Source organism: Nanorana parkeri, unplaced genomic scaffold, assembly GCF_000935625.1.
Source record: "Nanorana parkeri isolate BGI_ZX_2015 unplaced genomic scaffold, ASM93562v1 scaffold24, whole genome shotgun sequence".
NCBI classification, from domain to species: domain Eukaryota; kingdom Metazoa; phylum Chordata; class Amphibia; order Anura; family Dicroglossidae; genus Nanorana; species Nanorana parkeri.
In genome coordinates this window covers 44,031-188,209 of record NW_017306292.1, presented here as the reverse complement: position 1 = coordinate 188,209, position 144,179 = coordinate 44,031, and the positions used below count along the sequence as shown (strand labels likewise).

The window sequence follows — 144,179 nt, the reverse complement described above, 5'->3', positions numbered from 1 at the left end:
TGTCCTGTAGGTAAGAGGTGATAACTGTCTTCACATATACACTAAGCTGTTAATTTTCTTTCCTGTATCAATATAGTGGCCACACATTGCCTTGTGCATTACAGGATACAGACATCAGCCTTTGCTCCTGAAGGGACTTGCAATCCAATGTATTTAAGGCACTTTTACACATTCCTGCTAATGTGTGACGACAGAAAGGACAGTTGTCACCATACTGGTGTCACTTTAACAAGCATGGCATTATTCGTATTAGTAACTGTTTACAATAAATAGGACTTTTAAAGGAGAACTATGGGGTTAAGGCTTTTCCCAAACTAGCGTCCTCCCGTCACCCTAAGCTCAGTATACTGAGACGCCGCAGCTGAAGCGGATCCCGGCAATTATGTCTGGATCCGCCCAGCTGCGTGACTGACAGCTGGCTCTGCCCATCTAGAGGGAGAGCCAGCTGCACCCTCCCCCGTCCGTTCTGCCAGTCAGCGCAGGCGGATCGGGGAGGGGGGAATCCAGCCCCGCCCCTGTCACAGCAGAGAGCCGTGACAGGATCGAGAGGTGAGCGAACGCCGGTATGTGTTCGCTCACCTCCCGATCTACTGAGCCCACCTGTGACAGTCTCATTGTCACAGGTCGGCTAGAACTATGAGGTGAGTGAAAAGCACTCGCCTCATAGTTCTCCTTTTTAACTCCTGACAGCTGCAGGGGCAGGCCGATGGGCTTGGAGAATTGCCCCTGGAAATATTTGTCACATAGTGACAGTATTAGAAGTGACCAGAAGACAACAACATGGCAACTGTTAGACTTTCAGTAGGACAATAGAGGCGGTTCTTAAAGGAGCTGTAAAGTGCCAACATATACTATCGGCATTGTAATAGGAAATACATGGTATAGTGCAGAGCAGCACAGTCCAGGTCACTATCTGCATGGAGTTTGCATGTTCTCCCTGTGCTTTCCTCCAGATACTCCAGTTTCCCTTTTACACTCCAAAGACATGCTGGAAGGTTAATTGGCTCCGGTCTAAATTGGCCCTCGTATGTGTGCATGTGAGATAGGGACCTTAGATTGTGAGCTCCATTGAGGGCAGGGACTGATGTGAATGTGCATGTAGAGTGCTGTGTAAATTGTTGGCACTATATAAAATACCAATAATAATAATAATAGTTTTTTATGATAATGCAATCAAAGCTAGTTAAAAAAAAAAAATATTCTGCTCTAAGGGCTTGTTCACTCCAAATGCAGACCAGATCTGCATGAGTTTCTGTACATGCAGTGCAGTGTTTTTTGCCGCGTTCGGGGCCATTTTTGCAATGGGCTTTCAGTGCGTTCCAGTGTGTTTGCATGCGTTCCAGAGCAGGTAAAATAGGGCTTGCTGCTGTTTTCTTTACATGCTCTGGAACCGAACGCTGCGTTGTGAACTAGAGCCCAAAATACCATTTGAATACATTGGACGCAGTTTTGAACCGGTCTGTAACTGCTCTGCTCCTGGAACGCGCTTGGTGTTTCTAAAGGAATCTCCAAGAATAGAATTATAAGAGCAGCCATTGCTGAATTTCTTTTGAAAGTTGCCCTTCCTTGCTCATTATTTAGTGAGGCTTTCACCCAAGAACAATCATGAGCATGTTTGGTATCTCAACACGTACATACACATGCTTTTTTCAGGTCCATGACTCACCAGGCAATGAAGGATAGAGATGACAACCATTGCATTTGATCGTCATGACCACCCTAAGCGTGTTTTTACCAAAGGCTTTTTGTTATTCTGAAACTGAATTTGGAAATCCTGCTTAGCAGTGTCTTGTTTAATGGGGAGAGTACAGAAGAGATCTGTATGATGGAACAGATGTTTTTTCCCCTCTTTGGATGATGGTTGTGTCTTGGCAGGATCAGGATCGTCTTCCCTTTTGTGTAATGATGAAGCGGAGCCAAAACCTTTCTTTCCATTATTGTCAAGCAGCTGCTCTTTGGGTAAAGCAAAAATGATTTTATAGATAGTTTGAAGTTGGACCTTTGAAACCGTTGTGTGTGTTATTTTGTGAAGGGTGCATCTGAAATGGACTATCTGAAAAGTGTGTGTGTGTGTGTGTGTGTGTGTGTGTGTGTGTGTGTGTGTGTATATCAATACGCAAGATGACTGTTGGGGGAACTTTGGTGGTCACCTTGCACAGTCTTCTGCCAGTTGGATGGTTTGTCTCAGAAAAGTTCTATATCCAAGATGCCTGGAGCTCTCCAAGCCATCCAAAATATTTTTGCTGGCATGCTACACTGTCCGCAAAATTCCATTGCTTTTGTATTTTGACTTCTTCACCTTCATCTATAATTTACATATTGTAGTGCAAATGTAGCGCCCCCCCCCCTGACCCCCAGAGGCCTGAGGTGGACCCCCAAAGGGCAGGGAGGGCTGACATTTCACTCTCAGAGGCAGATCCTTAGCCAGCGAGGGGACATAAGATCAACAAAGTGGGCGCCAGTCACTTTAAGGACTTTTTAGAATGCTTTATTGAGAACAGGCAAACTGGGAGAGAGGGTATAAGGCTTCAGACATCCATGGCAAAAACAAACAGGCTCACCGATCCTTTCAGGCTTCCACAGTGCAGAAAATACTTCAGTACAACAGGCTGACACTGTGCAGTAGAACAACAGCTGAATAGGGATGTGCATGAGATCTTCCCTGGGAGAGACACCAGACTTGTTCCTGAGGTCCATATCCGCTCCTGGTACCTCCAACAGTCATAGGGCTCCTCTGGTTCTCCTCGCAGACAGTTGCAAGATCCCACCTGAGTCAACATGTGGCCTCCTTCAAGCTTGAGGCCTAGTCAGCTTCTCCAACCTTGTACATGCTACCCCCTCGGTCGTGGACTGAACCAGAGCACATGCCAATCCCTGAGTATTTATGCACTAACCAGCATGCACCCCTAGCCATTAAACTCCTATTGGCTGTGGCACAGACACTCCTGATGTTCCCCTATTAACTGCCCCACTCTGTAGCAGGGTCACACCCCACTCAGGTAGGTGCATTCAGTATCAGAATACCTCGAATAAATCGGATAATGTCAAACTACAAATCAGCCATACTGATTACAGTGCTAGCAACACTAACAGGGCTATGCACTAAACGGTGAAGAGTTAGGAGAAGGGAACAATCTAGGCCAACATAGCTGATTTGGAAACATTCTTCAATTCTGCTCACTTTCCAGTTCAACTATGTTGTCCTAGATTGGTCACTTCTCCTGCCTTCTCCAAACTCTTAGTGAATAACCCTGTACATTTTTGTAGTCACTCCACTTAGTGCTTGTTCACTCCAATTGCGGGGGCGTTCCAGAGCGGTAGTTGCTGGAACGCACCGCGATTGCTCACAAAACCTCCCCCTGCGGGAGGGGGCGTGGCGGTGTGACCATGCACCTAGGACATGTGACCTTGCACATCATCTCAAAGGAGGAAAATGCCTTTCTCTGAGATTTCCTAGCAATGCTCTGCTGATGATGAGACAATCCCAGTGTGCATTGCTTTGCCAAACTGAAATAGTTTTGCCCTTTCAAAGCCGGAAGTGAATGTTCTGCAGGTGTAAGTATTTCACAATCCCAGCATTTTACACCTGACATGTCTGTTATTATTATTCATCATGCATAGAGGGATGCATTGGTAGAATTAGATTTTTGAGCGTGAAGGTCCGTTTTAATGACCGGAAAGACGAGGCTTTCTGTGATTAAAAAGACAACAACTTTACAGAACAACTTTAATATAACCCGATTTATTATTTAAAAGGGCATCAATCTGATCATTAAAAAAGAACTACCTTGCCGCATCCTATATTTGGCTTTAAAAAGTCAAATGGAAGGTTTATTTATCCATCTAACAACGTTTTCAGTTTGACAAGAAAGTAGTTGTGAATGTTGCAGAATCGTTTGAAGTACCTAAAATCTAACCCAAATAAGAATATTCCCTTTTCTGGTGTACGGAAACATCTGGCTGAACTTTCTTTTTGTCTGATTGAAAGTGGTAGTTGAAATATGGTCAGCCGTCATCATCGTCGCCTCTCCATGCAAATAGCCTGCATGGCACATTGACTTATGCAAGAGGAAAGAGGAAATATAATTAATGGTTTACATAACTTTGCCTAACCATAAATCCATAGGGCAAATGTATTTTTGCTTGTGTGGTTGTGAACAAATTTCTTTATACTGTCAGGTGTGTTTGGTAAACTAAAGGAAGCTAGTCAATAACAAAGCTCCATTAAAAACGAATATTACTGCTGAACATATGGACAAAGTTCTGATCTTTTTGCCCAGTGCTCATGCCACCTATGCTTCTCTGGGTATGTTGAACTCCGAGCAACATTTTTTAAATTAACCCTTGCAGTGGAGCAGTTAAAAGAGAACTATGGGGTAAGTGGTTTTACCCCATAGTTCTCTTTAGGGTCACTGGATGACATAAACTAGCGTCCACCCGTGACCCAACGCTCAGTATATTGCGAGCTACAGCTCGCGGTATACTGAGACTGGCACAGTCAAGACAGATCCCAACATTACTGTCGAGATCCACCCAGCTGCGTGAGTGACAGCGGGCTCTGCCTATCTAGACAGTCACGGCTCTCTGCAGGGAGATGATTGAGCGACGGTATGTGTTCGCTCACTTCCCGATCTATTGAGCCGACATGGGAGAATCATTGTCACAGGTCGGCTCGAACTATGAGGATGAGTTATTTTCACTCGCCTCATAGTTCTCCTTTTTAACTGCTTGTGTTCATCTAGGGACTAAAATTCCCGGAGTTGTTCTTTAAACTGACTTTTGTAATTTCTCAAAACACATATTCACAGTGGAAGTCCATTGATAAATAGCACTACTCCTAATCATCACTCGCAGATAATTTATTAGCTTGGTTGGTGTACATCAATCAAAACATCTGTTAGACTGTATTTTTCCAATAATACCAATGATGGCCACACAGGCTCTCACAGTTGACACTGCCAACAGGGGCGACGGGGGATTAAACTTGACTCTGAGAGGTGTAGAGGCTCTGTATAGAGCCTGGGCCATCCCTGTGCACCATCTACAATCTACAAAGACCTTTGATGGAGTCTCATTATGGAAACTTTGGCTGTCAGTCAACTTGTTAGGTGGAGAGGAGGGGCATGGCATGCCCAGGGCAGTGGGTGCATCTAAGGACACACACAGCCACTTACGGGCAGGGCTGGGAATGAGCACGCACGGGTGCCTCCACAGCAGCCGCTTAGCTGATGGTGGCACCCGTGGAGCGGGCAGGAGGATTAACTATGCGGGGACCCGCTAGAAAATGGGGAACTGAACATTTTTAATTAAAACAACAAAGGATTTTTTTTTTTATAAGTACGGGCATCCTATTTGACAAAAAAAAAAAATCATTAAGCTTTAATATCACTTTAACAATTAATGGGCTTCCCATACGATGGAATAGATAATCTTTTATACATCCGTGGATCAGCCTGGAGAGATTAAGCTGTGCATTTATAAACAATTCAGCGCGATTCATCCTGCAAAATTGCATGTGCAACTGGAGGCAAATACAAAAGTTATTAGTATATTTTCCTTTTAGGTTGAAATATCTGATTATGACCACTAGATGGCGCAGAGGAGCATATGAATTCTTTAATTACCAGTGCTCATCAGCTCCATCTAGTGGCCATCATGCACTATTTTGCTGGTGTGACATTTTACCAGGAAAGAAAATGTTTTCTGGATTGTGAGAAGTCTGGATTGTGAAATCCAACGATGCCTAATAGGTTGGATAGGCTGGATAGGCTGGATTGTGAAATCCAACGATGCCTAATAGGTTGGACTTGATGGACTAATGTCTTTATTCAACCTCAAATACTATGAAACTCTGGCGGTTGTGCTCGGAAAGTGGGAACTGCATTTTTAAGGATTATTGTAATAAAAGTACAGTTATCCTTTAAGTAAATTGTTTGATTGTAGCACATCTGTAGTGTGTTAGAATGCATTAGTAGCTCACTGTTTTGTTTTTCTTATGCTTTGCATTGAACTTTAAGATTTTGTGTAGCAAAGCTTGAAAATCCAAAGTATGTCAAATATCCCATGAGAAACATGGATGGAGCGCCATTTCATATACTGTAATTTGCAGTCTTGGTAATGGCGTCTTTCTGAGAAGTATACTTCTGGCAGGGAGAACAGCTGTGAGGTGTGCCTCTCCTCTTCATTGCTGGAAGTTAGTCATATGAGTTGACAATAATCCTTGGCCAGTTGGTTGTTTGTATAATGCAGTGAGCGGTTCATCCACGTATCCATTCCTCATTGGGAGAGCTTGTTCTATCTTCTCAAGCGTTTCCTTGTAAACGTTCTAGTGCAATTGAGGGATCGTCTTAAAGGAAACATGTCATTTAGTTTTATACAATACAAAGTAACAAAGCCATTCTATAGCATGGGGCATTCTCTTCACTGAACTGCCCAACTCACTCATGTGACATTGGAGACTTCTTAAAAACCCGCCCATAATGAGTATGGGGCATCTTATTGTGCCCGCTGTCTACAAGCAATGTTCCTTTTTATCAGTTGGTGACCGACTACTATTTTTGCGATTCGACTGCCCTGGAACACAGGGCATTGTGTACCATGCGTCCGGTGCGGGCGGGAGGTGTATCTCCGTGCTATTGAAATGAATGGCTCAGCCATGCCCCCTTCCCCCCCAGAAAGCAGGGCAATCCAGTGCGTTCATGGCATCGAACCGTGCTGTGAACGCATTGGATGGTTTGAACGGGCCCTAAAAGACATATCACTACTTGCACATAAGCAAGTTTTACACAAGCTGCTTGAAAGATTGTGGTAAAAAGTACCTTGTTGTTGTTAATAATATAATCATTATTAATAATAATATATATATTTTTTTCTCTCACTGATTTTCAGATCTCTCCCTCTGCATCTCTGTGTGCCTCCGTTAACCACTTCTGTACCGGCATGTTACACCCCCTTCATTAGCAGGCCATTTGTTTTCCGTTTTCAGCGCTGTGCGAGTTTGGCTGAGAATTCCTCCGTCACACAACAGTGTAACAAAATTAGTTTTATATCAGTTTGGGACAAATAGAACTTTCTTTTACTGGTATTTCATTTTTATTTTTTTTTGCTATATAAAGTTAAAAAAAAAAAAAGGCCAAAAAAAAAAAAATTGCCGGCTCCTCCTTACTTTTGTTTATAAATCATAGCAAAAATGTCAGGACAATATGAAAATCCCAAAATGACCCTTTTTTGGAATGTAGACACTCCAAGGTAATCTGATATTAATATTTTTTTTTTTGGCCCCAATTTTCATGCTGGTATTCAGTGGGTTAAAACATGGAGCTTGGTATTGGTGCACAAGAAGCAATAAATTGACAGGTCATAGACTGAGGGAGTAGGCGGCGAAGGGTGAATGTACAGAATTGTAGAAATGTCACCAGCACACCAGTCCTATTAAGATAGCAAAAGCTTCATTTATTGAAGTTTTTTGTCATATGACCAAACAAGCGCTTTCGGGACCGCGCAGGGTCCCTTCATCAGGCTTTAGCCGAAAGCGCTTGTTTGGTCATATGACAAAAAACTTCAATAAATGAAGCTTTTGCTATCTTAATAGGACTGGTGTGCTGGTGACATTTCTACAATTTTGCTGACATTCGCGGCGCCATCCGCGGTCACTGCGAGCACCCCCCACTACAAGGAACATATCGGTAAGGAGTGCGACAAGGAGAGTACTCATTGGGTGAATGTACAGGCCACATGCAGTGGGAGGATGGAGATGAAGGGATTAATGTACAGATGTGCAGGATAAGGGAGGTGGAAGGGTTAATAGTAGGAGAGGGAGGTTTAAAGGAGAACGAGGAGGGCTAGGGCTTTTCCCCATAGTTCTCGGAAGGGTAACGGGAGGACGCAAACTAGCGTCCTTCCGTCACCCAAAGCTGAAACGGATCCCACTGGGCCAAGCTTCAGTATCTTGTTAGTCAGCCCACCTGGCTCTCAAAATCCCTGAACAATGCCTGCATCCAATCGGATTGTTCCGGTATTTTGAGAGAAAGTGGGGCCGACCAACAAGATACTGACGCTTGGCCCAGTTGGAGATTCCTCCATCCACACAGTTTAGCGTAGTTGGAGGAATCTGTTGCACTTTTTCTATCTGAGCATAAAAAATCTGCAGGTGACCTATAGGTGCATGGCCAGCCTAACTTTTTGGGAATTTCTCTAGTTGTAATCAATGGAGCTGGCTCCTAAAAAACAAACCAACATCCTGCTGGTTTCTGGATTGGACAGACTGGCTTCTGAATTCCATATGTATGCGCCTCCTGAATAGAACGTTTTGTTGCTGCTGCTTTTGTCCCTGGTAAGGCGATTTCTGCTCACTTCCTGCACTTTCACTTTATGGTTATTGTCCGAAATGCAAGATCCAGACAGCAGTAAGAGCCCAACATTTTTCTTACCTGTTCTCAATCCATCCAAAACTAAGGAAGGTTTTTTTGCTGGAATTAAAACTAAACCTGCATAGATGACCGTTTTTCTTCAATTCTCACAGTTGTGTCACTCATGTGAGTTTTAACACTAATAAAGGTGTCTACCACTAGGGGGTACTCGTACACCAGCATTCGTGCTGTACTCCTACAGAAACCTGCCGAGATCAGCGTTTCTCAACCTTCCTTTTTTTTTTCTGTCACAGCACCCTTTCAAAGTATGCAAAATCGCGTGGCACCCTATAGATTTTAAAGAGGGACTCCATACAAAAACATACACTGTCAACCTGCACACCAGGAGCTCCTCTTTCACATGAGGAGCCCTCCCATTACATCATAAGTCCCTTTTCGCTTCAAAGCTCCCTTTTTTACATCAAAGTACCACTAACACAACATTTTCAGGAGGCACACGAGTGTCACAGCACCTTGGTTGAGATTCGTATAGCAGAGGTGTTTCGATCTCAAGAACGTAACAGTTCTGTCTCTAATTTCAAGCTGGAAAGGTTCCAGTATGCAAACATGAAGAATGCTGTAGTTTGTCTGTGCCTGTCCTGTATGACGATCAGGGACCGATGGAACAGAATGTAAAAACAATGCGTAAATTGTCAGCTCGATATAAATGCCTGGAAGCAAGTAAACGTCCTAACGTTGCCTTTAATTAAATGACAACTACACTAAAAAAGTTGTCCTTTTAAAGCAGGACTCCAGGCAAAAGTGTTATTAACCCTTGCAGTGGAGCTAACCCTGCACGGGTTCAGTGCTGTTTTTTGTCTAGGTGTGATTAATGCACGATACCGCACAACGCACCTCCCGTGCGATCACAGTGCGGAAGGTGTGTTGCATGCCATTCATTTGAATGACACCCCATACGCACCTTCCGCCCAGAGTGCGGCGCGTTCATTCGCAGTGTGGGTGGGAGGTGCATATGGGGTGCCATTCAAATGAATGGCACGCAATGCACCTCCCACACTGTTTCACACGGAAGGTGCATTGTGTGGAATCGTGCGATTAACGCACGTAGGTGGTGTTAACGGGCCCTTTCACATGAGTGCACCCCACCTTTAAAACACTTGCCTCCACCTTGGTCAACCATCATCACTGTGTGGCTCTGGCCAGCACTGCACAGCCTTTGAAAACAAAACATCCCAGCTGGGTCCTTTCCTGCTGGACTCTCCTATAAGAATGAATGGGGCAGCGGCAGATATGCACTGTTGGAATACAACCCAGCCAGAACATATCTATCTATATCTATATCTCGTGTTTCCCCGAAAATGTCTTACCGAGCTGGGGGAGGACGAGGTCCCGAAAGGCGGCGTGCTGTTGCCGTTCCCGGTGTCGAAGTTGGCGGAGGATATGCCGCTTCCATCCGGCTGGCGTGTAGGCGGGGCGGGAGCTGCGGCCGGCTGGCGTGTGAGCGGGAGCTGCGGCCGGTCTTTACATTTTAAAAATAGTGTAGCTACCCCGAAAGTAAGACCTAGCTCTATCTTCAGGGATAAGACCTACCACCGAACTAGGTCTTATTTTCTGGGTAGGTCTAATATTATCCCTGAAGATAGCGCTAGGTCTTACTTTCGGGGAAAGTTTGTTTAAAAAACCCCCCCCCTTTTTTTTTTTTTTTTTAGTTGAGAATGGGCTTTTAGTGCATTCCAGAGCAGGTAAAATAGGGCTTGCTGCATTTTTTTTACATGCTCCGGAACTGGACGCAGCGGTGTGAACTGGAGCCCAAAATACCATTGGAATACATTGGACGCAGTTTTGATCCGGACTGTAACTGCTCTGCTCCTGGAACGCGCTTGGTGTGAACAACGCCTAAGTGTATATAAAGCCAAAATGCAACTTTTAAGCTGAATTTAGATGTAAAATTTTTTTTTTTCAGAACATTCATTTAATTTTTTTCATAATTAATTTGGTCAAATTGAGAATTTTTTTGACCATAGTGATGATAAAAGAGTGGGATGAAAGGTTTTTTTTCTGAATTCTAACATGTGTGGTTTACATTGAAGAAGCTCCGTTCTTTCCAAAATCAAATGTTAAAATGAAATGAAACTTTGAACGACATTCTACAAGTCTCTGATGGTGTTCTCATGAGATTTTTCATATGAACGTTGAGCGTATAATTGTATGGCAAGCTTTAGAGAATGTGGCATGGTTAGAACCCCTGTCAGGTTTGTATTTTGTCTTTGCTCCAAGTTGGGAGAGTCACCCTCTGGTCACCATGACCGCTATGGGAACTCTCTTGTTACAATGACTGTTTGTTTTTATTTCATTCGGTGTGTTTCTCATTCATGACCGGAAACTGTGTTTTTCCTTTCCTTAGATCTCTGTAGATATATGAACAGTGAACATGGCGGAGGGCAATTTTGATCCCTGTGAATGTATCTGCTCCCATAACTATGCAATGCGAAGACTGATTTATCTGGTAAGTGTTTCCTACACTGATGCTATTGGCGGCATGTATTTCCTACAGCTTCATACAGTATATATGTTATAATGTGCGTGTTTCTACTCCTTCAGACTATTTGATTGCTTTAGGCTTCCTGCACTAGCAGGCTACTGGCCCAATGCCTAGGCATTAGTCACATGGCGGCTTAAAGGGGAGCAGCAGTGTTCAAGTATAGCTGCCGACTGGGGAGCTTGGCCTGAACATCAACTTCCAGCAAGGTCATTAGTCACATATCCTGTATGCATGTTGTTGTCTTTTTGTACTTTTCAGAGAACATTCACTTATTCTTTTTTTTGGCCTCCTGCGGGGAGAAGGCACATAGAAGAGCAGCAAGAAGATTCTACCAGAGGGTCTGAAGATTGCTGCATGTTGCAGCAGTCGGATTCAGGGTACTTTTCGGCACAGGAGTGTGGTGGGGGTCATGTTAAGGCCCCGTTCACACCAGGGCGTTTTGCCGCTCGTTTTTTTAACATGCAGAAGCGCATGCAAAAATCCCATGTATTCTTATAGGGGCTGAATCACGCATAAAAATAGGCCTGTTGTTTACAATGGTCCTTGAGCTTCTTTTGTGGTACTTATCAACTCGTTTTGCTCAATAGACTTCAATGGAAAAGCGCCGATCAGCACTTTTAGCAGCTGAGACAGCTTTTCATTGGACAACCGAAAACACGCCTTAAAACGCTCTTGCATATGAACAGAAAACGCCTGTGAAACGTGCTGCAATGCGTGAAAAAAGCCCTGAAACTATGTCACCCTGGTGTGAATGGGGTCTAAGTGTATCTAAAGCCAAAACGTTTTTTGTAGAATGGGTTATAACCCCTCAACCTTCTATTTGTTCTAGTGACCATAGTCACCAGGACTGGAAGTTAGTGAAAATCCTATTTTACAGTTGCCACTGGAACAGAAATAGCGGGGAAACTTCCAATGTGGATAATCACTCACTTTTGGGGAAATTTCCTCTCCGTTCCTGTTGTGTCTACAAAACAGGAAGTAAAGGGAAATCTTCCCAATGGAACACAAATGGCAAAAAATGCCTCCCTGCTAACCTACATCCAAAATTAAGTAAAAATGGTTTGGCTGCACATACGTACACTTTAAGGGGGGGCAGCTAGCCAAAAAGAATGACCCGTACTTTCTCTGAAAGCCCAGTTATCCTTCAAAGTAGAGCTCCAGGTTCCCTGCGTTGTAAAACAGAGTTGCTTATTGAGTATAGCAGACATTCAGAGGTCGGCTAGTATTTTCCTCACTGAATACTAGGTGTTCTCTGATTGAATGGGGGGGGGGGGGGGATGTGCTATGACACGACACGACATTGCTGTGGCTGCTGCAGCCAGGGATTTTATACATTTTGTTTTTTACATTTTGCCAAGTTCTATGTTCTAGTTCTAAGCAATAAGTAAACGTACCTTTTTATTTAGATGACTGCTCTGAACCAGCCACTTTCTTCTGGATTGGGACATGATGTCTATTGGGCACTAGCAAACGCCATTGTCCGAGGCTTCTTCGGGGTGGGGGGATATAGACATAGGACTGATCAGTACACATTGTCCGTTCACTATTTGTTTTCTTCCCTAATAAGCCTGTGCCTGCAATGTGACTGTCCCACCTCTTTTCCATAGGTGGGACAGTAATCATTTGTCAATTAAAAATTGTAAAATTAGAGGCCTAAAGGTCGTCTCTAAGTAAACACTCATTGAAGCAATAAATATGTGAGAGGAAAAAACTCTTTACTTGCGTGTGCTTCTTCTTATTAGACACACAATATGGAGGAGCAATGATCTGTAATGATGGTTTTGTAGCAGGTAACGGGGCCTGTCTTGGGTTATGGTCTTTCTGTGTGAATTCCAGCTGGCAAACTAGTTATTACAAACAATACAGTTCCGTTCAGCAGTGAACCCTCCACATCAGCAGTTACCTTGAGACGCTGGTAGCAGAAGTATGTTTTGTAAAGCTGCCATAGACTGGTAGATTTTCATATGAACGTTCATACAAAAAAAAATCTCATCAGAACATTCAATCATGCCATCAGAGGCTTGACGAATGCTGTTTTACAATTTTGTTTCATTTTAACATTTGATCTTGAAATGAACGGCGTTTCTCAAAGAAAATCCACGTTCACTGTTCATTTTATTTTCTCAAATAAACAAAATTCCACTATCCTGCTCCTTTTTATGTATTTATCGTTATCACTACGGTCAAAAACCATCCTCAATTTGGCCCCATTATGGCCCAGTTCACATCTGAGCGATCCAAGAATGTCTGGTGATCGCGGAACTGCACACAAATGCAAACCACGCTCGTGGCGCCGTTCATTTCTAATGGCACCCCAATCGCGGCTAGCAATCTGTGCAGTTTTGGGCCACGTTTCCACAGGTGGAATTGCGCACAAACACGGCCAAACAAAACCCGGGGTCTCTCCGTGCACAAAAAGGTGCAAGAGCCTTTTGGCCGTAGTTGCCACGTGGAAATGGCCCCATTAATTTTAATGGCCAGTAGAAAGGCATCATGGCACACTCGCAAGTCAGCATGTAAAAAAACTTGTCTCACCACTAAGGTTAATAACAGAGGTTTGGATACACGTCTTCTGCAGAAATGTGATTAATTTTAATGGGGCCCCGAGGCACACAACAGCGTGCGGACGCATGGTTCAGGGACACCTGGTCCCGAGCCGCCCACATGTGGACCAAGCCTAACTATTCTAAAACTGGACAAGCTTTCCAAAAATTGTGTGTGTTTTTTTGTTTGTGTGGTTTTTTTTTGTTTGTTTTTTATGAAAAAAACATGTACTGGTGTATGGGCAGCTTTACGTGACCTTGTACTGTGGGTATGGATGTGATCCTGGTTTTCAGAGTAGCTCCACTCCTATACTAGAGCCTCTAGGAAAGTTATTTTGCCCCATGTTAGAACCTTCTTATGAGCTGGCAATGAAATAAGCATCCAAGTCAAGAGATGATACAAGCGTTAAAGGAGAACTATGGGGTTAAGACTTTTCCCCATAGTTCTCCTTAGGGTAATGGGAGGACACAAACTAGCATCCTCCCGTCACCCTAGGCTCAGTATACCGCCAGCTGTAGCTCGCGGTATACTGAGACGCCGCAGTATACTGCTAGCTGCTGCTCGCGGTATACTGAGACACCGCAGCTGAAGCGGATCCCGACAATTGTGCCGGGATCCGCCCAGCTGCGTGACTGACAGCGGGCTCTGCCTATCCAGAGGCAGAGCCAGCTGTACCCTCCCCCGTCCGTTCCGCCAGTCAGCGCTGGCGGAGCGGGGAATCTAGCCCCGCCCCTGTCACGGCAGAGAGCCGTGACAGGATCGAGAGGTGAGCGAACGCCGGTATGTGTTCACTCACATCCTGATCTACTGAGCCGACCTGTGACAGTCTCATAGTTCTCCTCATAGTTCTCCTTTAACAAATGAAATCACAAAGCTTCTGTAGTAACTTCTTACTATAAATCTTTTCTTTTTACAGCTCAGGCAGTCTCAGTCTTACTGCACAGACACAGAATGCCTTCAAGAATGTGAGTATACGTGTTTTCGAATGTTTGTTTTTTATTACTGTTTCATAGCACTATTGTATTCTGTAGCACTTTCCAGAATACATTCAGCCTATCAAATCATTTCTTACCCCCTGTTCAAGGTAAAGCAGAGCAAAGCAGAAGATTTCGCAAATTCAGTCAGATTTAGTAAATTTTGTTAGTCAGCATTCATCTGAACGTAAATCTTTTTTAAGGTGTGCTCAGGAACGTCAGACTTTTCCTATGAAGTAACCAAACTAGCTATTCCTGTTTTTAAGCAGAAGGTGCACCTTTTTTATTCGTAATACCATTCACATAGCTCTGAGAAGGCAGATTGGTAAATCAATCTTACTTGTGTGTTAACTTCTCACCACTTAAGGTTTTATTGCTGGGTTCTTGTAGCTAGCGGGACCCCAAAACCCGGCAATTTTATACATTTTATTTCAGATTTGCGGCCATAATAATTATTAATATTAGTTTATTGATGCTGTAGTGCATTTTTCATTTTTTTTTTTATAAGCACTCTGCTTTCAAAGCATCTGTAAGGTATTTTGTTGACGTGGATATTTTAATACCATTTTTTACCTATCCGTTTCCCTTGTCAGACATATAGGCATAACCGGACCACCCTTATGGTGAAATGTTTTCACAGTGCTGCAAAGCACTTGTTGAACTTGGCTCAGCCAAGGTAACCATTTTAAAAAGATGATGAAGCGGGAGAGCAAAAGAATAGGCTTCCAGTCCCAGCCTATGGAGTGGTGACATGAGTGAGAATCCTGTGTGATCACCTGTTCCATCGGCCATCCATGTAGACCCCCACCTACAGTTAAGAGAATGTCATGTTCTTGGGCATAAAAGAGAAGAATAGATGAGTAAATCTGTTTACTATGGAAGATAATTTTGCACATCCTTACAACAGCAGCAAAGCATAGCTCGATTTGAATATATTCCAGGACTGTTATGAAAAATCTTGCCTGCTGAATGTAGGTAACAAGGTCCTGATTAGCACATTGCACCCCACTTCTCGTGAATTATATTGCTGGTAGAAGATGGGGATTAGCCATACAGTGCCGTGTATTCTATTTGAAAGAATAGCGCAGTTGATAGAATTCTTATTGCTCATCAATGTGCACCAGAAGGGAATATCGATTTAAAGCCTCCACCTTTGCTTTAAATGATTGACTGCTTGGGTAAACAGATACAATATTTCCATTTATAGTGAATAGTAGACATGGGGTGTTGGCATGGGTAAGGACATTCTGATGTGCTGATTAATGATAAGAAGTGTGTGTGTGAGGTATTTGATGAGTTATGCTGTCTGTTTCTGTGATGTATTCTCCTTGTTGGTCATTGTTCATGACGGTGCTGACGTACACATTGTTCTGGTTACACATTTTGTGTTGGCAGGTGTGTTTTTTTGCAATGTAGGAGTGTACGGATTTATGTGAACTTTGCTGTGTCTGTGTCAATCTGTATTAAATGCCTGTAAAATGCCTAAGGCAAGACGATCCAAGTGCAGCACTTCAGGCATTCAACAGGTTTCTCCACCAAGCTTTAGACTCTTTGGCCTGGTTCACACTTAGGAGTTTTTGATCAGTTGGAAAAGCACTTTTAAATGCTCAATACAATAAATCCCATGATTTTTCAATGGCCCTGGTTCACACCTGAGCAGAAAAACGCAAGCCGGAAAAAGCCAAACGCCGAAAATGTATATGAGCTTCTTTGGGCAGTTAAAAGCGCGTTTTTGTCCTATAGACTTCAATGGAAATGGCCAAAAACACGCGGCAGAAGCATGTTGCACGTTTTCGTTTAAATATGTGTTCTTCCATTGCCTGCAATGTTTCATGAGCTGTCAGTCAAAACGTGCGTCCTCATGTACGCGTGTATAAACGTGTAAATAACCGCATGCTGCTCACGCACGTACAAACGCACAAAAACGGTGCCACCTAGGTGTGAATCAGGCCTTCCTTATGTGTTAAAATAGCTGAAAGCTAGATTTCTATATCTCTGGAGACATAGACAAAACTCTCTTTTTGGTATGACAGTCAATCACAAAATGGTAATGAAATTCATCATGAAAATGGTGGTCAAGGGAAAGGTTGCATCTGTTTCCAAGACACCTTAGATAAAATATAGAGACATTTAGTAGTGGAATTCCTTGAGTTCATTAGAATACATATTGTACATTGAATGATCACTTATTGTTTCCTTGTCAAACAGACAGATCTGTGTAACTGATAACAATGTCCTTCCAGTCTCTGCCATGTTTTCTGTTTAGGATATAAATGATGATAGTGGTGTAGGACTTTTACAATTGGGTATGGCTAGGGCTGCACCTAATGATCATTTTCATAATCGATAAGTTGGCCCATTAATCATAAAAATAATAGGATAAAAAAATTAGCATCCTTAATTTAAAATAAAATACACAAATGCAGTGTTACAAACAAATTTTACTTAAGAATAAAACGGCATGCACAGATTTTTTATTTTTTGTTGCAATCGCACTGCACTGGAGCACACGGCACGTTCCATTGCAGGCAATCATACTGTGGGTGGGAGGCACGTTTGGGGTGCCATTGAAATGAATGGCACTGCAACGCACCTCCCACAGCAGAATTTGTCAGGCCGAAACCAAAAATGACTTATTTTTTTCCCCACTTTTTTTTTTTAATAATTGTATTGTAAGCACATGGCGCTTGAATAGCTTCAGCCCGGGCATGACAGCTGCCAGTGGCAAGATTCTGCAGATGGCAGCTGAATGTAAATACAGCAGGCAGTGGGCTGGTGCAATAGCCAGCCTGCTATTGGCCATTTCAAATTGCAATAGCCAATAGCAGACTAGCCATTGCACCCCCCCACACCTTGTCTACATTTAGTAGTGGAATTCCTTGAGTTCATTAGAATACATATTGTACATTGAATGATCACTTATTGTTTCCTTGTCAAACAGACAGATCTGTGTAACTGATAACAATGTCCTTCCAGTCTCTGCCATGTTTTCTGTTTAGGATATAAATGATGATAGTGGTGTAGGACTTTTACAATTGGGTATGGCTAGGGCTGCACCTAATGATCATTTTCATAATCGATAAGTTGGCCCATTAATCATAAAAATAATAGGATAAAAAAATTAGCATCCTTAATTTAAAATAAAATACACAAATGCAGTGTTACAAACAAATTTTACTTAAGAATAAAACGGCATGCACAGATTTTTTATTTTTTGTTGCAATCGCACTGCACTGGAGCACACGGCACGTTCCATTGCAGGCAATCATACTGTGGGTGGGAGGCACGTTTGGGGTGCCATTGAAATGAATGGCACTGCAACGCACCTCCCACAGCAGAATTTGTCAGGCCGAAACCAAAAATGACTTATTTTTTTCCCCACTTTTTTTTTTTAATAATTGTATTGTAAGCACATGGCGCTTGAATAGCTTCAGCCCGGGCATGACAGCTGCCAGTGGCAAGATTCTGCAGATGGCAGCTGAATGTAAATACAGCAGGCAGTGGGCTGGTGCAATAGCCAGCCTGCTATTGGCCATTTCAAATTGCAATAGCCAATAGCAGACTAGCCATTGCACCCACCCACTGCTTGCTGTGGCCTCCTCCCAGCATGGAGGAGAGCGCTAGGGGATCCAACCAACTAATTGATGAAAAGAATAGTTGACGGCTATTCTCATCATCGATCATTATCACTTAATTGATTAGTTGGTTGCAGCCCTAGGTATTCCCTTAAGTAGAACTAATGAGCTCCATATGACATTTTTCTATGACTTTTAGGACTTTGAGTGTAAAGGATAATTACCCTAAAAAAATTTAAGACAAAGCTCATTTGGATTGAACTCGGTCTGCTTAATTTTGATTTATGTACCGTATTTTGCGGACCATAGGGCGCAGGGAGGTCCGGCGCGCCTTATGGAGCACTCGACAGACTGTAGCTTCTGACACAACTTCTATGACAGAAGCTGTGACAGAAGCTGCAGTTAGTGACCGCTGAGACAGGTGGCGCTGTGATTACAGCGCCACGGTCTCAGTGATCACACAGAGCAGACGAAGAAAGTCCGTTCTTCGTCTGCTCTATGGTGATCTCCATCGTCGCCGCTGCTCGGTTTTAATACGAGTGATCTCATTAGATCACTCGTATTAAACGAGCAGTGGCTCCTACTACTCGCCCGGCGCCCGAAACTGCATGTCTCTGGCGTCGGGATTCGCTCCATAAGACGCAGGCACATTTTCCCCCTCCTTTTGGGGGGAAAAAAGTGCGTCTTATGGAGCGAAAAATACGGTAGTTCTAAACATTTGATAACGTGTTTCACATTTTCAGCTCCTTTTGTTCTCATAGCAGGCTAACTTTTTGGCTTTTGTGTATTTTTCAGCTTTACCTCGGTCACCACCAAGAGATCTCACTTACTGGCAGTGAACAAAAATGTATTATTTAGTTAGAATATGGTCGCATTCACAAAATAATTTTTTGTTCACTACTAGTAAGTGAGATTTCTTGGCTGTGACAGAAGAAGAGCTGATAAATAAGCGGCTATATTTTTACTTGCAGAATAGGAACATACATACAGATCAAGAAAAGTGTTACTGTGCAGTGTCTGTATGCAGAGCACACAGGACAAAAAAGTGGTACTGTATAGAACTCGTACATAAAGAATAAGTACCGTATTTGCAGGCGTATAAGACGGGTTTTGAAACCTTAAAACATACGACGAGTATAGCCCAAAACCTATATTTTAACACAAAAAGTAGGGGGTCGTCTTATACGCCGGCTAATACGGTACACATATTGGGAACTGCACCTAGAACAAGAGAAGTGGTACTGAATAGAACAAGAGCATATACTGAGAACTACACTTAAACCAAAAGAAGTCGCACTATGTAGCGGCAGTGCATACAAAAGAGGACGAGACCCACGCCATGTAGTGAATATTCCTCAAAATTTACAGTTGGTGCCAAACTTTTGAGGTCTTTCTAGTTGTTTAAAAAAAAAAGAAGAAATTCCTGCCACCTCCTGGATTGGACAAATTGGCTCCTGTAGAAAAGTCTGCACATTTCAGTCCTTGAGTAAATAATTTTACAATCCCTTTTTGACATGGGCTGGACCCTCCCTACCCCTGGGACCTCAAAGCAGCAGAAAATAGGACAAACAGAAGCGACTTTGCAAAAGCTGACAGCCTCCCATAATGTCAAGCCATTTCAGCCTGCTATGACACTTTAGTGCCACTCCACCCTTTACATTGTCACATATTGCTTTTGTTGCTTTCTTTGTTTTTTCTTTCAATTTTGTCCATGCTTCTTTATTTGTGACCAGGCTATTGATTTACCCATAGCTCATGTGCAATTCATTTGTTGTTGGATAAACTTTTCCTTACTGGCAAAGTCCAGGTCTCTGTACTTGTACAACATGTGCCTCAATCTGTAGTTTTGCCAGTTCTTTTTTTTTTGGTTTCTTTTTAACTTTACATAACACTGAAAACATAATTCCGCATACACACGATGAACAAGCTTTATTTTTTTTGTTTGTCACCGTGCTATACTTAATACACTGCAGACTCAATCACCAATATTAAAGGCCAAAGACTGACCAGAAAAACTACTATTTTATCATAATTCGTACACTTTTTAGACCCTGTTGCCAGTTGTATGAGCAGTGGCAAGGCACATTGGCTCTGAGGTGGACTGTCAGGATGCAGACTTGTTGCTTGGACTTGTGCGCTCTGATGTTTGCTGGGAGCCACTGTCACTCACCACACCAGGGCTAGGCAATAGGGACATGCCACCTAAACTGACTACTGGACAGGTCTGTATCTAATCACAGCAAGCCCAGGGGTGCAAACTGACCACTCCAGCATGGATCTGTTTCCATGCGATCCATGGCAGAATCATCAGGTATTTATCAGCACCAAACGAAATAAAAACATTAAAGACTACATTTACCAAGGCCCATGTTAAAAAAAAAACAAAACAAAAAAACAACACGTATATCTAAACTTCTTTTTTTGGGTAAAATATTGCTTGCGATGATTTTTTTTTTAACAATAATATTTATTGAAACTTAACAGCATAACAACAAAAATAATATAACAGAACAAATAAGAGTGTAACAAAAAAACATCCATTGTGCATACAACACTTTCCACATCAAAAGAAGCCAACAGTCTAGTAGTGAACATCTCCAAAACGGCTTTGGGGGATGAGGATGATGATGATTTTAGTGAAAAAATATTCTATATCTGTATAGGTCCACTTTTTTAAAAAGTATTTTTGTTTTCTTACTTTTCTCCTATTTACTACAGAAATGAAAAAAGCTTAAATAATAGTTTATACCTTATTTACTTTTACCTGCTTAACAAAGGAAATATACCGGTTACTGAAGTGGGGAGTTCAGATACAACTTTTATGATTGGTTTCCTTTCCTCACCAGTGCCTGGACCCAATCCTTCTTCTAATGATGGTGGCTTTAACATCGCCATGATTGTCATGGCCTGGCTGGTCATTGGCTTTACTCTATACCTGCTTAGACCCAGGAGTCTCCGAGGAGCCAGGGCATCTGGAAAGCCAACTAGCCCACATAACGTGAGTGCTGTACTTCATCTCAATTGCTCTCATTTCTCTTTACTGCACCACTCTTACTACACTAAGCTGTAGTGGACTAAGTAAATATGTAATTGTAAGGAAAATTATGCCGAAACTATTTTTTAAACTTGAGCAATTATTTACATTAAATAGTTGTGGGGTTCATCCGTTTGAATCTGTATTCTTGATTTTATTTTTACACTGTATGAATAAAGACTTCCATCCTACAACATTTGTTCATGGAGTTGCTGTTTTTATATTGCTCTATAATTGGCTATAGCTGTACTACTGTTGCTTCCCTTTAATCTTATGTGTTTACAGAAAATTCGTCTTGGACCTATCTAAGCATGCTTGGATTTCTCTTGTGAGAATTCAGCCAATTCCCCATTCATACTTTCATGCTGCCAGATATTTTATTCATACAGCTGGCACTAATGGCTATCTAAATACCTCAACAGAGACTGCATCTAATTGGATGCAGTCGCTGTTGGGGCAACCATTTTTAAACTGGCTCCTTCCATTATTATTTTAAATCTAAGTTTATCGAGTTGGGTGGTGTTGACAGGGCCACCCATGGCACCAATTTATTTACACAGTGTTGTGCTGTTCTTGTGCCTGGAGGTTGTTCCATAGTGCCCCCTTTGCTATTCTCTGCTGCAAACTTCCATTGACAATCCAATCTAAGAAGACAACTTTTTGATTTGTGGTAAGGGTGATGAGTGCATGTTCTGCTCTGTGGGATCACAACTGCATTCTACTTTACTATTTAGCCTGTAAGCTCTGCTCAATACGGAGTGCTCAGGTATAAGAATTAACTGTGCATTTTGGACACATCAATAACTTCAACTCTGCCCAAGTTGCATAAAAAAATCCAGTAAGTGAAATTGCAATTCCATTCCTACTGGTCTTTATAGCATGAGAGTAGATGCAATTGACTTGCTGCACTAGTGTACTGCTTAGTAGACACTCCTCACCATTCAATTGAAAAAAAGCACTTACACCAATGTGAGGATTGGGTATTCAGAGTGCATGGCGGACCAACTCACAAGAAATAATGTCCATTTTTGCACAGGCCCTTTAACTCCTTCATCAGTTCGGCACATGCACTCACCATTCTGGAGTGGTATAAAGTGATGGAAGTAGTAAATGGTCAGTCTAGTATTAGAAGGGTAATATAGGATGAACCATTCCTGTAACTCTCTCCTTCTCCTCCCTTTTTACTTACATCTTTGAGACTCCTAGTATAATCCTTTACCTGCACTAGGTGTGTAAAAGTCAGGCTTTATGCATAGGAGTGTCTAAAGAAAAAAACAGTAATTGTTGACCATGGCATCCATTGAAATGATTCCTTTCATGTTTTTATTTCAGTATGCGTATATGAAAGGAATAATCAGATTACCCTGTTATACTTTTAGTGAACTTCTCAGTATAATTGTATTTATAGTAATAAGAATAACCCATCAACATTGTATCCTCTTTTATCTGCAGGATCCTAGAAATGAACCTCCAGCCCCTCCAGTAGACTAGCACCTCCAGGGGCTTCCAAACTGCAACAGTTTTGCACGACCAAATGAAACCAGAATGGCCAGACTACTCTATAATGGTTGACTATTCTCTTTCCTTTCACGGATACCGGCAATGGTGTTACCGGTATCAAACAATTGCAATCTTGAGATGCCAAACACATCTGGAATCCTTCCTCCTCTTTCTTTTTTTTTTTTTTTTACTAGAACTGGTTCTTTCCTGTTCTTATGACTTTATTTCTTTGCAAACCGAAGCATATTACCATACTGTATCGCTCTTGTATTGCATATACCTTTTTTACTGGACTTTTCAGCCTTATTATATGCCTTCAGACTCTCTACTCAATACATTTCATCGCTCTTTGCACAATAGCAAATTGTATATTTACATGTGTCTACTGTAATGTGAACATGTCACCTTTTAAAAGTAATTACATATGGAGCTGGGTATTATTCACATTTAAAGAGATCACAACAAACATATATTCCATATTCACCAGTTCAACTGCAATCCTCGTCTGATTTAGGCTGCACCTAGAATGTGTAGGAGATTTAGGTGGTAGAACTGGCCTTTACAGAAAATTATACTTGTATAAAATTTGTTTGTACGTGCCATGCCATTGACTTTATTTTTCCAGCTTTAGAAAGAGGGACCAGTGATTGGGTTTTTTTTTTTTAAATGTAAACTTTTCTGCAAAATATGCTGTAGTTTGTATTATTAGCAGTGGCCAGAAAGTAGAGATTTCACATAACAGCATAATGGAACTGCGCCCCCATTTCTTTGACGGTTCACCTTAAATGGTGATATGTAGTACTCCTTGGCAGCATGCTCCCAAACTACTACACGCAACAACAGTCTGTTTTATCTCTTTAACATTTACCTACGTGTAGTGTAATGACCTTTTTGATTAGATCTGACCTAAAAGAACTGTCTAGGTAGACTAGGCAACCTCGGCACTCCAGCTGTTGTGGAACTACCCAAGGCATTGCAAGACTCCCATGACTCCCAGTGGAGAGGCATGATGGAATTTGCAATTTCAGATGGATGGTCAAGATTTCCTACCCCCTGAGGTAGACTGTCGCACTAAAGGTGGCCATACACTGTGATTTTCGTTTGGAAATCGTACACGAACAATGCAAATCGAACAGTTGATGGTACATCACTGATTTTTTTTATATTGTGATCTAAATTTTTCATTTAGTCAGGTTGGGAAAAACAAATTCTGACCAAAAATCCAATCACTAGGTCTTTCATTCATCACAAGTCTCAGCAAGAACACAGCACATGCACTAAAGTAAATGATTTCCATCCATCAAAAATTGGTTGGTTAGTATGCCTAACAATTTCCAAAATCGACATTTGACTATGCTCGATGGGGAAGTCTAGGTATAATGAAACAAGGTTTCATGCCAGAAACGAAACCTTTTAAATGGAAATCGTACAATGTATGGCCACCTTAAGGAGTTTGTCCGATTTTTAGATTGTAAGGTTTATGTAGCCAGCTTTACATGTAGTGATAGGCTTCTTGCACCACTACACGTTGAAACCACAAGGTCTTGTTTTGCCCCTGGTTTTCACTGCTCAGATGTAAACAAGCCCTAAGCAAATGTACAAACTGAGATGTATACCTTTTTTTTTATTTGACCTTAATAAATTGGAAGTAGATTACAAATAAACAGCAGGCCCATTTTTTCATTCATCTATTCGTAATCTGTCTTTAAGCTGCCATTTCTTCTTTTGTGCTATGACCTGTGAAAGAGCCTCTAGAATATAGACTGACTAAAAATGTAAGCACTTTCTTAAAACATGTAGTAAAAAGAATAAATATGAAAGGATTACATTTGCTGTGGATTTATTTGTATTCCATCTTTACTGCTTTATGTTTTTCTACTGTCAACTGTGTCTAGAAATAGCCATTTCCCAACGATTGTATGATCATCATGAATAGTTATTGTATATGTAACCAAAGTATGAGATATCTGAAATCCTGATTCTAGCTGTCTGATCACAATCGGAAAAGTCCAAATTCAGTTGTGTGAAAAAGTGTTGGCCCCCTTCCTGATTTTTCATTGTTTTGCACGTTTGTCACACTTTAATGTTTCAGATCATCAAACAAATTTAAATATTAGTCAAAGATAACAGAAGTAAACACAACATGCTGTTCTTAAAGGAAGGTTTTTATTATTAGGGAAAACAAAATCCAAACCCACATGGCCCTGCGTGAAAAAGTGTTTGCCCCCTAAACCTAATAACTGGTTGGGCCACCCTTTGCAGCAAGAACTGCAATCAAGCGTTTGCGATAACTTGCAATGAGTCTGTTACAGTGCTGTGCAGGAATTTTGGTCCACTCATCTTTGCAGAATTGTTGTAATTCAACAACATTGGAAGGTTTTCGAGCATGAACCGCCTTTTTAAGGTCATGCCACAGCATCTTAATAGGATTCAGATCAGGACTTTGACTAGGCCACTCCAAAGTCTTCATTTTGTTTTTCTTCAGCCATTCAGAGGTGGACGTGCTGCTCTTTCTAAGAAATACTGATAACCTGAAGGGGAGTGGAGATGGCTATACTATAGTTTCAGATTTTACATCCGCCTTATGGTTTTTGTTTTCTTAGGACAAGTACACATGGGTATTTTGCGATGACCGCAAAGCTGAACGGGCAGCGTGCGCACACCGGCCCATTCGGCATTTGTCTCCCGAGCATGCCACGAGCCAGCCGAAAATCGTAAGATTTTCGGCTGGTTTTCAGACAAGCACCTTAGACAAAAGACGTGCGACTTCGCACGCCTTCCATACACTTTGCGATTATCGTACGATCGCGGGATTTCCCGCGATTATCGTGCGATAATCGCACAGTGTATGGGCACCTTTTAGAGACTGAACTCGGAAGATGTTAAAGAAGTTAACCCTTGCAGTTGGGCTATTGCTGCACTTTAAGAGTTAAGTGCTGATTTTGGTCTAAAATAACAAAGATCTGTCTTCTATGGGGGAAAAAGGAACAACCTCTAGGAGCACCTCTTTTGTAGCAAGTGTTTCCTGGGCAACAAATTCTTACAAATCTTTGCAGAATGCAACTGATCATGACTTGGATGTAGTAAAGCTCTTCAGCCTAAATATCTAGATGTGGCCAATGTGTTGTATTACTAATACAAGTACTATGACAAAGCAATGACAAACAAATCTACATGGACTATACAGAGCGGAATGTACACCGAAGTCAAACCTTGTTGTGGTTTTGCTATATTTTATGCAATAGGCAACATGTCACAAGTGTCCTGGGTGTATTCCAGTCTGGGGCACTGCCAGCTGCTTTAGTCATAAGGTTAATTAAATATTGCTATCTTTTTTAACCTACTAAAGTGCATTCTTGTATTTTGCAGATAACATTTTTTATTTTTTTAATCTTAACTTTGTCCCTACCCTATGCCAGACACATGGACAGTAGAAGTTTATATATAACAATGTGTATATAGCTGTTCGTTGATTAGCCCTGCTAATATCCCCATCCTTGTAAGTAAATGTGGTTGGTTCACATTTAAATGTAGCAACATACACTGCTTTTTCAATGAACTTTTATATGAAAAGTCAAAATGTTAGATGATGCTATACGTGATTTGGAGAATGTTGTTCAAAACTTCAATTTGATTTTAACATTCAAGTTTGGAATGGAGTTTCTCAATCCAAACCACATTCATTGTTTTGTTTCGACGAGACAAATTTTTCTATCGTGCTCCTTTTGAATTGACCGACGATTTAACCCCATCAACTATTTGAAATTCAAACATTGTTTGGAACAAAATTCTACTGGTGTATAGCGACACTAAACTCAGAAGTTAAATCTTAAAACTGCATTCAAGTACCTTTTTAACTACGAATAAAACTGTATCTTTGTGTATTATGCAGCTGTAGATCCTCAATCATCTCTGAATTGGTGCTGACACTGTCCTTCCTTCTGGAAGGTGGCTACTTTTGTTCCCCATGGTCCCTGTGTGTGTTGTAAGGTAGCCACTGCTCCAAGCTCACCCCCGTAATGGACTAGAATCTCAATACAAATTAGTAAACTAAATGTTACATTGTAGTCCATCCTGGGAGCGAGCTTGGAGTGGTGGCTACTTTACAGCACACACAGACCATAGTAGCCACACTCCAGAAGGAAGGACCGTGCCGGTATGAATTCAGAGATGATTTTAGTGTTGCTTTCGGGGCTCTATTTAACATAGTTTCTAACACAAGAATTGTCTTAAACTGGCTGCGTAGCCTATATTTTAACAAATGGTAACCACTATTTTAAATCATTTTTTACTTCCTGCACTCATAATTTAACAAATGATGGGTCAATTGCAGTACTGTTACTTAAGCTTCACTATCAGTGCTTTGTTAGTGTGTTCGGGGAAAAAAAAACTTTTAGAAACATTTAACATCATACATTTAACATTGCTAGCGATCCTTAACTGATTAAAAAAGACAAAAATAAATAAATATACAGGTGCACATTGGGTGAAAGGAAGGTCTATATTTTACAGATATTTTGCACATTGGGTGAAAGGAAGGTCTGCTGCCAATAGGCCCTCCATAGAGGTTGCAGTATAAAACAAGACGTGTGTCTGTAAGCAGTATAGGCTGATCACATGTTAATTAGACAGATAACAAGCAGTTGCTTTTTAATGCCAGTTACATCTAAAGCAGACTAATTGGTCATTGTCAATCCCAAAAAGATTGTGCATGGCATTATGTAAACGTATCTGATTCATTTACCACTGAGCACAAAATGTAAATTTCTTTGAATACAAGCACCTGATAAGACATTGTGTGTATTGTTATTCTAGAGGAGCCGCTGGCTTTCAGACAGCTGATAAAACAAACTTTAGTGTAATGTGGTATTTGCAGTGGATTCAACAAATGAAACCGTCTATGGCTGACAGTAGCCTTGCTCAATCAAAGCAAGTGGTGCTCTGGATTCCAAGCTTTGCTTGTGATTCTTGGGCTTTTCCTTGTGTGCAACAAGTCCCTTTAGACTTTTGTTGTACATGGATATTTCCTTTGAGAACAAAGCCAATCCTCTGGTCATCTAGTAAATGTGTCTGAAGTATTGTGGGTACATTGCTGGGCAAGGATCAAGGCAGGTCCTAGCACTTACACATAGAAAGTCAGCTGTCCAAGTGTGGTAATAGATGAAGTCATTGTAGGCATGTCACCTAGATTCTAAAGCAAACTGAGATGCACTTACATGAGCCACCTCCTCAAATGGATACAAATGTGCATCTCTGGGGTTATATAATAAATCATAGTCCAATAACCCAAATAGGAACCAGTCTTTTTTTTTGGAGCCAGATCAGTAAAATATGAGCTCTGCTTGATTATATGGATTAATCTGGTTTTCACTTTGTTTTTTTTCTTTTATAAGTCTGCTATTACGAGGCTAAGCGCATTTCTGGCCTCCGTCCAGCATTTTTGCAATATAATATATAGTACTTACCTAATATGTGGAGATCTTCACTTTGCAGCCCGCATGAAACCACACAGCAGCTCTTCATAATCTTTCCAATGCTGCACTTTGAGCAGAGGATTACCACACACCCGTGGCACCCCGTGGTGGAATTGGACTTATCGGGGTGCTGTAACAACAATCAACTGCCATTGAGTAAAGCATAGACAAATGCACTGTCAGCACATCTTGGTTCCATTGCAAAAGCTAAGTGTTTATTGAAGCTTTAACAGTGAATCACATCATAAAGGCTTTTTGAAGTTCAGATAATGTAAAGCATAAATAAACTTCAGATTCTTCACTTTTCCTTCAAGCCATAGCCAATAAGGGGCTTATTTGGTAAACAGAACACAGCGCAAAATACATTATACTAACAAAGGGGAAAGTTTTTTATTTTATTATTATTTTGGTACAATACATTAACCAATAGCACCCATTCAGAAATATATTATTGATCTGTCTGGGTTATATTCAAACCCAGCTCTTGTCCCCCAATACTGACAAATCAGGGAACTCTGCCAGGTTCCCTACTGATCATAGATATCATTAATTTCACTACCCCCAGCCAACATTGTTATGACTAAACAAGGTTTATCGAATATTTTCACCTTTCAAAAGATCTTGTAGGGCATCCCTTTAGGCTATAACCTGTGGTGTTAGTTTAGTTAATCATTCAAAGTGGATCTCAGTAAGGAGTCTGACTTAATCCTATTCCACCTGATCATTGTTTTCTGACTTATCTTTAAGTTATCTGTTTGATATTGTCAGCAGAGCAGCCAAATACTGTCTGATGTACAAAGTTGTCAGATGTGTTTACTGTGTTCCTAGATGTAGAGAACAGGTAGATTAGAACAATATCTTCTTTGATATACATTTTTAGTTCAGCGATATGCATGCAAAACTGGCTAAAATACAAGGAAAATCCACATAATGAAAACGTCTGGCCGTTAAGTTATGCACTTTCCATTTGAGTCTAATCATATTAGTTTGGCATTCAATAATGCATATTTTTTGCTTTGCATGTGTTCATACACTTTTCCTCGAGGAAAGAAAGCGCACTTCAAAAATGTGTAGACTCAGCAAATCGTTGAGGAGGGATCATTTACAGAAAGCAGATACATAGGACAGAATAAGTAAAGCAGACAGATGAGTTTGTAGAGATACACACGTTCAATAAAGGGGGCCAGAGACCACAGGAAACATTTGAATGTATAAGTACCAGCTGACCATTGAAAGAAGTCTCTTTTGTTAAATACATTCTAAACATGGATGTCAGGGCACCTTAATGTTCCTAATTATAACTGATGGAGGAAGGCTCATCTGCAGGGAATAGTAGTGATCAGAATAGATTTTCATATCTGCTTGAAGGGTTCAACCAATCAGGTTATGGTGAGGTGGTCTAAAAAAGACACCTACTTAGTTTGAAACACAGTAGAGCCTTATTAAGACAGAAGATATTTGTATGCCTCACTTCCATCACAGATCCAAAAATAAGGGTCTATTCCTCATTTTAGGATAGTGGGCCGAGCCATGAAAATCATTCTTTTATGATGTTTGGCCAACTTTACATCCAGAACCACTGGTTTATAGTACAGATACACCATAATAATTACTATTTATTTTAAACTGCATACAGTTGTTCCAGGCCAGTTGGCTGCCATCGGTTCAGTGTATGACAGCCACGGCTTCTATGGAATAGGGCTTATGGACCTACATAATGATACAACCAGACAGGTTATGGTAAGGTGGCCTCAAAGGAGCCAAACAGCCCCACCACAAAACTAGTTCAAAACATAAAACAGTGTACTGTGTTTCACATTTGTTTGATCCGTCTTCCCAGTTGAGAGAAGTCTCCTTGTGCCATAGCTGTGGCATCAACAATTGAACAACGGAAGATGATTTCCAGATGGACTTTCTACATTCTTGTTGTAAATGTTTGAAGACAGACATGAGCAAGTGAACTGACCACATTAAGTCATATGAAGTTGCATACACCCAATCCAGCCCTTCCTTCTATGTAGTAATTAAGGGAAACATTTACTCAAACCAAGTCTGGTGAGCAACAGACGACAGAGGTGCAGTGGGCGTATGGACCATGCCTGCAGGCAAGTCTGCTTACCCTCCAGTGTTAATGTGCTAGTAATCTGACCACAAATAGAATTTTACTTCAAGAACCATTCATATTTTCATTGGTGAGATTAATGCCTAATGATTTGCTGACATGTACAGCCTCCAGATACAAAAGAAATAGTGCATGGATCTCCGTATGTCGACTTGGTCATCCGCCTGGCCTGGTAAGATAAAACATTGAGGGCAGAGAGGACATTATAGCTAGGGGGGGGTGTGAATGGCATTCATGTATAGGGAACTCACTAAGTGTATTGCCGCATAGAACCCTGCAGTTTATGGACAGACATCTTACCGCTGCTATGATGCTGCATGAGGCATTATTATATTTACATCTATTGTGGGTGGGCATAAGGTTTAAAGGAAATCTCACTGCTCCAATTCCTTAACCACCATCAGAACTCCCCAGGTGCTGGTCTAATAGGTGTAGGGGTGTGGAAATTTATGAAAAAAAATACTTGTCCAAGGACTAAAGCGGGGGCAGAATCTACTTGTCCCTCATGACAATCTACTTGTCCTGATACAAAAAAAATTATTTTAACCAAAACCGTATTTAGCAGTGCTAAGAAGCACTTCTCATTGGTCAGTGCCGTCAGGTAACTGTGTTGACCAACGAGTGCTTGAAATTTGCGAGCAAAATTCAGAATGCATGGAACAGGTACAGATAGTACACCCATACTGGTGGACGGGAAGGACCGTTTGCCGAAAGGTAAGTATAGTGGGAGGGAGATTTGTGCGGGTAATTCCATTTCCCCAAATTACTTGGGAAAGTGAATTTACCCTTTAGGGTTGGTGCAGACTTTGGGATTCCCAGGACGTGCGATCGCGTGCGGTTCGGTTGCATCCGCATTTATGGGGTTACATCTGCGTGGCAATCGCTGAAAAAAAGGTAGATGTACTTATTTTCACGACATGCACCGCGCAGTGTTTTCAACCGTGATCGTGTGGGATCGCCCGGACGGTATTGCAAAAGGAAAACGCGCAATCTGCCAGGCACAACTGGGGTGCCATTAGAAAATAATGGCACTGACAGCACGATCGGCGGTGGTGTGCGATTCCGTGACCACCCAGCCATCCGCTCGGTTTCGTGCACGATGATCGGGCTGCCACGGATCGCACACCACTTCCCATTATTTTTTAATGGCACCCCAGTCATGCCAGGCAGACCCTGTCACCTCCAACACAGGAGTTCTAGCACAGCTCTGTGCTAGAACTCCTGTGACAGGAACGAGCAGCGGCCGCCGGGGACAGAGGCTAAGGGAGGTGACAGAGCCTGTCACAGCTCCACCGTCCAGCTTTGTCACTGCTCCGTCCCCAGTCCCAGCCCCCCACTCTCGGCGCTCCATGCCGCCCCCTCGCAGCGCTACTCTCGGCGCTTATTTAAGAAAAAAAACAAAACAGAAAATAGTGAAAAAACCACTTGCCCGGAACTACATGTCCCGGGCGTTGCGAATTCCACACCTCTGAGGTACGTCTCCACCTTAGAATGCAGCAGTATACGAACAGACCGCACTATCCAGAAAATTCCAATACTGCAGACTTTATTGAAATTCACAGCAAATCCAGTATATCAGTGAATAAAAATGTATAAAGCAACAAATACCAGCACTGCATACCCCCAACCAACTACAACCTCTCACATATTTCACCCGAAACATGTGAGGGGTTGTAGTTGGTTGGGGGTGTGCAGTGCTGGCATTTGTTGGGGGTTTGAAGCTGTTTTCTAGCCAAAAATGTATATTTTATCATGTTTGTGCAAATAGTAAGAAATGGCTCCGGACAGCAAGTGGTTAGAGGAATACACCGGCGCTCTTCATGTGTGAACTGCGTTTATGTTTTTGGACGATCCCCTGTTCTGTGTACATACAAGACACATTATAAAACACATACATGTGAACGGTCCATGTAGTAATCTGCATCACATAGATATCATGCAGATAACACATAGATTTCTATTTGCAATGCATAACGATCGCTGCATGAAAATGAATGGAGATATGTGACCAATAAATGAGGGAAATCAGAGAGACATGTCTGGTGTAGTCTGCTGCTCTCCGGGGTCCGGGGCTCCGTACTGACATGCGCCGTACAATGTACAGGAGGGATCAGACATCGATCTACATCCGGAGCACGCCGACCGATCACACTCCCTTCCCATTCATCGCTGCGATCCCCTTCCTCAGCACCCCTACCTAGTCCAACTCACCCCGCTACTTCCCTGCCAGCGTCATTCAGCCCTACCCTGTCCTTCCTCCACCCTCTGGCCCCAGGCAAACCCCGCCCAGAGGGTGGATCTAACGGGAATATATGGGGTTCCAGTGCAATACAGTGGCCGGCATTGGGTGACTGCGATTCTGCTGTGCACATCTGTCAGAGCTCCAGGTGAGTGCGACCTGTACTACAAAGGATCGGGGGTCTCATCGTCTGTGTCCGCTGGTACTACATAGGCTTGGGGGGTCTGATCGTCTGTGTCACCTGGTACTACATAGGATCGGGGATCTGATCGTCTGTGTCACCTGGTAATACATAGGATAGGCAGATCTGATCGTATGTGTGATCTGGTACTACAAAGGATCGGGGGTCTCATCGTCTGTGTCAGCTGGTACTAGATAGGCTCGGGGGTCTGATTGTCTGTGTCACCTGGTACTACATAGGATCGGGGATTCTGATCTCTGTGTCACCTGGTACTACATAGGATAGGCAGATCTGATGTATGTGTGATCTGGTACTATATAGAATGGGGCAGATCAGATTGCTTGTGTCTGATGATCTGTGAGACCTGGCACTACATGGGATAGGAGATCTCATGTCTGTGACCGGGCACTACATGGGATAGGAGATCTCATGTCTGTGACCGGGCACTACATGGGATGGGAGAGCTCATGTCTGTGACCGGGCACTACATGGGATGGGAGAGCTCATGTCTGTGACCGGGCACTACATGGGATGGGAGAGCTCATGTCTGTGTATTGAGAGCTCATGTCTGTGACCGGGCACTACATGGGATGGGAGAGCTCATGTCTGTGACCGGGCACTACATGGGATGGGAGAGCTCATGTCTGTGACCGGGCACTACATGGGATGGGAGAGCTCATGTCTGTGACCGGGCACTACATGGGATGGGAGAGCTCATGTCTGTGACCGGGCACTACATGGGATGGGAGAGCTCATGTCTGTGACCGGGCACTACATGGGATGGGAGATCTCATGTCTGTGACCGGGCACTACATGGGATGGGAGAGCTCATGTCTGTGACCGGGCACTACATGGTATTGGGCAGATCTGATTGCTGTATGACCTGATACTACATACGATGGAGGATCTGATTTGTCTGTGTGTAGGCACCCCTCATTCCATTGGTCTCCTGTGTTTCAGCAGAGGTCAGTGTGAGCCGTCTGATATACATAACTTGTATACTGTTACAATGCTGCATCTGTATCCATGATTTTGTAGCTTCTGATCTTGCAGTGGAGTTGTCTTGTTTGAACATCTGTTTTGTATTATTAGATCTCCCTGTGTTTATAAGTCCATCCCCACACCTCTTCCGCTTTAATTGAGTCCATACCAGCTCATGATTTGTGCTCCAGGAACTGTTCAGCTCTGTAGTGGTCTTATTCTATAAACACAAGAAGGGGTCTTGTAGCAGAAGTGAAATATGATCAAATACAGGGAAGAGGAAGGGGGGAGGGAGGGGGGACGTCATTCACAATCCAGATGTTTCTTATTGCTGAAAATTACAGGACTGAGGGGAAAAGATTTGCATTGGGCAAGAGGGAGCTATGAGATATATTGTTCTACATTGTAACTTTTTTTTAAAGTAGATCTAAATTGGACCCATCAGGGTGTATTTTTTTGTGGCTTTTGCCCTATTAGAAAGGTGTCCCTTGATTGTCCTCTCCTGTGGACCCTACAATCGTGGGTTGAACAAGAGATAACTGCTGGTTTTCCCTGCTAAGGAATCTCCCCTGCTGGCTGTCCACTATCTATCTATCTATCTATCTATCTATCTATCTATCTATCTATCTATCTATCTATCTATCTATCTATCTATCTATCTAGATATATATATCGATATAGATATATATCTCTCTCTATCTATCTCTTTTATATCGGTAGTTTTAGAGCTGCACTTAGCATATCATCATAGATCATTCAACTGTGAATAGATACTGAATATGTTACCATTACGATACCACTGAAATCCTAAAAACAGGATATTGGTGCAGTGATGGGGTAAATGAGGTGCTTACCATTATTCTTACTAGAGAGGTAATGGCCTAAGCAAGGTTCCAAGTAACCAAAATCAAACCCTACTCAAGCTCCATCTATAATCCTTTTAGTGCAGCTCTGCTTCTTTCCTAATTGCTGCCACAGTCTTTGATCCATTTCTCTACCAGGGTTCTTCCAGGCGTTGCTAGGGGTTCCTTGATCAATTTCTGCCTCTCAGAGAAGGAACCACTGATGCCATTTTCTTTTTTTGTAAGGAGGGCAATCTTCCCCCTGGCCCGCAATATGGGACATTCTTCCCACTGGCCCCCAGTGTAAGGGACATTCTTCCCACTGGCCCCCAGTGTAAGGGACATTCTTCCCACTGGCCCCCAGTGTAAGGGACATTCTTCCCACTGGCCCCCAGTGTGAGGGACATTCTTCCCACTGGCCCCCAGTGTGAGGGACATTCTTCCCACTGGCCCCCAGTGTGAGGGACATTCTTCCCACTGGCCCCCAGTGTGAGGGACATTCTTCCCACTGGCCCCCAGTGCGAGGGACATTCTTCCCACTGACCACCTTGCTAATGTCCATGTGAGCTGTAGATATAGTAATTATTAGGGGTTCCCTGAGAACGGAAGGATATTTGTAGTGTTCCTCCGGTTGAGAAAGGCAGCTATACTAGGCTATAGTGATGGCTTTCCCTTCTGTCCCGCTACTTGTGGGGAGACTGATCTTGACATCACCATGACCCTGGATAGTTGTCCAGTGCAGAGTGACCCATGCAGGGTGACAATTGCTCCATGTCCTTCCGGTGGGTCACCTGGCTATTCCTGGTCGGGAGGTCTTACAGACACTGAAAAGTCTTTTCCCTGAGAACTAATAGAACACTGTAGTTGTAAAACTTGTTCTGTAATCTGCTACCTGATGACCAACACAATGCCGGACTTGACATTCAGCTCTATACTATGTCTCCACCATGAAATATGTCATTGTAAGATTATGTATACCTCATCAGAACTATCCGCTGAATGATTGATATCTGTCACCGAGGTTCAATGGAAGCCCAGCCCAGGGACATTTGCTTTAGAGGTGAGATGGAACTACAAGTTCACGTTTCTTGTTTCCTCAGCATTCATTCATGTTGGCTTTCTCTGGGTTTATGTTGTGTGACTGCCTTTTTATAATGTGCTGGCACTTTTTTCTATATCCAGTAATGTGAGTGACGGGGATAGAAAGCCCAGTGTCTGAATGCTCCTTCTGTGAAGCGTTCACTGAGGGAATGAAAGGCCCCATTTATTTCCTGCAGACGCCATGCTGTGTCAGGAGATCTACTGGGATCCTGGTCGTTCTCCATGCGCTTGTGTCCTGACAGCACGTACTTGTAAAGTAAAGCTGTTCTATGGTCTCATTCACTAGCGAAGCAGGGAGAATGTTGCCCTTATCCAGAAGAACCCGTAATCAGATCTCCGTTCACCTACCGTCATATCAGTGTAAAGCTCATCACACACCGTACAATCTCCTTTTCATCTACCGACAGCTGGTTCAAGGCTCTCCCTGATTGGATTCAAATAGAATAGGTAGGTCCTCATATCGCGTGGTTTTGGTAAATGTAAAGTTGATTGTATGGTGACCCGGAAGCTGTCTACACATTTAACAAATATAATCTGGTTCTTGATGGAACAGGACAGTGGGTGGCCCATCTGTCACCTCTTACCTGTCCATCAATTATAACATGGAAAGAGCCAGGCAATAAATTGGTGGCCAAACAGCACCTTCATCCAATCAGATGCAGGCACAGTTTAGTATTTTGACAGCCAGCGGGGCCGACTGTCTAAATACAGTACCTGCAGCAGGAGATTCCTCCATCCATGCTGTTTAGTGTTGATGGAGGAATTTGTTAGAGGTTTTTTTCTGTTTTTGTTCATACTCTTTAGGTTGACCCTAATTGGTTGCTAAAGTCCAGGGGTCGGCGTCCTTTGCACTCGAGCTGTGGGAAAACTACAAATCCCATCATGCCGCTGCCTCTAGGACTCATGTCTGTGGCCGTCACTCTTGCAATGCCTCATGGGACTTGTAGTTCCGCAACAGCTGGAGTGCCAAGGTTGCCTATGCCTGCTTTAGGCTAATGCATTTTGCACATAGTCATTGCACTTTGTATTACTGAATAGACCCAACATGTGTCCTGTGTATTGGGTCCAGTTTTCACTAAAGCGGGTGGTTTCTATATCAAAGTTCAATATTTACAAGCCATGCCGCAATTCTGAGTGTCTCATGATAATGACCATCCCCTGTCCATTATGGAGTATATGCTGGGTAATCACCCCATTCTATTCCATTTTGCAATACACGCTATTTGTGAAGCACATAGTACTGAATGGGATTCATCATATGTCTAGAGAGATTCTCCACTGATGTATGTCAGGCTTTACTTCTACATCATCATTGCACTTTCTTATCAGCCCAATTATTCCTTGTGACGATCACATGTAATACATCAGACTGTAGTCATGAAATCCCTGTAGAGAACTCTGAGTAGCCATGATTGCACAACCACACCGGAGACTGTAGTGTATTATCCCAGTGCCCCCCTCCTTCCACTGACGTACATCACAGTCATCCTATTAACTGTATGTATGCGTCTAATCCAGAGGAATGGCAAGTTCCACAATTCCAGAGCTATATCATGGTGTGCCGGGCTGTCTGTATCTTATGATTTTGGATCGTCCCTCTGTTCATCTATTGGCAATGTTCTCCTAGAATTAAAGTATATTTTCACCTTTGCAGACAAATTGGGGATAAAGCCTATTTCAGGGGTGGACACATTAATATAGGAGCAAGCACAATTTTTAGGAGGCAGCTCCATTGAGAACTAGAGAGATCGCCAAAAGTTAGCCTCCAGTTGTAACTTTTAAAGAGCATTGGCGACCTGGCTCCTGGGATGTGTCCAGCCCTGACCTACTTTATATTTGTTACATGTTCCCATTTACATAGCATAACGGGATAACATATTTAAAAGTTGCTGCATATCTTTTTTTTTTTTTTTTTGCTTTTGTGTTTTCCCATTCTATGCTATGTTAAAGAGGGGGCTGAGGACTCAATCATTACCATAAATGAAGTTCACATGAAGCCAAAGCTTTTTTACAAATTATTTTTGGATAGAGTGTAGAGGGATTACCATAGTGGTTCTCAAATTTATTTTTCAGTCGTGGCACCCTTAACGTATGCAAAATCTCGAGGCACCCCAGTCTAAAATGTTAATGTAAAAAAATGATATGTGACCCCCTCCAAAATTCATACCAGACCCTTATCCCAGATAAGGATCTGGTATGGGTTTAAGGGGGGAACCATACAAAAAAAATGGGGATCCCACTTCACATCAGAGTCCCCCTTTACATCAGGAGCCCCCCTCTCACGTCAGAATCCTCTTTACATCACAACTCCCCTTTCACATCAGGGTTCCCACTTTACATGAGGAGCCCCCTTTTACATCAGAGGCTTGCCTGCACAATAAAAAGGCATGCCACTGTGAAATTCTCTGAAAGAGCCAGGTGGCACCCCAGTGTGACTTGGCACCCTGGTTGAGAAAGGCTGGATTAGAACACCTGTCTGTGTCCCCATTAGGGAGATTCATTCTCTCTATTCATCATGGTGACCGTAATAACTGAAAGTCCCAAATATTGTCACCAGAACAGGAATAGATGGGAAATCTTCCACAGGGGACATTCATTCTGGTGACCCTGCTGACCATCAGAGATTTCCCTCACTTTAAAGGGATTTCCTCATGCTTCCTGTTGTGACTATTGGACAGGAAGTGAAGGAAAAGCACAGATACAGATGGCAAGAAATAAAGCTGGCACTTCCTTACTCCAAAATGTAAAAAGTTTTGGCTTCAGTTCTACTTGTGCTGGCAGATCTCCATATCAGTTGTAAACTAGATGTTCATACTGTTTTATGTTAATGTACTTTATCCCAGTCTGTCCAAATTTATTCCCCACCACCTGCATTCTGAAATTGTTCAGGTTAGGCCTGAAAGGCCTGTTCCAAAGAAACCATGTGAAACGGAGGAATTATTTAAAAAAAAAGATTTTTTGGTATGCTATGTGAATGTGAACACATCAAACCTATAGTGGGGGGTTTCACAAACGTGACTGCAAAAGTGGAAATACATTAAATGAATCGTCTGGAAACCAGCCCACCATTTAGAAATCTGTGCCGGACTTGTTTATCACTTGTGAGAATATAGAAGAAAGGCAAAGGCCTTGTGCCGTGTGTGTACAATGTAAAACAATGTCCTCTTTGTGTTCTGTTATCCTTTTTTGTTAACATTTCTGTGTTCTATAGACCTGGCCTCTGTCTAGTTCAGTAATTATGGAAACGTATGATGAACCCTCTCTAATCGGAGTCATGAATCCCTTGTCTACATGGTTCTAAATAAACTATCAATCAGCATTTCCATAGTGGACTCTTGTGTTGACTATATGCTATACTATAATTATCACCTGTATATCCTGATGTTCATTATTAGGATTCACTTTCAAATTCTTATTGGTTTCTAATGGTACTTTATCTTAAGGTACCCATTGATGTAAGAGGGTGGTTGGATGTTATGTTTAAGGGTGGCCATAGATGGCTCAGGGTGGTTGGATGTAAAGACATCTCCATCTTCTGGTGGGTTTCAGATTGTGCTACCATTCTTGTTTGCTTTTGGAAAGGTGAGGTGGCAGACCTTTCCAGTGGCAGCTTATTAGGGGGAAACCATAGGAAATGGGCAAGGTTTTCTAACCCATAATATCAACATTACTCCCAGTGAACCATGACTTGCTTTTTCTGAGGGAGCTCCAACCAACAGTCGATTTTTTTTTTTTTTTTTTGGCAAATACACTTTGAGATTGCCTACCCCTGCGTCCTCTAATGCAGTGGTGTGCAACCTCAGCACTCCAGCTGTTGCCCAGCTACCAGTCCCCTGAGGCACTACAAGACTGCCAGCCACATTCATGACCAGAGGCAGAGAAGTGAAGGGAATCATATTTTCACTACATCAGGAGTGTTGAGGTTGCCTTTTACTGCTGTACTGTATATGGCTACCATAGGGGAATGATAACTGGGGCAGGCACTTATCTTTGGGGCACAATGGCAATCTGGTTGAGTTTTCTAACCTGCAAAACCAATTGCCCTCAAAGTAACATATGCCAGTTCTGTAAAATAAGAAGGTAAATATATATTTATTTTTTTCTTGCAGCATAGAAATGTTCCAGATTAAGAAGATCTGCTGTATTGGTGCTGGCTATGTGGGAGGTCCTACTTGCAGCGTCATTGCTCATATGTGCCCCGACATCAAAGTAACAGTGGTGGATATTAACGAGGCACGAATCAATGCGTGGAATTCCGACACGCTCCCCATCTACGAGGTAACAATCTGCGTCACTCCCTCACCTGCAGCCTATAACACTGTCACTTGTCATGACTCTGAAATAGGAAGGAAGATCCTGACCTAGTGATAGCAGCATATGCTATGTAAACTAATCTGTGCTGATTATACCAACCGATTGTATGTGATATACAATGTATGAATCTACTGCATATGAAAGAGATGACACGATCAGAGAATGTCCCCACTGTTTACATGGCATACTATGTACACAGTGTAGTGACGTAATGACCTGCACACTTCCATTCATTGCATTCTATTCTATAGATCTTTGTGGCCTTTTCACAGGCTGAACTTTAGCATTGAAAATGGGTGGAGTGCATGTCTGCTTTTTCCCTTTTTTTTCTCCTCCTATGTTTGTTGAACTTTGCTGTACTAGAATATAGAAGGCAAAGAGAGAGGGAGCATGTATTTGGTTAGCAGAGGAGGAAAGATGATTACAGCCGTATTGCTGCTTCCAGGAGGAGTGAATGGTAGCAATATTCCAGCCCTGCCTAATGGTATTCCCTAAGCATTGAACTCTTCCTGCTTTACCAGCTTCCTCCATTGAGTCCAGAACTTTGGATGAATTAGATCTGTCCTTCAGATTCTAAAGAAGATAGCATTTCTCTAAACCCAAGAACCAAAATGTAATATATTGCAGCTTGCCATTCCTTAGATGTGATGGCTGCGTCAGTCTTTATTTCACCTGGTGATCATGCCAGCAACACCCTTCTTATACTAGGGTGGCAACACTTGCTCACTGTACTGTATCTCTGGAGGAGCGGCATTGTCACCCTAAGACAGGAAATATGTCGGGACCACAGAACACCCCCCTGCCTTCTCATCTCCATAGATGGAGGCATAAAAAATTGCAATCATTTAAAATACGTGCACACGGTGAAAAATAATATATATATATTTCTCACACACACACACACACACACACACACACACTAAAGATGTGTCTTGTGGAGGGAGTATAATCAGCAGTATAGTTAACAGACTGGTCATTTCCTGTAGTTTTTGATCTTTTAAAGCTGTAATCACAATATGACTGCCAATGTAGCACAGTAGGGACATTACTCCAAATCTCCTGAGACCAGCAGCCAGAGGCAGCAGTGCCTTAGATCTCACACTGCAGACCTACAGCTATGAGGCTGTTTGCAGAGCACTGCCTAGGCATCCTCACATAACAGGATATACACTGCTATTGTTCAGGAGGAATTCAAGTCTAAATTTATGTAATTTGCTACAACCTAGCAGATCTTCAGGTTTCTTCTTTGAGTTCAGATCCATCTTTAAAATGACTAGTGTTTTATAATAAAGGTTTAGTTCTATAGAGTTTTGTTTGTCTATGACGTTTATAGATAATTTTGTCCTTGACTGGATATTAAATGTTTGCCTTAAATCAGTAAAATGATTTGGCTTTTGTAACATATAAAATGCCTTTTTGGTGACATAACTAGACAATTACTTTTTATTTCTCACCTTTCTCATGTTTTCTTTGTCTCTTTTTGGTTTTTGGTGCAGCCGGGATTAAAAGAAGTTGTTGAATCTTGTAGAGGAAAAAACTTGTTCTACTCTACTGATATAGATGGAGCCATACAAGAGGCCGATCTTGTCTTTATTTCTGTAAGTAACTTTCTATATAATGCCCTAAAACAAGCCAATGTTAAAGAAGGACTCTGGGCAAAACTTTTATTAACCCTTGCAGTGGGGCTACCCCCGCACTGCAGGGGTTAACTGCTCGTTTTCATCTAGGTGCTAAAATAAAGTAATACTCGCCTGAACCTCGGAGCTGGTCGGGTGTCACAGCATTCCCTCTAGCCTGTCTCCTTCTGTGCTGCAGCCATGTCCCTCGGTGTCTCACATCCTATAGACTATGTATTGGACGTGATGACTCAAGGATCCATAGACCGCTGCAGAGGAGAGGGGGAGCGAGGATGGAAGGACTGGTCTAAGGGCAAGGGCTCCAAGGATCAGGTGAGTATAACTTTTTTTTATTTTAGCACCTAGACAAAAACGAGCAGTTAACCTCTGCAGTGCCAGGGTAGCCCCACTGCAAGGTTTAATAAGTTTTGCCCGCAGATCTTCTTTAAAGTAAGCTTTGTCACTGTTCTGGATGATAAGTTAAATTTCCCCACCCTCCCCCCTCCTTTTCCTTTTTTAGGTAAACACACCAACAAAGACGTATGGCATGGGCAAAGGTCGGGCTGCGGATCTGAAATACATTGAGGCTTGTGCCCGTCGCATTGTTCAGAACTCAAATGGTTACAAAATTGTGACTGAAAAGAGCACAGTGCCCGTAAGAGCAGCAGAGAGCATCAGGAGGATATTTGATGCCAACACAAAACCCAATCTTAATCTCCAGGTAAGAATGATAAAGTGTACCTGGTATATTGGTATGTCTGACATGAACAAGCCCCCACCCCCCCCGGGGTGATAAGTGACATACTGGCCCCAGATGCACATGAATGAACTCCTTTTATGAAAGACTCGCCATATTTGCCACCCACTTTATGCTAATTGTGGTCAAACAATGACTGCAGCCACTGTTTGGGTAATCTGATGACAGCCACTGTTGCCAGCCGGCAGGGGAGAGTCCTCCATCCACGCTGTGTAGCATGGATGGGGGTATCAAGCATTTTTTCAGCCTGCGGGGCTGACCAAGAAAAAAAACTACCAGTGTAAGGCCAGCTCTAGTTCTTGATTTGATCTACCCCTGATAAAAACAACACTAAGACAAGTTGAAAGTCATTGAGGCTTTGCAGTGCTGGCTCTCTGTAAGCTACATGCATATTAGGGCCAGATGGAAGTCACTGCTTTTTTGTTTCTTTCCCGTAAGTTGGGGATTTCCTCCATAAAGAATGGTAAACGGAATACAAATTTGTAGTTGTACAACCAGTTCTGAAAGAATTCTTCTCCTCCACAGGTGCTCTCTAACCCAGAATTCCTGGCTGAGGGAACTGCAATTAAAGATCTAAAGAATCCTGACAGGGTGTTGATTGGAGGAGACGAGACTCCGGAAGGGCAAAGAGCAGTGCGTGCCCTGTGTGCCGTCTATGAGCGCTGGGTGGCCACTGACAGAATCATCACAACCAACACTTGGTCCTCTGAGCTTTCTAAACTGGTAGGTGTTCTGTCCACTTCTGCTGTTTATTATGAGATAAGTAGTGACATGACATGTTTGCCGCTAGAATATTTTCTCTGTAGGAGGCAGACCTCTGGTGTAAATAGGCCTCTAAAGATAGAGTGATGAGGAGAACTCCATAATCGCCTAAAAACATGATTTCAGAATCGGACAACAAATGTTAGAGCAGAGATTAGGATTTGTGACTTCCATAGGACAGTTGGAATACAAGCAGCTATCAGATCTTTTGCCATAACTCCAACAGCCTACCCATACAAGGAATGTTTTTTGTTTGGAGCTCTTCATTTGGTAACATGGAAGCTAACCAACCTCTATGTCTTGTCTTGTAGCTCTTGAGTTTTGAAGGCACTTGAAACTGCATGACAAGATGGTTGGTTGCTCTTGTGCCTTATAGCACTGACATCCTGAGTTTTATTTGCCACAAGATTCACTGTCTGAGCGACGTTTGCCTGTACCTGTGTGTTTTCCAATTTCTGTTGCAACTTAAAGTAGCATCAATTTCTCAAACTTTTTTACAATAATGAATCCAGATGAAAGAAATATACATGTTTTTAAATTTTTTCCCAAGCACTTAGTCATCATGTTTCTCAACTGTTGGCTCCAACTCTCGCATTTGAAAGTGGAAATAAGCGCATTGGCAACCATGACAGTTAGTTTGCCTTACAATGAACTGTTTGGGAGACATTCAATTGGTGGGTCACATGCCACTTTATGCTGACTACACATCTTCAAATATGTAAAGTGGAACTAAACGTTGAAAATAAATGTTGTTGGCAGATAGGCTTTTATTGCAGGAGGGACTCTGCATATATGACTTCTGCAATAAAATCTCCTCTTCTACCTGTCGGCATTGTGTTTTTCTGACTTTACAATGCGCTATGTGAGTCATGCATGCGTTCCAACATTTATTGCTAAAGCCTTCTCACTGCATTGCGCATTTGGTTCCACTGAATGTTTCCCATCTGCTAAATGGTGCTTGCTTCGTTGACACACATTCTAGTCAATGTATTTCCAATCGGGAAGGCCCACACACTACACCATTGTATAAATGTTGCTGTTTGCAGCCAGCTACATTGTCTATGTATTTTGTATGTTTGACTATGATAAGGAAGTTAGATGAAAAGCACGATCTGGGGAAAGGGGCTGATTTTATTGGTCTGTGTACTTTAGATGCCCTTTGAAATTTGGCAGTGATGCCTTTAAATTTACCAACATGACCTACTTGAAGACACTCGCTTTGATTTATTAAAGCAGTAGAGACAGTTTAGTTTGTGTATCTTCACAGTGTTTAGTAATTGTGCAAGCAAAAGCGTGTGTGTGGTGTTTTTTTAAAATTTACCTTCAATATGATTGTATATTCGAACTGAACACCGCTTCACACTATTTAATTTCCTATATGAACATTAAACTAGCTACGTAAACACTATTCAATTCCATTCATTTAGTACATCCACCACATTTTGGCTTTGTAACAAGTCTGTAAATTTCTGTATACTATGTCTGAATAGTTAGAACTCAGTCTGCCAGGCAGTGAAATGTAATTCTTTCCTCTCCTCCCTCTTCTTCTATCTAGGCTGCCAATGCATTTCTTGCTCAAAGGATCAGCAGCATTAACTCCATCAGTGCCTTGTGTGAAGCCACTGGGGCAGATGTTGAAGAAGTAGCCAGGGCTATCGGAATGGATCAGAGAATTGGAAACAAATTTTTGAAAGCAAGTATCGGTAAGTATCACAATTGTGTACGGTTTTGGCTAGGAATATTTCCTTGTTATACAGAACCTTTTATACTTTAGTACTAAGTTACTAAAGTTTTCTATTACTGTTTTTTAACCTATTACTACCCAATACGCAGGCACAGGTATTGACCAAAATACACCGAGGCTTTTATATAAAGATAAGCGCGATGGGAAAACTAAAGTGGCGAACATGTCAGTTAACTGGTCTTTTTTTTTTTTACTTACTTGCTCTTCCCTGCCAAGTGCCCATCAAAAACTTGAAATTGTTGGGTTTATAAGAGAAACGCCTCTGCTTTCTTCTTTTAACGTTTCATACATCAGGTCTACAGAACATTGTAATGGTAGTTGGGGTTTTCCCAGTGTTGGTTTATTTCAGCTTTGATTGTCAGTAGTTCCAGCACACAATGAGGTTAGGCTGGGTTAACACCTAGGCGACAAGTTTTGGCCAACCAAGATAAACCCAGAAATGCTGGTGAGGGAACTCTTGGATGTGACACTGCTGGAGCAATGGGCGTGAGTACAGTTCTGCTTAATGCCAATTTAAACAAATTTTGGTTGGGCTTTGCAAGGTCAGGTGAGCATAGTGTTAAGTGTTAGCATAGTAAGGACTGGTAAGCTAAAACTTACTACATTTTGTTCTTGGGTGTAGCTGCATTCTAAGGTTAGAGGTGGGGACAAATGGGAAAGCATCAACTTGTTTTCTGAGCCAAGAGCTACTGACGCCAAAAACGAATGTACGAAGTGCAGTTTAGGTTTAGATCTCTAAGTGCACCAAAAACAAATGTACCTAAAGTATCTTACACATTTTCAAGGTGTCACTTCAAGTTTTGGTTTGATGGTTGACCTGACTAAACATAATCCATTCACTTGAACTAAAAATGAAATTCTGTAGAGATGCCCGTGTCACAGTAGGGGGAGATTAGATTCTTTACCAGCTACAGTTTTGTTGAACTCCCTGAAAGGGATGAAAGTAAAGGGGGAAGCAATGTTTGCTCTATAAAATGTTTTATCTATATGCAGTACTCCTCCCTAAACTGTCTCTTGCCATTCGGCAGCACTGATCTAATTTACTAAAAACAAATGTTTTAAATGTGTATTTAGTGAAATGTCAAATCTGTAAAACTTGTGTTTCCCTTTGTGCAGGCTTTGGTGGAAGCTGCTTCCAGAAAGACGTGTTGAACCTGGTTTACCTGTGTGAAGTTCTGAACTTGCATGAAGTAGCGCGATACTGGCAACAGGTGCATATTGCCGCGGATTCCTATACACATATTTTAGTCCTTTTGGCAAATGCTTGCTTGCAAACATTTCTATAAAGCATGATCTTAAAGGGAATGTATATAGTCCTGGGTAAATAATTGTGTTCAGAATTCAATATAAAACCTAATGAAATTGTATTTTAATTTGCGTAAAAACACCACTGTGTATAACGATGTTACTTACTACTTTCATTTCGCTCCATGTTACAACATTAGCTTTCTGTTGCTAAACCAGCTGTTGTCCTGACATAGACTTAAGATCAGGGGAGATCAGATTACACACATTGCATGACTCACACTGAAGGTACAGGGTTATGCCACATGGATTGCCTGATTTAGTCAGATACAGACAGTTTAGGGCTTTCTAAATGTAAATCCCTACGCGTTTTGCAAACCAAATGCACTGGATAGGCCCTGTATTAAATATGTGACTTTCTATAAAAAGTTGGTAACCATCACTGTCCGACTGGGCTTATTAGCCCAGAGCTGGTAAAGCCATGCTTTTCATGGCTCGGCCGTCCAGTTCAGCAAAGGTCATGTGATGCTTTAAAAAAATAAAAACAACTAAAGGGAGAGCAAGTGGCTTACAAGTAAGCTATGTGAAATGGCAATTATCCAGAGGTCAGGTCATTTGTTATTTTAAAGGCATACAGTATATCAAATGTATCATCTAACAATACAAGTTTTGTTCCAGTATAACCATGGCAACGTGTTTGTCAATGGACAGTTAGTAGTATATTGAATTACACCAGATCCATAAACTTTGCTATGCACTGAACTTGGGAGAGTTTTGGAAGGGGAAACCTGAATTTGGTGGCAATCACAAAGTGTTAATGCAGATGTTCCCATGAAGTCCTTTTTTTATACCCCGCTTATTTCACCTCTGCTCCTCATTCTAGGTTATTGACATGAATGAATATCAGAGAAGAAGGTTTACCTCCAGGATCATTGATTGTCTCTTCAACACTGTCGCAGACAAAAAAATAGCTGTCCTGGGATTTGCATTCAAGAAAGACACCGGGGACACAAGGTAAGCAACCTGGCTTCTAGAACCACAATTGAACTAATGCATTCTGGGAAGTGAAAGCCCTCTTGTCCATTAGACCTTAGTGCTTCGTGCCACCATGAAATATATTTATTCAATAATGCCTCAAACTTGAGTGTAAAGAACAATTGTAATGGAGCTAATGGAAAAAATTGAAAATGAAATGAATTTCTGACCAATGTGGTCCCTGATGTGAATGCTTACAAACATGTTAAAGTGATACTACACTCAGAAGTTCAATCTTAAAAATGAATTTAGTTCCCTAACTATTAACATAAATGTATCTTATTTGTGTATCACTCAGCTGTAGATCCTCAAATCATCTCTGAATTGGTGCTGACACTGTCCTTCCTTCTGGAGGGTGGCTACTTAACAACCCACACCAGGACCATGGGGACCATGGTCACCATGGTGTTCCCCATGGTCCCTGTGTGTGTTAAGTAGTCATCGCTCCAAGCTCACTCCTGTGATGGACTAAACTTCATTGTACCTGAGATTGTAGTCCATCATAGGAGTGAGCTTGGAGCGGTGGCTACTTAACAACCCACACCAGGACCATGGGGAACAAAAGTAGCCACCCTCCAGAAGAAAGGACAATGTCAGCATCAATTCAGAAGTTCAGAGATGATTTGAGGATCTACAGCTGAGAGATGCACAAATAAGATACATTTTTGTTAAAAAATGCATTCAAGTACCAAAGCCATTTAAGATTTTAATTCCTGAGTTTAGTGTCACTTTAAGAAAAAGCGTTTCAGAGAACCTGACCTGTGAACAATGCGTGATCATTGGGTATCCTCCGTATGTCATGTATAAATGTTTTTGTATCTTGTCTACCTCCTAGAGAGTCCTCCAGTATTTATATTAGTAAATACCTCTTGGATGAAGGAGCAAGACTGCACATCTATGACCCCAAAGTAATTAAAGAACAGATAATCATGGACTTGTCCCTGCCTGGTGTCGCTGAGGATGACCGAGGTAAACTGAATAGAATTGTCTCATTGAGCACTTAAAGAACTGAATTGCAGAAGCCTTTTACCTTTTATAAACCTAATTAACACATCCAGTTTAAAGTGTGTGTGTGTGTGTGTGTGTGTGTGTGTGTGTACGCTGGAAGCTTATTCTATGTACTTCTTTTTATCTTTGTAGTTGCAAAGCTGGTCCACATCTCTACAGACCCATATGAGGCCTGCGAGGGAGCTCATGCCATGGTGATCTGCACTGAGTGGGACATGTTTAAGGTCAGTAAGGAATGATATCCAATCAGCTTTTGTACATGGATAGAAATCAAGTCATTATTCTAAAATTAGAATGTCACTGTCTAAAACGTCTTTTAAAGGACATGTTTCCACTTTCTGAGATGTGGAAGAGAGGAAAACTCTTAAGTATTTATAAGAGAAGATTCAATTATAATTATTCTATAGGTTGTTGAACATGAAATCACTGTCACATAATTGGTAATATTCTTGTATTTTGGCCATTTAAGATGTTTTGTTGTCCTGCTAGGAATTGGATTTCCATCGTATCCATTCTAAGATGTTAAAGCCAGCATTCATTTTCGATGGGAGAAGAGTTCTAGATGATCTCCATGGAGAACTACAGAATATCGGCTTCCAGGTACACAGCGACAATAATAACATTAGTCTGCTGAACAAATCTGTTAATGGTGACCCTGTACCCCACTGTAAACCCCTACATATAAAGGTCCTGCTTTTAGAGCCGATACCGCAAGACATCTGCTATTACATTTATTAGCCAAAAAGGATGATGCTTCTTTCTTTATCGGTGCCTAACGTTTCCCCACTTTATAACTACGACCTGCCAAATGTTGTCGACTTCTTCCTTAGTGGCCTGTAAGGAAACTTTTAATCGATGGGTGGATAGTAGTCGGTGAAGGTGTGTGGGGTATTTTTATTCCCCCTCTATGACCTATGGGAAGGATAGGCTTTAGTAAGAAATAGCAGCGAACTCACTGGTGGATTTGCAGACTGGTTTAAAAAAATGAAAATGTCAGTTTCCTGATGTTGCAATGTCTTCTTAAAAATTCGACAGTCATCTACCATTTAGGTCATCATGTTCCACCCTATTTGCATCAGTAGTCCAGTCATGTACAGAATCCACCCTGATGCATCTGGTTATTTATCGCTTCAGTGAGATCATCATTACGGTATCATTTTTCTGGCATTAGAACATATTTTCTCTTTTTACATTGGTCTGAACTTCAGCCTTGGCTGTGTTTCCAGGAACAGAGTAGCTGCTTTTAGGAAGGAGCTCTATGGGTGGAGACATTATGTTATTTGGACAGATGAGTAACGGAGACTATAAACTTTCTCCAGCATGACTCACATATTGGAGCTGATGGACACTGAGTTTTTATTGCATCCAAAAGTTTGTAACGCTGCCCTATTAAAAGGGCAGAGCTGATCTTTCATACTATTTGTTTAATGTTGTAATTTGTTCCTCCGTGCCTTTTCGGAATATAGCATTCTTTTACAACCAATATCTGCATACCTGGCAGATCATCTCCAGGGTGTATATCCTCGTGTATCCATAACCTGCCAAAGATTTTCTGAATTTCCTGTCTTCGATGCCCTATTATCACAACCTCGTTTCTGGTCACTTGCATTGGTTTGTTTTTACTTCACCGTGTGATAATAGGGTGTCTGACTGATCTCCTCTCTATGAACATGCATGGTCAAATGATCTGTACATACATTTTAATTTCAGCAATCACTTAGAGAGAAAACCTTCTGTGGTTACACTGTACCTGACTGACATCCATCAAAGATGTATGTTTGGCTTAAAGCTACTAAAAGACACAGATATTTGCAAATTGATGTCTATTCCATTTATTTGCAACACACAAACATTGCCAGAAAAATTCATCTGCAGAACAAGAATTTTTCATATGTTTTACACTAGACTATGCAATCTATTTGGACAACTGCTTTTGCGTGTTAAGTGTACACAATACATTTTCCAGTAAGCCTCACCATTGCGTATGTTTTGTTGAATGCAAGTCCCTACTGTTTATGGGCCCCATGTAAGGTGTCAAATTGTACATTTTCGTCACTACTAGTGTCCTCACAGTTTAGACGGAGTCCCCTGAAACCTCAACTTTTTAGGTGTGAGTAGGAATAACCACTTCCACAATGCAGCCCCTTGATGCATATAAATCTCAACAGTTGAAAAGTGAATTTTTGCACGGGTACTTCTGGGAACTGTATATAGAGGCGGGTATACTCCAGGCTTAAAGGAGAACTATGAGGTGAGTGCTTTTCACTCACCTCATAGTTCTAGCCTACCTGTGACAATAAGACTGTCACAGGTCGGCTTAGTAGATCAGGAGGTGAGCGAACACATACCGGTTACACATATACCGCAAGCTGTAGCTCGCGGTATACTGAGCTTAGGGTGACGGGAGGACGCTAGTTTGTGTCCTCCCGTTACCGTAAGGAGAACTATGGGGAAAAGCCTTAAGCCCATAGTTCTCCTTTTTAGAGTGTTGAATACATTTTGAAATGCTGCTGCTTAGTTATGGAGTATTTTGGTGCTGCGCTGCCTTTATATTAATGGAATATAAAGTCTCCAGTGTGGGTTACATTGTCAGAATGTTATGTGTGAGGACCTTGTATTTGCTGCTGGCAGGTTGGTGATCTTTTGCTCGGGACAGTTGATAAGATTGGTGTGTTCTCATTTTTTTTTTTTTACCTAAAACAATGGCTTCATAACAAAAGCCATGCAATGTGGTGTAGGGTAATATGTTAATATTTTGTGTTTTATTTTCTTACAGGTCGAAACCATTGGGAAAAAGGTGGCTACCAAGAGAATCCCTTACACACCGACAGCAGACATGCCTAAGATCAATCTTGCAGATGTCCCTTGCCTCTGCAGTATTCCTCCTTGTCCCTTTTACCTGCAGCTACTACGGTTTTATTGGTACATTGCATTCATAATTCATAGAGTACAAAATAATTTATTTGTAAATAATTCACTTGACCTCCAAGCTTGGAGTGGCATCTGCCAAACACTTGCAGTCATTTTGAAGACCAAACAACCATGCTTTGCTAATTTCTGTGTAGGTGCAGAATAAATCGATCCTACCCTCCTTTACATGACACACACAACTTGACTTTTTCACCATTTTGTATTTTGATATGTATAGGAATACTTTGAAAACAATTCTATTTTTGGAATGTTTTATATTTTTATAAGCCTGTATCATGCTTCTATCATTAACACCTGGGGTAAGGGTGTCGGCTAATAAACTAATAACACAATAAATGATAATCTTCTAGTCCCTGTGAATTGATTAATGATGTGTTTGATAGATGCATTTACACCTGACCTCCCAACACATACAGAAACACCATTTTAAAGCAAAAAAAAAGAAGTTTATATGCAGCTAGAAGTACTGAAATATATGTCTTCATATCAACTCATTGCATTAGCTTGTGAATCCGTACACAAGCTTGAAGAGAGTCAGTAAGCAGCACTCTGTTCCAGTCTGGGCTCTATTGCTTTGCACAGTGCTATCCAAGAGAACCTGCTTACAGGAGGGCAGAACACAGGGGATAACCTCACCAGTTTGCTGCTTCTCCTTCATTGTTCAATCAGTAGACTTGGGTGGGTCCTCAACTAATGCTGCTCATACCTTGCTACAGTTCTCTTGTTTTGCCCACAGGTTGAACATAAATTCACATTCTCCTTATCCATGCCAAACAGCGTGGCTGGAGGAATCTCCACTGCTAGCTATTGTATTCAGGCAGCCCTGACACCTGTGGCTAGCTGAATGCCAGATCAGTGACTGCATAGGGTGTAGTCACTGTTTGGCTGATTTATCTTCCATCCTTTTTTCTTTTTTTAATTCACCTTTTGTCAAGGCAGTGGGAGCTTACAGAGCCACCCATAAAATGAATTTGGTCCCGTTCCACAGGAAATTTGAGTTGCATATGGCTAGTGTTAGTTGAGTGCAATTAATGGCAGACCTGGCAATGCTGTCCAGCAGGGTTGCTTGTATATCACAAGAATAACTGAACAGAAGGTAAAACTGTTTACAGATATGTATTTGGCATTTTGCCTAAAAGTCTTTCACATGAAAACCAACTAAACGTAAAGGAAGCCTGCCAAGAAAATGATGTTGTATGTTGGAATGGCAAGTCTACAGCAATTGGGACCTTTCTCTGACTATATATGCTGCAAGTTTGTTCCAGGTTAGTTACTTAAATTAATACCAGGCAATTAGCATTTTCCGACCTAGCCAGCAATGACAGTCCTCAAGGAAGATGTAGGTGAAGCAGCTGTTGCTAGACAAAATTGTAATAACCATTAATCAATCCACATCCTGCGGTCCATGGCACCATCTGTGCTCTTCCACTGCCAAATGAGTGGTATAAGCAGAAAGACTAATGGCCTCTATACATATACAGACACTGTTGCATGATGCCACATGGTGATTGGTAAATTGATTCTCAGCACATTAGTGCTGGTATCCTGACAACTGCTTCCCTGGCAGCGGTGCAGGCTATGTCAAATCTTTATCTGGGTTTAAAGCTTAACTCTATATAATCTATTTTATTTATATATATATAATATATACTTCGGTCCAGCATAATGTAACGTATGCCTAAATTATTCCTGGAAGAGCGATGGGGACACTAGCAACCACAGCTACTACAATGCTTTACAACAATCTTCTGGATCTTGCTACAGCCGCTGTGCTGAGTGACTTTCCCCTGCTGTTAAAACACAACAGGCCACTCACTTGGCACAGCAGCCATTCAGTAAAAGCATATTATTTTGATGAGTAAATACAAGCGTTCTCTGAGTAAGGGCCAATGAATATTATAGCTGGAGTTCAGCTTTAAAGTAACCTACAATCCCCATTGCTGTTTCATAGAAGAAATGGAAGTTCTCGGGCTAGTGACTGTGTCAGTTAGACAGTCTTGTACGATGAGATCCTTACATGTTTTCCTGCCTTAAATTGCATTGAAATTCAAGAGCAAAAATTATTATTCAGGATTTATATAGCACCAACAGTTTGCGCAGCGCTTTACAATATAAGGAAGACATTACAATCGCAATACAAATCAAGACACGATGGTAAGGAGGGCCTATAATCTAAAAGGGAGGGGCAAGTGATACATGAGGAGAAAAAAAATGTAATATACTGCACCTTACTCAGCAGTGGTGGCTGGTTTAAAGGCTTTCCATCTCTTTTCTCGCCTAGTGAACCTGCCAGTAACATATTTCCAGTCCTAGAGTGACAATGCTCAGTCACTGCCTCTATGGAGAAGTAGCATTGTCACTATAGAACACAACAACTAACACTAAAGGCCCGTTCACACCAGTTGCAGTGCGTTCTGGCCCGATTCTAACCAGAGCGCACTGCCTCACATTGCGGCCGGGCGTTCTGGCCCGATTCTGGCCAGAACCCACTGCCTCACATTGCGGCCGGCTCACTTTTTAGTGGGGCAGGAGGGGGCGTGACGGGCCATTGAAGTGAATGGCAGCAATGCGATCGCCCGCACGGGATCGCAAGGCGCATTGTGCCTGCGGTCCGGTTCGTTCGAAATGCTGCAAGCACTATTTTGATCACACCAGACCGCAGGCTCAATGTGCCTTGCGATCCCGTGCGGGCAGTCGCATTGCGGCCGGAGTGCGTGGCTACGGTGTCATCATCGGCCGCAATGCGAGGCAGTGCGTTCTGGCCAGAATCGGGCTGGAACGCACTGCAACTGGTGTGAACGGGCCCTTACTCCTCCCAATAATAACAGGTGTAAAGTGTTCTATTGTTTGTATTTAAAAAAAATACACCAAGCAGATTCATAAACATATTTTTATTTGTCAATACAATATTTATTATTGTATAAGTCTAATCTGTTGCAAATATATTCAGTCACAGAAAGATAATATTTTTACACCATATACTTTAAGGGCTTGTTCACACCAAATGCAGAGCAGATCTGCATGAGTTTCTGCACACGCAGTGCAGTGGGTTGTGCCGCGTTTTTGATGCGTTCCGGGCCGTTTTTGGTCAAATAAAAAAAAAAGTTAGTTTAAAATGGGCTTTTAGGGCATTTGCATGTGTTTTTGATGCATTCCAGAGCAGGTAAAATAGAGCCTGCTGCAGTTTTTTTAAGCTGCTCTGGAATGGAACGCTGTGATGTGAACTGGAGCTAAAAATACCATAGGAATACATTGGACGCAGTTTTGCTCCGGTCTGTAACTGCTCTGCTCCTGGAACGCGCTTGGTGTGAACAAGGCCTGAAGGAAATTATCCGCAGCTCTCCTGCTGTTGAGAAACTACAAACTGGCATCGGCTGCAACTTGGGCATGTAATTCCTGAACAGAGACTGGCCAGATGGTGACCTGGAGTCAATGCATAGTTAATGATGTTAATATATCATGTTTTATATTTTCTTGAGTTCTGGGTGGATGCTGGCTGTGTGTTTACTAGAGCAACGTACAGCTGTACACAACACTCAGCATTTCAAAGTCAAATGGTCTCTATAGTGATTCTGGGTTTATATTCTTGGGCTTGTACTAACATGACCGCAGAATCTTTACAGAAGCACCCCCCTTTAAGTGGGTGTGCAATGCAAGGGTTAAAGTAGTATTAATCTCTCAAACATTTCTTCCAGAAGGAATCCAGATTATACAAATATACATTGCCCAGCACAGTATTTCTTTACATTTTTGACGGGGCACTTACATTCATTACATTTCTAAAGAGCTCCAACTCATTTGGGTGAAGGAGTTGCAATGAATGAAAACCATGACAAATTCCTTGGGTGGAGGAGTTGCACACCCATTCCGCACGTCCTTCTATTTTCCCCGAGTATCATGGATTCTGCTAGTAGAGTGACAGTCCATACAAGATAAAACTTCATTCTTTAAGCAACTTTTGTCTTCCTTTTTTCCACTAAATTCTTCAAAAAGAATTCACCTAATAAATAAATTAAACGTTAATTAGTGATATATAGCATTTGCCATCCACTATGAAAACAACGTGAGGTCCTCCAGCTTAAAATGGACCTTTACCCAGATCTTAAAAATAACAAAATACACCTTTAGAAATGTTTAGTAGTGACAATCTACAAACGCTTCTAGATAATTGCCGGGTTTGTATTCTTTTCATACCTTATTTCTCTCCCAGTCTGCTGACAGTGGCCATGTTTAATAAGGGCAGATTACTAGATCTCCTTTTACTTCCTGGAACTCAAGGCACATGTTACTAGGACATGTGACCATGCACATCATCTCAGGGGAGGAAAATGCCTTTCCCAGAGATCTCATGAGATTACAGATGAGATCTCCCAGCAATGCTCTGCTGATGACAAGGCAACCCCAGTGTGCATTCTGTTGGCAAACTGAAGTCATTTTGCACTTTCAAAGCCGGAAGTGAATGCTCTGCATGTGTAAGTTTATCACAATCCCAGCATTTTACACCTGACATGTCTGGTATTATTAATCATCATACATCAAGGGATGCATTGGTAGAATTTGATTTGACTGTAAAGGTCCACTTTAAAGATACAAACAGACTAACTACACTCATGGACATGAGATGGAAGAAATAGAGAAAAACAAAGTCTTTTAAAATTCTGGTAAGTGTGTTCATAATTTATTTTTCTTTTAGATTATAAATGTTAGTAAGACAACATTGCAATGGGAAAAATAAAATATGCGCTCACTGAAAATACACTGAAGGGGAATTATCAAAACTGGGGCAGATAGTATTTGGAGCAGTTGCCCATGGGAACTAATCCGCTTCCAGCTTTTATTTTCAAAGCTTAACAGAACAAACTGAAAGGAGAAAGCCGATTTGTTGCTATGAGCAACTGCTCCAGATTATGTCTGCACCGGTTTTGATGAATTCCCCCAACTATGTTTGTCATATATTGTATGTATATCTCTGCATGGATGGGAAAAGCTGAATGCTTCCAACTTGGCCGATGAAATGTTAACCCAGAACAAAACACTGCAATCATTTGTCCTCCACATATTGTACAAGTTTTAACCTCTTACAGTTCCAGGTAGCAGATACCGTGTGTCTGATGTCATAAACACAACAGTATAGATCTACAGACTCCCCGCTTGATTTTTCAAGCTCATTCCAAAAAGGAAAGGTTAAAGTGACATTAAAGTCAAACATCTTTTTCCCTCCCCCCCCTGTTAATGTCAGCACTTACCCTAAATGAGGTTTCTTAATCCGATCTTCCTCTTCTTTCCTGATGTTTTCATCTGTCCCTCCAGCGGTGCGGCGGGTGTCCGATCCAGCGCTGACTCCTCTCTGCTTGCTGGCACTTCCTGTCCCACGGTGTCTGCATGCGGGTGCACGCGTCCATAGACTTAACTTGCGTCTCTGCTCGTCTCCCGGCCGAAAATCCGAACTGGGCATGCGCCCGCCCCAAGATCCTTTGCGGCCGCACGAGTAGTTTCGGATTCTCGGGCGGGAGCTCGCGACGAAAACAAGGTCAGTTTAAACCGCTGTTAAAGCGGGGTTTAATAAAAAAACTAAACTTTTTGCCTATATCTACTGCTTGCCAGCAGTAGATATAGGCAAAAAAAACGCGGAGGGTTTAGAAACCCTTTAAAGTATAAATGGGCCATCAAAAAAAATAAAGATTTGTACTTTTCCTAGCATTTTATAAAACATTTTAGTAGAATGCGTTGCCTGAGAATATCCTGCCGCAGGAAAGACAAATTGCTCATTTAGCCCAACACATTGGAAAGCTGGCCGCACACGTGTAGACTTTCCAAGGAAATTTTGTATGAAAAATCTTGTCAGAACTTTTGATAATGCCATCAGAGACTTTGGTTAAAATCTTGCTTTATTTTAACATTCAATTTTCGAATGAATAGCGTTTCCCAAACTAAAACTACAGTCACTGTTAGAATTTTGTTCAGTCTAGAAAAATGTTCCATCCTGCTCTTTTGATTTTTTTCAGCACTGGAGTTGAAATAGATTGTTGATTTAACCCCATTAACTATTAAAAAAACCAATGTTCCAAAAACCATTTTTTGGGAACGAAATTCTACTGGTGTGTAGCCATTTTAACAAGTCTCCTGCCTTCAAACTGCACCCTCTAGTGGGCGGCCTTGAAGCAGGATCCTGGCAATGTTTCATTAGCTGCGGGGAAGGTAGAAATGTTTACTAAAAGTTAGACTCAACAGTTATTAATGACAAGATGGATTGGGTCATTGCCAACATTCCACACTCTTCTTGATGAGACTTCCACCCTAGGCTGAAAGATGCCATCTCTAATTGCGTGCCTAACATGCTGTGTTCTGTACACATTTAGGTATTCTAGTGTGGCAGCAGTAATGTCATTTGAGCACATTAGTAATGCAGTGTAGACATGGAAAACTGAAACATGATTTCACATGTCTCCCCCAAGCTGTACAAATGGAAATTACAGGCAGAGCAGAGTTAAATACTGTATGTAAGGTGTGCCCACAAGGTCGATCGCGATCTACCAGTCGATCGCGTAGCGATCACTGGTAGATCGCCATGTCCACTCCTCCCGCCGCTTCTCTGGATCCCCGCTGCTCTCCCCGGCGGGGATCCGAGAAGACGTGAAGGAACCGGCGGCGGGGGAGGTATTTTTGCGGCTCGCACTGGACTGGAACACAGGCACTAATGCAGGCGATCGCACTGTGGGCGAGGGGCCTGCCTGCGCAGCCTACGCCCCCTTCCGCCCCTGAATGCAGGTGTTTTTTCGTTGGTAGATCTCAATGAGCTCGTCATTTGAAAAGTAGATCTCCAGACGAAAAATAGTGGGCGCCCCTGCTGTATGTCTAATGGGTTAAAATCATATGTTAGAATAAATTATTTGTCTGAAATGGCCTGAAAGAGCTGGGCTGGTGCTGGGTGAAGTAGATATATGGTTAGCGAGATACTTCATTGGCACTTCTGGACATACCTGCTTTATAGGATGATCGAACCAGAGGTCCACTGGCTGTATAAAGGAATCCTAACTTATTGCCTACTTGCTCCCAGTATTTAAACTTTTCGGGTTTGACATATTCTTCAACCTGCAGAGGATATAAAGAAACAGATATCAAGCAGAGTCAATCTGTTACCTACAAAAACTATCCATGAAGCAAGGCAACTGTGCTAAAATCAGAACATCCACTCTATTTATTTTATCATCAATGACTTGAAATGTGCATTCAGCATGAGAAGCACAGCAGAATGGGTCAGGAAAAGTTTGAATGGGCCCAAGCAGCAGCAAAGGGACACAAAAGCCAGGGGGTGGGACAGAATAAGGGGGCAGCTGATGACATCATCAGTATAACCATGCATCTTCTGAGCCTTCAGGGACTTAAACTGCAAAGTACATTTTTTTTAAGTTTGGATAGAGGAAGAGTTTGAACCCGTCAGTTTATTTTTTACTGTCAATGCCCTGTTATGGAGATTTCTCTCCACGTCTGGTCTTTGTGATGCCACAGGAAAGCTCTACAAAGTTAGGGGAAGACAGTTGTCTTTATTTATCAAAACTAGAGCAGGCAAAATCTGCAGCAGTTGTCCATGGCACCCAATCAGCTGTTAACTTCAGTTTAGATTTGAAAATGAAAGAGAGTTGCTGATTGGTTGCCATGCACAGCTGCTCCAGAAAAATTTCCCCCATTGTATTTTAAGTAAATTATAAAATTAAGATAAAATCGTTAGATCAGGGCCTGGTCTAAGCCAGTGTTATTGTCAGTCTTACTGTTAGGCTTCATTCCCATGATGATTTGGGATATCTGCGCCAGGATCCTATGGTAAGCATCCCAGGTGCCCCGTTTGGCTGTGGGCTCTGTACCCATTTAAGTTAATGGGTAGGAGTCGAATCGGTAAGAGCCAGTTTGTATGTGATACAATTACATGCGGTTTGGAATAGATCACTGTCACAGGGTAGATGTGTCCAGAGCTAGTGTTCTATTCCCAACCACGTGTAATCGTATCACATGCAGACTGCTGCTTACAGATTCGACCCCTGTCACCCAGTCATTAACTTGTTTGGGTGCAGGCGGCTGCATCTAAACGGGACATCTGACATTCATGCTGAAGGAGGAAATCACAGTGTGAATGAAACAGGTTCAACACACACACACACACATGTACACACACACACACACCTTTCTGCTGATACAGCTAACTGCGGAAGAGAAATCCACATTTTTACTGCTCTGACAGTAAAAAAAAAAAAAAACCTTGGGCAGTCTCAGATTATACTGTTTCTCATCCAACTTGTTTTGCTCATGTCTTCCTCAAAGTTCTTAGTTTAAATAGTTTATTTCCTTAACTGCAGTCCCAGCTGATGAGTTTGTAGATTGCAAATCATATCCCCCTCTTAAGTGTCCTTTCTCTAAGAGGAGCAACTTTAACTTTTGCAGACTATCTTCATAACTCCGGCCTTCCATCCCACTTTTTAATTTTGTTGCCCTTCTCAGAACTTTTTCTAGCTCAAGGACGTCCCTCCTGAGGCTTGGTGACCAAAACTAAACCACATACTCAAGATGTGGCTGAACCAGTGTTTTATAAAGTGGTAAAATTATATTTCTATCCCTTCAAAAAATCCTTCTTTTAATACAAAATAGTATTCCGCTCTCTTTGTTACTTGCAGCTTGGCATTACATGCTATTGCTGGGATTATGGGTTATAAGTATTCTATATGGTCTATAAGTATTCAAAAAGGGGTCAAGATGTCAACCTGGGAACTACAGACCAGATGTCAGTCTTACATCCATAGTATGCAAACTGTTAGATGGAATGATTAAGGACTACTTAGTAGAGTATGTGCATGATAATGGTATAGTAAATGACAACCAACATGGATTTAGGAAGGACCGCTCCTGCCAGACTAACCTACTGACATTCTACGAAGAGGTGAGTAGAAATCTGGATGGAGGGATGCCGGTGGATCGGGTGTAAGCTTTTGACACGGTACCACATAAACGCTTACTACACAAGCTGAGGTCTATGGGCATAGATAAGATGTGTACGTGGATAGAAAGCTGGCTACAGGAACGGGTACAGAGAGTATCGATAAATGGCTCCTTTTCAGATTGGTCTAGGGTCATGAGCGGTGTGCCTCAGGGTTCTGTGCTAGGCCCCATCCTATTCAACCTGTTTATCAACAATATCGGGGAGGGTGTGAAAAGTAATTTTTACGTGTTTGCTGATGATACTAAAATCGGGAGGATAATAGACATGGACTTAGACACCATAACATTACAGGAGGACCTAGATAAAATAGGGGAGTGGGCTAATATATGGCAGATGAGGTTTAATGTCCATAAATGTAAAGTAATGCACTTCGGGGGTTAAAAATAGGCAAGTGGGTTACACAATTATGGGAATACCTCTTGGGAAGTCGGAAAGGGAAAAAGATTTGGGTGTCATTGTAGACCACAGACTGAATAATAGCTTGCAGTGCCAGTCTGCTGTAAACAAAGCAAGTAGAGTCCTGTCTTTTATTAATAAGGGGACGTACTGTAGAGACAAGCCTATAATTTTACCACTTTACAGATCTCTAGTTTGGCCTCATCTGGAGTACGCGGTCCAGTTTTGGTCACCAATCCACAGAAAGGATGTCCTTGAGCTGGAAAATGTCCAGAGGAGGGCAACCAAACTAATTCAGGGGATGGAGGACCACAGCTATGAGACACGACTACTACATTTAAATATGTTCACACTGGAAGTAAGGAGATTAAAGGGGGGGGACATTATTTTCATGTACAAGATGTTCAATGGTGATGGCAACATCAGCAACAAACTCTTTACGGTTAACTCCATAACAAAGACTAGAGGACACCACCTAAAATTGGTGGAGAAAAAACTTCAGCACAATGGGCGAAGGGGGTTCTTCTCAGTTAGAGCGGTTAAGGTCTGGAACTCGCTGCCACATGCAGTGATTTCAGCTAAGTGTGTTGAATCGTTGAAAAAGCTACTAGACGATTTCCTTAGAGAACATAAAATACAGGGGTACAGGTACACTTAAGGACAAGATCACACATGGACTTATACACACGCACACACCTGCAGAACAATACACATAAACGCAATAGGTTGGACTTGATGGACTTGTGTCTTTATTCAACCTCAGATACTATGTTACTATGCAAGTACCTCTAGATCTTTTTCCATCTCGAATTTCCCCAGCTGAGCACCTCCCAAAAAGTATTCTATATACATGTTCTTAGCTTCCAAGTGCATAAGTTTGCATTTTTCTATACTGAAACTCATCTGCCATCTTGCTGCCCACTCCTCAATTTTATCAAGGTCTTGCTCAGTGATTCTATGCCTTGTTGCAAACGTATTGCCCTACATAACTTCGTATCGTCAGCAAACAATGACAATGTGCAATTTATTTCAACCTCTATCATTTATGAATAGGATAAACAGAATTGGCCCCAATTCTAGTATTTATAGGGTGTTTTAGGTAGGATAAAAAAAGAAAGAAAAAAAGCTCATTTATTTAGTATCAGCGTTACCGTCAGTATCAGTGTTGGTGTGTTTAAAGTATGATTTAAAAAACATGATGAAAAAAGCGTACTATTGTTTTTGGGCCCTGGTACGATTATACAAAAATAGGGACGGAATAATTTATTTGGGTTTTTTTTCTTGGTGGTTGCGTCATGGTAATAGCATTTAGAATTTCAGTTTTCATTTTTATAATAGAGAAAATCAGGAGTTATTTATTAACATTTACCACCAAAAAAAGGCCCAATTTGTCCAGAACAAAATAAGGTATAATTCACCTGGATACACTAAGTATCTGCAAATATCTCTACAGTATTACTAAAACATGTCAAAGTCAGGCATTTTGTTTCACTCTCTGTCATTAAGGGGTTAAACTACATGCAGGGGTTCTCAGTAACTTTTCCTGCAGGAATACAAGTTGAGTTAGTGAAACATTTAGGGGTTTATTCATAAATGTTTTCACCCAGGATTCACACATTTTCCAACTGAATCCATTTATAAAATTGTGTAAATCTTGGGTGAAACTTGACTGAATCTTGTGTGAAACCATTTATAAATAAACTGCCTGGTATAGCTTTGTTGTTTATGCTGCTCAGGAACGGTTTATTACCTTTAGATGGCGTCTGGTTGGCTGCATGTACTGGCCAAGGGTCAGACAGTCCACATCTGCTTGTCGCAAAGCTAGAACAGATAAAAGGGAGTTTGTATACTGATATACAGTATATGTTTATGACCGAAGCGACAATTGCTTTCTTTCCATGAGAAAAAACAATACTATTTAGTTAAAGTGCATGTAAGCCCAAAAACAAAAATGTAATACTTTGCGGCCTACCAGGCCTTAGACATGGTGGCTGCATTTGTTTATTTTTTCAGCCTTTGTATACTTTATTTTCACCTGGTAATCCTGCCAGTAACCCACTTCTGGTCCTAAGGTGACAATACACACTCCCCATACTGTATCTATAGAGAAGCAGTGTTGTCACCCTAGGGCAGAACTACAGAACACCCTATTCTCCTTTTCCATAATATAGGCAGGGAGGTGTTCTGTAGGCAACAGAGAGTCTTGCAGTGGGCTACAAATCTCTTCTATTACCAAGTCAACATAGTTTCTATTGCTTGTATATACGAATGTGTATCTCATGTCACATACCTGACATTGTTTCATACACTTGTTCATCTGTCTCTCCTAATCCCAGCATTATGGAGGTTTTTGTTACAATGTCTGGACGGATGAGTTTTGCATGCCTCAAGACACTTACAGACTGCTCAAAATTAGCCCGGGGATCACGTACATGCCTGGAAGGTTAATCATGGAGAATTCTGTTAAATTAAAGGGAACTTTTTTTTAATTATTATTATGATGCAAAGAAGTAAAATAATAAAAAATATTTGTATTTCCTTTTCAGTCAGGTAAAAATGAAATACTGAATGTGTGATTAGTTTATGTGCAAATAGTATACAAGAGATATACATATAGAGTGATCCTTATCTGAATATACAGGTTATAAGGTAGAATTGTGTATAATAGGGCCAGCATGGTGGCTAGGTAGTTTGTGATCCTAGAGACTGAGATTAGATCGCTTTTATGCATGACTGTCATGTGATTAATCGAGCAATTTTTCTGTGCGGAGGGGCTTGCTTAAGGACATCCTTTCTTGTTCCCAGTAGTGCTTTTGCAAGACACAAATCGATGCAACACCCTTGATTTAGTGTGGTTTAGGCTATCTTGTCCTTCGAAATATAATGAAGTCTAAAACTCTTGTGTGGGTTCAAAACAGTGCTGGCCTTTTCTCCACTTCAGAAATGAGCTACTCTCATGAAGACTGCAGGGTGTCAGCATCAAAATGGATACGGGATTTGAAAAACCAAGACATCCTGTCATAACAGGCACTTTTGCAGAGGTAAAAAAAAAGCATTTGCTGTTAGAAAATCACTTGGAGACTGTGTATATGTGTGATTAAATTGACTAACCATTCATGTCTATGGAAGCTATTACACATGTACATTATGTGTTCATACGAGATCAGCAGCACAAGCGCACAACTGTAGATCACAAGTGTAACAGTGAATGTGTTACAAGGTAAGCACAAAATCACGTGACTACAAATCGTCTGAGTAGCCCTAACCTTAAGCCACTTACAAACAACCTCAAAAGGCTCATCTGAGCATAACTTGCTACAATCAGGCATGGAAAGGGTTAGTTGCCCATCGCCACTTGCAGAGAGAGAGAGAGGAAAAAATTTCACAGGTTGTTAGTGAACCATAAAATGGAGCCATTTTCAGTAAGAAAGATCTGTTACATACTTCAATAACAGTATGTGAGCTATCCAGTTAAAGGTATACCAACTAGTTCTGTTCTGGGCAGTTGCAGCTAAGCCTAACGTGCGCCGATTAGAAGGACAAACCACTGGTAAGTGTACCCCAGTACCTTTGTAAAGCTGGCACAGTCTCCACATTGTGGGCAAAGACATCTAGACCGGAACGAACAATGGTTTCTACAGCTTTCTTATCTCCTCGGAAGTCTGGTGTTAAACATTCAACCAGCATTTTAGAACTTCTGCAGAAAATATAAAAACAAAAAAACAGTTAAAAGTTTACAGAAATGTACAAAAAAAGTCTGAGTACAAGTAAAAAAAAAAACAAAAATAAATTATAGATATACTATATTTACAGTCATGGCCAAAAATATTGGCACCCCTGCATTTCTGTTAGATAATGCAGCACTTCGTGCAGAAAATTGTGGCAATTACAAATGTTTAGGCATTCTCATGTTTATGTCTTTTGTTTGTATTGGTATGACACAAAAAAGTGGAGAGAAAAAAGCCAAATCTGACACATTCCACGCAAAATTCCAAAAATAGACTGGACAAAATGATTTGGCACCCTCAATTAATATTTGGTAGCACAGCCCTTGGAAAAAATAACTGAAATCAATGGCTTCCTGTAACAATCAATGAGTTTCTTACACCTCCCTACAGGAATTCTGGACCACTCTTCTTTCCCCAACTGCTCCAGGTCTCTCAGATTGGAAGGGTTCCTTTTCCCAACTGCTGTTTTGAGATCTCTCCACGGGTGCTCTATGGGGTTCAGATCTGGACTCATTGCTGGCCAGTCCAGTACTCTCCAGCGCTTTGCCTGAAACCATTTCTGGGTGATTGTCAACGTGTGCTTTGGGTCACTATCCTGCTGTAAGACCCATGACCTCTGACGGAGACCCAACTTTCTGACACTGGGCCCTACATTGCACCTCAGAATTCTTTGGTAGTATTCAGATTTCATAATGCCATGCACACAGCCAAGACATCCAGTGCCTGAAGCAGCAAAGCAACCCCAAAACATCAGTGAACCTCCACCATGTTTGACTGTAGGGACTGTTAAATAAGTGGTTCATTATATCTAATAAAAATGACCACTGTGATAAGAAAGGGGAGGAAAAGAGAAGTAAGGTCTGCAAAGAATAAACAGTCTGCAATGATCTAGAAGTACAGGTGAAACTCGAATAATTAGAATATCGTGCAAAAGTAATTGCAGTAAGTGCTGCAAAAGGGGCCCAAACCAAGTACTGAGTACATATGCATACTTGTACTTTTCAGAGGTCCGATATTGTTCTATGTACAATCCTTGTTTTATTGATTGCATGTAATAATCTACTTTTTTGAGGTTGTGGATTTGGGGTTCTTGGGGTTTTCATGAGCTGTAAGCCATAATCATCACAATTATGACAAATCACGGCTTGAACTATCTTGCTTTGCATGTAATGAGTCTATATCATATATTAGTTTCACCTTTTAAGTTGCATTAGTGAAACAAATGAACTTTGCACCATATTCTAATTATTCGAGTTTCACCTGTATGTGTGTGTAGATTGTCATTACCAAACCTTTCTAAAGGTGCCTTTGTTGTCATTTTTAGGATAAGGGTGAAGTTCCTCTTTAGGGATCATATAAAATGAACACATGAATGAAAAAGCATTTACCTCTCTTTCAAGTGATATACAGTTTTTGCAAAGTGTTCGGCACCTCCATCTGCGAGATCTAATTAGAAATACAAAAAGAGAAAATATGGAAAAATACAAATGTATCTAAAATAATAAACTAGCAAAGTTCAGCGTGTGCAGTAATTACGCTGCAGTAAACTCACAGATAGTGGGAGAAGAATTTGGGAACTTTATGTAGGACATTAAAAAAACTTCAACCCAAAATGTTATCTCATCAACCTGGTAACCCCCGAAAGCAGATTTCCAGTTAAAAAAAAAAAAACTCTTCCCCCACCTCTCTGCACATATTTTAATAATAATATGCCTTATACATACAGTACCTTACAGTGAGCAGACTTCTATCCAGTCACTTGGCAGCCATGAGAACACTGGTGTTATGACATCAGTGCCACTCTCTGCAGTATTGTACTGTAAGCCCAGGTCAATAAGCGGATACACCCTCCAGGGGTGTGTACATGACAACCTGGGCTCACAGGAAACGGGTCAAATGATGCTGGCCATCATTCAACCTGGAAAAGAGGCAAGAGTTTTATATGGGACAGCACTGGAAACTGCTTTTTTCTTTTCCAACATTCCTGGCAGTTTATTTTTTTTATTTAGAGCCAATTCACATGGAAGTGTTGTTACCATGTGTTTAGTGCACGCTATCACACAACACACCTAGCACGCGGTAATGAGCACTAGGTGTGTTGTGTTGACATTTGAACAGCACTCCCGGTGGCTGTGCATTGCAGCGTAGCGAAATTCAACTTTCTTCCTATGTAGACAGATTATCTAAAAAACAGATATTCATACTTGAGGTCCACTATTGAAGACCCGAGATTTCAACTGGACTGGAACACAAGGCGACACACGTGCCTACTGAAGGTGACGGACTAGCATACCAACCATCTCTATCCACAGAGGTGAGAACCACATAGTCCAGTCCCCATTCTACTATGGCTTTAGCTGTGTTGTACGGCTCCTCTGGGTCCAGTGGAGGAGGATGTCTAGAGGTTTTTACTGAACAGAAGCGGCAGCCTCGGGTACATGTATCCCCCATTAGCTGGTAATAGAAAGAAAAAATAATTTTCAAATTTCACCTCTAATGACTAAAAACACATATCCAAGAGCAAAAACCCACACAATCAATTATTTGTTACAGCAGAACTACAACCTCCTATTCCTTCCAGGGCATAGGAACGTGTAATCTTAGCCTCTATTGGGACTGCAGTTGCCATTGCAGTTGCCATTGTGCTGCACATGTGATCAGCTATGACACCAGCCATTTGAGAGCTAGAAAGTTTAGTTCAGCTGAAATAAGCACACTGGCAACCTTGATAGTTGGCATGTCTTAAAAGTAACTGTTTTGAGAGACATTAAATTGGTGAGTAAAGTTCCTCTTTAATTCAGATTTAATATGTTTAGGGCTTAGTAAAATAAAATATATTTAAGCCAGTCAGCAGTCAAATATTTCCAACCTACAGGCTCCTTTAGCAGGGTTATACGTATTATGAGCTTCTGTGTTTATAACCAACAATATATATAAAAAATGTGTGAAAATACTAGTGCTAAATAATCAAAAATAGGGACAATCTCATATATAAATGCAGTATTACAAAAGTAATTCACATCAAATCGTGACCCTTAAATGGTTATTAAAAGAGAACTAAGGGGTAAGTGTTTTTCCCCATAGTTCTATTTAGGGTCACGGGAGGACATATACTAGCGTCCTCCCGTCACCCAAAGATCAGTATATTGCAGGCTATTGCCGGCGATATACTGAGAGTGTCGCAGCCAGGACGGATCCCGACAATACTGTTGAGATCCACCAAGCTGCGTGAGTGACAGCTGGCTCTGCCTATCTAGTCAGCGCTGGAGGATCAGAGGGGGGAGTGGGGGTAATCCCTGCGGGGAACAGTGACTGACAGTCAGGGCTCACTGCAGGGAGATGATCGAGAAGTGAGCAGATCGGCGGCATGTTTCTGCTTACTTCCCGATCGATAGAGCCGACCTGTGACAGCTTCAATGTCACAGCTCGGCTCTAACTATGAGGACGAGTGGAAATCACTCATCTCATAGATCACCTTTAACACAAAAATATATAAATAGTTCAGCCAAGATATTATGTGTCAAAAAACTTAGCAATAATCTTGACACATCAGTAAGTGCTCCTCAACAATAGATACTAAGTGTCAAATATCATGCCAAAAGCAGAACCTCTGTGATAAATAACTAGAACAACGTCCAAGGTTGTGTAAATCTTAATTCTGCATAGCTGTCACCCGTGCAGTCATTAAATCACGAAATAAAAATTGTGTATAGAAGATCCTTAATCATGAATCCATTATGATGTGCTGTTATCCTCTATTTCCTAATGATCCTTCTCAGTGTATGGAAACCTTAAACACTCACCAGATTCTCCCGACCATATACAGTCTATTAGCACTTTATCTGCTCCTTATCACCACCAAGTGTTAGTCTCCCGGTCCAAAAAAGCCATGTAGCTTGATCATGTTACTGGGACTGACTACCAAAGATAAAATCATATTAGCTTTGGTAGTCGGTCCTGGTAACAAAGAAAAATACCTCTTTAGGTTAATTTTACACACAAATTTATTGAGATCTATATACAGATCAAATTTATTTAAATTTCTTACTGGGGCATATTTGAAACCTAAATCTAAAACTTTTTTCTCATCTGATGTTAAAGATACTGGACTGATAATGAAGATACCTTGTACTACCACTCTGTCCTGTTTGGAAGCCTTGTCCCGCCCTACACCCCCTCCTTCGTTTCTTGGTGGTAATTGTGTGGACTTTCCCCATCCTCTGTTCTGTTCCCCTCTTACATTCCACTCCCCATGACCTTTCCCTTTGGTATCTGTAAGAGTTCTGTGGTATCAGTGGTTTCCAATTTCCCCATCCTCCTCCTCTCCCCGGAGGGTGGTTGTGATATCCCCCTCTGGAAAAAATTCCTATTATTGTTAATTGGAATTCATTTAATTTCTTCCATTTTCCTCCCACCTCCTATGCTCTTCCAATAGCAGATAATACCTCTGTGAACTGGGTATATTAAATCCCATCTCTCCTTCACCCCGACTATGTTCCTCACGAGAACCCTGGTCATTTTCTCTGGTTTTCTTTTTATGTATAGGTGTTCAATGCACCAAGGGTTTTCTAACCATCTCTTCCCCTTTATCTTCCCCATCCTTTCCACTTTCACTACTGTTAGAACTCCCCATCTTCTCCTCATATGTTTGCCATAGATTTTCAGATTTTTATAGTCAAATGTAATCTCGCACATATTTCTTTTGTGTCTTCATTCGAATCTCTTGATCTCTTTTTTTAAGAAAAGCTTCCAGTTCTTTTGATCTTTTTACATAATCCTCTGATCCTGTTAGAAGTTTCAACCTATCTTTAAGTCTGCAAATATTGGCTTCCACTATCTCTAATTTCCGTTTCTTTCTATTAATTAATAATTCCAATAATTTTTTTTCACAATGTCTAAAACAAGCCAACCAATCAAGCTGAGATTCCCCATCTTTGAGACTGTCATTTGGGGGAACATCCCATCGCAAACTCCTTGGTGTTATTCTCTCCTTAAGATATCTTTTATGTGAGAACCACCATAGCATAACATTAGTTGTTTCTCTATTGTGTGTTTCAGTTGTTTGAAACTTTTGTGCAACTCATCCCCCATTTTCCCACTTAGTGTTAAAAATATCATGCAAATTAATTTTTCTTTGGTGCAGTCGAGCCGAAGCATATGCCTTTGGCTCGGCTGAGCCGTTCGGCTCCTGTACGAGCTATTGTGAATAGCCCGTACAGCAGCCCTTCGGTTCAACTGAACCGAAGGGCTCCAGCAGCCAAAGAGAGCCAAAGGATCAACGAAGCTGCGGCTGGATCCTTTGGCTCTTTAGTGAATAACCCTACTACCGGTAGTATCTATTGTTGAGGAGCACTTACTGATGTGTCAAGATTATTGCTACTTTTTTTGACACATATATATTTTTGTGTTAAAGGTCACGATTTGATGTGAATTACTTTTGTAATACTGCATTTATATACAGATACTCCTCGCTTAACGACTTACCTGTTTTGCGACCACTCGCACTTACGACCGTCCTCCGAGCGACCTCCGACCTCGCGCGTCAGCGCCAGTGCGACGTGTCGCTGGGGGAAGTGACGTCCTCCGTTCTTCACAGCGCGTCCCCGTGAGTATTTTCATTGCCCGATGTACAGTACACTGTTCAGTACTGTACATCGGCAACGCTATACAGTACTGTACTAATGCAGTACAGTACTGTATAGACTTCCTCACTTAACGACCAATTCGTTTAACGACCTGGTCGTAGGAACGGAACTTGGTCGTTAAGTGAGGAATACCTGTATGCGATTGTCACTATTTTTGATTATTTAGCACTAATAGATATATGCAAAAAGTGTAAAAAAAAAAAACCAAAAAACGCTTTAAAAGCGGTTTAAACTTACCCGTGTCTTTCCCGCGCGCTCCCGTCCGAAAATGTGAAAATTCTCGGGCGGCCGCAAAGCATCTTGGGGCGGGCTCATGCGCAGTTCACATTTTCGGCTGGGAGACGAGGAGAGACACAAGGTAAGTAAATGGGCGCGTGTACCCGCATGTAGACACCGTGGGACAGGAAGTGCCAGTAAGGACAGAGGAGTCAGCGCTGGATTGGAGACCTGCCGCAGCGCTGGGGGGACAGATGAAAACGACAGGAAACAAGAAGATCGGATTAACATTTAATTTAATTAACATTGGGGGAGGGGAAAAAAATCTTTGACTTTAATGTAACTTTAAAGCACGGGAAAATAGTTTTTTACTAATAAAAAGATACCCATCCAAAACCTTGCAATGCGAAAAAATAAATAAAGCTGACACAAAGCATAAAAAAACTTTCTTTAAAAGTGAATCTATAATCTCCTTGGAAACATGTGACTGGTATCCGTATACTCCTTAGTTACAATTTTAATAACCTGTTTCTTTGTATAGTTTGTAATGAAAAATATGCACTGCTGTGGCCACATTTACTCATTATGCACTCACCGGCCGCTTTATTAGGTACACCTCTTCAACTGCTCGTTAACACAAATATCTAATCAGCCAATCACATGGCAGTAACTCAATACACTTAGGCATGTAGACATGTTCAAGATGGTCTGCTGAAGTTCAAACCGAGCATGAGAATGGGGAAGAAAGGTGATTTCAGTGACTTTGAACATGGCATGATTGTTGGTGCCAGATGGGCTGGTCTGAGTATTTCAGAAACTGCTGATCTACTGGGATTTTCATGCACAACCATCTCTCAGGTTTACAGAGAATAGTCGAAAAAGAGAAAATATCTAGTGAGCGGCAACTCTCTGGGCAAGAACACCTTGTTAATGCCAGAGGTCAGAGGAGAATGGCCAGACTGGTTCAAGATGATTAAAAAGCAACTAGGGCTGCAACAACTAATCGACATAATCGATTATAATCGATTATTGAAAAAGTTGTCAACTTTTTCAATAATCGATTAATCGGCTTCCGATCAGTTAGCCCTGTTCACGGCTCCACACGCTGTGCGCCGCACCTCCTCCCCACTTCCTCCCCACCTCACCACCATCCACATCCACGATTGGCACAGGGATGCGGGGAGATGTAGTAAGGAGGAGCAGGTGTGGGGGGATGACAGCTGCTGATAGACAGGTCCGATCTCAGAAGCAAGTTGCTGGAAGACTGCTCAGGTAAGCCTGCACTCCTCCCCCACATGGTGCTCTATAATGTATTGCTGGGATTTGTATTTCTCTATAGCTGATGGTACATTGTGCTGTATATTATACATAGGAATACAAATCCCAGCAATGCATTATACACTGTATGTATAATGTACTATTGCTGGGATTTGTTGTACTCCTCTATAGCTGGTGATATTCTGCATTGCGCTGTATAGAGGACTACAAGTCCACGCAATAATACATTATACAGCGCAATGCAGAATACCACCAGCTGTAGAAGAGTACAACAAATCCCAGCAATAATACATTATAAAGTGGTACAATGCTAAATACCACCAGCTATAGAGGACTGCAAAACCCAGCAATAGTACATTATACAGCGCAATGCAGAATGCCGCCAGCTATTATGTACTATTGCTGGGATTTGTTGTATTCCTCTATAGCTGGCGGTATTCTGCATTGTGCTGTATAATGTGCTTTTGCTGGGTTTTGTAGTCCTCTATAGCCGTTGCCATTCTGCATGCATTGCTGTATAATTTTACACTTTCCATTTCACTATATTGCACACCACACTATCTTTTTTTTTTTTTTACTTCCACCGGTCCAAGCTTGCTCCTGTGATGGACTACAACCTCAATACAAACTAGTAGTCCTATCACTGGAGCCATTTTTTAAACTTTATTTTATAATTTATCCGATTAACCGATTAATCGAACTTAATAATCGGCTAACTAATCAATTTTTAAAATAATCGTTAGCTGCAGCTCTAAAAGCAACAATAACTCAAATAACCACTCGTATATATCCGAGGTATGCAGAAGAACATATCTGAACACACAACACATTGAACCTTGAAGCAGATGGGCTACAGCCATAGAAGACCACACCGGGTGCCACTCCTATCAGCTAAGAACAGGAAGTGGAGGCTACAGTTTGCAAGGGCTCACCAATATTGGACAATAGAAGATTGGAAAATGTTTGCCTGGTCTGATGAGTCTCGATTTGTGTTGCAACATTCAGATGGTACTGTCAGAATTTGATGTAAACAACATGAAAGCATGGATTCATCCGGCCTTGTATCAAAGGTTCAGGCTGCTGGAGCTTTGCATCATGGATGTGCAGCTGACAAATCTGCAGCAACTGTGTGATGCTATCATGTCAATATGGACCAAACTCTCTAAGGAATGTTTCCATCACCTTGTTGAATCAATGCCACAAAGAATTAAAGCAGTTCTGAAGACAAAAGGGGTCCAACCCGGTACTAGCAAGGTGTACCTAATGAAGTGGCCAGTGAGTGTATATAGGCTCTGTCTCCTACTTAGAAGTACTGTGCATCTTTGCTGCTCTCTCTGTCAATAACTGTAACAGCCTCCTAAAACATCAAGTTATGTGTCAGGCTCTATAATCTCAGAAGGTGTTCTAAAGGGGTGCTGACTACACAGCCTGATATACAGATAACCACTTAAGCACAATATACAAAACTCTGCCTAGTACAATTATAAAATGTAAATGTACATCTTTTCCATTTTTAGTGCGCTTGGATGGGGCACCAAGCAGGTTGCATAGTAAAGAGGACTTCTTTCAAATTCACACTAAAAATAATATTATATATGCTATTGTGTGGTACCTGATTCTTTGTTACTTATGTCTGTATTGCTCTGCTTCCATTGTTTTGTAAACTCAATGAAAATGTATTGAATGAAAAAAATAATATTCTAGAATTCTGACAGGAGTTTTCCGTTATTTCACATTACTAGTTAATCTTTCAAAATCAACCTAAAATCAGGCCACCCTGGCTTGCATCAAAATTACTGAGACATGTTATAGAAGCAACAGCTTTAAATGATGTTATCCCTCACCATGATAGTTGCTGTAGCAGTGCCATACTCTCCACCACCCCAGCATTCTCCGATGTTGGGGCACCGAGCCTCTTCACATACCTGAATAACACAATTTGTTACAAGCATGTTCACACCTAGAAGTATACCCAAAAGTACCAACAGCATGACATTGAATGGTATATCTAATCTTTATTTTTACATTTACCATCTACCTGAATACATCATTTTTTTCTAAATCTTTACTAATGAGAATGTAAAGGAGAACTATGGGGTAAGTGTTTTTCCCACGGGAGGAAATATACTGGCATCCTCCCTTGACCCAAAGGTCAGTATATTACGAGTTACACCTCGCGGTATATGGAGACTGCCGCAGCCGGGACGGATCCTGACATTACTGTCGAGATCCATCCAGCTGCGTGATTGACAGCTGGCTCTGCCTATCTAGAGGCAGAGCCAGCTGTACCAGCCCCCTCCCCTGTCCGTTCTGCCAGTCAGCACTGGAGGATCGGGGAGGGGAAGGGGGGATCCCTGCAGGGAGCCGTGAGTGACAGTCACGGCTCTCTGCAGGGAGATGATCGAGAAGTGAGCGAGCGACGGTATAGCCCCGTTCACATTGAGCGATTTATCGCGCGGTAATTCCCGCGATATCGCGGCAAATTACCGTGCGATATCGCACTCCAATGCATTTCAATGGGGCAAAGGGTCCTGCTGTCGCGGGTCGCTACAGCAGGACCCTTTTTGGAGCGGATTTAGCCGCGATTCAAGCTTGCTCAATGCAAGCTTGAACGCGATATCGCGCGGCAAATCTCGCGATGTCGCGCAATATGCAAATCGCGCGACAAACGCGCGATTTGCATATCGCGCAGTGGGAACGGGGCCTTTGTGTTCGCTCACTTCCCGATCTATTGAGCCGACGTGTGACAGTTTCATTGTCACACGTCGGCTCGAACTATGAGGTTGAGTGAAAACTTTAGGCCTCGTTCACATGTAGCGAATTATCGCGCGATTTCCGCTGCGATATCGCGCATTTTTGCCGCGCGATATCGCGAGAAGTCGCCGGCCAATGCTATTCAATGGAGCTGTCTTAACTCCATGTCGCGCGTCGCGGTCGCAAGTCGCTTCTACCGGACCCTTTTTTCGGCGGATTTTGCCTTTTTCCTATGGAGCCCGACGGAGAAGGTCGCGCTACCGTCGCCCCGAAGTCGCGCTATCCCGGCCGTGCGGATCCGCTGCAAAAGGTATGTCGCTACGTGTGAATGGGGTCTTAAGGGCCCTTCTATGATTGCTGGGATTACAAAAGACTTCAAAACTCGCTGCATGGCACAGAATGTATATATTATTTTTTACTTAAAGTGACACTAAACCCAGGAGTTAAATCTTAAAAATGCATTCAATTACCCTAACTATTAACAACAATGTATCGTATTTGTGTATCACTCAGCTGTAGAGCCTCCAATCATCTCTGACTTGGTGCCGACACTGTCCTTGGTGCCGACACTGTGTGTGTTGTAAAGTAACCACCACTCCAAGCTCACTCTTGTGATGCATTACAATCTCGCGTTTAGTTTACTAATTTGTATTGAGAGTGTAGTCCACCAGGGAGTGAGCTTGGAGCGGTGGCTACTTGACAACACACACAGGGACCATGGAGAACAAAAGTAGGCACCCTCCTCCAGAAGGAAGGACAGTGTCAGCACCAAGTGATACACAAATAAGATACATTGAGTGGAATTTATCAAAACTGGAGCAGACAAAATCTGGAGCAGCTGTGCATGGCAACCAATCATTCACCTTTCATTTTCAAACCTTAACTGAACAAACTGAAGAGAGAAGCTTATCGGTTGCCATAGGCAACTGCTCCAGATTCGTCTGCTCCAGTTTTGATAAATTCCCCCCAATGGTGTTAATAGTTAAGGTACTTGAATGCATTTTTAAGATTTAATAATTATTCAAGCTCACACTGCTTGTATTAAAAATAATACTGAATATAGAGCTGCATTATTATGTGTTTTGTTAGAACTGCCTGGAGTTCAGTGTTACCATTTTATTTGGATTGAAGACATTTAGCTATAGAGCGCAAGTAAAAAGTGTTATTAAAATCAAACAGCTGGCAATGCATCTAGGCAGTCAGCCTAAAAAGGATATAGAAATGTATCTGGTCATCGTGCTTAATACTCACAGTGTGAAGATTCAGGTTCCGTAAGGTGTTTTTCAGTTTATTGTAATTTTTACCCATTGGAATTGAAGTCTTTGCCCAAGGTGGTAGTCTTAACCTGTGAAAGAAGGAAATATTTATTACTCTGGTACTATTATTATTATTATACAGGATTTATATAGCGCCAACAGTTTGCGCAGCGCTTTACAACGTAAGGAAGACATTACAATTACAATACAATACAAGACAAGACAAGACGGTAAGGAGGGTCCTGCCTGTGAGGGCTTACAATCTAAAAGGGAGGGGGAAGTGACATGAGGAGGTAGCTGTGTGGGGATGAATTGTTTGAGAAAGTGATATTTCAGTGGTTAGTTGAGGTGGTCTGAAGAGATGAGTCTTAAGGGATCGCCTAAATGTAGTCAGAGTAGGAGATAGACGGACAGGTTGGGGTAAAGAGTTCCACAGAATGGGGGAGACTCTAGTGAAGTCCTGGAGGCGAGCATGGGAGGAGTTGACAAGGGAGCTAGAGAGCAGGAGGTACTAAATAATAATAAGATTTTTGAGGCATAAAGAGCCCAAATTTTGAGGATAAGAAGAGAGAATGAAATATAGTAGAGAGAAAACAAATAATTCTACTTGTCACACAGACATTATAGTATGATGCTGTTGTGTTTATTATGACTATATGAATATTTACTTGTCGGCTTTTGACAAAGTCCTGCACAATGCAAGTGCAAAACATGGTGTGATGGTTCACATACAGGAAGGCTTTAAACATTGGGATATAGTGCCACCTACAGCTACAGGAGGAATGGACACTGGCAAACCAAAAAAATGTAGGTCAGCCCAGGGTAACCCCTCTTGCTACTAGCGTGCCCCACTTTTGTGGCAGTCAGTACCAAGAGCATGATAATAAACACAGGGCGGTGGGACCTGTGTCCCCTAGTGAGCTTCAAGAAAGGATTTTACGGGCAGTACAAAAATCTTAATTTCTTTCTTGCATTTTGTGGGACACAGTTCATGGAAAACACTGCACGCAGATCTGCACTAACGGGTCCAAGTACACAACAGAGACCTGGGGACTGTCTACAGCTCAGAGACCTTCGTGAAAGCCCATTGTCCTGAAGCTGGCATAAGATCTAAAGAAACAGATGGGGGGGAGCTACATGTGGGACCCCCTGTATAAAGATCCTTATCAAAGATTGACAGGCCAAGTCAGTAAAACCGGACAGAAGGGCAGAATCCTGACTCTAGGTAGTGCTGAAAGTAGGGCTGCAACAACTAATCGGTTTTATCCGATTAACCGATTAATCGAACTTAATAATCGGCTAACTAATCGATTTTGAAAATAATCGTTAGCTGCAGCTCTAGCTGAAAGCAGACAGTGGCCCAGACCCAGCAAAAATGCACTGCGCTTGCAGACCTGCTCTAGATCTGGTCCGGACATGGTGTGAACATAGCCTTAATCATAAAAATGTATTTCACGTGCATCAAAAAGGTGTTCAATATCTTGCAGTTTGTTTTCTTTCTGAAGCAGCCACAGCCTGAGCAGAAAAGGTTTGTGTCCTGTCAACAGCTGCAGAGTAGGAGCCTTGCTCACCTTATGGAAGCAGTGGTCTCATTGCAGAGTTTCGGCATGCCCCTATTGGAGCCAGACCTATAGCTCCGCAATCAGCAAAGCTTATGCTCCCCTTTGATTGGAGAGCTCTGGCTCTGAATCTGTAGGGGGCGTGTTGGCTAAAGTAGCCATGGCCTGAGTAGAAAAGTCTGCATCCTGTCAACAGCTGAAGAGTGGGACCCTTGCTCTCTGTATGGAAGAAGTGGTCTGACTACAGAGAGCCAAGACACCCCTTACTGAGTCAGGAAAGCTCAATCATCAAAGCTCATGCTACCCATTGATTGGAGAGCTCTGACTCAGTAGTGGGTGTGTGGCAGAAGCAGCCACCACCTAAGCAGAAAAGTCTGTGTCTGTGCCAGCAGCTGCAGAGTGGGACCCTTGTCCTCTGTATGTAAGCAGTGGTCTAACTGCAGAGGACCAACACACACCCTACTGAAAAAGGCCTATAATCAGTAAAGCTCCCCACTGACTGGAGAGCTCTGGCAGGGGGCGTCAGACCTATTCAAAGAGATCGCTGCTTCCACAAACAAAGCAAGGGACCCACTCTGCAGCTACTTGCAGAGCATAGACTTTTCTACTCAGGCTATGGCTGATTTTTTTATAGAGAAACTGTAAGACTTTGCAACTATTTTGTTGTGATGCACCTGGAGTAAATGTAACCAATATAAACGAATAGTTCAGCTGGACTTTACCAATGCGATGATGGAAAGGATGTGTCAACCCTTACCGCTCTCCTTTCTGCCGCTTCAGACTTCCTTTGTATTCAGCCCATGTGGTTTTATCTGTTAATTCTCCTGATATGAAGTCACGCAAGTCTGGCCCATTTTGGATGAGGTCCTTCTTATCATCTGACAAACCAGCCAATACTCTGTAAGATGTGTGGTATTCTGCCAACTGAAAGAAAAAAAAACATGCATCCAATATGGTATGATTATATAATAATTGATGTACATTACTGTTACACCCAACAATGAGATACACTTACTATAAATAATATCCAGTGTTCAGCAGAATAACTCAACAAATGACAGCTATCGGTTATTTACTGGCCCCAATATGATCCTTGCCACTGTCCATGAGGGGCTCAGTAAAAGGGTCATTAACCCCCTTTCCTCTCCTGCAGTATTTATGCACCTCTCCTCAATCACCTACCACTCTGTTTCGCTGTCGGGGTGGGGGAGCGGGAGTGAAATACATGGAACTTTGGGGTATGTGTGAGCAAGCAACTCTGCAGCTCTTCAATGTGGCAGTGTTCCTGTGTCACAGCAGCCAAACAGAGAAGTGCGAGAGCAAAGAAAGTTGGGTATGCGCTGCTGGGAAGGGGGGTGGGGGCTTGGGGGTGGGTACGCCGTTAGGGCCCCCTTTACTTCATCCAGCATAGGAAAATAAATGTTTCTTAGTTTTGGATAGTGAGGAAGTATTAGAACCCCCATTGGGTTTTTACTGCTAGAGATTTACCTTCACTTCTGACAATGATTTACCAGACAGGAAGTGAGCGAAACTCTTCAGAGAGAAATAAAACTGCTTTGCTTTAGTAGAACAGGAAAAGACTAGAACTCCTGAGAGGTTTTTAATTTCTGCATGAGTCCCTTTTGCAGATTTTCCCTAACTTCCTGTCTGGTGAAACCATAGAAAGAAGGACTGGAAGTGAGGGGCAATCTCTACAAGAGCCCCAGAGAGCAGTACAAACCCAAGTTCTAAGACTTCCCCACCCCCATACACTTTAAAGTGAACCTTTCCACTTGCCAAGCATGTAAGCATAGCAGTACCTGCTCAGTCAGCTGTTTCATTCCCCAAAATGTGCAGCCAAACTCTTCACCTTTTTGTGAATTGCCTTGCGAGTCTCAGCACACAGCCCAGAGAAGAGTTTTTGTATGCTGATTTTGTACTGGTGAGTTGTTTATAGCTGAACTCCAGGATAAGCAAATATTGTCTAAATACAGAAGTCATGTGTTTTCTTACTGGACTCTTGGTGAACTTTGTGTATTTTTTCCAGATCTGTATAGTAATCCAACATGAAATGTTGCCTCTGTGCAGGAGCTTCCTGTAATAAAGACTGGTCACTGCTGCTTTCTCTCCTTGTGCAGGGTGATTGGTCTTGTATCTGCCCCCTAGTAGGTGAAGCCTGTTGGGTCCCTCCCAAAGCTCTGCTCTCTGCACAGGCTACGTGCACTGATGATGTCGCTCACTGCTACATTTATATTGTCATATCCTGCTCTGCAAAGGCATTAGGTGCACAGAAAATGGATTTATATCCTCTGTGACCAATGAGAAATATATTTAAATGAATATTTTTGTGCCCAGAGTTCAGCTTTAATAGTTGTTAATATCTGGCAGCTGTTTCTTAAAATATTGGTAAAGTAAAGGGTTACAGTAATGTTTTATGAAAGTGTATGTCAAGCCAAATGTTTTCTTTAGTTTTGGATTGAGAAGGATTAAAACACCTGCGGATTGTTTTTACTGCTATCTGGAACTCTGTTAGAGAGATTTCTCCTCACTTCCTGTCCTGCCGTTTCCAGTTTCTCAAGACAGGAATTGGGGAAAAATCGGGAACAGGGACACATACAGGAAAAAAAACCTAACATGGGTTCTTTCCCTATTCTACTAAAGAAGATCATTTCCATATATGTGTGCCTCACTTGGAGAGTTTCCATCACTTCCTGTGTGCTAAAACGTTAGGATAATCTCTGTAACGCAACTCCAGATAGCAGTAAAATGTTGAAGGGGTTTCTTCTAAACCTTCTCAACTCTATGTGAAACTAAGAAAAAAAAGCTTTGTCTGGACATAGCCTTCAACAAATGTAGTGCAAGCATAGAATACAACTGAGCTTCTTACTGGAAATACATGATGGAGGGTTTGGAGGTAGGTTTGCCACCTGTCCCGAATTCACCTGGACAGTCCAGGATTTGAACCCTGTATGTGCCGTTTTTCAGGCCAGCTGAAACCCAGACACAGCACATACAGGACTCAAAACCCGGACTGTCCGGGTGAATCCAGGACAGGTGGCAACCCTATTTGGAGGCCATTTATAGACACATATGTGGTATTAACAATACTTTTAGATATGCCAAAGACCCAAGGTGACCCACACCAGAAGGTACTTACTAAACACCTCCATTTCTAAATGACTGCATACTTTATTATTGGTGAGATCCACCTTCTGATCAGCCTCGTCTCTACTTTCCCCTTGCTCTGGTGTTGGTATCAGTCCCTTTAGCCTAAAATCTACCCCCCCCCCATAAAAGTAATGTCTCACCCCGGTGAGCCGCAGCAGCTCCCCGCCTCTCCTCAGCCCGATTAGCCTCATCGTGTCCCAGAACACAAACTGACAGCTTGGGGGGTATCACGGGAGTTTCGGCAGTCTACTAATCAAGTCTTAAGTCCGTCCCTGCAGCAGCACAGCTAGCCACTTCAGCCTTAAAAACTGAGCCTTCTAGGCATCCGTAGCAAACCCCTATTTGCTAATAACCCTCAGGTTTCGTCTGTGGCTCTTATGCATACAAAGCCATTTGTATTTCTCTTATGGCTGGCTACGTACAGAAACCTTTGCTGTCTGCAGCTCAACGACTAAAACATATACACACATTCTGCAATTCAGGTTATTAAACTTGTTATCGGTAATCGACTGATTATGGCTGCGTTGTGCGCGTGCTGCATGACTGTGGCACTGGGATTGTACGCCGCCGGCTGTATAAAAGCGTGATGACGACATTCGCCCTCCCTTTCCCCGTCAGAAGCGAGGTAAGGACATGGCGGCGGCTGGTGAGATAGAGAGGGAAATCCACATCCATCCTGGGGTTTAGATCCTCGGTAGAGCCCAGAGCGGCGTACAGCGTAGACTGTAGAGTGTGCGGATGAGTACGGAGTGGTTTCGGGTCTGAGTACGTGAGTGATCTGGTCCTGTCCCCGGCCTACAGGAGCTGCATCAGACTGCCCTATGTGTGTCGGCCTGTACACAGTATGGCTCCTAGTAGAGGCCTGCAGCGTGTCCTGATGACTCCCAGGATAGTTCAGGATAACTGTCCCTGAGAATGATCCTGATCTCCACCACCAGCCTGAGCTCTTCTCTGTGATCAGGGCAGTAACATGTAGTATGTCTGTATGAGCTGTGCACACACCATGGCATGTGTCCCTGTAGTGTTTGTATGTGTTAGACTTCTCACCATTCATACTCCATTAATGCTGTTGTAACAGGCATATAATAAACAGGATATTGAATGGATCACCCTAAAATACAGAAAGGATGATGTACCCCCAAGGGCTCATGTACACGGCAGTGTATAAAAGCTGAGCTTGTGGTTTCAGGACTCTTAAAGTGAACCTTTCCCCAGATCTTAAAATGTCATTACTACATGTGTGTGTTGTCAATCTACAAACAGACTCTTATAGATAATTGTCGGCTTTGTATGCCTTGCATAGGTTTCTCTTTTCTTCCCCAGTGGCCATGTTTACTAAGGGCTGGTTACTAGCTCTCCCTTTACTTCCTTGAACTTTGGCACATGTGACTAGGACATGTGACAGTGCTCATCTAAGGGGAGGAAAATGCCTTTCCCTGAGATATGCATGCAACTAGAGTGTACAGTAGTTTTGTGTTTTGGTTTCTTTTTCACCGTGTTAAGCATTTCCCAAAATGCCTGGTATGGTGCCACCTATGCAGGCGTTTAATGTCAGCAAGTGTCTTTTCCCCCGCGGTGAGCCGAGTGTTGCCCCTGAGTCAAGTCCCATGAATGAGCGTAGCACCGTGTGAAGCTAGCTTCCCATGAATGACTGCTGAATAATGCAGCGTACATGTTGTCAGTATGCGGGTCTATATGTAGAGAAAGAAATCGTATGACTAATGTAGGTGTTTTTTCTCCCCCCTCCAGAATGAAGACCATTCTCAACAACCAGTCTGTTGACATCCCTGACAAGGGTATGTGTCGTATTCAGCGGTGATCTCGCTCCAATACTTATTTGTGGTACAGTGCTCATCTTATTTCGGTACACTTTGATTTTTGACCACTTGTTTGTGTTCCCTTAACAGTTGTCGTTTCCTTGAAGGGCCGCACAGTAACTGTGAAGGGGCCCAGAGGAACCCTGAAGAAGAACTTCAACCATATAAATGTAGAGCTTTCTCTATTGGGCAGGAAGAAGAAGAAGGTACGTGCTTTATTTCTGGATTGGTTTCAGGTGCTTTAACCCCTTCGTGACTGACGTCGCCAGCATCGGGGCTGTTTAAACAGACTCCCGTTGACTTTTCCCGCCGGGACTCTTGTTTAAACTTGTAGAGCCGACTGTTTATAATGTTGGGGGGTTTTAAGTCATTTTCAGACCTAAAATGTGGAATATAACATGGGTGCAAAAAATGAAAAAAGGGCCTCAGTCATGAAGGGGTTAAAGTGCAAGTTGAGGCAGAAAAAAAAAGAATCAGTAAGTTTCTGCAATACATTTTCCCATGTTCTGTCCCCTATAAGACCCAACAAGTCCAGAGAAATACCTAGTGACCTGCCAGATAAAAACTCGGCTCTTACTGAAATGCGGCATATATTTATAAAAGATAAGTAGAAAGGTTCTTGTCGCACTCCTTACCGGAGATCCCATGTAATGGGAAGGGTGCTCGTAATGACTGCAGATGGCACCGCTGCATGCATGAGATAAATGTGGAAGATTGTCACCAGCACACCGAAGATCCTTTTTGGAATCACCAAATGCTCATTTGATTGAACAAGTTGTCAGAATGGATACTAATGTATACTAAGGCGTGCTGGTGACCTTTCACATTTATCTTATATATTTATAAAAAAGACTAGGGTTCAAAAAGAATTTGGAAATGGGGTACTGTAGTGTGAGCCGCCTTCTGGACAGTCATATAGACTGACTGGACCTACATCTTCACATTCGTAGAATTGTCTTATTGTATGCAGGAAAGTGCTACATTTTGTACAGTGCTGTGTTTGGAACATCGACCCTTTTGCTTTAAGGTTTAATGTTCATTTTTGCAGGTCTGCATCCATTTGGAACAAATGCTTTTATGAACTCCAGGCTCAAATTTTCTTAAACCTTGAGTGGGGTTTCCCCCCACACTGCAAGGTTTAAGTGCTTGTTCTTGTCTAGTAACCATAATACGTTACTCATCTGAACCTCAATCCCGGCTGGCTTAGACGGGTCCCTGCAGCCTCTCTCCCACTTCCTTCCAGATGTCTAAGGTCCTGTGAGTCATCGTGTCCAATACAGTGTATTAGACAAGACACCAAGGAATATTCAATCACTGGAGCAGAGGAGGAGACAGGCTGCAGGGATTGGTCTAGGAAACGGCTGGCTGTGAGGTTCAGTCGAGTATTTTTCTCCCTAGGTGAAAAGGAGCACTTAACCCTTGCAGTATGAAGTGTTTTTGTGTGTTTGGGCAGGCATGTAGATTTCACTTTTTTAGGCCTTTGTATTGCCTAGGAGGGGCAGTGGTAGTAATGTGCATATCAGAGCAATAAAAATAAAATACTTTCTGATTCAGTGCCTGTGTCTTGTCTTGCAGCTCCGTGTCGACAAATGGTGGGGTAACAGAAAGGAGCTGGCCACCGTGCGCACAATCTGCAGCCATGTGCAAAACATGATCAAGGGAGTCACACAGGTAAGGGGTTTTATTTCCTCAGACTTGTGTAGTAATTTGTGTTTTGGATCTGACATATTTTGCGCACGATCTATACTGCAGTTGAGGGTGCTGTGGTATCTGTAAGTGTAACCTTTCAGGAAAGATAAACATCTATCCCTACTTCTTACTAATTTCAGTCTGATGTGCAGCAAGCATGCAGTCCGGGAAGGCTTTGGACACTTTTTTTTTTTTGTACAGTTGCTAGCCGACTGGCCACCCTGGCAGCTTTCTATACTGACAGTTTGCCATTTTTAGGGCAGGGTAGCAGTACGATTTGACTGATGTCAGCTGCCCCATTCATCTAGCAGAACCTTGTTAAGATTTCTCATGCTTCCCCTTCTCTCACACACAGCTGTGCTTGTTAAGCTGCCTGTTGCATTCCATGCTCTGACTTGGGGCTTAGTCAGCAGATGCTGCTTAGTGTGGATGTGTGAGCATAGGTAAGGTAGCATTAGTAGTGGAGGAGGCTGTCAATCAAATTGGGCACTTTGCTGTGAATGGGCAGTGTGGGTTACATTTGCAATGCATGTTTTGTTAGATGAACTGAGATGGATTAGAGATGTACTGTTCCTTTTGAGATCTCTTAAATGTTCAAGCGAACCTATAAAAATGTAGCTGTATTAGAATTTTATTGTCTCCCGGCATTTACCAAAAATGTTTGCTTTGTTTGTTTTTTTTTCTCAGGGTTTTCGTTACAAGATGAGATCAGTGTACGCTCACTTTCCCATAAACGTGGTTATTCAGGAGACTGGGACACTGGTGGAGATCAGAAACTTCTTGGGTGAAAAGTACATCCGACGGGTACGCATGAGACAAGGTATGGAAGATGGCTTCTCTTCTGTTTCATACATTTTAGAACCTCTTTCCAGAAGGGTGCACACATAAAATGTTGTCAGGATAGATGTAATATTGAATGTGATGACACAAAGATAAAGGGCTACAATAAGGCCAATCGGTTCTTCCTAATGTAAAGTTAGAACGTTGGATTAGGCCTTGCATTTAAAGTATAGGCACGTCTCATCAGCTGTCAGCTTAAAGTGTACCTGTTCATATCTAGAGGAGCGTGCACTGCATTTTGAACTGTGAGGACTGGGGAGTTCAATAAAATGAGTTATCAATGCCTTGTGCTCATGGATGCTTCTGGTTTATAGTAAGAGAGTGCATACCTATTCAAGCCAGAGACTGTACAAGACTGAGCACTCTTTCAGAGGTAGATGCAGAAGAGCATCCAAATGTGTTCTGCCATTTGGCTCAGCAACAGTGTTGGCACTTCTGCCTTGTAGCCCTCCCGAAGAAATGCTGGTGGGTAAATGGACTGCTGTCTAAATTGCCCATAGTATGCGAGATGGCCACCTCATATTACAAGAACCATGAAGGCAGGCAGGGAGGGGAGCGGTGACCATATTTTTAAAGTGACAGGTCCACTTTATGCCTATACGCCTACCATAGACTAGCTATGCCATTTATGATGTGGGACGGAAGACAGCTGATTGTAAGAAAATGCATCCTAAAAACAGTTTCTTAGGAATTGATTAACTCCTGAAATGCTTAATATACAAAGTCAAATGTTTTTTTATATAGATAACCATTGATATTCCCAGATATGATTTCAAGTCTTTATGCTTTTCATGCTTTTTGCTGATTGTGGCTAACTTGAGGTATTCATCTGTATTCATTCAGGTGTCAACTGTGCACTGTCTCAAGCCCAGAAAGATGAGCTGATCCTTGAAGGCAATGACATTGAGCTTGTTTCAAACTCTGGTATGTTACCATAGTGGAATGTTTATTATTTATGACAATCTGAAGTGGATATTTGCTCCGGCAGTTATTCTGAGTCCGCCTGGTCTATGGAATGGACGGCTCAGTGATCTGGGAGTGTTCTGTGGGGAATTTTGTGATTGGCTCGGGATGTTATGGGTTGGGATTTCTGCCCATGTAGTTAATTGACCACTGGAAGCACTTCCTTAAAGTTCACCTTTAGCCCCAATTTGCATGCGTGGGGCTCTGATGGGATTATTATTATACAGGATTTATATAGTGGCAACAATTTGCACTGCACTTTACAAAATGGAGGAGACAGTACAATTTCAGTACATTAGGGTTAGGAGGGCCCTGCTCATGAAAGCTTACAATCTATCAGAATGGTATCCTCCTGAGGATGGGGCTCACTCCTGTGATAGTTAGTCAGGTTGAAAAAAAAGACACAAGTCCATCGAGTTCAACCTATAGAGAGAGAAAAAAAGAAAAGCCTAAAGCGAACACTATGCCCACAATTACCCAATGTGATGCTTGGGGGTGATCCTCTCAAAGGCTGGATCATCCTGACAAGAGAACAGGACTGAGTGCAAAACAATATTGAGCTAAAAGAAAAAAACAGCCGCTCACCATCTGATCTTCAGATGTAATCCAGATGTGCGCCCCAATACAACAAGAGTCTTACGCGTTTCACTGTTCAGGCTTAATTATAGACCTTGATTTTATTATTTGGAGATCCAGTGGTGTGCGGCTGTTTTTTGAGCTGAACTGATTGAAGGTGCACACGCATTTGTTCTGCCTGCACCTATAGGATCTCTGTGACAGGGATACAGTCTGAGAATTGAAGCGGTGAGATCTTTGTGAACTAAACATTATTGAGTTTTTAAGGCTTGCTTCAGTAGGGGCACACATGGCCTACAGGTATGATGGCTGCATTAATGATTTTTCACCAGGGGGCAGAAACTGTGATTTAAGTAAAGGAGCCCTCTTATTTGCTGCTAGTATGTGAGAGAACCTGAAACCGAATTGCTATCAAGTTTTAGCTATGGGGAACATTAGTGTGTGTACATTGGCACATGAGAATATTGGAGACTGCCATTTAGGAACCTATCCTTTTGAGAATGTTGCTACTTAGGCGGTCATGCTGATGCTTTGAATTCGGTGCTGCTCTAGAACAGGTATAGTGAAGAGAAATTCTTAAGTTTTCGGCAAGTTTGTCCCTGGTCTGACACTTTAAACTACTTAAGACAGCCGGACAGCTAGCATTTTCAAATGGAGGCCAGCAATGGCAGCCCATTTTTTTCTGATGAGTCACTTAAGCTATAATGCATAGCAGGAAGTTTTTGTAGGAGTCCCCTAACCTGCTGAGATTTGTGATTACCTATGTCCTTTGTATCTTACAAATGCTAGTACCATTGATATAAATATTACATATGTAAATGTAACATGGGGACGGAAGACTAGATTGTTGTTCAGTTTAGGACTTTATTTACAGCTCTCTGTATGTGAAAGATTTCCTTATTGTGTGACATTATTCAGGCATGCCTGTGTGGTATGTGAACATTCTTATTTCTATGCTAGTCTGTGCTACAATACTGTTTGCTTGAATTGATTGGTGTGTGTGATATGGAGAGGGGGAGTTATTGGCAACTTTTTCACACTTCTTACTGCTTTTCTCCACCTTAGCTGCATTGATCCAACAAGCCACCACAGTTAAGAACAAGGATATCAGAAAATTCTTGGACGGTATCTACGTCTCAGAGAAAGGAACAGTCCAGCAACTTGAACAGTAAAAAGGTCAGTTCATTTATCTGGGCACCATAAATTACTCTACAATGATCAGTAACTGTTACTTTTTTTACATGGAATATAAGTTGGAAGGACCAGACATGAGGGCATGTTCCTTCTCTCAGGACTAACAGCTCTACACTTGTGGTTTTGTTGGGCTGAACTGTAGTATAGCAATTAATACATAATCTGTACTGGACTGTGCCATCTATAGTGAAAGTATAATTTGATAGGTCTGACCCTTCCAAGCATCTCAACCTTTCAGGTTTGCAAAGAGCTCTTGCGTGTAGTATGGATAGACTTTATAGGGACATGGTTATTTTTATTTTTTATGCACCCTGCATGCAGTACTAACACAAATCAAATGTGTTCTCTTACAGGTTCAATTCAAGAAGTCTGGGTCCTGAGCTACATCTAATAAAGTCCATTTATCTAAACATGGCGTGCTGTGTCTTTTATGTTTGAGAACAAGTCATTTGTTCTGGATAGAGTGTAAACAAAACAAAAACCTAAGACTTAACCTACTGGAAATGTCCATGAATTGGCAAACCTGTGTATTTGTGATTTACCTAAAACATACAAGCAGGCTGGGCCAGTCTTTGGGGATTCATTCAGTTTATTAAGATTAGTTTGCCATCTCTTGTTCTCTATACACAACAGGCATATCTACATGGAAATATTTAGATGAGCAATATTGTCCAATTTGCAGGTTCTCCTGGTCTTTAGGTGTACATTCATGTGTCCTTATTGACAACTGCTCGAGTTAATAGCCCTCGCATATGGACAGTGACTAGTACTCTGAGTTTTTAAGAAGGATTGCCTGAATTTTTTCATATGGATGTGTGTGATCTGCAGTGAATCCTGCACTTCAGCAAATCCAGGAAGTATTTATGAATTGTTTGCATGTAGTCTGGAGAATCAATTTGCAGGTTCTTATTTCATTCTGTTACGTAAAACCAGAGCTAGGTTATTGCAGGAATTTTCTGGATTAACAATGACCCGTAAAACTGTAACACCAGCCACTGACCACTTCCGGAAAGGAAATACTGTTTTGCAGTTGATGATCCATAGAACATGATTGTGGCATTGTCATGGCTTGAACAAAGGAGGTTTCTGAGGATTTCTGATGTTGTTGATGCTTACCAGACTGGTAAGATTTAACTCTGGAGTTTAGTGTCACTTTAGGGGCAGCACCTACTTCCTGAAAAAAAGATTTCACACTGTTTGAAGACCACGATGCTGTTTGTTTGAAGACCACGATGCTGTTTGTTTGAAGACCACGATGCTGTTTGTTTTGAAGACCACGATGCTGTTTGTTTTGAAGACCACGATGCTGTTTGTTTTGAAGACCACGATGCTGTTTGTTTTGAAGACCACGATGCTGTTTGTTTTGAAGACCACGATGCTGTTTGTTTTGAAGACCACGATGCTGTTTGTTTTGAAGACCACGATGCTGTTTGTTTTGAAGACCACGATGCTGTTTGTTTTGAAGGCCACGATGCTGTTTGTTTTGAAGGCCACGATGCTGTTTGTTTTGAAGGCCACGATGCTGTTTGTTTTGAAGGCCACGATGCTGTTTGTTTTGAAGGCCACGATGCTGTTTGTTTTGAAGGCCACGATGCTGTTTGTTTTGAAGAGTCACTTTTCAGGATTTGAGACAGGCAGCTGAAGTCCTTCCTTATAGCAGAGTTCAAATTGACTGTTCTGACCCTTAATCTTGTACTGATGGTAACTTTAGTTTGCTAAACTGTATCAGAATGTGCAGATTACTTCGAGGGGTTCCTTCACTGCTGGGCTAGGCCCCTGTTTCACAGAGCAGCTGGAGCCTTGTACTTTATTGGTGATGGTTTGTTGCAAGCATCTAAATGTGTCTTGCATGGGCTGTCCAAATGCCAAGGGTGCTCTGGCTACATGCTTGGGGTGCTGATGATCCATCCAAGGAGTATCTGGCTCTAGTAACCTCTAGGGCCTTGGTTCTCAACTGGTCCCCACATGCCTTCCACTTTTCTAGGTGAGAGGCTCCTCTGCCTCCCCCTAGCGCAGCACTGTCAGTTCTCGTGCCAAGCAGCCATTCAAAATATGCTTCCCGGCGTCGAGTGTCAGCTTGGGGTTGGCTGGAGGTATGGCCACGATATAGCTCCATCCATACGTGCATTGCATACAACTCCCTCACGTGCCTTTTTATAGAGGTGCCTTGACCTGAGGAACATCACATTCTGGCTCCGAGCACCTCTACAAGGTATGCAAGGGCAAGGGGGTTGTACAAGCAATGCACATATGAATGGAGCTCCTTCACAGCACGGCAGCCCACACTGGACCCCAGGCTGAGGATCCACTCCAGTTTTTCGGGAGTGAGGATGTGTGCGTGTGGGATTTTCTGTGGCTGTGTGGGATTTTCTGTGGCTGTGTATGTATTTCAGTGTTTTTGAGGGCCCATTCACACTAGTACACTGCGTTAATTGCACAGTCCCATGTAATTAACGCACTGTACCATGCAATGGAACCTACTGTACTTTCTGGTGTTGGAGGTGCATTGGGTTGCCATTCATGTGAATGGTACCCCAAACACAGCTCGTATGCCCGCACTGGAATGTACAGTGCCATAATTCCGTGCATTCCATCGCAGTGTGAATTGGGTCGCGACTTCATGACAAAGGGCAAATGTGGGTCCTGAGGTTACATAGGTTGAGAACCACTGCTCTATGGGATGTCATCTTTGGGCCTACTCGACAGTCATTTGCAATGCCACAGGTGGCCAAAGTATGCTCCTGCTTCAACACAGGCTGTTTGCAGAGTGGTTGGAGGGATTCCACCCTTCTCATCTACGTTGGCAGCAAGTACCCAAAAGGTTTTAAAATCCAACTTCCAGCCTACGGGGTTCAAATCAAGAGGTAAGCTGCTTCTCACCATTTTTATTGTGCTATCGCACTCAGCAGTACACTTTCCCAGGCCTCCCTGGGTTCCTGACACCCTGGAACCCTTTGTTCTTATTCAACTGGGGACTTGACATTGGTAGTTGTAAGAAAAGGAATATACAATCCCTTCTTTGGGAGAATTAGCCTGACATTTCTGGTGCAATTTTTTCATCTGGGAGGGGTCTAGGTTACATTGGGGGCCTAAGGGTGTGCTGGTAGATTTTCTTAATAAAATGAACTTGTCCTTTTCTATTAAATGAACATATTGAATATTGTATACTAGTTGTTTCTCCAAAGTTAGCCATACATTAGCCTGCAGGCTGAGCCATAGAAATCACTCAATTCTTCTATTGATGCTAAGGTGTTGAGGGGGAAATCTTCCATACCAGCTATTGTATTTTGACAGCTGGCATCTGTGGCTATTAGAATAACCAGAAAAGGGCTGCAGCTAATTGGCTATAGTTATTGTTTGGCAGGCAGGTCTCCATCTAGCTCCTGGAGGGCAATTCTGCTTTTTAAATGTGCTGATTCCTCTATAAATAAGTCCTAATCTTTCTGAACAATCCATTATATGAATACTGTGCTTACAGGAAAACACCATCTGATATCATCCTCTTCGTCAAAGTAGAAGTATCCCCAGCGCTACATGTTCCTTCAGTGCTTCCAAACTAGTTTGTTCTAATTTGATTATCTTCTGTAGCATCCAGTTACATGAAGCGTTTCGCCCTGTACACAATAAGCAGATTTAATATGCTGCTGCAATATTAAAGGTTGATTATATATTAATATGATTTATGTTTTGTGAGGTTGTTGGTTACTTTTATAATTACTTGGCACTGTTGACATTAACCTCAGATGTAAGACCCTTCTGTACATTCCTTCCAGGGATTAAGGAACTGATTTTTATTCAACCGGTCCAATGTTTCATTAGATTACTGGTATCCCGCAGCTTTCCAGTTTAAGGGAAGGTGATATCTGTTTATCCAGATATAAAGTCTGTAATCCCATTAAAAGCTACATCAGTATGCATCACGGTAGTGTTGCTGGAATGCATTATTTGTTCTTTGTTTCAAATATATAATTAGTCATGGGGATTCCACAGACCTTATTACTAGCTGTCAGACAGGTAGTGGAGAACATAGGTTGTCTTACAAGATGGAGGCTAAACCACATGCTCCCTTTACCCTCGTTCACACCTGACCGCTTTGTAGCGCGTTCTACGCTCGACGAACGCTATACAAAACGGTCAAAAAAATAAATTGCATTGTAGTCAATGGTGTCGTTCCCACCTTGGCGTATTTCCGCCCGTCCCTAACACGCTACAAAACGGCCCACGCCTGAAAAGGTCCAGGTGCTACTTTGGGCCGTTTTGTAGGGCGTTTTCCATTGGAATACAGCCAAGTAGCCTTCGGAATCGCGCGACGGTCGCGCAACTTTTTTACCACCAATCGCGGTAAAAAAAACGCGCTACGGTCGCGCTTTTGCAATACGCCTAGCTGTGAACGAGGGCTAACTCTGCAGAGAGCAGAACACATGTGAGGTGGCCCAGAGTCCTGCATGCAGCAAAACTTCAGATGGCAAAGTGCTGTCGATTATATCACATGGACTCATATGATAGGGGTGGGTAGATCAGGAAGTAAATACATTACTATGCTTAAATATAAGCTGTTTGGTCAGAATTACCCTGGGTCTCCCACCATGTATTACACTACTGTGTACTGCTCAGGTAGCACAACCTTTCTTTACCTGCACTTAAAGGGTATGTACCCTTAAAGCAATTGTTAAAGTCCAACAATCTGGGCTTGGGATCCTTTCCCCCCTTTGAGCACCCCTCTTACCCTTTATAAAAAGTAAATGCATACCTTTTTTCCAGATGTCTTTGGTCTTCTTCGGTGATGTTGCAGGTTCTCTTTGCTCTCTTATTTCTCTGGTGGTGGGTGGATTCTACATGCTGCAGAGAGCATGTTATGCAATGTTATGGCACCACTCTGCAGCATTCCCCTGTAAGCCCAGAGTGGGGGACAGAGCCTCTGCACTGTGAGCTCACAGGAAATCTGTTGAATGATGCAGTGCATCATTTAACTCTGAAGGACTGGCATGTGATCGGTAAGTCAATGGGTCTGGATAGGGACAACGCTAGGTGGCAGAGTATTGCAGCCAAAGTTGCATTTAATTTTTTTTTCCATCAAAAAAAAGTTTTCATTACTTTTAGACAGACAAGTATGTTTGCGCACACTTCAAGTGGCAGTTTCAGAATACAACGCGTATTATGCATAATAAAATTATAAAGATAAAATTAGTCCAGAAAAAGTCAAAATAAACCGTAAGGTCTCAATATCAATAAAATCAACACATTAACACAGACTTCGAGTCAAGGTCATAGAAAAGTAGCCTGAGTTACCTGGTTCTTAGGGAGGGGTACATCGTAAGAGGAGGAAGAGAAGAGTAGCCAATAAGGGGAAGGAGAGAGGTGGAAAAGAAAAATGAGGAAAAGCAAAGTATAAGAGTGGAGGAGTGGAGATAGCTGGTCACCAGCTCCAGCCCTAGGTCCTCGTATAGTCAAGGAATCCGCACTGAAAGAGGGAGGGAGGTACGACTCAATCCATGGCTCCCACAATCTCCAGAATGGCACCAAGGCATCCCTTTGGATTGCAGTGAGCTTCTCAAAGAACATCACATGTGTTACTCTACCCTTGACTTCAGCAAAGGGAAGGTCAGGAGGGCTTCCAAGCTTTCGCAATGACCCGCTTGGCTTCTGTGAGAATGAAGGTAATCAATCGGTGTTGACGTACCGTGCGTACCAGTGTTTTTTATGTAACTGAGCTTCCAAAGGTCCTTGCGAAATATCTTGCCAGTAACCGTATATAAAAGTTGGTAGACTCTGTGCCAGAATCTCCGTACCTTAGGGCAAGACCACCAAATGTGAAGGACCGATCCCTCCACCCAGCAACCCATAAAACAATTTGGAGAGTAGGATGGGATAGCTTTGGAGATCCGGAGTGCATTTAATTTTTAAGAGCTGTGGGGATCCATATTTTGGGCAAGCTGAAATTGAGCTTTTAAATGTATCTAAAGCAAAGAATTTTTGTTTCTGATAAAGTGGGGAAGGTTTTTTTGTGTTGAACCCTTTCGCTGCCACCAACATTTGGCATACATCACTCAGCGGCCCCTTTTTAAACAGACTCTGTTTACATGTGTAAAGTCAACTGTCACCTTTTTATTGGAAAAGATTCTGGCGGCTGAGCCAGATAGCTTCCAGGGGGTCAGTGTAGTGCGTCCCCCCTGCCCGACACCCTCTGTCTTGCTTCCCGGGCTCCACCGCCCCTCCTGAGGGCCCAGGACAGGCATCATGGGTGTTGGCAGGGAAGGAGTCTGGCAAACATGCGTTTGCCGATCTCCCTGCTGAATGGGGCGGGAAGCGTCGTTGATTGAATCACTTTGGGTCCCTTAGCTGTCATTCCCCAGTGGCAGTAACCGGGGAAGAAGCTGTTGGAGTGCAGATCTGAACTCCAATAGCTTTGGAATGGAAAAGTGACACTAGGGGTCTAATTGACCCCTAATGTCGCCTTAAAGAGAACCTGTCACCTCCAATGTGCTATCACATAGGGGGCTTTAAGACCACCTTATGTGATAGCAATTACAGTAAATTTAAGTTACAAAACATTTTTTTAAATAAATGTAAAAATACAAAAACTAATTTGAAAGTCCCCCGCCCCCAACAAGCGCATGCATATTAACATAAACAGGTTAGCTGCTCTTACGTAGGAAAACGATTGCGTTACACATGTTGAGTGAGAACAATAATTGTAGGGCCAATATTCATGGATATCTCTAAACCGATGACCTGTATGGGCTTTTAAGGTGTCACCTATGGACAATTTAGGGTAGTATATTTTGTCGCCGTTTACGGACACATGCAATTTACCTGTGAATGGTGGGTATTTATTTACTCGTTGTACCCTCATCTTTTATAGATTACAAAAAAATTGGGTATTATATTGTGTTTTTGGGAGCTAAAATGAACTCAGGTGTATTTTTAACAAAAATGTTGGGTTTGATAAAGAGTTGCGTTAACATTGTGTAATGTAAAACTTTGCAACTGCCTCTATTGTATTCTACAGGGTCTCTGCTTTCAGAATATGTATAATATTTTGGTGGTTTTAAGTTATTTTCAGGCCTTAAATGTGGATTATAATGTGTGCAAAAAAAAACCCGCCACCAATGATTTTGGGATTTGTTTTATTTTTTAAGTGGCATTGATCATGGGGTTGTTTTTTTTCCCCAAAGGTAAAGAAATGAAAGGTATGATAATCCTTTATATAGTAAAACATAAAAAAAACAGTGGGTATTAAATACCACCAAAAATAAATCTTATCTCACCTGGTATGGGGCAATGACACTACATTTTTGTTTCCAAGTTGTGCTTCTGAATTGGCACATGGACTTCCAAAGGAGAAGTGACCATTTCAACACAAATTGCACTGCCATGGTCCAGTGTTGTCACCATCAGGAAAGCCACCCTGGCAGCCATCTCTAGAATGTATGCATGTTGACTGGAAGTGACTGTTAGGAGGTTGCAGGAGACCAGCAGCAAATTTCTGCAAACTCATTCCTGTCTCCTGTTAAACATTATGGGCATTGATACAAATGGTCATTGAACCCAGATGGACTGGTGCTTGATTGGGAACTGAATGGGTCTGCATAGGGACAGAGCCAGTAGGAAGAGTATAGCAGCCAAAGGTGCATTTAATTTTTAAACGCTGTGGGGATCTATATTTTGGGCAAGCTGAAATTGAGCTTTAAAGTGTATCTACAGTAAAAGTTTTTTGTTTTGGATAGCGTGGGTAAGGATTTATTTATTTTTTGGAGGGGGGGGCGGGTGTTAAAGGTGGGAGATTTTTTTTCCTAAGTGCCACTGACCACCATTGATCGTGGGCTTGTTTTTTTCAAATGTGAAGAAACGAAAGACAAGTAAACCAAATGTTTTTGGTTTTTTACCTTTTAATATAGTTAAAAATAATACCACGAGCCAGTGGCTATTAAATGCCACTAAAATAAAGCTCTATAAATAAAGAGATTGCAGGAGATTAGCAGCAGAAGGTGAAAAGCGAGGAATGGGTTATATATACACAAAAGTCATATCAACATTATTAAGCAACCACAATGTTCAGAGCTTCTTGCACTGCCTCCCTTCTCTCGTCTGTTCCTTCTTCCCTGCACACTTCCTCTTCAGAAGAATGGGACACTGCTCTCTCCAGAATGGACAATGCATACAGGAGGAGGTCACTGTGCACCACAAGCAGTTCCATCTGCATCTTGCAGTATACAGGTGAAACTCGAATAATTAGAATATCGTGCAAAAGTAATTGCAGTAATTGCTGCAAAAGGGGCCCAAACCAAGTACTGAGTACATATGCATGCTTGTACTTTTCAGAGGTCCGATATTGTTCTATGTACAATCCTTGTTTTATTGATTGCATGTAATAATCTACTTTTTTGAGGTTGTGGATTTGGGGTTCTTGGGGTTTTCATGAGCTGTAAGCCATAATCCTCACAATTATGACAAATCACGGCTTGAACTATCTCGCTTTGCATGTAATGAGTATATCTCATATATTAGTTTCACCTTTTAAGTTGCATTAGTGAAATAAATGAACTTTGCACGATATTCTAATTATTCGAGTTTCACCTGTAATGTGTCTGAAAGATGAATGAACATAGCAGCAGAATACAAGAGATAAGAGTTGGCATCATGATAGAGATTTGGAGATAGAAGTGAGATATGCTGCTCTTTCCAAAAAATGGACTCCTAAGTTCTAATAGAGAGATCATCCAAAAGCATTGAATAGTGGATGCATGTATTGCCGAAAAGAAGCTCATCTGAAAGTCCCCTCTAGAGCATGGTATATAAATATGCATATAGGCTGCAGAAAGGAACTAAAGGACACATATTTATATTATCATTTCATTTATATATTTGTCTTCTATTTCTTTGAGGTCTTTGCTGAGCATTTCCTCTAGAACCTGATATATACAAATGCATATAGTCTCCAGATAATAACTATAGGACGCCTACATTTATATTAGGATTCCATCTATTATTTGTCTTGCATTGCTTTGAGGTCTTTGCTGAGCATTCCATTGGCTATTATAAATATAAATAGGAATACAGCTAGAGCTTGCTATATAAATGCATATAGGCTCCAGAAAATAACTATAGGGCGCCTACATTTATATTAGCATTTAATCTACGTATTTGTCTTCTATTGCTTTGAGGTCATTGCTGAACATTCCCGCTAGAGCTTGTATATAAATATGCATATAGGCTCCAGAAAAGAACTATAGGATGGCTACATTTACATTCATATTTAATTTGTATATTTGTCTTTTATTGCTTTGAGGTCTTTGCTGAGCATTTCCTTTGTGTTTACAGATGCATTGAGGTGTCTTGAAGTGGGTGAAAATGCTAGTGTTAGAATGCTGTAGTTTAGGGCTGTTGAGTTATATGTGTTTGTAACATACAGCCATAGGGGGCGCTCTTCTACCTTACATTCATTATTTTCTGAGCAAGTTTATTAGAAGCGGCTTCTTTCTTTTGAAATATTTTCATGGAAATTGTGCCAGCGATCCTTAGTCACAAAAAAATGTCCATGTGATCATTCTTCTGTAATAATTCTCCCCTGTAATTGATTCTTATCGATCGATATACATGTCTTCTCCTGTCAGAAATAGCAATAACTATTTTTTTTTCCAGTGGGGCTCGTTCATGAGATCTGCAGCCCCATCTCACTATGACGTTCTTATTCTGCTCTACATAACTATTAAACATCCAACTACATTTTAAAACTTTGTATACATAGAATTAGCCTCCTCTATATACAGAGGTGTAAAGTCCCAGCTTATACTATCATGTTATAACATCAGCATTGTAATAGGAATACATACTAGAGTTGTTTTTTGACGATGCATTAAAAGCTTATTTGATCAAATCCCTTTTATGTAGTGAGTGCTGTTTTTGTCTATCCCATCACTTTCATCAACTTCCTGGATTCCCTGTGTACTTTGCAACCCTTTCCCTGCTGCTTGATGTGATGCAATCTCAAATTCCGAAGACTACATATCCCATTATGCATTGCTTCCAGCAAGCAATGATGATGTTACATTGTTAAGACACTGAGTTGTGTCTGTGCATTGAGGAAGTACATCCTATGGACATCTTCAATGAGTAAGTCTACAAACATCTAGATTGATATTGCTATTAGGAGTGGGATAGAACTTATGGGAGTTCAATATAGAAATACAGATTTATTTTTAGATTTTAGTGACCATAGATACCTTCTAACTGATGTATCTAGCTAATGATCTAAAAGGTACAGGGTAGGAAAATAAAAGGCAGTGGCCATTGTTGATCTGGTTTCAAAGGTGCAGGTTCCAGGGCTGTCATCCTGAAAATTCCTTCACTAGTAGGTGAGTAATTAATCTGGAAAAGGCATATGTATACCATGTGTTGTATATGCTTGTTTCTGGGTAAGAATCTATGATTAAGGTACAAAGAAGGCAAAATGCGTCAGTGGGAGGATCGGATGGAGTCTCTCTGATGTTGCTTTTTAATAAAAGTCTTTATGCAGAGGAATATATGGTGTGTGGCCCACATTTTATTGGTATTACAAGGGGAGGTGACAGATTGGGGTTTGGCGTGCACCCATAGTCTGTACCATGAAAAGGCATGATGGTGTGTGCAAATTTGGAGGTACCCCCCCCTGAGGGAGCCTGAAGGCACTTCAGAGTACCTCAGCACCCTGGTTGAGAAAGGTTGTGCTAAACATACGGATACCGCTTAGAAAACGGGCAGGCATTCTCCCGAGAACGCCTGTATGCTATCGGGTAGGGATATACCCTTTATACCATTTTTTTTCCAGACTGAGTACAAGTACCGATACTTTTTCCTCTAGTACTCGCCAATACCAGTTACCGATCACTTTTACTTAGTGTCATGTGACAGTTTTTCTAAAACAATACAGACTAATGATTTCAGGACAGTGATGGAGCTCCAGGGCCTGGTCACAGCTGCAACCGCTGCAACCCTGGTAGTTCTGCCGCTGACTCCAAGCTGTAGAGGGACTACAATTCCCAGCATTACATCAGTTTGAGAGAACTACAAATCCCAGCAATACATTATACAGAAATGCGGAATAGCATTGGCTATAGAAGACTACAAATCCCTGCAATGCATTATACAACAATGCAGAATAATATGAAGCTACATACTCTGTGTTGCTCTGGGGTGGTGGCCTTATGTCTCCAGGATCTCGGGTGGGCTGCGTGGGGTCTCAGGGGGGCTGCGCGGGGTCTCGGGTGGGCTGTGTGGGGTCTCGGGTGGGCTGTGTGGGGTCTCAGGAGGGCTGTGTGGGGTCTCAGGAGGGCTGTGCAGGGTCTCAGGTCTTGGGTGGGCTGTGCAGGGTCTCAGGTCTTGGGTGGGCTGTGCAGGGTCTCAAGAGGGCTGTGCTGGAATCTCAGGAGGGCTGTGTGGGGTCTCACCAGGGGTCCAGTGGGTCTTATGAGCAGGTGGGGTTCCCAGTACAGAGGAGATGTGCGGCCGGTGCTGTAAACAGGTGCCGTTGTTTCACCAGAAAGCTGGCGAGGTGCCCAGGCAGGAGCAGGACCTCAGACAGCTGTTTCCGTTTTAAAATTGAAAGCGCCAATGTCGCGGCATCCCTATCAGGCAGACAGTTCCTTGCTGCTGCAAATGAAACTTGTGCGAGATTTCCAGAAAGTAAGGAAAACTTCCCAAATTGTGGGCAATGGGAAATTGCCAACTTTGCCCACTAAATAAAGCGGCCCTGCTTGTGTATTGCATTATCTTATCGAGCTCTGCTCTCTCCTTAGACGAGAGTTCTTTTTTTTTTTTCTTAGCACTGTTTGTGGTGGAAAACGGCTCAGCAGCACTACGCAAACACAAAGGTATCCGCTTTATTAGAAACCCCATTTCACGGATTACAGGAGACTTTTTACACTTATCCCATAATCAGTGGTTTTCCATGACGTCCATCAGTCACATATCCTGTTTCTATGGTGTTGGAATTAGCAGGGATACTGGAAGGTGAGTAGCAGGTTAGGCTATACAGCCGGCATTCTCCACGGTGCATAGCAACCATGTTTTCAGAGCAGGTAAAGAGGAAGTTGTGTAAAATGTGTAATTGGCAATAAAATCCTAGGTAAAGTGACTCATGTTACATATGGAAGTGAACCGTATCTTTCTCTGAAACTATTAAAGGGTTTTAAGCAGATTAGAAAGTGATATTTTGTCATTTAGCATTAGAAGGTTGTCAGTCTGCTATGGCAGCTCTGAACTTTGATTTATAGATTCGGCTCTGTTCAGGCTTATTAAACAGAGCAAACAATGCGAGGTTGTCAATATAGAATGTATCTTTTCAAAGACAGCTGCCCAGCACCACAGCCATTGGAAAGTTCCCAGGAAAGTGTGTGCGTTGTGGTGGGAGAGAAAAGAAATTAAATGATCACTCATCCTAAAGATAATACTTTAGTTTTTACTAAAACAAACACTCCGAGCAAAATTATTCTTAACCCTTGTAGTGGGACTACCCATGCACTGCAAGGGTTAAGTGCTCATTTTTGTCTGGGGACGAAAATAAAAAAAAAGGTATAGTCACCCAAACCTCAGAGCCAACTGGCTGTTAGACTGGTACGTGGAGCCTCTCCCCCCCTCTGCTTGAGCGATAGAATGTCCTTCGATGTCCTATACACTATAGGACGTGATGACTCACAGGACCTTAGACCACCGAAGCAGAGGGGTAGAGAGCCCCACTGCAAGGGTTAAGAATAATTCCACCTGGAGTTCTTTAACAAAGCCAAGACTATGTTTTGTTTTGGATGGAGTGCAGAGGGATTAGAAGACCTGTCAGGTTTTTATTGCTGTCTGTGTACCCATTAGGGAGATTCACATTCTTTATTTGTCCTGGTGACCGTTATCACTCAGAGTGAAAGAAAATCCAGAATTTTGGGTTGTCATCCGAACAGGAATACATGGGAAATGTCCCAATGGGGACACTAGTTCTGGTGACCCTGCTGACCACCAGGGATTTCCCTCATTTTGAAGGGATTTCGTCTCACTTCCTGTTGTGGCTGTCAGATAGGAAGTGACACCTTCCTAAAGGTGGTCATACACTGATCTATTTTTCTCCTTCAGCCTGTGAGCTGAAGGAGAACAAAAAGAGAAGATTCCTTCATCTACACTAAGGCCTGTGGGTGTCCGTACTCGTACGCTGACGGGATGGATCCTGTCTGAGCTGGGACACCTGCACCTGAACTTGGTGTGAGCGTAGGGCGGCGTGCGGCCGTGTAGTCCCGTAGAGAAGGACGGGCTGCGTACTAATCACACGCAGCACCTGTTCTTCCCGGGAGCTGCTCGATACTGCCGTGCACGCAGTATGGATCTGTACGTGCCGGCCTTTTCTCGTGTGAATGGGGCCGCCGCCCGCTGACAAAATACCTGACAAGAGTGAGCAGCTCATTGGCTGCCTGCTCCTATCATATGAACATTTTCTGGCCAGCTCCTTCCATCAGCTGGACGGATGCTGACCGAAAGGTGCTGACAGCAGCACCCACTGTACTGATTTGGTCCGGTTCCTCAAAAACTGTCTGAGATTCGCACGGTCTATGGGCACCTCTACTCTATTCAAAACAAATAAAAAAGTTTTGGTGTCAGTTCTGCTTTATTACATCAGAGTACAGCAGAGACAATTTCTTATATATCTAGGGGAATCTTTGGTGGGATATCTGTGCTCCTGAGCCTCCAAGTCTGTGCTAACTACAATAAACTCCCTGTTATCCGGCATCCACGGGGATTGGTAGATTCCAGATAAATGTAGTTTCTGGTTGCTTGAGAGTTACTATTAAAAATCGGTCTAACTAATGCCATACCCCATACTATACCATATCATAACATTAACTCTGTTTGGACTTCATATTAATATTGAAATGCAGTAATCAAAAGCAAATCAAGACAAACACACACAATCATTTCCAGGATAATACATGCCGCAGATCAGCAGAACAGTGAGTACACAGGGGATTCTTTTTTTCTGGTTAGATGGGAGTTCTGGTTAGTTGAATACCGGATAACCAAGAATTTACTGTATTATGATTGGTTTCACTCTCCTTGTTTCACATTTTTTTTTAATGCTGAACTCCAGGAATGATCCTTTATGGATAATGAAACTGTGTATACACTGTGTTAGAGTTCTTTTGTTTCAGGCTAAAAAATAAAAAAAACAGATTCCTCCATCTATGCTAAACTGCATGGATGGAAAAATCTCCCATTGTGGCTATTGCATTCTGGCAGTTGGCCTCACCGGCTGTGAAAAATACCTGAACAGCACATGCATCTGATTGGACGCAGGCAATTTTCTGCCCAACTCGATTCATTTTTCAACAGATGCATGCACATTTAGGGTGCACAGCTGATGGAAAGTAAGTTTCTTTAAGTTTCAGAGTTCAGCTGTTAGGATTTATATTAAATCAGGCCCCAGCTGTGCTCCAGCCAGTTGCGTTCATTAAAAATGTTCAAATCTATTTTCAAATGAAATCAATGTAAGTTTGCAATTTTGGCCTGATATTTGCCTCTTGTAGTCTTCTGTATATCGGCACCCAGACCGGAAGAGGTAGAGCCAACCAGTTGTGCTGCAGCACAAATAAGCTAGCAAGGATTACTCTGACAGGAGGTGAGAGCAGAGTGAACAGAGGTATGACTCCTGACTGTGCTGCTGCTGCGCCTTTACTGTCCCACTCCAGTCTGGGGAGGTAATAAGGCTCCATTGTCAGTGTATTTCAACCCAAGAAGAAGAATATAATGTATTGCAGCTTACCGATCCTTAGATGTGGTGGCTGCATTCGTTTTCTTTCTTTGTAGGCTTTTCACCTTCATTGTGAGTTGATTCTGCTAGTAACACACTTTTAGTCCTAGGGTGACAACGGCCATGCTTATGTGGTTTTCATTGTCTTTAATATGGTGTTTCTTTTCTGTGGTGGTATTTGGCACAGTCAGCGTTTACAACAAGTCTTTTCCATTACCTGTTTTTTGAGAAAATAAAGCATTGAATATAGCTGTACACAATCACAAGGCAGGGGAGTACTTTCATATCTACTACGGCTTTTCTTTTCATTCTTTAAATGCTGACTTGGTAGATAAATTAAAGCGGACCTTTACCCAGATCTCTAAAATAACAAAAAAACACACCTTTAGAAATGTTTAGTAATGACAATCTACAAACACATACTTCTAGATATTTGCCGGCTTTGTATTCTTTGCATATCTTATTTCTCTATTCTTTCCCAGTCTTCTGGCAGTGGCCATGTTTACTAAGGGCAGATTACTAGATCTCATTTTACTTCCTGGATTTCTGGCACATGTGACTAGGACATGTGACCATGCACATAATCTCAGGGGAGGAATGTGCCTTTCCAGCTGAGATTTCCCAGCAATGCTCTGCTGATGACAAGGCAACCCCAGTGTGCATTGCTTTGCCAAACTGAAGTCATTTTGCCCTTTCAAAGCCGGAAGTGAATGCTCTGCAAGTGTAAGTATTTCATAATCCCAGCATTTTACACCTGGCATGTCTATGTTATTATTAATCATCATACATAGAGGGATGTATTGGTAGAATTTGATTCTTGAGTGTAACGGTCCGCTTTAGGCCTGGTTCACACCTGGACGTTTTGTAGCGCGTTCCTACGCTCTGCAAAACGCTCAAACACCGAAATCCCATTATTTTCTATGGGTATGGTTCACACCTGGGCGTATTACAGGCCGCATGAACGCGCTACAAAACGCCGTACGCCCAAAGAAGTACAGGAGCTTCTATGGGGCGTTTTTGTCGCGCGTTTCCATTGGGATACAGCCAAGTAGCCCTCGGAAACGCGCGTTTGTTGCGCGTTTTTTACCGTGAATCGCGGTAAAAACGTGCGTCACGAAACGCGCAACAAACGCGCATATTCGATACGCCTAGGTGTGAACCCAGCCTTAAGTCTGTTACTGATTGTTTGATAATATAAATCCCATTTTTGTTTTCAGATTTTTGATTTACCAGTTGTCACTCACAGTATCGTATCTACGGAGGAGCAGCTTTGTCACCCCAGGTAATGTAAAGTGTTACAGTTAAGCTGGATACACACGGATACTCCCCACCGTGTAGATTGTATTCTGGCAGCTGCACCCAGAGAGAGAGAGATTAATTAAGCAATTATATATGTATTGTCTGCACTGTATTAGCAGTATATACTCTATATAGAGTATATACTGCTAATACAGTGCAGACAATACATTTACAATTATACTAACATGAATGTATTAAATGATCTGTATGTAGCCCTGTACTAGGGATCATTTAACCCATTCATGTTAGCAGAGGATCATTGTAAATGTATTGTTGCAGGCACTCTATATGTACATGTACTATATACTACATATAGAGTGCACTGAACAATAGATTTACAATTATCCTCTGCTAATATGAATGGGTTAAATGATCCGTAGTACATGATATGTAGCCCTGTACCCCCTTTTCCACTTACAGAGCTAGGTTATTTTTCTTTTAAATAAATATTAATGTATTTTAATGGTATCTATCTACCAGTAGCTGCCTCATTTCCCACCCTCGGCTTATATTCGGGTCAATACTTTTTCCCAGTTTTTTTGGCTAAAATTAGGTACCTCGGCTTATATTCGGGACGGCTTATACTCGAGTATATACGGTAATAAGTTTGACACACTTGGTCCACAGTCATATTTGACAGGAGCATGAAGCATTTATTACAATGGTCTGGTGGTTTAGGATCGGCCACATGCCTCCTAGTAAGGTAAGCATGGCAACCACTTTGAGCGACCCCTGCCATAACTGAGCCAGGTAGGGCTGTGATTTGGAGAAATTCTGAGTGCCAGTCAATTGTTATTGCACAATGAGATTTTCCAGGATGTTGCAGAATCTCTTTGCTATCAGAGTATAATTGTTACTATTTCTATGGGGGGAAAAAACTGAATACATAGATTTCACGCATTGGTCAAATTAAAAGAAAACCTCAATGGGCCCCATCTGTTCATGACTCATTCAAGGATAGGGAGATGTCTCACTGCTCGTTCTTAGAGAAATCTGCCAGTATATGGTCACCTTATAGAATGGCACCATGTATTATTTTTGGGCACCTTTCCCAATCTACCTTTTGTTCTAAAATGCTTAGAGAAGAGAAAGGTACAATGTTATCTCAAGTCATTCTTATCTAAGGAATGTCATTGGGTCATGAAACTCAACTGGAATGCTGTCTGTCAGCAAAAGAAATTTATGACCCAATCAAGAGGGATTGTTTAATGTAATTGAAATGGTTTTATGTTTTTCAGGTTACTGTATGATATTCTAATGCCATGGCATGCTGTGTATACAGCTATAACGGATACAGCCAGAATCAGTGTGTATCATTTCATTCTTCTGGATTAGAATAAACCACATGGTACATAATGCAGTTATCAGCTGGCTGGAATTCCTCCTGACTGGCAGATGGGCAGGAGATGCAGAGCCTCTCTAGTGATGCATATTGCCACAGGGGTCTAATCTTATCTCCCATGTTGTTGCAGTGTGCCTGCTACCAGTAGGTGGTATTATCAGATGACACGACCTGGGAAGGTTATCAGTAAAATGCAAATGTCACAACAACTACCAGATTTATTTCACATTCTCTGCTCTAGAAATCTGGTCTTTCCATTACAGGCTTGTTTAGAGATGCTTTAATGTACAGTGGGTCACAAAAATACCAGGTCTTGTTGGTGTCCTTTATGCGGTCTCAAAGCAAAAGCTTACTTTGTTTATGTTGGAGTTTTAGGAGGACATTATTGTGTATATTATTTTGATAACAGGCCCATGCCATAAAAACTACAGCTGGCAATGCTTCAGCAGATCCAACTTCTTGGCACAAGCTTGTGTACATAGGCATTCCGTGAATGCTGGGTTGGAACCTTAAATAGCATTCACAGAATACTTTGGTAAGGATGCCTGCTAGCACACAGGTCCTCCTATCCTATCCATAAATTCCTCTGTGACAGGAGTGATTCTTCTAAGGTTCAGATTACCATTTGTCCACCATCAGGTCTCAAAGAGCTTGATCAGTTTGCCAGTTTGGTCAAGAGTCTCACTAGATGTACAAACATTGGACACAATAGAATACATTAGAGGATTAAAGGGTTGCTTACCAAACCCATGCACAACGTCTGAAGTCCGTAGATTTGTACCACCAATTTCTTTATGCCTTGTAAGTTAGATCTGACTAGCTCTTGGTGGAATTTATATATGTACAATATGTAGAAGATGATCACTCAGACAATTTTTTCTGTTAGAAAATGATCTTACCTAATAGTTTTTCTCAAAAACATATACTGCAGTATCAGGCCAACTGGTTAGTTTTGCAGTGTGTATAGATACCCTTAGATGTGAGATATGATGCTAATGCCATCTGGCTGTTTGATGATGACAATCTACTGACTATGGTAGGGGCAGATATGGCTGTCCTTCAACTATCAGAGGAAAGAGTGACAAGGTTAGAAAACTTTGTCTGTTCTCCATTGTATTCCAGTTTTCCAATAATGAGCAAACACTGAGAGGTATTTACATATGCCTCCCCCATCGCCTTCATTTGGGATAAACACAAACACTTGGTGAGTTGAATGTTCATGTGTAGAGATGAGCATGCAGACATACTGTAGGTGCATAAGGGTGGTTGGATACGCAGGCTTGATATGGCCTCTATGAGCACCGTGTAGAATCCACTAGATTTATTACATGGATTGTGTGCAATAAACTGAATAAAGTGTATGTTATGTCCTGCAAACAGTTTGTGTGAGTCAGGAGTGTTTGACGCGCCATGCGTTGCAGGGGCCTGCCATAGCTATGAGCAACTGCATCAGTGGACGATTATTAGGGGTATTTTTTTTTATATATAATAGGTAAATATGAAGTATTGCATATGATTTCATATTTACTATTTGAAGATAGCAGGTGGTGCTTTATGTTCCTTTTCACATGTTTGCTTGACTAACCAACTGCAGACAGTTTTTTTTTTCTAGATTTGGATAGACAAAGTAACAGTAACAGTTTCTGACAGGTTTTACATGTCTAGAACATTGTTTTTAAGTTTTTCCTTCACTTCCTCTGCCTGTGACACCTATACCTCCTATGGGCATTACCAGGACAGGAAGGAACATACAGTCAGAAAAACATTGTCGGAAGTAATAATGCTTCCTTACCTGTCCTAGCAGATAGAGAGGGGAAGTCTTCCTAACAGGGCCACAGACAGCTATAAAAATCTGACAGATTCTCTAACCGTTCACCTCCTCAATAAAATAAAAGGTTTTGGCTGGAGTTGGGCTTCAGCTCCTTTCCTGGAAAAAGTCAGATTACACACATAGCTGAATGATTCAGAGACTTGTGCCATGCCCTGCTCTCTGCGACTTCATAAGGAGTTTCCCTTAGTGAGAGACAGTCTGAAATTTAAAAAATACTGCTGTTGTGATGCACTACACAACATCACCATGTGCTGTGGTGTCAAAGGTAAACAGTGCAATGTATTGTAACCATGTGTAGCACCCCCCCCCCCTGACCCCCAAGGGCATGTGGTGAGTCCCAGAGGCATGGAGGGCTGACATTTCGATGTCAGGGGTGGATCCCTAGCCGGGTTGTGGGATATGAACAGTAAGCTGGTTGCCAGTCACTTTAAGTATTTTTTCAATGCTGTATTGTAGAACAGCCAAGACTGGGAGAGAAGGTATAAGGCGAAAGGCATCCATAGACAAAATATACTCCATATTCACCAATCCCTTCCTGCTTCCACAGTTCAGAAATACTTTAGTTGAGCAGAGGATGGCACTGTATTAGAGCCAAAGCTAAACAGAAGACCTACTTGAGATCTTCCCTGGGAGAGACAACAGACTTGTTCCTGAGGTCCATGCCATCTCGGCCTTTCTGGCACCTCCAGCAGACAAAAGGGTTCCTCTGGTTCTCCATCTCAGACAGTTCTAGACCCCACCTGTTTCCACATCTGGCCTCCTGCATACTTCAGACCTAGTTAGTTCCTCCATCTGTGTGCACCCTACCCCCAGGCTGGGGCCCTGGGGGTGGACTGACTAGCACGTGATAATTCCTGAGTATTTATGCACTTCCCCAGCATTCACCACTGGCCATGGAACTCCTAGTGATTGGCTGGTGAGACATAGACACCCCCAATGTTCTCACATTGGCTGCCTCACTCTGTGGCAGGGTCACATCCAAGTACAGGCAGGTCCAGACAATCGCAGAACACCTATGACCAATTGATCATAAACTACTAATCAACCAGACTGGTTACCGTTCCAGTGCCACTAAATTTAAAGAGCCACTCCGCTTAGGGTGAAAGGGCTACAAATGCAATACACCGCCCCTTTATAGCACACAAACCAGCAGAAGCACATTATACGGAGCATAAGGCGCACCTGATGGTGAGACCAGGTCCATAGATGTGACATTTACATTAGCTTGTAGTGCAATAAATTACACAGTAATACTTTTGACATTGGCAAATCCATTTTATTTCAATATAAACCAATACATCACAATGAGGAGCTTTTAGAGTGCAATCATTAGACTATGTTTTCTACCATTTCCATTTTTGTGCAAGGCAAATAATAAAAGTCTTTCGCATCATAAAATAGGTCTGTGCAAACACTGCCCATGACGTAAAATACCCTGCATACTATTACCCACAAGAACACAGAGAGCCAGCTGTGACAATGAAAATAGAAATCCAATAACGTTTGAGAATGGATCTTTATTTTATATATAAAGCCTTGTATTCATATGGTATCAAAAGATTGTATGATTCTACATTTGTATTACCTACTGCATATGTCTGTACTGTTTATTTTAAGGCTCATGACAATTATAAAGAACTAAATAAAAATGTAGTTAAACAGAGACTTATGTCTGGACTAAAGAATTTCCTCATTATTAACACATCTCACATTTTAAGAATAAATATATTAATCTATATACATCTATAGGATCTGGAATATTGGGGTATTCTATCCCCATGCTATCATTACACCGCTTTTTCCAGTTATTTGGTAAATGTAAGTTATTATTGAAGGTTCCTATCTGCAAGTCAGGCACAGAACTCTGAGTTTTGAGCAACCTTTTCTCACCAGGGTTCAGTGGAACCTTGGAGTTCCTCCAACGCTTGCTACGGTTTCCTTGAGCAACGAGGAATTTCTGCCTCTCAGATATGTAACTACTGACACCAATAATCATTTTAGTTATTCTTATGAGGAGCATTTTTCCCACTGACCGCCAATATAAGGAGCATTCTTCCCACTGACCACCAATTTAAGGAGCATTTTTACCACTGACCACCAATGTAAGAAGGATTCTTCCCACTGACCATCAATGTAAGGAGCATTCTTCCCAATGACCACCAATGCAAGGAGCATTCTTCCCAATGACCACCAATGTAAGGAACATTCTTCCTAATGACCACCATTGTAAGGGGCATTCTTCCCATTGACCACCAGTGTAAGCATTCTTAACACTGACCCCAATGCAACCTTTACCAACCAGGGTTCAGTGGAACCCTAGAGTTCCTCCAAAGGTTGCTACGGGTTCCTTGAGCAATGATAAATTTCTGCCTGTAAGATATGTTACCACTGACACTAATAATCATTTTAGTTATTCTTATGGGGAGCATTTTTCCCACTGACCACTAATGTAAGGAGCATTCTTGCTAATGACCACCAATATAAAGAGCATTCTTCCCACTGACCACCTGGTAAGGAGCATTCTTCTCACTGACCCCCAATGTAAGTAGCATTCTTCCTATTGACCACCAGTGTATGGATCATTATTAACACTGACCACCATTGTAAGGAGCATTCTTCCCAATAACCACCAATGTAAGGGCATTCTTCCCAATGACCCCCAATGTAAGGAGTATTCTTTGCTCTGACAACCAATGTATGGATCATTCTAACACTGACCACCATTGTAAAGAGCATTCTTCCCAATAACTCCCAACATTAAGAGTATTCTTCCTACTGACCACCACACTGACGTGATGTGCTGTGGATATAGTAAAAAATTTGAAGGGGTTGCCTGAAACCTAAAAGTTATTACAAGGATTCCGATTGTTTTACCTGCCAAAAGCTTTTTACTTCTGTCTACCTAGTTCTGAGATTTACACAGCCCCCTCATAAATGGCAGCTAGGTGGATGACATCACTTACAGTTAAGGAATACAGTGGTATCCTCTTTCCACTTTAAAACTTCTGACTAGAAAGTGAAAGAGCAGCAGGAGACAGTTGAAGTCATCCCTCTGCTGTCTCCTCCTATCAGAGTGTTCTTTGTTATTACATTTGCATTCAGTATACCCGATTTACTCCCAGTCCTTCCCCTCCGTCTCCCAGTGTTGCTGTACAAGGGATTGCAAGAGGGTTATACCATGTCAAATTCAAATACCTACACTAGTTGGATTTAAATATACTGTACAATTAATGATTTATTCATAAATACAGAGCTTCGTTAATATCTGTCCTTCATATCTGCCTGGATTTTCTAACTGATTGTGATACCAAAACCTTTCCATGTAGTAGAAAATGTGCATTCCAAGCAGATATTGCGTGAAAAATGAATGTGTGGGTAATCTATGGTATAAAGAGAAATCTGTAGAAAAGATCTTGAGGCAAAGCATCTGCAATGAATAGAAGTGAATGAAATGCCACCAAGTGCATTTGTACTTTTCCTTCCAGCGCAGACCAGCGCTGTGCGTTTAGTGGGTCTGGTTGCTGTGAACCAGCACTAAGTCTGATGCACCATTTGCAAATATTAGGGAGTATATATTACTGAGGAGGTTATCAATGGATAGGAAGTCTTAGTAACTGCTCTTCTTTGGTTTCTATGGCAAGTCTGACTGCTGAGAACTAAACAAGACAGGGGCTGGCAATGTCAGCCAAGTAATATTGCACATATATAATATCCTTATGCAGCATTTCTTTATGTAACCTATGATATACAAAATCTCTCTGCTGCACGTTAAGTAAATCTGTCCGTTTTGTGAACTGTTCATATTTAAGTTGGAAATGCATGATACTCTTCTGACTGCTTTGGAGTTGCCTTTCAGTTTAGTTGAGCACAATAAAATGACATCATCAACATCAACACACCTTTTTCTGGTGGAATTCCATCACAATTCCACAACAGCCATGACATATCCTACGTGACATAATTTATGCCTACCACTGTCAACTGGCCAATACTGAATTCTGCTATGGTATTGGCAGGTGACATGGGGGATACCACTGCCAACCAAGAATCTTCAGGCCATGGCATGCCATGGGTATATGGACTGGAATCTGTGAGGGAATCTTTCTCCACCAGGATCTCTGAAATATATGAGCAAAGTCCAAGCAAAACTAAATCAGTTGGGGCTAACTTGCTCTCTTTTTTTTTCTCATGCAGGGGTTTCCAATTTCAGGAATACAAATGGAGTCGTGGAGTAGCTCTCCCACACACAGTCAACCGTTTTAGACTGTTTTCATTAGAATGTACTTCTGTGACTACCTATTGCACTGAGCTATTCAGTTTCAGTGGTGAGCAGCTGATTGGCTGAAATCCAGATCTGGTGAACCGTGTGGTTAGTGGCGCACAAGTAAATAATTTTTTATTTCTCGGCATGGGAAATGTATTTTTTAAAACTAGGTAGCTTTTTAAATAACGAAATAATATTACAACAGAATTTCATTTTATAAATTAGAATCTAAGTAAGTCCTGCATTTTGGAAACATACACACACCTGTGCAGGCAAGGCATGTGGTAGACACAACGCAGTCACTAGATGTGTCGCCAGAGTAAACATGCTCATATACACATGGGAGTTCTCGGTCTTCAGTGTTAGGATAAATGGAGTGAACGGTAATGAAGAGTTACATGTGTACGATCTCTCTCAGCACTGGCTGAAACCACTTTTCTTTTTAATGAGCAAGCAGGCGTTGTGCTGGTGCTTGAGTGAGTGCAGTTTTCTCCTCTTTCTCTTATACTTTCTTATGAATGTAACGGTTATTAAAAGAACTGAAGTGAAGAAAAGACAAAAGCTGAAGAATATCAGTGGTTTTCTTTGCTGGACAAATGTACAGAAGTGACACGAGTTCTCTTCACTAATTGTTATGCACGGATTGTCCACTTGGTCCGCTGGAAAGCCATTTGCGGTAATGATTGAAGAGTATTTGTTCACAGAAGCCTTGGCTTTCATGCTGTAAATGGGAGAGTTGTAAAATCCATACTGGGGTTTTGTTTTGTCAGCTAGTTTAAAAGCGTAGTATCCTTTGAGGTTGATGTTATCTTGTAGGTAGGCTGGAAAAGATAAATCAGCGATAAGTGGCAAAGTACAACAAGTCATAAGTCATTTGGAATTTCTGGCACAACTCATTTTATTAACAACTGCAATAATGCAGTTCAAATGTTCTGAGACTGTGACTGCCCATACCGTTTGCCACTTGGAAGAGTGGGAGACACAATCCTTGAAATATCTGGCAATACACAGATGGAATTATGTGAATGGTTCTATGTTCTCTGTACAGCACTGGCTAAGCTGATTGGCTCCTGTCACTGTTCAGATTTTCCATCCAGCTCCTGTAATTTTCTAATCAAAGGATGCCGTACAGATGGGTGGCAACAGGGCCAACCGCTGTGCAAATTTCATCCGGTTCATTAAGAACCTTTCCAAATTCGTATTCCCATTTAAGATAAATGGTGTGGCCAATATTGTTAAGTCTGGAATGTTGGCACCTAATCCCAAATATGATCAACAATATCCAAGTCAAAAATGCCAAGGTGTGCCCACTCCTCAGATCATGCTACAATGATCATGTTTGTGTAATTGTCGGGCTAATAATAATAAAAAAATAATAAAAAATGTCTGTTGACCCCATGGATGTCACCATTTAGACCCTCGAATTTAAGCTATGGTCAATCTAGTCATAATAAACATGGTAAAACAGAGACAGTTTTTTATGAACATTAATATCTGAAAACTAACAACTTATAACCCCTTACATCTTATTACATTTTATTCTGTGATTTGTCCCTTTTTAAAAGGTACTAAAATTATGTTACAGTATATACAGGTGAAACTCAAAAAATTAGAATATCGTGCAAAAGTTCATTTATTTCACTAATGCAACTTAAAAGGTGAGTGGGTACTCTCATTTTTTTTTTGTTCAATTAATTTTTATTGGTATATAAAAATAAAAAAGCAAAGCATGTACATCCATTACAGGTGGTGGTTCTCGTAGTACAGACAATGAGTGATGTTAGCACATAGTGTTTAATACAGTAGCACAACAGATTCGCTATGTCCGTTTCAGCATCCATTTATTAACATTTGCGATCAATTGTTGACGTCCACCACCTGGTGGGTGAATGAGCCAGTCTAGCAGAGCATACTGGCTTTAACCAAGGTTTTGGAAAAGTTTTAGCAGGAAAGTATAAAAAGAGAGGCGGAAGATTATGGTAGGGAGGACTGTTGTACAGTCCTAGTGGAGGGGGACAGTCATAAAAAGGCGGGAAGGGGGAAAAGGAAGTAAGATGAGAGGGTTGGGGGAAGTGGGGGACAGTGGTGCCTGGGAGTGTTACTTGGCGTGGAACATGCACTATCGGAAGGTAGATTTCCAGGTCATGTGTCTAGCAAAGCTCTATCAAAGTTCGGTGGGAAGAAATTGTCAACCCACGGTTCCCATACCTTATTGAATTTGGAGAGGCTGTCGAGTAGTTTTGCAGTCAGCTTCTCGTTGATCATGGTCCAGTGGATCCTGTTTTTAACAGCTGAGATACTCAGGGTGTTTGAGAGCCAAGTGTGGACTATAACCTGTTTTGCTGCCGTGAGGACATGGGTGAGGAGTCGGAATTCGTATTTAGATATGTCAGGTGGCCTAACATTTGGCAAAGCTTCCCCCGGGGTCAGATGTATGCTTCTTTTGGTGAGGGTACCAAGTATCGTGTTTACCTGAGACCAGAGCCTTTGGGCGATTGGGCAGTTCCACCATATATGGAGATAGTCCCCCCTTGCTGAGCAACCACGGAAGCAATTTAGTGAGCTGCCCGGTGTAACATGGGCCAGATGACTGGGCACCATGTACCACCTGTACAGGACCTTATAATTGGTCTCTACTGCTGACGCATTGTGGGAGCAGGAGGACGTGGTGGCCCATATCTGTTCCCATGGTATTTCGTCTACCGCCATCCCCAGGTCAGTAGCCCAACTGTGCATGTATTTGTGGGTCTCCTAAGCCACCCACCCTACGGGGTTGGTACAGAATAGTCTTGGAGACCCTGGGGTCTGCAACCTTGCCAAATGTACCTGAGGAGTTGTCCCTGAAAGACGTTCAGATAATGTGGGGGTACCGCTACTGGGAGTATACGAAGAGGTAGAGCAGTTTTGGGAGGTAGGACATTTTGGTGGCCGCTACCCGGCCTAGCCAGGAGAGGGAGTAGGTAGACCAAATGGAAAGCAGAGTTTGGAGTTTATGGCTAAGGGGTGGATAGTTGGCGTTGAACAGGGTGCAATAATCATTAGTGAGGAAAACTCCAAGGTATTTAAGTTTCACTCTTTCCCACTGATATTGAAAGGACTCTTGGAGCGTCAGTAGGAGGTTTGGGGGAAGATTAATATTAAGGGCTTTTTATTTTAAGGGATTAACCTGCAAACCCGAAAGGGAGCCGAAGGATGTGAGGAGGGCTTGGAGATTGGGCAGAGTAACAAGTGGGTTAGTTATTATAAGAAGGACATCGTCCGCAAACATGCTTAATTTATAGTGGTGGCCTGCTACAGGTAGGCCTGTAAGGTCTGGGGAGGTTCTAATGAGGTGCGCTAGGGGTTTGATGGCCAGGGCGAATAAGACGGGAGAGTGGACATCCTTGGCGTGTGCCTCGCAGTATCTGGAAGGGTTTGGACCTAAATCCCGTGTACCTGACCGCAGCCGAAGGGGAAGTGTAAAGGGCAGCCACCCAAGACCTAAAGTGTGGACCAAAGCCCCAACGTTCTAAAAGGTGAAAGAGAATAAGGCCATGAGATGGAATCGAACGCCTTGCTAATATCAAGGGATAGGAGCATGGAGGGTATCTGCCGTTTCCTCGCCAGTTGGATGAGTAGTGCTATCTTGCGAATATTGTCGCTCGCCTGGCGAGTGGGCATAAAGCCCACTTGGTCTTTGTGTTTTTTTTTTTTTACTTATTTAACACTACAGAGAATGCACTCTTGTGTGTGAGGATCCATGTAAGGAAGCTAAGCCAGACATGCTGGCAAGGAGATCTTGCCATCGTATCCTCCAGAAGAAATTAAAACAATGGGGGGGATTCGGTTCTCTAGCATCCAGCCGATAATTTATCACCTTTTTTAAAGACCGATCTATTCAGGGTTTACAGGACATTTTACACCATATATGTATATTTTCATACACTTACCTTGTAGCAGCTGTTTGTTGTGTTGCTGTAAATAATACATTCTAAGTTCATCATTGTCTGAAGCTCTGTCATCTATTCCATTTGCTGTGACATAAATGGGCAAGTTCCCATAATTCTTTTTTAACCAGTTTAAAAGTTTTCTAATTCCATGCGGGACTACTGCTAGCCCACTGGATGAAGTGAGACTTGTTGCATCAGAAAGAAAATAAACATCCCGGTCAGCATCAAATCTGCTGTCGTTCTTTGGCTCATGGATCACCAGCCTGGTGGTGAAATGATTTATGGCTAAAAAATCAGCAGATCCTTTCAGCAATTTCTTTTCTTCTTCAGTGAAGTAGGGCAAGAAAGACCTTGATGTCCCCTTTTGATTCTTGGAACGGATGTATTGTCTCATGAGCAGCGGATAGTCACCAGAGCCAAAGATTGGCTCAGCAATCCAGGCAATATCAAACTGCAGAAAGCGCTCAGCTGCTGTAGCATGAGACTGAAGAAAAGGGTTGGCGGGCTCAGCCCAGTCAGTGTGTAGAGACAATGATATTTGACCCTGCTGCAGAGGCCTGTATTTCTCATCATACAAGCGCCATGCTGTGGCATGGGCTATGAGGACATTGTGCACAGCATGGTAAGTCCTATTACTACTGCCATGGTAATATTGGCTTAGCCGGTTTGGTTCATTGATTGTGATCCACTGCTTTACCAAGTCACCAAGTTCCTGGAAACATAGATTTGTATAATCGGCAAATGCTTCAACAATTTCCCTGTTTAACCAACCCCCATTTTCTAATAATGGCCCTGGAAGACTTAAAGAGCCATGAGTTGGGTAATAAAGCGTCAGCATGGTCTTGATTCCTAGCTTGGATGCCTCATCTATCATGCAGCGGTAATACCTAAGGACTTCTCTGTTAACTATGGACAGATCTCCTTTCGGCAGAATTAAAGACCAGTTAAGAGCAAATCTGTAATGGGTGACTTTCATGTTCGTCAGCAGGGCGAGGTGTTTTTTGATGGTAATAAAGTCAGTGCACTGAGGTGGACGAGTCTTTAGTTTCACTCCTTTTACTGCATGAAGGAAGCCATCGCCTGTAATGTTCCACACATACAATCTGCGATCTACAAACTGAGGTGAAGAGGGAGCCAGCTCTGCCTAGTGGGAAAAAGATAAATAGAATATATATCAATGGCATTATAGCACTGTATTCCTTGAAAAAGGCTTCTCAGGTAGTGTATATACTGATAATAACAAATGAAACTTGTTCTATAAACATGTACAATATATACTGTACAGAACATCTCTGGCAGACCGTGTCTTCTACCTCTCTTGGTAGTCAACACTTCTAGGAGTGTCAATTGCCTGTGTCTTCCATTGCAAGCTGCTGATTCCTGTAGTGAAGGAGTTTGAGGAAGGTACCACCGCACACATTTTAGCAATGCTAATGAGCTTCCCTCCATCCATAAATACCATATATACAAAGTCAAAAGATTTTTAAAACTTACTAGTTTTCTTCAATGCCGTGCATGTCACTGCAGCACAGTACAACATTGCTTCTTGAGAATATACTATCCGTTGCAAGAGTGTTTTCACCCAAGATTTTGACTGGTCTGTATTCCCCAGAATGCAGCAGGAAGTAGTGTGATACCACCCATGCCTAGGAACCCCTGGCAGAAAGTGGGGGTAAGGCAATTTACATGTAAGGATAGTGAGGTCATACCCAGCACTGCAGAAAATAGGAGTAAGGTAAGTATACCCAGCTATTATGCTGGGCTAGTGCTTTAAAAGAAAGGTAATGGTTCTCACTCAAGAACCTCTGACAAATTATTTTGCTGTCTGTATCTCAATTCTAATCCTTTCCCACACTGTTAAAAAAAAAGGATTTTATTGTTGTTTGTATCTGCTTTGGGGAGATTTCCCCTCAGTTCCTGCCCCAGTAATTACTGTTACTGAACACAGCCAAGGAAATTTCCCTTACAAAAAAGAGAGGAAATAAAAACCTGATAGCACAGGACAGGAGGAAACATTAAAAAAAAAACCTGATAGCAAATCTATCCCTTTCCCCACCCTATCCAAAAAAGAGAGCAAATGTCAACTGAAAGTAGTATCCCACTTTCTTGGTGGCCTCCATATGCAGTCTGTGTTGACATCAATGAAGAACACCAAGTTTCTGTTCATAACAGAAATGTTCACCATCCACCCAATATGACATTCTATAGTGCTGCTGCTGCTGACAAATTTGTTTGGCTTTATATCAGTGTAGGTTATTGAAGTGGATAATGTTGGTTGGAGATCTCATGAAACACACGTGTACAGAGTAGGAAAACATACCTTTAGTATGGAATCCGTTATTCCCCAGGAGTAGTCACATGGAAAATGGCCATCAATCGGTGAATCAAGAGCAGATGAAGGGATTCCATTTTGACTTATGACTTGTTTGTAATACAGTGCAGAGGATTTGGGGGTTAGTCTTTTGTCCTTGTTGTTGAAGTCTATATAAAATAATCCACGCCTAATTTTATAGCCTTCTTGCCATTCAAAAGTGTCCATTAGCGACCATGCGGTGTAACCAAAGATCTGTATGCCATCGTGTTTAATAGCTATTCACAAAAAAAGTAAAAGAGAAAGTATGTTAAGAAAAAGAATAATATATTCTGGAAATAATGTATGCTATGTTAAGCAAACATCTTGGATAACGCAGTTTTAGAATGATGTGACTATCAATGAGTTATGGCTCAAGTGCACGTGAACTTACTCTACACCAATCTTATATTCATGCCCAGCTATTTTCCTACCAGCTGTATAAAGCTTAGCTAGAGCAGCATGTTCGGTTAAGACAAGCTGCACAACTGTCAGTGTACATGGACACCTACAATGAGTGGCCAGATTATTATGACCGCCTGACGTTTGTAGGCAAATTAGCTATAATTTCGTGCTGAAGTTGCTAGAGGGCCAGACCATTATAAATAGGGAAGCAGGTTGTTTACCACGACAGTAGAAGTGATTTTTTTTCTGAAGATATGGGTAAACAACGCGATTTAACAGCCTTTGAACGTGGGATGATTGTTGGCGCTCGGAGCCATGGAGCGAGTATCAGCAAAACAGCAGAATTTGTTTTCAAGAGCAGCTGTTGTTAAAGTGTTTAAAGACTGGACTGTCAGCTGAACGTGCGAATTGCGAATACCTTTGATCTATTTTCACACAGGGGAACTAAAGACATTTAATTACCTTGAAAGACATCAACAATAAACTTCTTCATGATGTATAGCGTAGTAGTGTCTTCTGTTCTGATATTGCTGTTTGAGAACCAGCCATTTTCCATGATCAGGATCCTGGGGTTGTTATACTCTAGTTTAATCCAGTTCAATACTCCTCTCAGACAAAGGGAAATCCGAAGTGTCTTGCTGTCATTATTTGAGCGCTTAAAGTTATTTGGTCCAAAGGAGAAAGCAAAGAAGTCTGCTGTGCCTTGAATGTAAGCTTTCTCATTTTCAGAAAACTTGGGCAACACAGAGTTATACTTTGTCTTCAGGCTCTCGGGGTAATCACCATCACCGTGAATAGGTTTTGCAAAGCTTCCAAGTACAGCTTCCATTGACTCTTGACACATATCAATAGAAGAAGCATCAATATTTTTACTTTCTGGTTCCAACCAATGAGATCCCAGGGTCACTGACAGGTACCCCTTGTACTTTGGGCGGAAGTTGTCATTATAGGTATGCCAAACCATAGCATGAGCCTGCAATACAAAAACCGGATTTAAATGAGAAATGCACATGTAAACATCATCTAGTGTTCACATAATCCTATTTTTTACACAAAGCAGTCTATAATGTATAATTTGTTTCTATTTAAGATTGTTAGAGACCTGGAACATCCAGTGGCCAGGGTAAATATGCCAAACTGCAATTCCCTTCCCCATGTGCATATCCAATCGTCTTCTGCAGCTGTGATCCCACACCTAGCTGCCACCACACTTGTCTCAGCGTCACTGTGTAACTCTGGGTCCGTCAAAAGGGTAGCAGTGAGGAAGTATAAGAATGACGATGCTGGCACACTTACTAAGACATTAAGACTAGGGGTCTATTTACAAAGCAGCCGTAGGATCTAGCCGTAGCTTTGGCCGATCCTTCGGCTAGCTTCGGCCCCAGGACCCCTCTGGTTCAGTAGAATTCACATAGCTCTGATCAGTGTCCCTGGTTACCAGCTAACCAGGGACACTGATCTCCAGACAGCAAACTCTCCCGGGTGCTCCGGGAGTCTCCCGCTCCCGGCCGCCAAGGAGAGATACACTGCTTTTTCTTTATTTTTTTCTTTATTCTGACACAGAGCCGTGTCTGAATAGAAAAAATAAATAAATGTTTGCCCATAGGAATGCATTGCTAGATTCCTATTGGCTATTTCAATTTACAATAGCCAATAGTAAACTAGCATTGCACCTGCCCTCTGACACGTCTCCGTGTCAGAATAAAGAAAAAAAAAGAAAAAGCAATGTTTCTCTCCTGGGCGGCCGGGAGCGTGAGACTCCCAGTGCTCCCAAGTCAATAATGGGGACACAAGCCTGTAACAGGGACGGTCATATTTAAATCTCATGTCTGTGTTAGGAAGCTGCCAGGGTTTCTTACCCTTCCTTGTCCACTTGAGCTGCTGGTTCAGCTTCTGTGCAGTGTTTCTGTCACTGACTGTTGCTCCTATGTGCCCTCTTATGACCAAACCCGTAAACCTCATCATTCTGCAACGACTGGCAAACTCCTGGCAACTTCCAGTCTCACAGGGATGATGCGACTCCAGTTCCCTATATAATCATCAGCCTTTTCACTTGGTTTCCACCCTTGCATTTGTTTAGACCTACCAAGTCCTCTCTGCTTGTTCCTGTGCTCCATGTATGAACCTGGATCTTTTTACTGATCTCCTGCTTCTGACCTTTTGGCTCAGCTCTGACTACGTCTTGGATTTACCTATTGTTTTGCTATTTTGTTTATTGTCGCTTTCAATTAACTCCTTTATTTTTTAACCTGCACTTTTAATTTCTGTCTGGTTTCTTGGTTCCCTGACAGAAGCATAGAAGATACAACTAGCTCCAGATAAATTGACCCAGAGCAGATCAACTAAAAGGGAAGGCATAAACATCTCAGCCAGGATCTGCAGGAGCCTGTTAATGGGTAGGTCATAAATGGATGTCGTAGACCTCCATTAAGCCAAAGTCTGCTAATGGCCGTGTTGTTAACCTATCTTGAAGCAATACACATTTTTAAGTCTGACTTTACTTGACTGTATTTGTTGGTTTTCCTACAAAACAAAACAACTAAATCACACATAACTGCTCATATAAATGAGGCTGAATACTGAAGAGATTAGCACCGATGGATACATGATTACGTTCTTCATGAAGAAGGCAGCAATAGTATACAGCATGACAAATCCCGTGGGGCATTCATAATATACACTGTGACCAACTACATACTGATGACCCAATTAGTCTATGTAGTTAAAAGACATTCTAAGAAAAATCAAAACAGCTAACTTGGAAAAAAACAACATAGTGTTACCAAGATATGTACTGTAAAAAAGAGGCTATTTCTTTAGAAAAACTACCCAATTATATGTTCCGGGGAAAGGAAACAGATTACCTTCCACACTGTTAATTAAATACAACTTAGTACTGCTGAGCAGATATAATGGGTAAAGCAAACTTTAATTAAGAAGCTATTTTGAATTTTTATGTCATTATGCATTTTATAGAGCTCAGATCTATTTAAAGGGTCATTCCAACCCAAACTGTTTTATGTGGTGGGAGGTATACATGAATTTACACTTGTTTCTTAAAGTGACTCCTCTGTTCCTGAGTTTTTCCCTACTTGTTCCCTTTTTTCAGTAATTAATAGGTTAGCTGCAATGCTATGATTGATAGATATATATATATATATATATATAACATACACACTGTATATCTGTAAAGTATTTAAGCTAACCGTTTAATTACTGAAATAAGGAAACTCAATAAATGTTCTGTACAATTTGATCTCATTTAGCACCACTGGCTACTGTTTAATGGTTTGTCCTTATCAAAGCCAAATGTTTGCTTTATACCAAGCAAGCACACCAAATCAATACTAAGCGTTACGATCTCATCCTGTGAAATTCCTATTCCAGCTGACATTTTCCCCACTATAGATGGGTAAATGAGTTTGATGGTTAAGCTAAAACCACAAACAAATGCATCACTTGCTTGTCATGCATCATACAGAACTGACAAGGGTCCCAAGAATGCTGCTTTGAACCAAGGACTTTAAAAAGACTCTGGGGTTGATTTACTAAAAGCAACTCGGCTGTTCACTTTGCCACAGAATTTGCAATTTGCAGGGGAAGTTTCCCTTAGCTTGGTGAATGCGGCGAATTTCATTTTGCAAAGAAAATAAAAAAACAGTATTTTTGTTTGCACATGATTGGATGATGGAAGTCAACAGAGCCTCACCTCATTCACTAAACTAAGTTCCCCTGCAAAGTGCAAATTCACTCACAAAATGAATAGCCTATTTGTGTTTACTAAATCAACCTTAGATTGTAAGCTTCTTGAGGGTAGGGACTGATGAGAATGTGCAACTATGTAAAGCACTGCGTAAATTGTCGGTACTATATAAATGGCAGTAATAAATAAATCAACCCCTATGTTAATCTATGCCTATCCATGTGAAATCTAAACCTGAAAACAGCTAATTTGCCCAGATACAAAAAAAGCAGTATGGAAAATTTGTTTTGTTGTCTGTTACCGTATGTAGTGTGATTGTCGCTATTGTCCCCATTTGTCAATTTTGATTTGGGTGACAAAATATAAATTTTTTACATTTTAAAAATTCCGCCAAATCCTATAATTGTAGGCACCCTTTCAAAAGAGAATTCCGGCTAATAATCTAAGCTCCATGATCCACGGAATCTTGAGAATGTCTTCTTCTCAGTGCTATTGGGCAAAGCTCTCAGTCATGTTCCTATTACATATGGCTGGCAGGTAGAGCAATGGCTTCATAACCCATTCTTCACTGACAACCAGGCAAACACACAAAGGCAGAGAAATATTTTGACAGCTAACAGCTGTAAGCCTGGAAGGAGAACTGTCTTTAAAGCAACAATGCATGCCTGTTGGAACAGAACAAACAAAATGCTGGATCTTATCTCTCTGGTCTAGCACTGGGGGGACTGGATGCTTGTAGGATGGGTGTAGTGAGAACGCATTTTGTAAAAAGATCAACTTTTGAACCTAAACCATTGAACTCTTCATGGAGATCTGCTGCCCCATATTAATCTGCATCAAGGATGCTTAATTCCTACATTTAGATTTTTAATTATTTCTGGAAAAGGCATTACTTGTGATGGATTTGCTGCAGACTGCAACTTTCATGTCACCACTAATGAGAAGACTGATGTGTAATTTGGCTCTAATGCATAATGCCAGATTATCATAGAAACATTTATTGGAAACTCACAAGGATCTTCCTTCAGTTAAATGATAGTCACCTTGCATGGTGATATGGAATCCTTAGATGGTAGGCAGTCACTACTCAGTGGTCATAGGGTCATAGGGTCCACTAACTAACTGTAGTTGGGCTCCAGCACACCCCAAAAGTCCCATACATTCCTATGCAAATCTATAAAACTTGACAATAAAGCAGATCCACACCGAATCCTGCCATGCAATGAAAATGCACTTGCATGTAATTGCTCTCCAGACCTCCTGGGCAGTGGAGGCCCACAGGAGTTAACCAGTAGGATCACAGGCAATGGTTAGTCCTTGCTCTCACCTTAAAAGGTTAGGTTATTATTACTGTATGTAGTTTAAGAAGTTAATTTTAAATAACATTTTTACCGACTAAATATAAACTTCAAAGCAGTTCAGAGGGGTGCAATCATGGTGGAGACTCTGCAAGAGGACCCGAGAGACTATATTATTGTCCTTGTGTTTAGGAACCCATTCTTTTTCACTAAGCAGTGGAGCTATTTTTAAATAAGTTCACAGGGTACGTTGGAGTGAGAAATATAATAGGGCAGCAGGTGCACACTCAAGGTTCATTGATATGTGTTATTTTGTTGACAGTACTTAAACCTTCCCTTGCATGTCTGAGATGAGGACGAGGTATATAAAAGGTTTCCATACAGTATTTATGCCTAACAATTCCTAAACAAGGCTTACATACTCAATAAATGTAAGATTCACTTTTATTATCCAATCATGTGAAAAGCACATCCCAGTTTATTTTTTTCAACTGCACAGGATTGGGTACTCAAACTGAACACAGCTACAAGTTATTGAGTAAAGATTCTCAACTCCTTTAGTAAATCAGCCCCACTTTATCCTTGGGGGTTGTTTTTCTTAATTTTATGATGTTTGCACCCACAAATACTTTGTAGATCATCCGTTTTCAAATCTTCCTGTGACAGTCTCATTGTCACAGGTCGGCTAGAACTATGAGGTGAGTGAAAAGCACTCACCTCAGTTCTTCTTTAAGGTATCGTCTACTTTATGGAAATCGTATCTGACATAATTGGCCAATGTTTATAAGTTTCTGCGTATGTTTAGTTTTAGCTGCTACTCCTGCCTGCGGTAGGCTTGTTAGCAACAGTGTTTACATACATATATCACTATAGAGACTATTAATCTATCTTGAGAATCCACAGTCAATACTTAGCGACACATTGCAGACTTCTAAACACTCTCATGCATTTTCTAAAATGTCTTTTGGAAGCCTGTGGGTGGACATAAATGCCCTCATCCTGTTCCTAATGGGCTGACCTATGGAGCATTTATGAGAGTCTACAACCGTTGAAGTGCCAGTTATTGCATGCAGAGATTTTTCAATCTTTTCTGAAATCTCCTCTAAAATTTCCTTATGATGGGGTTAGGCTTACCTTCATCTTATAGAGAACAGAAGGAATTATTGCAATGGTCAGTCATAAGATACTTCATAGCAGATAAGGACAGACAGAGGTCTGCTCATCTGCAGTTCTTGGGGAAACATCTACCATTATATTGACCATTCTTCTAGAAGCGCATGTGTGAAGTCAGGTACTGATGTTGGACGAGAAGGCCTGGCCTGTAGTCTCCGCTCTAATTAATCCCAAATGTGTTCTATTGGGTTGAGGTCTGTGCAGGCCAGTCAAGTTTCTCCACCCCAAACTCACTCATCCATGTCTTCATGGAACAGGAAGGTGCCATCCCCAAACTGTTCTCACAAAGTTGGGAGCATGACATTGTCCAAAATGTCTTGGTATGCTGATGCCTTAAAAGTTCCCTTCACTGGAACTAAGTGGCCAAGCCTAACCCCTGAAAAGCAACCCCACACCATAATCCCCCCTCCACCAAACTTTACACTTGGCACAATGCAGTCAGGCAAGTACCGTTCTCGTGGCAACCGCCAAACCCAGACATGTCCATCGGATTGCCAGACAGAGAAGTGTGACGTCTGTAGCTATTGACACTGCAGACAGTTGACGACTTCTGTGCACTGTGCGCTTCAGCATGCGCTGACACCGCTCTGTCATTTTACGTGGCCTACCACTACGTGGCTGAGTTGCGGTTGTTCCCAGTTGCTTCCACTTTGTTATAATACCACTAGTATTCCACAGTTGACCGTGGAATATTTAGTAGCAAGGAAATTTGCATTGAAAACCTGAATCCAATGATTTGGAGGGTGTCCCATTACTATTGGCAATATAGTGTATATTGGGCCAAGCTGGACCAATGTAAGGAGTAATATCTGGTGTTCAGCATTCATTTCTTAATTCAGAATTATATACTTTCCAACTGTCCCTCATTTGGAACCAAATCCCTCTGCCCCTCTTTCCTCCTCAGCTGTCCTTCTTTTTGGGCTGATGTAAAGATATCTATGGAAATTTACTATTTAACTACCAGAAGTGTTATTCTGACCTTATCTTATCTATTAGTTTTCTTGTTTGCTATTTGAAAAAAGCATGTACAAAGGAAAAATAAGGTGAAAAAAATACTATTTTTGGGTTTTACCAATCATTTTTGGCATATAAATTTATAATAGATTATGGTTCAAGGACCACTGCGCTAGGGCTGGATATCTAGATGGTTAATAGGACCAGCAGCAACTCTATAGAAAGTGTATATCTAATATGGCAAGCAAGTTGCGCTTGGTCGGTGTGATTGTGGCTTATAAAGTGAAAACAGAAAAAACACACTCCTGAATCAAGGAGACCCTAACCTTCTCTGTGAAAAACCAAAAACACTATCTCAAATTAGTGATCAAACCGTGAATAATCTCTCAGAACAGGAGTACCCCTGACTGCCTGATTTCGAACATTTTATAATAAAAAGGGGGGATGGAACATTAGAACCCCAGGACTTTCTGATAACCTTTCCTAACCAGAGGTCGGCTGGATATATTCTGGAAGACATCTATCTGCCAAATGAACGGATTATCCACTTAAACATCATTGATGGACATCATTGAAGTAGCCGTTTTTATTCCGACATATAAACGACAAAACCTTTGAAATTGACCGCCTGTTATAGTGTAGAGGTATTCTAGATATTTACCCCACTGAATGCCTGTTATACCGCTGTGATTGTTATAAGTATCCAACCCCGCTATCTAACTGAGAGGGGAAACAATTACGTATATCATACTTTATATAATTAAGACTGTTCACTGCTCAACGGGTGATTGAAACACAGTTATATTGTGTATATAATACTAGGACATGCATCACTGTTTAGGACATTGTAATCACTAATCTTCACCATTGTATCAGGTCCACACATGCCAGTTTTTAGGTTCACTGGTCACGTACTTAAGAATTAAGTCTTTATTTGTTTAATCACAGAGGGTCTGGGCTATAGCTTGAGCCCGGCACTTCTGCCACATATATATTCACAGAACATTGTGATTTGTTTGATTATTGTTTATTCATCACATGTTTAATAATGATTTTTGGCGCACACACATATATTGTTTATAGTTTACTCCTGTTCTGAGAGATTATTCACGGTTTGATCACTAATTTGAGATAGTGTTTTTGGTTTTTCACAGAGAAGGTTAGGGTCTCATTGATTCAGGAGTGGGTTTTTTCTGTTTTCACTTTATAATGCACACTCACACCGACCAAGCGCAACTTGCTTGCCATATTAAATTTATAATAGCATAACTGGGAATGTGGAAGGGGTGTGCCTATGATATAAATACATTGTACTAGAAGGTGTCCCTCTTTCTGAAGGATCATTAATAAAGAAAAAAAGGGTTTTGTCTTTTGGTAGTAGCAATGTAGTTTGCAAACACTGAACTATATGTTCCAATTGTACACTAAATTAGCAAATTACAATTATTTAAAACTATTTTCTTAAAGAACCAATAATTCCTAAACAAAGGACGATATAAATGCTATTTGTAATAAAGATGACAAATTTGTATCTTTAGTGCACCCTACAAGTTCAGCCTTGCCATAGTGTTACATTAGTTGGGTGGTTGAGCCAGTGACTGACCACCCAACAAGAAATAAAAGATAATAAAGTAAAAGAATTCTAACATTGTTGGACATAATGGACTTTGGTATATGGCCAATAGTCACAGATGAAACAAGCTTGCAGACTACAGGTGAAGGTCTGTTTATATTAGCCTTTGCTTATATCCTTGAAAAGCATTTAAATAGACATGTAGCTCTGGGTAGGTCTTCCTATTATCAGTACCAAAAAATACATGTAAAGATCAAAATAAACGAGAGTTTATCATGTATAGATGACAGATGTTTTTTTTACGTACAAGGAACCAATCTGGATCTCACCGATTTATGTAATGTGGATATCTGTAAACCGTTGGAGAATTGCACCAAAGAGAGAGCACCATTTTAAAGTGACATTACAGGATAATTTTTTCTCCCTCCCCCAATGTTAATTAAAGCACTTACCTTAAATGATGTCTCTTAATCCGATCTTCTTCTTCTTTCCTGTCCTTTTCAGCCTTGTCTGCAGCGCTGCGGCGGGTGTCCGATCCAGCTCTAACTCCTCTGTCCTTGCTGGCACTTCCTGTCCCACGGTGTCTGCATGCGGGGGCACGCATCCATAGACTTACCTTGCGTCTCTCCTCGTCTCCCGGCCGAAAAGCCGAACTGCACATGCGCCCGCCCCAAGATGCTTTGCGGCCGAGCAGTTTCGGATTCTCGTACGGGAGTGCGCGTCGAAGACAGCGGTAAGTTTAAACCGCCTTTAAAGCGTTTTTTGTTTTTTTAAAAACTTTTTGCATATATCTACTGCTGTAGATATATGCAAAAAAAAACGGAGGGTTTAGAAACCCTTTAAGTTCTTGTTGACTTTTGGCAGCCAGCCTTAAATGACCTTCCGCTATCCTCATTGCATGCCTTCTCTTTCCTTAAGGCCTGGTTCACACCTGGGCGTTTTTCAGCGCTGATCGAAGCGCTGAAAAAAGCTCAACAAGTGAAATCCTATTAATTGCTATGGGCATGGTTCCCACCTGGGCGTATTTCAGCGTGTTTTGTCGCGCTGAAATACGCCCTGCGTGCGATCAAGTACATGAGCTGCTTTTGGGTCAGATTACAGCGTGTATCCATTGGACTCCTTTATATAGATTCCGTAAACGCGCGTCAGATGCGCGTCTCGTGAACAGAAAATTGCGCTACAAACGCACGGTCAAAAACGCGAGTAAAATGCGCATATTACGAACGCCCAGTTGTGAACCCAGGCTAAACCAATCAATATAAGAAGTTTGGTTTGCAGGAGCACAGCAGTTGCCAAGTATAAATGTACTTGAGCTGGACACGTAGGGATTGACTTACTAAGGCAAATCAGCTGTTTACTTTGCAAGGGAATTTGCAGTTTGCAGGGGAAGTTTCCCCTTAAGGTGGCCATACACTGTACAACCGTCGCAAGACCTTAGTCTTGCGATGGTTGTAAAGGGATTAAAAAAATGTACAATCTGCCCATCTTGGACGGGCAGATCGCACTCTCGATCATCGCAAGCCACGCCCCCTGAGGGGCGGGCTTGCGATGACTGTAATGAGGGTCGGGCTTACGCTGACTGCAAACGGGCAGTGTGCGCGTGCGCACACCGGCCCGTTCGGCAGTTGTCGAACCGGCAGGCCACCAACTCGCCGAGAATCGTACGATTCCCGGCGGTTTTTCAAACATGCTGGTTCGATGGAAGACGTGCGACCGTACAGTAGAAACGGTTGCACGCCTTCCATACACTGCACGATTCTCGTACGATCGCGGGATTTCCCGCGATTCTCGTACGAGAATCGTGCAGTGTATGGGCACCATTAGTTTAGTGAATGAGGTGAAGCTCTATTAACTTCCATTAGCCAATCATGTGCAAGCAAAAATACAGTTTTTTTTAGTTTTCTTGCACATAGTTAGGTATTCTTTGCAAAGTAAAATTTCACCACATTCACTAAGCTAAGTGAAATTTTCCCTGCAAAGTGCAAATGAACATGCAAAGTTAACAGCCTATTTGCCTTTAGTAAATGAACCCTTTAATCTCAGTGCTGCTCAGAGACATCATCAATCACAGTAAATCACAGTGCATTGAGGGCTATTGTCACTGACACATCACCATTATTCATCACATTTAGTCACATACTGTGATGTATTTGCCAGTGCTCACTCAATCTTCTTTTAAAGGGGATTAAAAATGATTTACTGTATTCAGAACTAAACTAATAACATTCTTTATTTTTAGTGGGAAAAAGTATTACATTTTGTATACGAATATTCCACGTTTATTTATTTGTAGACACCAGCTTGATTTCAAGGCTCATTGTCAATTCCTATACATGGCTGCTTTGTTTACAGAACTCAAAAACATTAAACAAAAAAAAACAAAAAAAAAACATGATTACAGTTTCAGTTAAATGCCTTAGTGTCATTATTCGTGAATAAGACTTAAGTAGGGTATACACTGAAGACATTTCAAAGGAACAAAATCAATTTTGAAACATTTGTTCGACTTTCTAATAGTTGATTGGATCAAATCAATGATCAATTTAGATAAATTTAGATCACTTTGAAATTTAACAGTGAAGGGGATTTTCGTTTGGGAAACTCCATTCATTCCAAAATCGAATGTTAAATCAAAACGAAAATTTGAACGACATCCGTTAAGACTCTGATGGCATTATCGAACATTCCAACAAGATTTTCGAATTGAGCATTCGTTTGAAAATCTACCAGTGTAAACTCTACTTTATGGGATGAATTGTAAATGATCTGCCCCAACATGCTGGTCAAATGCATTCTGTATGGCATTCTTGCCACTAGTTGAAGCCAACGAGCATAGGAAATTCCTTTGCTCCTCAGTTCCATCTAGTGGCGAGAATGCCATGAGAAAGGCATTCAGCCAGCATATGTTGGGGTGGATGAGTTTTAAATTGGTCCCTAAGAGCGATCATGACAGATTTAGAAAATTATTTATGCATTTCTATTCATTACAATTACTACAATTAAGGCCTGATTCACACCTAGGCAATAGCATGTTCACGTGTTGAAACTTTTTTTGACCTTAAGCCGCGTGTTTTTATGAGCAGATTGCGACACGTTGATATCAATGGCATAAATGTGCGCAAACGCGTGTAAAAATGCGCAAAACCAATTACAATGCTCGTATCCAAGCGTTTGCCGTTGACTCTATGGGGACAAAATGAGCTGGAAGAAAGAAGCTTGTGTACTTTTTCTAGTAACATGCGTTTTGCTTATTGCACAAAAATGCTCAGGTGTGAACAGGAGCCATAAGAATGAATGAGATTTTTTGGGGAAGCTTTTTGTCGCGCTGAATCAGCTGTGACCATACGCTCATTGTGAACCAGGCCGTATGGTATGTTGATGTAGTGCTTGAGGCAGATGGGATGGAGAGACATTGACTGCCTTCCAGTGCCTGAGCAGCCAGTTGGTGCTTTAGCCTTTCTTAGTTCCAGTCCCCCAACCGCGACCTTTGGGAGGAGGTAAAGGGGAATCACTGCTCTGTGGGGCAAGAACAACAACACTCCATGTGTCTAGAGCACTCCATGTGATGAATAAGTATTTGGGATGTATAGATTTCCCTTACAGCTGGCAGTGTGTGTGGCAGATGGACCTAAAGCCACTTTCTTAGGGGTCCTGGTAGCTGTTGGGTAAGCTTTGTTGATAGGTATAGCAGGAGGATGTTTTGGCCTCATTCACACACACACAAGCAAAATTGTATATTGTGTATATACGCGTCTATGCGCGTATATACGAGCGTATATGCGTATATTCGTGCACTATATGCAATCCCAGAATGCATCACTCGTAATGAAATTTTTTATGTGCTGTACGCATGTACAATACGCAGAAATACGCTGCCCGGGCGCATTTCTGTTCCATTCTGTTTTTGCGCATATATATATATATATATATACGCTACGCAAATATATGGCTCCATACGCGGCTGTGTGTATGGAGCCATTCATTTGCATATGTTGCATATGGTACAATGCACACGTACACACGTACGCGCGTATACACACGTATATATGCGCGGGAGTGTGAATGAGGCCTTTAACTTGTTTTAGCCACTAAAAACACTACACCAAAAAAAACACTACACCAAGAACTACTGCATGGATATCCACAGTTATAACCAGATTGCAAGGATAAATCATGCAATCTTTTTCAGGCTTCTCAAGTCTACTGACAGGAAATGAAATCCTAGTTGGGCACACTTTATGCTATAGTGACAAGAACTAAGTTATTGGTTGGAACTGATGCGAGTTGAGAGTGGCCAGAACTGGCTTTAGCAAGGTAAATATTGGGTGTCCCTGACGTGAGTGCAATATACATATGAGTTTGAGGTCAAGGATAATACCATTCACTGTTTTAAAAACTAATGGTACTGTAGACATAAGATGACAGTCCCTACGTCCTGCTGTTTTCAGGCTCGTTAGCTAACTACCTCATGTCGATGGTGGCAGGCAGTCATCCCAAAGTAAAAAGCTCTAATGGGGAACATTAACTGGGCAGGTTAGAAAATGTGTCCTAGTTTTTTTTAATTGTTCTCTTTTGTTAAGGTGCATCAACTTAATAGATTTGCAAAGCCAACCTTTTAAGTTTAGGGAGTGCTCTGCAGTGCTTAGTATACATGTGCACCAGCAAAAAAATGATTTTGTTTCGTTTTGATTCAGATTTTGCTTTATTTCGTTTTTCAGAATTCGGGTCCGAAAGTCAATTCGTTTCGGAACTCGGATTCGGACCAAATTCGTTAGCGGTAATCCGTACGAAATTTCATTTTGTTTTCGTTTCGTTCGTTCGATGCAGCAAAGTGACATTTAAGAGGAAAAAAAACGTTTTTTGTTCTCAAATGTCACTTTGCTGCAACAAAAAAAAAAAAAAAATCAGAAATTCGGAATAGGAAATTTGGATTCGTTTGCATTCGTTATATATATAATTCGGATTTCGGATACATACGAATTTCCGAAATTTCCTCTGAATTTCCGAAATTGCGTCCGCATTTTGATTCGGAACGAAACGAATCGCACATGTCTAGTGCTTAGAAGATGTGCTTCCAGGGCAGTTGGATCATTGCTGCATATCCAACTACCCTCAAATGTCTATAGGCAGCCAAAGAAACAGGTCTGCTATTGAAGATATTAAAGGAGAACTATGACATGAGTGATTTCCACTCACCTCATAGTTCTAGCCGACCTGTGACAATAAGACTGTCACAGGTCGGCTCAGTAGATCGGGAGGTGAGAGAACACATACCGGGTTCCCTCACCTCTGGATTCCCCTCTCCCCGCTCCGATCTGCCAGTGCTGACTGGCGGAACGGATGGGGGAGGGGGCGGGTACAGCTGGCTCTGCTTCTAGATAGGCAGAGCCAGCTGTCACTCACGCAGCTGGGCGGATCCCGTCATCTAAGTCGAGATCCGCTCCGGCTGCGGCGTCTCAGTATACCGCGAGCTGTAGCTCGCGGTATACTGAGCTTAGGGTAACGGGAGGACGCTAGTTTGTGTCCTCCCGTTACCCCAAGGAGAACTATGGGGAAAAACACTGACCCCATAGTTCTCCTTTAAAAAGTCACACTTAGGCCTTATTTATATTTCCATACTATGCATGGTAATGCATGTAACGTGTTGTTGCATTGTGGTGTCAACACACTAAGGCACCTGCATTGTAGCGCGCTTATGTAGGCACGTTAGGGTGAGTTGTCAGCCTGTTCATTTTTTAACTAATCTACAATATTATTTTAATTTAAGAAAGACTTTTGAAGTTACCATAACAAGTTACAGCTTATATGAGATTTTAGAGATTATACTTTCACAGGGTAATTTACTAGAAGTATTTGCTTACCATTTCAACAAACCTATGTCTCCTACAAGAGAAGAAGCAGATTATTTATCTTGTATGTAGTATAGCAGCTTTCTTTCTAAAGTTTATCTCACTAATACAAACAACCTGAGCTTGTGTAAAACATTCCACATTCACTAAATGAATGCTTATATACCAAATAAATACATACATACAATATTTATGGAACCCATTTTCAAGGTCACTGACTGTGCCAAAAATAAGTATGTGCAGTAGGGAATCATTTTAATTTCACATAAACACTTTAATGGTCTTACACACTGTCAGAAAATGTTTAACAACACTAGATACACACAAAAAAAGATTCAACTATGAGACAATTAAACTTTTTTTCTCATGCCCCTTTTTTAAACTTTTCTTATTAATCTGTGGTCGCCTCTAGAAGCAATCATATATAACATGTTGGGGTAAAGGTACTGATATACGTGGCAACTGTGACAGCAGATTATGACAGCAGGTTAGGATCATAGTCACCCCTTGTACTGGGTGAAAACAATTCCCACTGCTACTTTATATACACAATACTTATAACTCACTGATATCACACAATACATATGTATGTGGTCATTGTGAGACCTCTGGTTTTGTAACTCACACAATCCTGATCTTTGGTATACACAAAACTAGACTTTAGGCAGCCAGGATACAGACCAAGTAATCATTTGTATAGTATCTTAAAGAAACTCTGTCACATATGAACTAGCTAGTAGTACTGAAGAACAGGTTGAAACAAAGTAGGCTTTTGCTTTTAAAATAATAAAATAAATGCACACATAGTCATAAAAGAATATAAAATGTAAATGTATTATTTTCTTTGCATAGGAGCCATTAAAGCATTGAAACTGCGATCAGTGGATAATTGGTCCAATGCTCTGGTTCCTGCAGATTGTTCCTCCAGTCTCGGTCTGTACCGAGGTATGGACTTTAAATTACATGGATACAGGAACAATGAATAGACTACAACTATGGTGATGTCACCTCACTGTCCCTCTGCCGGGATAGTTTCTCCATTCACAGATCCTTTGATATCAGATTAAAAAATGGCATATGGGTGTATCATGAAACATGGTGTTAAAGGCAAACTTAGCCTTTAACATCTAGGGTGCTAATTCTGTAGTGGAAATCTATAGTTTTGCTGCCTTCTACATAATATTCAGACTCACAGCTTGGAACAGCTGCAGGAGCAGATTATAAAGGTACCCCTATGTTTACATGCTTGTGGAATGGAAAGGTTCAGATGTAAGATAATTATCACCTGGTCTGGACAAGAACAATCAAATAAGCATTGATCATTTGCCTGTATATATGGGCTCTTTTTGATCTGTTCAAACATTTTGAAGCCAACAGATCTTGGCTGCCTTCTGAGATGTCTGCACAGGGCATACACATGCACACTCAGCTGATATTATATGCTTAAAGAATAATGGTTCTGAATGATTGTTCACATAGTCTGACCTTCCTTTGTATGTGTTCAGGTACATTTACTGTTAAAGGAGAACTATGGGGTTAAGTCTTTTCCCCATAGTTCTCCTTAGGGTAACGGGAGGACACAAACTAGCGTCCTCCCGTCACCCTGGGCTCAGTATACCGTGAGCTCCAGCTCGCGGTATACTGAGCCCAGGGTGACGGGAGGACGCTAGTTTGTGTCCTCCCGTTACCCTAAGGAGAACTATGGGGTTAAGTCTTTCCCCCATAGTTCTCCTTTAAATAAGCTGTTTTTCTTCATATCATTATTTTGCACTCATACAGAAAATTTTCATTCCCACATGTAATGTTTACAGCAAGTATTTATGCACAATTATTCATGAATAATTGTGCATAAATACTTGCTGTAAACATTACATGTGGGAATGAAAATTTTCTGTATGAGTGCAAAATAATGATATGAAGAAAAACAGCTTATTTAAAGGAGAACTATGAGGTGAGTGAAAAGCCCTCACCTCATAGTTCTCCTTTAAATAAGCTGTTTTTCTTCATATCATTATTTTGCACTCATACAGAAAATTTTCATTCCCACATGTAATGTTTACAGCAAGTATTTATGCACAATTATTCATGAATAATAGAAAAATAAATGTTATGGGGCTGATGTATAAACCTTTTCCCCAAGCATAAAGCTGGGCGAATGCCATTCACACAGCATCACCAACACTAGATAACGCACAGGATCACAGGAATTTTTGGAAGTGGAAGGTTTCTGCATTAGTCCCTTGGTGTTTCACAAAGTCAACTCTCACAAGGTAACAATGTAACTGAATGTATCAGTGTTATTGTTTCATATCGTAAAACAACCTCATATAATAACAGTATCACAAGCTATTACTATATAAGCCTTTACTGAAGTTAAAGTGACACTAAACTCAGTAATTGAATCTTAAAAATGCATTCAAGTATCCTAACTATAAACAAAAATGTATCTTATTTGTGTATCATTCAGCTGAAGACTCTGAATCAGCTCGCTCACGTGATAGACTATAATCTCACATTTTTATTTACTAACTTGTTTTGAAGTTATGTTCTATCACGGGAGTGAGCTTGGAGTGGTGGATACTTTATAACACACACAGGGACCATGGGGAACAAAAGTAGCCTCCCCCCAGAAGGAAGGACAGTGGCAGCATGAGTTCAGAGATGATTTGAGGATCTACAGTTGAGTGATATATTTTTGTTACTAGTTAGGGTACTTGAATGCAATTTTAAGATTTAATTCCTGAGTTTACTGTCACTTTAATTCAGTGAAAGATGAATAGGTTGCTCTAGGTTACTACAGATTGTCAGTTACCTTTTGTCTATCTGTTTATCTATAATCCGCATTCACCTTGCACTGTGACAACTCATTTATAAAGAGTTACAGATTGTAACATTTTGTTTACAGTATTGCTCTTTTATTTTCCACACAGCACATAATAATTGCCTTTATTTAATAACAATGTAACCTGCAGGAACCACAGCTCTTTGTGCAGTCTAATGAAAGCTGATTCTCATTGTTAAAGCAGAACACTGGGGAAGATTCAAAACTACTCTTGTAGTGGGGCCCCCTGCACTGTAAGGGTTATATGCTCTTTTTTTCTAGGCAGTTCTATTTCCACTATCTATTGCTTCTGCAGGCTTCCTCTTCTCCTAAAGCTGCTTCTCTCTTTAATGCTCCATTGTTTGCGGGCTCTCTGATATCATCATGTAGCATGCAGGACCTGCAGTTCTGCATTGTAAGTGAAGAAGCAAAGGGCCCCCCACAACCAAGTGTTGCAAAGAAGAGGAGAGCTCCGGCTGCTTGATAAGCGAGGGATGAGGTAGGTAAAGCTGCTTTTTGATGATACCCTAGACACAATCTGGCATTTAACCCTTGCAGTGCGGGCAGCCCCAGCTTCAATGTCCAACATTTGCTCTTTTGCTCTATTTTATTGAATATGGTCATTGTGAGATGGCCATGCTATTGATGCCGTCACCTTTGGATTTTCCCTCACTCTCTGTCCTGGTATCAGTGGTCACCAGAACAAAACAAAAAAATTCCTAACAGGGACAGAAACAGCAATAAAACCTGACTCACCACTATATCCAAAACTAAAAAAGGGAATTTAGTAGGGATGCACCGATACCAGTGCCGATACTTGGCATTTTCATGAGAACTACCAGGGTTGCAGAGGTTGCAGCTGGGACCTGGCTCTGGCGCTCCACCACTGTCCTGAAATCATTAGTCCGTATTGTTTTAGAAAAACTGTCACATGACAATAAACAAAAATGTATCAGTACTTGTATCTGAAAGTACTTGGACAAGTATCAGTATACTTGTACTTGAAAAAATGGTATCGGTGCATCCCTTTATATATGTTTGTAAAACAAAATGTATACATTAAAACAGAGATGCAATCCCAGGAGCTCCGTGTGCTCCTTACAAATAACAGCTGCCTCCTAACGTTTTAATTTTTCTCTAGTCTAGTCCTGGAGCTAGAAAAGGATCTGTACATGTACTTCTACCGAATACGGTACTTCCCCTAGAATTTAGCTGTAGATACACTTTACCTTGCAGTTTTCATATTCCGCATCCAGCATTTACAAAAAAAGTAAGACCTGGTTCATACCATCATGTTTTATGTACACTACAACGCAGAATCATGGCAAGTTAAAAGACTATGAACACTGGATACCTTTATAATGTATGAAGCCCTTTATATCAGTGGGCTGTATTAGAGGGCAGTGTGTTGCTTTATAGTCAATGGCAATGCAAGGAAAACGCACTGATAATCCACTAAAAGCACAATGTCTGCAGGAATTGTATATCCTAATCTGGTGTGCAGCCAGGAAATGAGCCCAGCAAAGTAACTTGTGTGAATGTGCACTCCACACAGCACACTAAATTGGCCTCTGGACTCGCTTCAGAAGCATCAGATGGATATAATATCTCCAGCATTGCATGAATATTGCTTGTTCACACCAGTAGCTGCACTCAACTGTGCGGCTGCTGCTGTGCATGTGCCCGTACACTGCTGATGCGCTTGATCGAGCCACATTGCAGTTTCTTTTTTATTGTTAAAACTTTATTGGAATGTCACAAGTGACATTTCATTAAGTTCTATGGGCTCACTGCTGTGAGATGCGGTTGTACTGTGTCTCATTAAGGCACACTTTAAAAAAGTACTGTCAACATACATGACAAGGCAAATTGTCTTTTCTTGCGTTCAGGTCTGAACAGCTCGTTCACAGATGGTGTGAAGAAGCCCTCAACCTGAGAAAAACACGTACATTTTCTTATAGGATGGTGTGGACAAGCTCCAAAGATCCATTCCCACTAGCCTGCAGTGTTTTTCTGTGCGGGCCAGTGTCCACTGTGTATTGGCAGTGACATAAAATGACACTTCATTATAAAGTTAATGCACAACAGCTGAGGTATGTTGGGCCCATTTGCAGCAGACGCTGCATTAATTGCACAGCTTATGGCATGCAGTGCCCCGACAGTGTAAATGCGCCACTCCTGGCACATTGCACTGTTTTATTTTTAATTTTTGGGTCGAATTTTATTGAAAGTGACATTTCATTCACTTCTACAGGCACAGTGGGGTATGAGACGGTTGTACAGTGTTGCATCCTGCTTCGCTGAAAAAAACTACAACATGTCACACCGTTTTTAGCGCACACCACTGTGTTCCCATCGCAACACGGTGGTGTGAACTGATCCCCCTCCGTGAAAAGTCAAATTGCCTTGTCTCGCGTTGGGGCTGTGCTGGAAACAATGGACCGCGCAGCCCTAATGCATCTGGTGTGAATCGGCCCTTTATGTGTCTAAAGGTGCCCATACACCTTACGATTATCGGACGATTTTCGTATGCGATCGACTTTTCGTCCGATAATCGTATGTGTGCATTGCAATGTCCGACCGACAATACTGTACAATCGTACGACTTTTGACGGACAAGCATGTTTGAAAACTTTGCTAGATCGTACGATTGTCGTAAGGTTGCTGGCGTTTCCGTCCATCAAAAGCCGTACGATGTACACTGCGCTTGCGCTAACGAAAATACGGCAAATCAATTACCGCATTTCGTCCAGGTGCTTTTCGTTAATTACGGCTAAATGATTCTTGCGATCATCGGGGCAGGATGCCGTACGAAAATCGTATGAATATTCGATCGTCGGAAGAAAAGTTTCGTCCAATAATCGTAAGATGTATGGGCACCTTAAAGCGTTGCAGAAAACTGCTGCATGTCTACATTTTTCCGCAACGCGCGGCAACCCACGTCAAGTCAGCATTGTAGTGTGAACAGAACCCATGGAAACCAATTGTATTGAGCACAAAAACACAGGTCACTGGACATAGTGTGAATGAGCCCCTTAACATTTATAATTATATTAATGATGAAAGGGTCCTATCAATAACTGCACAGAATTTAGAGGACACTTGAGACAACTTGACAACAAGCACCAGAAGATAGGCAGCAGATATCTGGTGTCATAAACAGGTAGGCAATATAAATCACAGCAGAGAAACATTTGGATATACATTGATTTACCTTGATGAGGTTGTGGGTCACTGCTGCCACCTTTGCTTCACCTCCTTTCACCCAAGGCGCATGGGTCCCTGTGCCATAACCATGCCAGGCTACCAGGTAAGGATTGTGCATGGTGATCCAATATTTCACCCGATCGCCAAACTGCTGGAAGCAGAACGTTGCATACTCATTGAAGAGATGGATGACACTCTGGTTTGCCCAGCCGCCGTACTGCTCCTGGATGGGCATAGGTAGGTCCCAGTGGTACAGGGTGATGATGGGCTCTTTGCGCTTGCTAAGGAGAACATTGATGATACGGTTGTAGTAGAGGATTCCCTGCTCGCTGGGAATGTTATTACCCTGTGGGAAAAGCCTTGGCCATGACAGGGAGAAATGGTAAAAATCCACCCCTAGGAGCTCCAATGCTGGCAGCTCTTCTCTAAGGAAGCTGTCTGAGATGCCTTCACGGTGCCCAGACGTGCGGTTTGCCACCCAGGGCTGGCGTGATTTCATAAACTGGTCCCATACAGATTGTCCTCTGTTGGAGTGGTCATCTTCCACTTGTAGAGAGGAGCTCCCTACACCCCACAGAAAATCACTGGGGAATGTCCCATGGGTAAAGAGTTGACTGTCATTTAAGGGGTTCACTTGATTCGTCCTGTCCCAGACTTTCCTGCCTTCTCCTGGTCTACCTATGACTTGCCTTGTGCAAAGCAAAACCGCAAAGATCCAGCAGCCTTTAAGCCAAATTGCATCCATGGTCCCCCTCTCTGGTCTCCTTGCTTTGGGGCTTCTTTTATGAATTAGGATGGAGAGTCTTCCATTCAGTGACCAAGGGTCTGCAGAGAGAATAGATATCCCACTGACCCTGCTCTGCTGTCTTCTACAGCCAGCGCTGCACTGTCTTATCTCAGCTGCTCTATAGAACTGAATTGTAAAAGTGCTGTCAATGATTAGCTTGAACTGTGTGCTCAGGAGGGGTCGCTGACGGAGGGGGCGGTGTGTCCTTGCACCAGCTCTATTGGGAGCTTGATATTCCCAGCCAACATGCTACCTATTCTATGAGAACTCTATATTTACCTGCATTATAACAGCGTCTATATATACAGTATATATAAGCCATGCTAATGTACAGGTATGGGGAACCAGCTGCAGCGGAAGCACAAGTGTCAGGAGCTTGCTATGAAACTACAAAGTCCAGCAAGCCTTCCTAACCTATACATGCCTGAAGTGGAGCTATAAGTAGCTGGTCTTTTAAGTCTTTATAGGCATGTTGTGTAGGGCATTCGGCTCCAGTTTACATTGACAGTTTGTTGAACTTCGAGACTAAGCATGCCCTGATAACATGAAAAAAGCTGTTTGTGAAACTGCAACACCCAGTGTGCCCAGTTACCCTAATTGCCTGTAGTGGAAGTGCAAGACCAAGCCTGCCTTGCTAACCTCTGAATATTTGTCGTGGAACAACAAAACCCAGCACCATCAAATACCCTCTGATGTGGAACTACAAGACCCAGCTTGCCTTGCTATTCTTTGAATATTTGTCATGGAACAACAAAGCCCAGCACCATCAAATACCCTCTGATGTGGAACTACAAGACCCAGCTTGCCTTGCTATTCTTTGAATATTTGTCATGGAACAACAAAGCCCAGCACCATCAAATACCCTCTGATGTGGAACTACAAGACCCAGCTTGCCTTGCTAACCTCTGAATATTTCTCATGGAACAACGCAGCACCATTAAATACCCTCTGATGTAGAACTACATAGCCAAGCCTGCCTTGCTAACCTTTGAATATTTGTCATGGAACAACAAAACCCAGCACCATCAAATGCCCTCTGATGTGGAACTACAAAACCCAGCCTGCCTTGCTAACCTCTCAATATTTGTCATGGAACAGCAAAGTCCAGCACCATTAAATATCCTCTGATGTGGAACTACATAACCAAGCCTGCCTTGCTAACCTCTGAATATTTGTCATGGAACAACAAAGCCCAGCACCATTAAATACCCTCTGATGTGGAACTACAAAACCCAGCCCGTCTTGCTAAGCTCTGAATAGTTGTCATGGAACAACAAAGCCCAGCACCATCAAATACCCCCAGGTGTGGAACTGCAAGACCCAGCTTGCCTCTTTCAGCTCTTGATTCTCAAGACATACTGAGACTTGTAGTTCCACAAATGACTGTGTGCCCACAGCTTCCCTATATCTGCATCTCCCCTTCCACCTCCAGCACACACTCAGCCAGCCAGCCTACTTGTCAGAGGGAGTATATAGTCATTTATGACTGTAGATAAAACGGTCAAGGTATCATGAAAATAATTAATAATGCTGGGAAATGTAGCTGCCTAGTTATTGCAGCTTTTCTAGAAGAGCCTGTTATGCAATGCTGTATGATCTTTCTGGATGGATCTAGGTATGCAGTGTCTGTTTACAGGGCATGGTGAAAATATATCTTTTTGCAATGCAAAGATTTCCCAAATTGTTATCATTGCAGGCATCAGTCCTGGTGACTCTTGTAAATACAATGTCAATACAAGGTTGTTATTTTGTGTTTGTGATGTGCTTGTTTTACATAACTATCACCTTCAGTCTCATGTAGACTTCATACCTGTTCAAACAGTGCAAACAAAAACTGATCTACGCCTTATCATACTAGATAAAAGGCGAGAGATAATGATATAACACTACAGACAGCAAAGCTAGGTGTCTCCCATACCAAATCAGCATTATCCTATTATGTACAGCACTATGGACTGTGTTTGAGCTTTTTAAAGCAACCCTTTAATAAAGAGGTATGGAGGGTGCCATGGCTGACCTTGCCTTGTTAAATGCCAGTTTCTTGTCTATTATGCTGATCCGGTAGCTTCAGTACCTTCTGAGTAGCTAAGCTGGAAGAAGTATGCAGATTAGGAGTCTTGATTTCACAATGATTTTCCTGATTCACATACTTTTTTGCCGGTCAGTGACTCTGAAAGTGTTGAAGCCACAAACAGCCAGGCAAATTACATTTTCAGAAAAATGAACTTCAGCAAGCTGGGAGCAATGACTACTTTACAACACACACAGGGACCATGGGGAACAAAAGTAGCCACCCTCCAGAAGGAAGGACAGTGTCAGCACCAATTCAGAGATGATTTGAGGCTCTACAGCCGAGTGATACACAAATAAGATACATTTTTGTTAATAGTTAGGGCACTTGGACGCATTTTAAAGGTTTAACTCCTGACTTTAAGGCCTCATTCACACACGAATCGGCCTGCACGTACAGCTCCGTGCTGCGTGCGTGGCCGTACCAAGTAGCTGCCGGGAAGGACAGGTGCTGCGTGTGATTAGAACGCAGCCCCCGTCCTTCTCTATGGGGCTACGCCGCCGGAATGGAACATGTATGCGTCCCGGCCAGAAAACCTGCATCCCTACAGACCTGCAAATGAGGTGAGCGTAGGGGGGCGTATCTTATTCAGCACCAATTCAGAGATGATTTGAGGCTCTACAGCCGAGTGATACACAAATAAGATACATTTTTGTTAATAGTTAGGGCACTTGGACGCATTTTAAAGGTTTAACTCCTGACTTTAAGGCCTCATTCACACACGAATCGGCCTGCACGTACAGCTCCGTGCTGCGTGCGTGGCCGTACCAAGTAGCTGCCGGGAAGGACAGGTGCTGCGTGTGATTAGAACGCAGCCCCCGTCCTTCTCTATGGGGCTACGCCGCCGGAATGGAACATGTATGCGTCCCGGCCAGAAAACCTGCATCCCTACAGACCTGCAAATGAGGTGAGCGTAGGGGGGCGTATCTTATTTGTGTATCACTCGGCTGTAGATCCTCAAATCATCTCTCACGCAGGAGTTACATCCTTCCCAACACCTGGCTGATTCACAGCATTTTAGAGATGCCATGAATGAGCTGCGTGTATACACTGTGTGGCGCACGGCATGCACTGCACAGTGTACACAGAAAATAAAAAATAGCTGGGGAGAAAGGAAGAATTTTATAGTGAGAAGAGAATCTGCATGTGTCTTCTGCCACAAATCCCTAGCTCCCAGAAATTGTTTATTGTTTTCCCTGTATTTCCATTTTAGCAGAACAAGCTGAAGACGGAAGCCGTTTGGTTACTATGCACAGCTGCTCAAGTGTCTGTCTGCTCCAGACTTAGTACATTTAGTAAATAATAGTAAACAAATAAAAACTGTTCTATTTTCACCCCAATGTTAACAGTACAGCTTCTGGCAAGTCAATCCCTTTCCTTTTAGCCTAGAAAATGGGCATTAATGAATTATAAGATTATAAGATTCCGCTCCCATTGACATTAATGGAATTTGGATTCAGCACCTGAACGTAAAAAACGTTTGCAACCCCCCCAAACCAAATCCAAGTATGTTTGAGTCATCACTACTGGCAATCCTTCTGCAAAGTTTCCTCTCCACAGGAACAAATATGATATTAGTGGGTAAAAGCAATTGGTAAAAATGTAATTGTTCTCCCAATTACTTATTGCCTGAAGTCTATAGTCATCATTGGTTACGTTATCCTGCCCTGCAGCTATTACATAATAGAATCATGGAACTATATCAGAGGGAACATTCCTTTTTGAACTAATTATTTTTATTTTCCTGGATTTATATAGCGCCAACAGTATGCACAGCGCTTTACATAATTGAGGGAGACAATACAATGAACAATACAATTTCAGTACAGGAAGTAGGAGGGCCCTGCTCGTGAGAGCTTACAATCTATTAGGAGGGGCAAGTGATACAAAAGGTAATAATTGTGTGGGATGATTTAATAAAAGAATTGAAAGTACTGTTACTTCTAATGCATTTTAAACTATACAATTGAGGCTGGGTTCACACCATTTTTCGGATCAGATCTGAAACATAGTGTATTGCGTTTTTGCCACATTTTTACCGTGATTTCAAAGCTGTTTTACATTTTGTTTTAGCTTAAAATGGTCTTACAGGTGCGTTCCATGCGTTTTGATGCGTTCCAGTGCATTCAAGACCAGACAAAATAGGACAAGCAGTATTTTTCTGGTCTGGAAAGGATTGCGCTGGTGGGAACCAAGCCCAGAAATAGCATAGAGATGCTTTTGTCTTCATATCACCAAATCCATCTAAGGGGCAACCACATATTTTGATTATTTGGTCTATAAAAGATATTAAAGATATCCAGATGTAGGTGGTTGTACAATAATAGCTCTTAACATTTAAAAAAAAAATGCATTGCTTCGGGTGAAAGGGTGACACCCCCTCTCCCCGGGGATGCCCCTGGCCCCTTCCTCACTGAAGTGCCCAAGTTTTGCTAACCAATTGGCATGATCATAAATGCCATTGCACATTAGGGGGATTCCTCAAAACTAGAGGAGACAGAATCTGGAGCAGTAGCCCAATGCATACAATATTTTGAAAATGAGACAGAGAATCTGATTGGTTGCAGTGCGAATCTGCTCCAGATTTTGTCTGCTCCAGTCTTGATAAATTCCCCCCATTGTCTTTAATGTGTAATTGTTTGCTTTGGGTGACGGGAGGGGGTTACTATACGTCCTCCCGTGACCCTAAAGAGAACAATAGGGAAAAATACTTACCCCATAGTTCTCTTTTAATGTTTGCAGTTCAGAGGTAGCCACACTGCAAAGGTTAAGAAAAGTTTTGCCTGGAGTTCTTCTTTAAATAAAATCTCAGTCTTTGCATGCTGCGCCAACAAATGCTGAATATCTGACAATAAATGGCCAACTGTGGTGCTAACTAGTATCCCTTCAGTTTTATAGTGATGCCACATTCCTAGGATGGAAACTCCAGTTGTTTGATGACCACTTCTGCCCATGTTTCTGGTGTGATTCTGGTTTTGTGTCTGTGTCAGCATCATTATTTAGGGCTCTGAAGAAAGATAACACTGCTCTCAAGTGAAGGTATTTTTATTACAGAAAATCAATATATCACATACGCAGGCATGGGTGGTGTGTCTAGCAAAAACACATTGACTAATAGTTTTTTTCTTTATTTATTTCAGGTATTTATATAGCGCTGCCAATTCATGCAGTGCTTTACATACTACACATTCACAGTCCTTGCCATATATGAGGCAATATTGCAGAAATTAAACTTGTTCATCCTGGAAATGAAGCAATTTTGATTTAAAAAATGTTTAGTGGTGATGGTAATATCAGTAATATATTTTTTTAAACATTTTATTTTAGTAAACATAACAAAACAAATAAACTCATTATGTAAACAAGCTATACAAAATTGTCAGTTATCCTAGAAAGGGCGAGGACAAACAGATGTACACATGTCGCCTCTTTATAAATAGGCAAAAGAGGGACATATTGACATCGTACATACAGTAGGTGCTGGCAGAGGAATACAAGAAATAGCAGAAACAAGATCTCTGATTAGATGGTAATCATACAAAGTGACTACAACTTGTCTTCCACAGTAGCCGTTATTTCGTGTAAATAGACAGTTGTATAACAAAAAGGATAGAGGTGGTTCCTT

General features: G+C 41.8%; 5 protein-coding genes across 6 annotated transcripts in view; 3 read left to right on the top strand and 2 right to left on the bottom strand.

The window, feature by feature from the left end:
* Window positions 1–22,581, top strand: part of SMIM14 (small integral membrane protein 14) — a 25,250-nt gene extending 2,669 nt beyond the window's left edge. The window contains exons 2-6 of one of the 2 annotated variants that reach the window (XM_018564639.1): window positions 2,939–2,950; window positions 10,776–10,875; window positions 14,372–14,420; window positions 20,851–21,002; window positions 22,491–22,581. In XM_018564639.1, coding sequence (XP_018420141.1) covers window positions 10,801–10,875; window positions 14,372–14,420; window positions 20,851–21,002; window positions 22,491–22,529 — 315 coding nt within the window. In that variant the 5' untranslated portion in view covers window positions 2,939–2,950; window positions 10,776–10,800 and the 3' untranslated portion in view covers window positions 22,530–22,581. Of the gene's footprint in view, window positions 1–2,938; window positions 2,951–10,773; window positions 10,876–14,371; window positions 14,421–20,850; window positions 21,003–22,490 lie in introns of both variants that reach the window. The other variant, XM_018564630.1, reaches the window with a different exon arrangement.
* A 9,711-nt stretch (window positions 22,582–32,292) lies between these two features.
* UGDH (UDP-glucose 6-dehydrogenase) lies at window positions 32,293–51,631 on the top strand. Its single transcript, XM_018564416.1, has 13 exons — window positions 32,293–32,521; window positions 39,588–39,756; window positions 41,289–41,390; window positions 41,929–42,129; window positions 42,691–42,888; window positions 44,483–44,630; window positions 45,788–45,882; window positions 46,800–46,930; window positions 47,787–47,920; window positions 48,092–48,183; window positions 48,449–48,559; window positions 50,736–50,835; window positions 51,627–51,631. Exons 2-13 carry the CDS (start codon window positions 39,595–39,597, stop codon window positions 51,629–51,631), a joined length of 1,479 nt encoding a protein of 492 aa, XP_018419918.1. The 5' UTR covers window positions 32,293–32,521; window positions 39,588–39,594.
* A 3,186-nt stretch (window positions 51,632–54,817) lies between these two features.
* Window positions 54,818–80,103, bottom strand: LIAS (lipoic acid synthetase). The gene is made up of 11 exons (XM_018564783.1): window positions 79,999–80,103; window positions 77,469–77,635; window positions 75,148–75,241; window positions 72,987–73,067; window positions 66,301–66,457; window positions 65,392–65,449; window positions 63,844–63,972; window positions 62,566–62,711; window positions 62,026–62,096; window positions 57,871–57,982; window positions 54,818–54,890 (listed from the first exon to the last, which is right to left on the bottom strand). Exons 1-11 carry the CDS (start codon window positions 80,047–80,049, stop codon window positions 54,838–54,840), a joined length of 1,119 nt encoding a protein of 372 aa, XP_018420285.1. The 5' UTR covers window positions 80,050–80,103; the 3' UTR covers window positions 54,818–54,837.
* A 1,490-nt stretch (window positions 80,104–81,593) lies between these two features.
* Window positions 81,594–87,347, top strand: RPL9 (ribosomal protein L9). Its single transcript, XM_018564792.1, has 7 exons — window positions 81,594–81,654; window positions 81,766–81,881; window positions 83,251–83,346; window positions 84,052–84,184; window positions 85,048–85,128; window positions 86,809–86,919; window positions 87,291–87,347. Exons 1-6 carry the CDS (start codon window positions 81,609–81,611, stop codon window positions 86,913–86,915), a joined length of 579 nt encoding a protein of 192 aa, XP_018420294.1. The 5' UTR covers window positions 81,594–81,608; the 3' UTR covers window positions 86,916–86,919; window positions 87,291–87,347.
* A 23,336-nt stretch (window positions 87,348–110,683) lies between these two features.
* Window positions 110,684–138,559, bottom strand: KLB (klotho beta). The gene is made up of 5 exons (XM_018564696.1): window positions 137,704–138,559; window positions 117,581–118,091; window positions 116,684–116,952; window positions 114,364–115,507; window positions 110,684–111,255 (listed from the first exon to the last, which is right to left on the bottom strand). Exons 1-5 carry the CDS (start codon window positions 138,439–138,441, stop codon window positions 110,849–110,851), a joined length of 3,069 nt encoding a protein of 1,022 aa, XP_018420198.1. The 5' UTR covers window positions 138,442–138,559; the 3' UTR covers window positions 110,684–110,848.
* Window positions 138,560–144,179: the final 5,620 nt, after the last annotated feature.

Coding starts and splice junctions, on each gene's coding strand:
- KLB (XM_018564696.1), bottom strand. CDS start 138,441: ATGGATGCAATTTGGCTTAAAGGCTGCTGGATCTTTGCGGTTTTGCTT. Junction 115,508..116,683: donor TAACGGATTCCATACTAAAG/GTATGTTTTCCT, acceptor TTTTCCCACTAG/GCAGAGCTGGCTCCCTCTTC. Junction 111,256..114,363: donor CAACAAACAGCTGCTACAAG/GTAAGTGTATGA, acceptor TATCTTTTCCAG/CCTACCTACAAGATAACATC.
- RPL9 (XM_018564792.1), top strand. CDS start 81,609: ATGAAGACCATTCTCAACAACCAGTCTGTTGACATCCCTGACAAGG. Junction 83,347..84,051: donor TGATCAAGGGAGTCACACAG/GTAAGGGGTTTT, acceptor TTTTTTTCTCAG/GGTTTTCGTTACAAGATGAG. Junction 85,129..86,808: donor TGAGCTTGTTTCAAACTCTG/GTATGTTACCAT, acceptor TCTCCACCTTAG/CTGCATTGATCCAACAAGCC.
- UGDH (XM_018564416.1), top strand. CDS start 39,595: ATGTTCCAGATTAAGAAGATCTGCTGTATTGGTGCTGGCTATGTGGGA. Junction 39,757..41,288: donor ACACGCTCCCCATCTACGAG/GTAACAATCTGC, acceptor TTTTTGGTGCAG/CCGGGATTAAAAGAAGTTGT. Junction 44,631..45,787: donor ATTTTTGAAAGCAAGTATCG/GTAAGTATCACA, acceptor CCCTTTGTGCAG/GCTTTGGTGGAAGCTGCTTC.
- LIAS (XM_018564783.1), bottom strand. CDS start 80,049: ATGAGGCTAATCGGGCTGAGGAGAGGCGGGGAGCTGCTGCGGCTCACC. Junction 75,242..77,468: donor AAGCGGCAGAAAGGAGAGCG/GTAAGGGTTGAC, acceptor CTTCTTTCACAG/GTTAAGACTACCACCTTGGG. Junction 57,983..62,025: donor CAACCAGACGCCATCTAAAG/GTAATAAACCGT, acceptor TATCCTCTGCAG/GTTGAAGAATATGTCAAACC.